Below are 109,804 nucleotides of genomic sequence, written 5' to 3' on the forward strand. Positions count from 1 at the left end.
CATTATGCAAAATACCATGTTATAGCTGCTACAGAACATGAGCAAAATGTGTTCTGGCAATATGAAAAAATTGTGGCCACTTCAACTGACAACCACAACATGATGCAAGACAAGTTTCAACCTGTTGAAGGTATTGTTTTAGGTTAGCTTAGGCTGGTTTGGGTAAGGATAGGTGTACACAAATTAGGTAAGGTTAGGTTAACAGTGGACTAAACTAACCTAATATAACTCTTCAAGCGGTTGAAACTAGTCTCGCAATCACCTTATGCTTGTTAAGGGAAGCAATTTCAAATATCACAGAATGCATTGTGGTTCTAAAGCAGCCACCAGAAGTCATGTCTGTTTCTCTAAAGTTACAATGCTTTCTGCTAATTTTCATCCACTAATTGATTATTTTCAAACTTTAAGTCTAACATATCCATATTTGTTTTATTCCATTAAATATTACTATGTTGCATGTATTGATGACAATATGGGTAAGATGCATTAAACATCTTCCTTTGTTGTCCATAATAGAAACTGTGCATTACAAATACTAGCACCTCCCCCCTCTTCCAAAACAAATAACACCCCTTTCAGTTACAGAAACTAGACAGTATGTAAGAGAGTTTAAAGAGCTATTAATACTATTCCACTTTACATCTGTATTAGTAAGATAAATGCATTTATTTTTACTTCTCTGAAGAACAAGCAAGAGTTCTCAATCATAAACATCTGTTCATAAAATTTATGACACTTAGCACTCCTAACATGGTTGTGATGAAAAATATAAATATTTCGTAAACAAGTAACCATTCGTTACTGATCCAGTAAGTTTCTGTATATTTATATATAACACATGAGCAATTATATGACAGATATCACAAAAATTTCAAGAATTGTTTCCGCTATTGTTGATGTAGATGGTATATTTACCATTCTTTTATCATGAAAACATATTTTTTTTTCAATTCAAATGGAACTTGATTATGTTACTCAGTAATATCATGCTTTACTGAATTTACTAAAGTTATACTACATACATAACAATTAACACTGATTGTTGTTAAAGTTACTGGACAGGATTGGTATAGAGTAAGAGTCTTGGAAAATAACGTCTCTGCATATGAGAACAATTTAAACGTATAATATATTTTTTGGCAAATGATCAGTTTACTTAATATCTAAAAATTTACAAGATTATCTCTCATGCAGATTACTTTGGAAAATTTCAATACTATTCATAATAAATATTACTGCTGCTATATTTGTAGCCAAGTGAATACTAAGATGCTGTGCAGTGTGTGCAAGTGGGAGGCTTTATGCATTCTTGACCTCAGCATAAAAAATAGAAAGACAACACAACCACATCAATTCTTGCAGCAATGAACATACAAGTCTTCAAGCAGTTAAAGTGAAATAGGCTTGTATTGATAACCAATGGATAAAAAGATCTGAAGATATTATAATGACTATTTGTGAGCACTATACACTACAAGAATTGATATGCTAGCGTGAACGAAGTTTCGCATTTGCAAATGCAGCAACCCTCTGTACTGCAAGGAATGAAATAATGCAGATAATAAATGTACACGTTTCACCTGCTTCATTTCTAAAACTGGAGAGTTGGTTCCTCATTGAGTGTAGTCCCAAAGTTCTTACCAACTTAGACTAACTTTTCAGTATGGTTGTGTCTTCTATGTCCACTTGACAGTGAATGGATTTCTGAGGTTCACATTCAGATTCTCCAATTTCAGAGACTGTGAAAAAGGAAATTAACTATCATTTTATGGTAAATATACAGTGTGTTTCAATACAACACCACCTAACAAGTAATTAATTTCAAGAATCTCCTGTGTGGAATAAACTGACAATTTTTTCTATTTTTTTAAAACCTCAATGAAGGATGCTTCACAATACCTAAAACGCAGTGTGAATCTCTCTCACAGTTTTCATGTTATAAACGATCAAAGGACTTGTAAAACAGACTGTAGATGTTTTACTAACCACTTTGTTGAAGCAATGGCCAAAAGATTTCTCTCTTGAATGCAATAAGCTACTTCCATGGCATTAGGAACTTATGCTCAAACCTGGGTTGCAACTAAAAAAGGTTGACCTCAAACAGTAAAAAGCCAAAATTTTCACAAAAGAAAATCCATCTGTTTTTCGAACTCTAGCCATATGTAACAGATTTCAGAAACCTCTTGCAAATTTTTAAAGTTAAATCATGAAATGGTGAAAATGACTTACCTTACGGATAACATCGTAATCAAATGGTGTGGGCAGATCATTGAGAAGTACCTGAGTGACGGCAGGCTCCACTCCCAGCACCGTCACTCTCGCAAGCTGCAAGTCCTCGTGGAAGCCCCACCATTCACAATGCCCACTCAGCTTGTTTTCCTTCAAGGTGAAATTCACCAAAGTGTAGTGCTTGTCTTCCCATGTATCTAAGAAAGAAGGACCATTAACATTTGCAATTACACAAGGAACTAGAAGCTGTCCACACTAGTGACAAGATAAAAATTCAGCAAAATAGCTGCACTTCCCATTAAATTACTTCTTTTATTTTAAAGCATATTCCATGACATTTACATGAAACAGATTAATTGGAATGGTATTGGTCAATATAGGCAAATCAGCAAATTGGTTTATCAGTAAAATTTCCAATAATAACCTTGGTGCAACACCCATGAGGGCCAGGGCCTACCTACTGACTGCCGGGCAAGACTGACGTGTGGTCAACATGATGAACCCCCAGTTGTTGTAGGTTTCTGTGACCAGTTTATGCTACTCTTTCATAGATCCCCAATATCTTCACAATGGTGGGTGGCCACTGGTCCCGTATATAGGCTGAAATCTCAGGAGAAAAGTTGTAACAACTCGAACCTGCATGCATCCTGTAGCCAGAGCCCTAAGTCTGAAGTCTTAGACTGCACAGTACAGGTGCGGGACAAAATTGCCAATAATTTTACCATTTTTAGTGCAAAATTCTGCCGTTCTTTTTATTATTTTCATGAATATAAATGTATAATTCATGTACCTTGTTCCTGTAACATAAATGCCTAAATATGCAGTTCCCTCTTCTAACAAAGATTTTAGACTGAAGCAACAAGCACATGTCACTTGGAAACTGACCATCAGAAATAAATGTAACCTTCCAAACTGAAGCAATATGACAAGCTGCAAGTGTTGCTTGTTATATGTCACTCCGATTGGGCTCTTTCCTCAATACCCTGCATTGTGCCACCTCGGTTTGAAAGCTCCCCCACGGGAAAATCCATTGCAGTTAATTACTTACAAAAGCAAATAAACTATTTATGTTCTTCAACGAACATATTTGTAGTTTTATATTGGTACTCATTGGTACATGCACAATATATGTCCATTTGCTATAATTTAAAATTTGACAATGTTGAGGTGTTGTAATTACCATCATGCAATGTTAACTGTCTAGTTAGAAATAGTAACATAAGTTGATCACAAATTAATACCCAATTTCAGGGAGGGGGGGGGGCACCGTGAAGTGGTTGGTTAGTGCACCAGATTTGTAGTGAAATCACTGGTCTGTCATAAGTCTGATCCCCACCAGCAGCAAAAAGAAATTTCTTCACCTCAAGATGATACAAAATATGCTCTCTCGAAATGTAGTGTTAGAATGAGTATAGTTAACACATTTCGGCCCAACTCTGGGAGGAGCATTTAAACGACCAGTCAAAGCATTTTCCGAATCCAAACTTACCTAAAAAAAAAAAAAGAAATGGCCGCCATCTTGAATTTTCGAGTTTTCCAAAATGGCACCCTGAAGGATGCAAATGATGCTTTTTCGTTGACTTTTTCAACCCAGTGGATAGGAACCTAACCTCTTCAAGGTTTTCTGCTGATGTTCCCTACCAATGATCCTCCATTGGTCCTCCAAAGATCCGAACATGTTGGGCCCCCTTGGAGCCCTTGGCAATTTGGCACCCTGGACATGTTCTTGGAAACAGCATCAGACCTCCCCCCAAAGTCACATGGTTCACCCCTTTTTGTTTGCCAATCAACATCACCCCTTTTTGTTTGCCAATCAACATGGGGGAAAAAATGAAAAAAATAAAAATGAAAAAAAAATGGGCACAGCAGCCAAATGACCTTAAGTCGTTTACGGGCGGAAATGTGTTAAAAGCGCTAGATAATGGATAAAGTCCAATTAACATTGCATACTAATGTAGAACATTGTCAATAACATTCAGAGAATTATTGCTAGTAGCCTGACCCTGTGGCTGAGTGGTTATCACATCGTGCTGCGATGCCAAGGGTCCCGGGTTCGAATCCCGGTTGGGCTTGGTTGTTTGTGAATGTCCATTCATCTATTTCATCATTTCATCACTCATCCCCATCTTCGCAAATTAGCCACGAGGCACAAAACGCGAAGTAAAATAAACTAAATCAATCAATCAATTATTGCTAGTATTATCATTGGAAATCAGTAAAAGCATCAGTTTGAAGCAGTTATCTGCCTGTTCCTATTTTTAATTATTGGCAAAGAAAGTAAACAATAAATACTTACTTAGAGTATCTCCATCGTCCCAGTACAGGCAGCCACTGGCCTCTCCATCTTCATCCTGTGCCACCAACAACTCAAATTTGTTCTTTCGGCTGCAAAGAGAAATCAAGGTTTTCAAGCATAACAAAATCTCAACATCATCCAAACAGAAGATAAACAACATTCAGGACACATTCACCACCGGACTTGAACCCAGGTACCCTTGATTACAAGGATACTGCATTAGTCACAACACTGAGCAAAGGCAAAATAAATTTGTTCCAACGGGAGAGAAATGCAGGTCTAAGGGGTTGAGGTACAGTTTTGATTGTGGGGAAACATTTGTTTCAATTCCATAGCGCTTGCAAGCACAGTGGAACCATGAGTTTACATTTCCTCACTTTATACATTCAGTCTTGATGCTCCGAACATACTACAATGATACAAAATTTGCCTCGATTTTACATCTTCCTGCATTTTAAGTCTTCTCAGCTTGGTTTCCTGAATTATTTTCCTGTAGTTTACGGTTATTACAAGCATAAGAAAACAGTTTTTCTTTGTGACGTTTCAGGAGAACACACGCTCCTTTCATCAGACATTTATTTTCATTTTGACTAAAGATACAGTTATAACAATGGTTAGTAATTTTATAACTTTAATATAGCAAAAGAAAATGGCTTTCACACTAACAGAATAAACAAAATCAAAAAACAAGTCGCAAGAAAACTAAAGGAAAAGAGAAATACAGACAAAGATGAAAAATCTGTTGAAAAGAAATTTGTGTGCATTCCATTCCACAAGGGATTCTCACTAAATTGCAAAAATTTTTAGAAGTTTTAATTTCAAAATTGTTTTTAAATCACCAAGAAGTTTGGAATGTACATTTAATGAATTCAAAATGAGAAACTCTCTACCAGATGTGGAAACCACAGGAATATATAATATAAGTTGTTCATGTTCAAAGGATTATGTGGGACAAACAGCAAGGAAAATGGCAATGGCACGAACACGATTTGGACATTATAAATCTAAACCCAAGAACAGGTTTGTCAAGTCATATCATCGAAGAGAAGCATTTGATTAAAAAGAGAAGGGTTTTAAAAAGATTGATGGGAAACAGAGTTGAATGTCTGGGAAGTTTCGTTCATTGCAGAATAACACTGGAATAAATTAAATAATGAAAATGGTAACATAGATCCAGTATGGAGTTTTCTTTTTCACAAATGGAGTAAGCCACCATCTTTAAAATTTAATGTAACAGAAAACATCAAGAGACTTTGTGAAAACAATGATGAATTTGAATTACCTGATGATATTTGGGATTCATAATTAAAAAAAAAAAATCAGAAATAAAAATAAAACAGACTGCTTTTTTCACAGTTAAGTTGCTATATTACAACAATGTAACATTGACAACATCCATTATATAACAGATTCTTTTTGTTTAAAAAAATTACTAACCATTGTTATAACTGTATCTTTAGTCAAAACGAAAATAAATGTCTGATGAAAGGAGCGTGTGTTCTCCTGAAACGTCACTAAGAAAAACTGTTTTCTTATGCTTGTAATAACCGTAAACTACAGGAAAATAATTCTATCATGCAAGCAATGCGTACATACAAGAAAAACTAATATTGGTTTCCTGAAAAACGTAAAACCGAGGTTCCATTGTATTTGAAAAAAAGAACAGGTTATGTCATGGAATTTTCTTATTAGTGAGTCCTTAAGTTTCTTATTAATCTAGATAATGCTTATTAGAAATATTGTTAATAAATGGTTTCAATTTAGGAAAATATTTGGACCTAAAAGGGATGAGGAGACAGGTGAGTGGAGAAGGTTACATAATTTAGAACTACATAATTTGTATTCATGTCCAGATATTATTAGAATAATTAAATCAAGAAGACTTAGGTGGGCAGGCCATGTGGCACGAATGGGAGATGAAATTGGAGTTTACAGGATTCTTGTTGGGAAACCTGATGGTAAGAGATCTGTAGGAAGGGACAACGTTGAGATGGACGTAAAGGAAATCAGTAGGGATGGAAAAGAGTATATAGATCTTGTTCAAGATAGGGACAGATGGAAGACCTGTGTTGATGCAGCCATGAACCTTCAGGTTAAAGAAGGCTAGAGAGTTAGTTAGTTAAATGGTTTCAACTCCCATGTACTTCTTACAAAGCATCAAAATGCTCTTCAACTTAAATTTCTTACTACAGCTAAGCTGATGTAACGGGTTTGGTATTGAAAAGTATTGTTGAGTGGATTTCATTTGCCGTTACTGCTAATACTTTCCCGACAGTTTAGTCTTTCGTACGAAAATGCTGATTGTCTCTTAACAGAAGTTTGAAAGTTCGAAAGCTCTTTCCCAACTCTACCGACACTATACTGAATGCAACTCCAACTGGAGGTTGACCTTGATGGCTATTTATGGCTTTTCTGTCTGTAATCATTTTCAGGGGTGTGTGGTCTGATGGATGTCAACAAGTTCAAATGTGAAGTAAAACCTGAAGGGATCACATCGCTCTCCCGAAGCAACGTAGCCAAGCATACTTCTGTTTTTGCCAGTTGTCTTTATGACTGTGTGTCCGCCTGCCTTCCAACCTGTGGGTGGTCCTTCCGGAAACTTAATCGTTCAGGACCGTGTGCGCAATTATACCATTAACCCCCACTGATTTCTGGTGCTGACAATACTGTTGACCGAGAAGACTCTTTCTCACCTTATTGGCAATATGTGGCGTACCCAACGCTTATTAGTTTCGTCCCACGAACAACTGATCGCTGATTCACTGTTTCCCAGCCGTCAGTTGGAGTTGCGTTCAGTATAGAGAAGCATACTTGAAGTAAAAGATGCAAAGCCCATGGTAGTTCTCTAGTAGAAAAATTTTATCCACACAAAAGATCAGTTCAAAAGCAGATTTATTTCACTTGTCACCTTCTTCACTAAATCTCTCTTTGATCCAGAAGAAAAGACTTACTAGATTTTCTGGAACCAAAGTCTTTAATCTGAAACTTTCGTACTGGCACGACACAAGTGGGTAGGGGAGTACTTTGAAGGGGATAATGTTCATATTGAACAAAATAACCAATAAAAGATTTTGTAGCAACAGTCCGGTTCTTTTCTAGCCACACCTCGTATATATAGAGGCAACAGCAAATTCGTGTCATCATAAATAATGCAAAAACTAACTACAAAAAGTATTGCCACAAAATTAAGTTAAGGAAAACAATCTATATATAGACTGCCGCAAATAAACATTCCATATCAGGTAAGGTCAAAGGTAAGGTTCCCCCTGCATGCAGCACCATGCCTTTAAGGAACATTTAGGGAATGTGGGGGGTAAGCCCCCCACACCCACACTACATATTCTCCATATTGGCCATTGTGGAGGTGATGTGATCAGCACCATGCTCTGGCCACCTTTACCCCCCAGTACACATTCATTTGAGGCTGTGTGAGCCCCAGAGCCACTTTATGCAGGGACTATGCCAGTAAAATTCAGACCTCGGAACACCCATCCCACGAATCGAACCCAGGTCTCCAGCATGGCAGTCAGACACCCTACCAACTAGACCACTGCGGCTCTAATTCAATATTGCAAAAAAATATTTTTCAGGAACTGAAAGAGCATCATCAACAATGGATTTTTTGATAGCCAGTAGCCCACACCCACTAATAATAGCACAAAAAAGTGGTCTATAAAAATGAATTGCCGCAATACAAGAACAGTTTAATTTTGAAATACCGTCTATATATAGACACTCTGCAAAAAAGGCTCAATTTTAGTGTCTATATATAGATCCGCAACCACTTGAACTTCAAGTTTCGGTTAATCAAATGAAAGTTTCAACTTTTCCTAACACAAGCATAATCTTCAACCTGTCCTATTCCCACTGATGTGTTTTTCTACATTATCGGAAGTTTGATATTCCGAAGAGAACAAGTAAAATAATACTCCCATAAGCATAATGATAAGTTTTCTCCACCTCTACAGCCATCCAGGACACAGCCCTCTCATTCCTCAGCTTGGCACAGGAAAAGGTTGTTGGGGGAGAAGCAGTTTTGGGTTCTCACGACTGGCTGGACATGAAATCTGTCCCTCATGCCCATAAGCTGTTTGAATTTTTTAAAATTGTTTAATACCACTTTTATGGGAACTTTTGTGCAAAAATAGTACTAGTCGTGTTTTGCTTTTTGTGTTACCTGCTATGTTGGTTTATATTTGTAATGTTGTCTTGCTGCAGGTGTGACATATTTTTCCTCAGTTGCGAAATTGAGAGAAACACACTGTATAAATTACAAACTTGTTGGCAACACACCAGAAATGTTAGGTAGTAGGATCGTTGTATAAAAACTTTTTTTTTGTGGAAGCAATCATGACGTACAACTTACAACTTGTTTGGCGAGATGTAGGAATAGTCAAGTGACAAAAATATTGTACATAAACTTTTTATTAGGCAAGTCAGTTGGTGGATGATGGCATATTCTCAAGTTGGTTTGATGCATGTGGTACACTTTTTCTTTCATGAGGCACTTAAGATGTCTCGCATGTTCTACAAACTAATAAGAGCATTGAATGTTTTTTTTTGAAAATATTAATGAAATTGTGTCGTGTAGTACAAGACTGAAAGGTAAAATCCTGAGTAAGGAAACCACTCTTCTTGATCTGAAAGCAGAATAACAAAGAAAAGTAGGCAGTTGTATGATGAAGCCGATACCTTGACACATCAAGCCATACTCGGAATCAACCAATTCGTTCCAACGAGGATGGTGGCAGTGTCTACCGAAATTAATAGAAAATAATGAAAAATAGCTGCGCGGAAAACGTGAGTACCTTAATTATCTATTACCGCGTCTCTCATTCCCATAATATGAAAAGCTGATGTTTAACCTTTAGTGGACGGATAGTAAAGGTGACGTACCAACATGTGTATTCTGCTCAGGACGGTTGGTATACCTGCCTTGCCAGAGCACGTGGCAGCAATTAGCATGCCATTTCTTCAAAACTGCACATGATATTTCATTTCAGACTTCTTTGTTCATTTATATACATATAAAGGTGTGGCATGCCATGCTCAAATCACAAAACAATACTATATCCTTTGTTACTATTATTAACAAGCGGGGTTTTAAAATGGTGACTTTTTCTTACCTCAACATACCGGGTGATACGTTTGGGTATGGATAACATAAAATGGATGTGAAATTTTTTTGGTCAAATGTAATTATCTGAAATATTGTATACAAAAGACTGAAAGGTGGGATTTTTTTATTTTTATACACTAACAGTTTGGTACAGTTTTCAGTTTTCTACATGGGCCCCTCCATTGCGAACTCTGCACAACTCATAACGGTGATTAAATTCATTCCACGTCTGGAGTAACATCTCTGGGATGATTCTGTTGAAAGCCTTTGTGATTTTGAGTTTCAAATCATCAATGTCTGTTCAAACTTCATTGTTGCCAACACACTACAACAAAACTCCCATGTTTCACGCACGAAAACACAAACATGAAAATTTTTCTACTATCACATTTACGTTTCTATTAATGTTTTATTTTATCCATACCCAAATGGATAATATTACATGATAGATTTTATAAATGGACCATTTACTCTTCAATCACAACTTTTTGCTTATATATTTTGCTTATATATTTTACTTTTACATGTAATAATCAAAACAAAATAACATGTTCACAATGTGCGATAATTAGGGGTCCAGCAGTAAAAAAAAAATTACGGTTTTCTAAACTTTGCACATTTTACTTTTTTTCTTGTCAATATTGTGAGTGGTGGGATTGGGGCTTTATATATACAGTCCGGCCAAGGGAGACGAAACCCTCTGGGATGGACTATTCCAAACGCGAGAGGGGAAGCAGGTAGAAGCACGCTGTAAACAATGCTGCGGTATTTCGTTTGAATGCGTTCGCTTGTTTAGTTTATTTTCGCTTGCTGTGTTGTGTTCGCGATTTGTGAATTGTGATGGCTCTTTCACCTGGTAACAAACCGTTTCGAAGTGGAACTAAAACAATTCTGCAGAACGTAATTGATTTTTGTGACAGAGAAGCAGAAAACGGTGAAGTTTTGGTTCCTGTTACTCACTCTTCGAAACGGGCAAGTCAGATTGCTGGTGTGTCATTGTCGGCAATAAAGAAGATTCGTCGTGAAGCAGGCAAACAAGAGGTTCCCGAATTTAGTTCTCCCAAAAAACGACGAAAGAAGGATATTCTGGAGACAACAGGAATAGATGAATTCAATTGCGACATAATTAGGCGTACGGTGCATGACTTCTATGTCCGAGAAAGAAAGGTTCCGTCCTTAAACAAATTGCTGCCAGTTTTAAAGGACAAAATCAACTTTACCTGGAAAAAAGAGACGCTAAGAAAAATTCTGCATAAAATCGGTTTTAAATGGAAACGATGCCAAAATAAGAGGAAAGTCTTGATTGAGCGGGATGATATCGTTTTAAAGAGGATCCAATTTCTGAGAAACATAAAACGATTCCGAGAAGAAAGAAGACCTCTTGTCTACATCGATGAAACTTGGGTCGACAGTAACCTGACGTTTGGTAAATGCTGGCAATCAGATGAAATGATGGAATTCTACAAACGGGAAACGCTTCACGCAGAGTCATTGTTTTGTGTGCGGGCGGGCTGATGGGATTTATACCTAACACCAATCTCGTGTACAAGGCAAACACGACCGCAGGAGATTATCATGGGCAGATGAACGCTAATATTTACGAGAAATGGGCAAAAGAAAAACTCATCCCAAATTTACCACAAAATGCCGTCGTTATAATAGACAATGCTCCATATCATTCCGTTCAGATTAATAAGACGCCAAATTCAAGCAGCACCAAAAAAACAATCACAGACTGGCTTGCTACGAATAACATCCCCCATTCACCTGATTCCCTTAAAGTTGAGCTGATGGAACTCGTGAAATTACACGCTCCGAAAGTGAAAACATTTCGATTTGATACCATGTTATCAGAGCATGGATTTACTACACTTCGGCTTCCACCATACCACTGTGATATAAATGCTATAGAATATGTGTGGGCAGAAATAAAAAGATACGTCCGCAATATTAACCCCACAGGTGACATAAATATGGAAAAACAGAAGATGCCATACGCAGCATATCAGTTGAAAAATGGCGCAAATGCTGCGAACATGTAATTAAACTTGAAACCAGCTACCGGGAGAAGGACGTAATTATAGAAGAAGTGTGTGAACCAATCCACATTTTATTGAATGACAGTGAAAGTGAAAGTGACTGCAGTTCGACAGCTGATTCTAACATTGATGAGGACACTTTTTAGAGGTATGCCAAATTCCTTACAGATATTTTCCTACATTTTCTTTAATTTGCGATATTTATAGTGCTTAGATATTATTAGTGAATACTATCCTGATTAATGACACATTAGGTTGTTCTATTATAGCCTACTATTTGTCAAGGAGACCAGTTTAATTGAATTATCTCAAATAAAGTTACTGGTTTACATACAATGTAAACTTCTAATGTGAAGCTATGAATACTTCCCAGATATATTCCGTTTGCTGGTGTAGTATACGGTTAGCTTTTATTTCATTCTGAAGCCTTCCACTATACGTGAACGTCTCTACTTATTTTGCCGACGATATTATTGCGCTTGAAACTTCATTGTTGTTTCCGCAGCAGACGATTTTCCCGCAGCCCGCTTCTTGCGCCGAACATACTTTCTGCCGTCACCCCTATTTTGCCACTGAACACGTCCAGTTGGCGCATGCGCACTTCCGTCCATGGTCTCAGCTAACGTAGCCAGACAGTATTTGATTAACTCACCTGTCTGTTGTGGTAGCATTTGGTTCTTGCAGGGGAAGAACATTCCCACCCCTCACAAGCAAGGGGATTGTGTGCAAGGGTGCTGACAAGGTGTGCTTCTCTCCTTTCTTGTAAAGGGGTCTCAGCGAATGGTAATCATACCACACAGCTTGAGGCAGGTATGTTTCCACTTCAGTCTTCCCCTGGATATGAGAGTAAAAAGCATGGAATGATTTGATGGCACCAGAGTAAAGTTGCATATGTTTTTTAACATTACAATATTACAAAGTAGGAATTGTAGCTTTCCTGATTTAGACAAGTGTTCTTGGGTTACTAGCCAAGTTAATTTGATGTTAACCTGGTTTGTAACCCGAGAACACTTGTTCAAATGTTACAAAGGTTAGGTCATCAATGGCCAAAATTATAATTTAACGGTTTTCTAGTAACTGTGTAGTGACAAAGTTAGAGCTGTTAACGGATGAAAGGTCACAATTTCATCAAACAATTATTTTGTTGATATGATGAGGAAATATAAGGAGGACCATCATATCAGAGCCTTTTTAATGACATGCTTAAGAACACCAAAGAACATAATGCAACATGCATGAATAAAACAGTACACGTTACCTCCTCAAGCACTGGAACTATGAGAAGACCTGATCCCCACAAAAACTGCTCATCCAAGCCATAGGTGTTGTTATCATTTGGGAATCTAGAAGACAAGAAACACAAGCACATAAATAAGTGACACAACATAACTTTCTCTGTCAATATGACAAACATATCCCCTGGGGGATAGAAAAATTGATTTTACTAAGAAGCTCAGTGTGGCACCAGTCTAACAAGTTGTATAGACTGAGAGTCTGAAACCCAAATCAAGCCCAACTTGTAATGGTACACACAGGAAGTCAAAAGATATAAATTCAACACTTGTTAATATTGACAGCAAGGAAAAAGCAACAAATAAGATTGAAAAGATATTATGAGTAAGATTAAAAAAGTCTAACTGACAGAAGAACTGCTTTGGTAGTATGAGTTCACTTAATATGTTTATAAATTTCACGTAAGGAACACCACATTATTAATACTAATTGTAATCTTTAACGCTACACACTTTTGAATAATTAAGATTCTTGGTGCAATTAATATCAATATGAATCTACTTTCTTATTAAAAACTAAAACAAAGTCCGCTTTATGCTCACATAGGGTAATTTGGACTGGCCCTACAATTTATTAGGTGAGATCTGAAGCACTGTGCAATGTCTCCACCAGGATTAAGGCTGGAACACCTTGATTACAAAATAACATTCTAAACACTTTGTCATCAGGGAGGCCCTGAAACTATAAGTACCTGTAAAAGATGTAATACTTACTCAAAGAATAATGGCCTTGCAACAGTGTCTCCCAGAACATGTGCTTTCCAGAAAAGTGTGTACAAATAGGGAAGCAGACGGTAGCGAATGTACAAAGCATTCTTTGCGGCTCTGACAACATCCTTTCCCAAAGCTACTGGATCCTGGTCCTAGAAGAAAGAAAAGGGCTCAGCCACTTTGAAATGATACCCATACATATGTTGATAGCCTTAACGATTTCAATGTTTGAACATTGTTAACAATTAAAGAGTTAATATTAATATGCAAGCATTCCTTTGGAATACCACAGTTTTTCTTTAAAATATTTACCATGCATATGTGCAACATCAGCGAAATGAGGTATAAAATTATAAAATGGGAGAACTTATGGCTGCCTTCTACGAGAATGATTTTATTCTCACTGGAACATGCAAGACTCTCAGTGATAAATCATAAGCAACAAAATCTAAAAGTTATAAAATTTGATACAGGAAAGTTTGCTGATGAAAGAATTAAGAAAGATTACCAAATTAAACTGTCAAATAGATTTGATGTTTTGCAGGATTTAAATGATGATGAAAATATAAATGAAACAGACGTAAATAAGAAATGGGAGCACACATGTAATGCAATAGAATCAGCAGCTAAAGAAAGTATAGGATACCATAAACCGAGAAAAAGTAAGCCATGGTTTGATAATGAATGTCATAATCTAATAGAAATAAGAAATCAAGCTAGACTTAGGTGGTTAAATAACTCTGATGATACAAATCTAAACAATTATAATAGAATAAAGCGAGAAGTTAACCGCACGTTTAGAAGTAAAAAAAGAGATAACTTGAAAAGCAAAATTAACGAAATTGAAACAAACAGCAAAAATAAAAATATCAGAGATTTATATAAAGGTGTAAATGAGTTTAGAAAGGGGTGGCAACCTAAAGTAAACTTGATAAAAGATAAAGACGGTGATTTTCTAGCTGACCCAAGCGATATTCTAAATAGATGGAAGAACTACTTTAATGACCTTTTAAATGTCCATGTAGGAGATAAATCAGAAGTAAATGAAGTACACACAGCAGAACCTTTAGTTCCAGAACCTAACTTGACTGAAGTTAAAGATGCTATTAAAAGGCTAAAGAATAACAAAGCACCTGGCATTGATTTAATACCAGCTAAGTTAATTAAATATGGTGGAAATTCATTAATATGTCAAATTCATAAATTAATTTGTTTAATATGGAATAAAGAAGAAATCCCTCAACAGTGAAAAGAATCCATAATTGTTCCTGTGTTTAAAAAAGGTGATAAAATGAACTGCAATAATTACCGTGGAATTTCTCTACTCTCAACAACATACAAAATATTGTCTAACATTCTTTTAACAAGACTAACCCCATATGCTAATGAAATTATAGGTGATTATCAATGTGGATTTAAACGTAACAGATCAACTACAGATCAAATTTTTCACATCAGACAGACACTTCAAAAAAAGTGGGAATATAATCAAAATGTCCATCAGCTATTCATTGATTTCAAAAAAGCATATGATTCGGTCAAAAGAGATAAATTATATAATATATTAGTCAAGTTTGGAATACCTAAGAAGCTTGTTAGTATGATAAAAATATGCACCAGTGAAACAGAAAGTAAAATTTGTGTGGGTATTAATATGTCTGACAAATTTACAATTCATGATGGGTTAAAACAAGGAGATGCATTATCTCCATTGCTCTTTAATTTTGCCTTAGAATATGCTGTTAGGAAGGTAAAAGAAACTAAAGAAGGACTAAAATTAAATGGTGTGACTCAGTTTTTAGAATATGCAGATGATGTAGACTTACTGGGGGATGATGTGAATACAATTAAGAATAATGCTAAAATATTTTTCAAAACTGCTAAAGAGATAGGTTTGGAAGTTAACAAAGAGAAAACTAAATATATGCTTACAGGCCGAAACCAAGTGTTAGGAAATAATCAAAATCTAATTATTGATAACAACTCGTTTGAACCAGTTTCCAAATTCAAATACTTAGGAGTAATATTAACAAATGAAAATTATATTAAAGAGGAAATAAAAAGTAGGCTTAATTCAAGAAATGCATGTTACTTCTCTCTTCATAAACTTTTGTCTTCTCGTTTAATATCTAAGAAACTAAAAGTTAAAATATACAAAACAGTAATTTTGCCTGTAGTATTATATGGGTGTGAAACTTGGTCCCTTACATTGAAAGAGGAACATAAATTGAGAGTATTTGAAAATAAGATCCTTAGGAAAATATTTGGACCTAAAAGGGATGAGAAGACAGGTGAGTGGAGAAGGTTACATAATTTAGAAATACATAATTTGTACTCATGTCCAGATATTATTAGAATAATTAAATCAAGACGACTTAGGTGGGCAGGCCATGTGGCACGAATGGGAGAGGAAAGAGGAGTTTACAGGATTCTTGTTGGGAAACCAGATGGTAAGAGACCTGTAGGAAGGCCAAGACGAAGATGGAGGGACAACGTTGAGGGAAATCGGTAGGGATGGAAAAGTATATAGATCTTGCTCAAGATAGGGACAGATGGAGGGCCTGTGTTGCTGCAGTCATGAACCTTCGGGTTTAAGAAGGCTAGAGAGTTAGTTAGTTAGTTCTGGAACATGCAATCGTATTATATAAGAAGTTTTATATATGGGCCACGTAATTGAAATTTTTGTTCGTTATTCTTTCTTGTACCCTATGAGCACTAACTTAAGTTTCAAATAAGACTTCTACAGAATTTTTTCTATACATAAAAACAAACATTGAATCTTGAAATACTTTTGGATCACAACATGTTTTTATAGATGCACTTCTTAAACTCAACAAACTTATCAGGTCTGTGATGTTACAATTTCTTCATTACAATTTATGGAAATCTTCCGTGTCCTTCTGATGTTAAGATTCTACACAAATCTTGTTTGAATGTGACACTTTCAACATCTTCGCCTCTTGCAATATCGATATTTTTCTAAAAGTGTCCAACATCTCCTGGAAAAGGCAGCAAAGAAATCTTTCAACCTGGTAGGATCAACTTTACAATTTGTATTGTGGCACATAGAAGTTCTCTCGCTACTGTCCGTGCAAATGTTAGTAATGGAATTTGTTTCTTGAAGTTGATTGTGTCTTCAACAATTGGCTGTTGATTGTTGTCAGTTGTCTGCTGAACCATTGTTACATTGAGTAAGTACTTCTATGCCTTCTTCTTTATCTGTAACTTCTGCTGCCTCTGGAGGAAGAACAACAATGCTTCCACATCTGATGAATCTGCAAGCATCTGTAATGCTTGAGTGATTGGTTTGGTTAATTTTACTTCACCTTTCAGCCACTTTTGGACAATGAGGATGAGTGATGTAATCAAGAAATTGATGAAGAGACACTCTCAAAGAACACACATGGCCAGGCCAGGATTCGAACCCGGTATCCTTTGCATCATAGCATGCTGTGCTAATCTCTCCACCACTGATGTCGGCTAATGCATCATCAAGTGCGATAAACTTTCCATGATGCATAGTCTTTATGTATCGTACTTCTATCAGAAATGAAGCACGAATGTGGAAAGGAAGATTAATAAAAAGTGATTTTTCAAGCTGACGTTGCATATATGGTACACTTCTGAATGTCATAATAACTCTGGCAACAAATCCAGCATAGTTTCTAGGAGAATATGTGACAAACACAATCACATGAAACAGATGTTTTCAAATATGGCAGTGTTGCAAGGTAAAATTATCATCGAAAATATGATGTCAACCCCCCACCAGCCCATACACCTATGGTGTTGCTTGAAGTAAAGTAATTAAGGATGGGACTTCTTTGATGTTAACAAAACAGAATTCAGAAAAATGTACAATACTAATGTGATTTTAAAAATATTTTTCTGGGAGTTGCATATCTTCAACATTAGCAAAGAATGGGTTAATTTAAAGGAAACATTCCTGCTACACATAGATACACTTACCACACTGTCGATGGAATTGTGGTTTCGTGAAAATGGGTAGAAAGCACCAAGCTGCATCCACCGCTGACACAAGCTGGCTGTTGTGTTCCCATTGAATCCACAGATGTCGGCCCCCATCAGAGGAATTCCAAACATATTGAAGCTCAGCAATTCTGCATTAGAGAAGAGATTAATATAAAGCTCATATAAATTACTTTCATAGAATTTACTCATGAGAAAAATGCCAGTAAATGAATACACTAGAATCAAGTACTTACTCTACTCATGAAACTATTTATTGATAGTTCTATTAATTGTCATAGCCACTAAAATTAGTACAACCACCAATAAATAGTCTCATGGGCACTTGATTTCACTATGTGCACTAATTAAAATATACAGTGGAACCGCGATTTTACGTTCCCAGATTTTACATTTTCCTGCATTATACGTGGGTGACACTAAAAGTTTTTAGATGCGGCAACACTGATTGCAGCAATACATTGTCTCTAGGATATGTTGAAGTTAGTAGTCTGTGAAGTGTGATAATGCTGCAGAATTTATAGTTGTTGATTGTTGTGTGCCAGAAATTAGTCAATTATTGTCGTGTGTGTACAGTAAAATGGATTTAACACGGGAGCACTTCAGAGCAATGATTTTTTACGATTTTCGAGCAGGTTTAACGCAGTAGCAATGTTATGAAAGGCTCCGAAATGCATTTCAGGAGGAAGCCCCATGCCGTACGACTGTGTTTAATTGGTTTTTAGAATTTCGACGTGGACGTCAGAAACTCAGTGATGAATTACGTGATGGTCGTCCTGTGACAGCAACTTCTGAAGAAAACATCGACAGAGTGCGTCGCATGATAGAGGAGGATAACCGGGTGACATATGCAGTTATTAGTGCAACACTGGGTATTGGTATGAGTCAGGTTCAAACGATCCTGCATGACCGCCTTGGTGTCAGGAAGCTTTGTGCCAGATGGATCCCACACCATCTTACTCAGGAGCAAAAGCAGGCACGGGTCACATGGTGCATGAAAATGCTGGACAAATTTAACCAAGGACAATCAAATGCAGTGTATGACATCGTAACAGGTGACGAAACTTGGGTGTACTGTTATGAACCCGAGAGCAAACGACAGTCGATGCAGTGGATCTTCCCGGATGAAGACCCACCAACAAAAGTCAGGAAGGGACGAAGTGTTGGCAAACAAATGGTTGCCACTTTCTTCAGTCGGACGGGCCATATTGCAACAGTGCCGCTACAGGGACGTCGGACCGTTAATGCTGAATGGTACACTACGGTTTGTTTACCGGAGATCGTACGGAAAGTTCGTGAAAAACGCCCACAAAGTCGCATTATTGTGCATCAAGACAATGCACGCAGCCATACAGCAGTACAAACAATTGAATTCTTCAAAGCCTCCGACATCGAAGAAATGACTCATCCTCCTTACAGTCCCGACCTAGCCCCTTGTGATTTCTTCCTGTTCCCTAAAATCAAGGATACATTACGAGGTTCTTCATTTCCTACTCCCGAGGAGGCAGTCACCGCCTTCGTTCAGTGCATTCAAGAGGTGCTTGCAGATGTGTGGTCCCAGTGCTTTCACACTTGGTTTGAGCGGATGAACAAGTGTATCAACTGTCATGGAGAATACTTTGAAAAATTATAGCATTCATACTTTTGGTCTCCAGTGTTTTACTTGCGCGTGTCTAAAAACTTTTAGTGTGGCCTATCGTAAATTCAAATTTGATGGTACCAACTTAATAAAATGTTAAGAAATTTTCCTCGATTTTACATTTTCCTGTATTTTAATTTTTTTCAGCTGGTCCCCTGAAAAATGTAAAATCGAAGTTTCACTGTACTATCACATTCTCTATTAGCTCTTGAAAAACATCCATGAAATTATGCTGAAACCTTGAGTAACAAAATACTTAAGTCACTATAGTTTTTTAATTAATATGAATGTGACAATTAGCAATGCCAATGTATCGGAAAGTATCGGTTGGAATTCATTTGCTGATATTTTTCTGGAATTTTCGTCTTTCACAGTCTCTTCAAAAATACCATGCTATACTTTCGAGCTCAGTGCTATCGGCTCAGTCCTAATTTAAACCCATTCCTATATTCAATTTCACTTGTTTTTATTACGGAGGACATTTTGATACAGTATTGACCAGTTTAAAGTAGTCTGGTCTTCCCTTCCTGGAAGGATACAAGCAAACAAACGTGGTTTTGAAAGCTCTATTTTCTTCTAATAATTTAAAATATCTCAACTTCATTCCTCTCAAATACGTATTTAGCTCAGTCGGAATTTACGGAGTCCGACCGTGTGAATGGAACATGTCTTGCATTAGGGTGGAAACTGACTATGATTCGCATAACTAATGACCTTGGCCTATTGCCAAATGGAAGTGCAAAGTTTTCCCTTGAGTTGGCGCCACTGGGCAGGTGGTATTTCTGTCATGTTGGGCATAACATACAAAATTAAGGTGCTCTTGTGTCATTATGAACGTGACTATGATGGAGAACCTGTTTTTTATGGAAATAGGTTGCAACATCAAAGATTGTGAATCGGTTATGGGTAGTGTGTGGAAATGGCACTTCAAGTTTCATATGTGGGAAACAGCTGGCATCTTTATTCTGGGATGCTGATGGTATCCTGCTTCTGAAGTGGCTCCCACACAGCAAAAAGATCAAGTGACAGATACTGTGACCAGTAACATCACCTTCGTCGGAGAATTTAGCAAAGATGGCCAGGGAAATGGACCACACTTTCTTTTTTATTTTTTTTTTTATTTTTGCATGATAATGCCAAACCCCATACATCTACACAAAATAGACCAAAACTACAGGAAATTTGGTACACCATCCTCAGACATCCTCCATACTCGCCATCTGATTACACCTTATTTGATAGCATGGAAGAGCCAATATGAGACCAAAAATTCCCTGATGCAGAATCTTTGCAGGAGGCTCTCTGCTCCTGGTGTTGTACTACCCTGAAAGACTGGTTCCATTCGGCACTTATGAAACTCCCGCATAGATGATGTCAAAGTATTGAGGCAGTTGGAGAATACATCCAGTGTGACTAAAAATGTCGCGTTTCTGTTATGGAATCTTCACGTTCAAATCAGGTGTCTCATTCATTTCTAATCAACCCAAGTACATGAAAAATGTTTCTATACCAGAGTAGAATATCTAAGGATAAGAAATTATTTGCAGCATTTTTCTGTTAAATAATTCTGTATATTAGAACTTGTAAACTAACTGCTTCATCTCAAAATACATCCAATACACCAAGCTTTGTTTACTTTGTACAATTGATCTTGGAGAATAATTACAGTAGATTTAACACATGTTTTGCAGCAGTCTGAAAATCAATTATGCACAAAACGTAACAAAATATTGAATATATTACTCAAATTTTGAATGACTGCAATGAATATACTTGGAAAGAATTATGTCAGAAATATTGAATTTTAATGACGAAAATTCAATTTTGAAGAGCTATCATACGGATAATCAATTTTACAGTCCTCAGAGATTCCCGAGACATTTCATGTAATCCATATGGCTCCAAGGCCTATCCAGTCTTTTATTAGATAAAGAGTGTGCACAGTATCAACTATTTTCTTCATTAACTATACTATTTCCTTAAGACCACACACAACATGGATTACACTCCTATTCATAAATTCAAATGCACATACCTGGTATTGTCATCTTCATGTCATACCATGATGAGAATATGTCTCCACTCCAATGACCTGCATAATGACCCTGGCCAGCAAAAGTTGATCTGGATATAACAAAGGGCCTCTTCTCTCTGATCTCAGCCATTGCGCTGGAAGAGAAACGAAACACTGCATTGACAGTTACATTTGAATGAACAATAATTTATTTACAAACATGGCAGACACGTGCATGAAGACAGAAAAATCAAAACAACAATGATCACTATAACAAGATCTTGACACCTTTGAAGCAGTTTGTTTTTGTGATGTTTAGGTATTTTACAAGAATATTAACTTTCCAATAAAATGCACAGATATGGAAAGACAGAATTCCAATCAGGACACGCAAACTCATCTGTGAAGAAAATTCTAGGTTCAAATATAGGACATTGCAACCAGACAAAAGTTTCTGGATGGGCAATTGCAATCAGATACACCAACCTTGGACAGAAATGCACACTGACATTAAGACTTGGGTTAGCAATTGATGTTGGGTGACCATTATTAGCAGAAAGGGTGTGTTTGTATGTAAGTCAATATTAGTGCAGTATTGTTTACTTGCAGAAAAGGATTTTTGTAATTTCATTGTTAGTGAAAATTTTGTGAAACACAAATGTTATTTATATGTATTTATAAACATACATTTTTTGAAAACAATAGTTGTTCAGGAATGTGCCTCACATACATATATAGCCTCTCTGGATGGAACATTTCCAAGCATGTGGTTTTAAAACTTGCTGCAATGTACAAAAAGTATCACAGCCCTAGAACTAATTGTCGTAGTGAGATTTTTATTTAATGACACAACATTTAACAGAGGTGAAATTTGTACATTGTAGCTTCCAATAATGAAAGTTAATGGCGGTCAGGGGCGTGATGCTGATCACATCACCCCCACTCACGACCGGATCAAGAAAGTGTGGGGCGTTACCCCCACACCCCCTATACGCCTTCATGGCGTGGTGCTATGCACAGGGGAACACTTTACTTTTACTTTTTTTAATGGAAGAAGAAAATGTGAACGTGAATGAAAAATGTAGTATGTAGCAGTGATACATTTATACAATCATGCAAAGTTTCGTTCAAAATATGCTGATACTTCTTGGTGGTAAAAATAATAACAGTGTATACGAGTGGCAGCATTGCAAGTTCGTGGGAAAAAAAATATCTGGGATTTCACTTCTAGCATTGGCTGTATGGATGCTGAATGGACCAAATTTAGATCAAAGCACAACAAGACCATTCTATGAGGACATGTAATGTCCTCCTCCCAATTTTGGAGAAAAACAAAATCGCTGTCAGACCCCTAATTGCTACACGTTGTTAAAGTGTTTGTGCTAAAAGATTCAGGCTGGTTGCGACACAACCTATCTCACATAGCTTAATTCCTATAGAGTATAAATATTCAGCTGTACAACAATTATTAAAATTTTGTGACATAAAAATGCAAAGCAAATGCATCATTATTGCCCTGTGCAAACCATTATTAAAAATTCTCGGCAGTATCTATTAGGAATTTAACAAACGACACTTACAAACTTGTTACAATGCTCTGGGTGTACCCGTGGAGGTTGTGGACATCATAGTGCTTGCCAGCGTACTGCTGAGCGGTCATACAGAGTGTTCGGTAGAATAACTTTCCCCCATCCACTGCAGGTAGGTATGGGGGATTCTCCAATGAGCTGTCTGGGCATCCATCAGCACTTCCGGAATAGAAATTGGATGGTTCGTTCATGTCCTGAATAAAAAGAGAACAATTTGCAAATTTAAAAAGAAACGTTTATATGTAAACAATTACATATTATACTGGGTGTCCCAAAAAAGGTAACCACAATACTGACTATTTAATACTTTGGGTTACCTTCTTATGGGCCACTCAATACTAAACTGTTGATCAGAAAACAGCACTCTCATGAGACATTGGACTACAGTACTTGTGCCAACTATTGATAACTCAGAAACTATATTTCTTTCAGTTCGAATGTGCAGTTCAAGGACATCCACCCAGCTCCATGCTTCCCTCTTCCTCACTCCTAGCCCTATGCATTCCCCCTGCAGCACCCAATGAACAGGCAGAAGGCTGTGTTGGTTGTATGAGGAGGGGAACAGGCGACTGTGTGGGGAGACGATGCTGTGACCTTGAAGCACAGTTTGAAAATGAAAGCAGTATAGTGAAAATAAGATGCTGAAACTTTGATTGTATAAAAAAAAAAATGTGGTGGACTGTTAAGTTTTGTTGCAGAGAAAGTTACCACAATATTATTTTTCCATACTTACTATCCATGCTCCATCAAATAGAATCTCCTTGTGAAGATCAGAAAGTAGATTTATCCAATAGTCAACTGTTTTAGGGTGTGTGAAATCTGGCCAAACTGTTGACACTCTGTTCCAGACCTAAATAAAAGAAATGTTTCCATCAACTAAGAAGATACACAAACAAATAATTTTAAAGCTGTGACACATACAATTAACTAACTTTTCAAGCTTGTTTTTTTACTTTCATAAAATCAACCACAACATTGTTCACTTATAATGTAAAGTCAAGGACACTTCTGGGATGTAATGGTCCCATTGACTTACAATGGAATTGTTACAATCTGTATATTTTCAAATCAATTGCCTTTTCAACATAATTATATGATAAAGTATTCACCAATGTTTATTTTGGAAATAATTCCAAAGTTGATATTTGAGATTCCAATAATAATGGCTATTTTAAATATAATTTACAGCACGACAAAAGTAGAAATGATGCAAAAAAAATATAATATGTTTATATTTTAAAGCTAAAAAACTTAAGACCTGAAATAATTTAAAAAAATTACATTTGCTATTTCACTCAAATATACACACTAACACCATGCCACATGCAAAAAACATTAACAGATTTGTTTTTTGATTTCAGTGACTTGCTGTCACCAATCGCAATCACAAAATGCAATGACTCAACGAATACTTTTTATTGTGGTTTATTTTGCATGTTACATGGTACCCATTAAAAATTAAATTTTAAGTATTTGTTCTATGGATTTACATACATTTGTTGTGTTCTTGTAATAGGAAAACAATGCACACTGTACTGCGTTAAAAATGCAAAAAATGCATAAACATGCCTACCTTCTCTGATAAAAAAATTGAAAAACTTGAGATACGTATAACACCTTAGGTAACCACAATACCGACTACTTAATACTTTTGGTCACCTTAGCTTACCCAAGAGGAGAGGGGCTACCAGGCCCACCATCTCTTGTTTTCGATTTATCAACTATGAATATTATTATAAAAAATTGAAAATAAATTACATTGTTCCCTAAAAGATGGGATGTACATAAAAAGAAAAACAGAATTAATTTCCATGTTACGCCCAAGGTTATCCTGGCAGCTCAGGAAACAAGGGATTTTGTGGCGGATGTGACGTAAGGTTTGGCAGGGAGGAGGAGGGGGGGTAAGCGGAAGGGAAATACCTCGGCAACTTCCTGCATTCTTGGAAGAACCAGATATCATGGGTGACTGACTGTGTGCAGGACGTTTTTAACAGTTTTTAGGTTTTGATCTTTTAACGTCTTTGGGTATTCTTAACGGGATGGTTTTGAGAAGCTTTTTACCAAGGCTTAGGCATGTTTTTTAAAATATTTATACTTTCCAAATGTACCTTTTAACCCAATCCTTGTTTTTAAATAAGTGACGCTGCATGTAGGATAAACTAGTGCCAAGTGAAGTCTGAAGACGGGGGCTGTAGGAACCCCGAAACGTTGCTCAAACAACAATATACAGTCAACTCTCGATTCAACGACCTTTCACAGTTCCCGGGAAAAGGGTCGTTATTTCGAAGGGGTCGTTATTGGAATTCGCCCCAATTTTCTGCTGCTTAAACGGAGCTCAAACGGACACAAAGATGCATAGGAGATGGTAACACCATTTATCCTGGTAGTTATACAACCTGCTATGCACAGGATGCGTGTTGTGAGAAGGAAAATAGAACATGAAAACGTTTTCACAAAAAATAATGTTACTTTCTTTCAATTGTGCACAGTCGTTGCTTTTCCAGGAAATTCTTACAATTATAGTTCATGAGAAAGCCGTTTGCACTGAGACCTATGGAAAGGAAAACAATCTCTCGCTTATTGCCAAGCGAAACTCGAAGAATCTTGACACCAGTTACACTGGCGCCAGCAAAAGTCGGGAGATAATCGGGCAGAATGAATGTTGGATTTTATACGTGTCTAGTGGAGCATTGTCTGTTACAAGATTAACTGGTAAGATTAGATCTCTCGGGAGAAACAACACAACCTTTATAGGCACCAGACCAAAAAAAAAACACGTTTTCTTTGCTTCAACCAACTTCATTCACCCTCCCCCCTTCCCCATTCAAGGGAGCAGTCCAAAATCCTTCCTTGACTTGCATTGTAATCTAGTGTGAAAAAGGAAACATGCAACTTGCGATCTGTCTTCACCCAATGTGTATTCTAGGACACATCATTAAACAGCGTCCCAGTCGAAAGTCATTTAGGTTTGGAATTGAATTTCACTTTAAACTCTATATTTAGTCCCGATTAGCCCATCAGCATAAAATGAACAAGCTTTATGAAACTGCGCACTTTTACATATCAAAATGGTAGATCGTTATTTACTCTCACGGTAATCGATGATTTAATGTTGGATTTAGGAGTATTCCCGATGTCAAACACCCACTCCTCCAAAAGTTTTCCCCTTGAATAATGTCTTCTTAATCGATCTCAGCGACCATTCCTACATTGAGCACTTTTTTTTCCCTTCACATGAATGGTTCTGAAGAAAAGCGGATGTGAATTAAATTTACAGTTTTGCTTATCAAAAGGCGCAGAACATGAAGTTGTTTTAACTCTTGTTTTCCTTTCTGGAGATCGAATTTCGTTATCGTCAAATGAAAACAGCTTTGCGAGATTCAAAACAATAACTTTTTCCTTCGTGCTGGATGAGTCATTGCTGTTATCGGCAAGCAAGAGCTTTGCAGACGCTAGACAAAACACTGGCGGCAGCTGCATCGTAAAAACAAAGGACAAGGAGACCGGCTGGAAGTTCGAGCAACAGGTGGCGGAAGAGAAAAATGCCAGCATTTTAAAGATAACGCAACTGTCGAAGATGGAACTTTTAACAGTAGTGTACAGAAGAAAGAAATGTCCCTTGCTTTACGTTTTACCATGCAACAGACAATACTACGGGTAATATTTCCTATGCAGACAACAGCATAAAAAAATACCTGAATTCTGCAATTATCAACATTGCTGTGCACACCAGTGGCGGAGAATAAGCTGGGAAAAGGGAGGGGAGGTGCCGTGCACACCAGTGGCGGAGAATAAGCTGGGAAAAGGGGGGAGGGTTAATTTTTTTATTCTGTTTTTGTTCGTTTTCAAGAATATATCCAGAACTGGTTGCCCCATTTTAGACGTTAAAGGAAGAGGGGTGGGTCCACTTCCATCCTCGCCTGTAATCAGCCCGTGTGCACACACGAGCAAGAAAATCGCCCCTCCCCCCTTTGCTGACAGGAAAAAGGGGAGAAGTCAGTCGGCCAATGGAACACTTTTTTGGCAGATATTACGACACAATTAGGAAAACGTATGAAGTGGGAAAGGGAGTTATGATGCACGTAAGATTGAAGTAAACTTTTGTGGAAACCTGGATGACGATCTTTAGTTCGCCTATGTGGCTTTCATTATCTCTAACCGTTTCGCTTTTTTATGAAGTGTTGCAGGGAACAAAGAACACGTTTTGAATGAAAGCGGTTACTGGAAGTTGTCGGTTGCTCACCCATGGGAACCTACTGAACTCTGGGTCAGAGCGGGACAGACTTCCAGGTGCCACGCATCTGTATTTTGGAACATTCCTGCGATCTTATCTCTCAAGGTGGTGTATTTATCGATGAAAGAGCTTGACCTGCCATACACATTGGCAAAGACTGCAAGTCCAGCAGTCATTTCGGGCTGCTTCCACCCTCCCCCATGAGTTTTCAGCAGCTCTTAGGACAAGGAAACAAGTCAAGGTCGATTTAAAATAACATCCACGCACATTCGATCTTCTCTTCTCGCGTATCCAAGAGAAAGCGTGGCAAAACAAGCCTGGCACGTTGGGTAGCGGCTGTCGGGTGCGGGGTAACATTGGTGCACTTGGGGGAGGGGGGGCAGAGGTCAAGTGCTATTGTATATCACTCAAGCATGGTGTGGTGGTGTCTATTTTTAGTTCAGACCCAATTGTGAGCGGTAGAGCACTCGTAAAGGGAATGATTGGGGAAAAAAATGAATTTTTCGGCCGATTTCCTTCAATTTTTCAACTTTTTTTGCGAAATTTTTCAACTTTTTTCTAAATTTTCACGGTTCCCGGGAAAAGGGTCGTTACTTCGAGGGGGTCGTGGTATAACCGGGGTCGTAGAATTGAGAGTTGACTGTACTCGCCAATACGTAAGTAAACAGTTCTTAGATGTTTTTTAAAAGAATTTTTCAAGAATTTTTTTAGAAAGCATTATTTAGTTTGCCACGAGTGAGTAATTCGCACATGTGCTATTATGATTACTTTTGCTGTAACTCCTTTTTCCAACATCGACGTTTCACCAAGCTGTGCTCATGTCATATTTGCCAGAAGGTTGTTTTGTTGGCTATGCAACTTCTCCTTCCTCTCATACCCTTTCCTAACTTTGCAGCAGTTTTCCATTTACCAAGTGAACTTGAAGATCCAGATAATCACTTCATGTCGAGAGGAGGGAGAAGAGGCATGACTGGACAGAAGGGGAGGGGGAAGTTACATTCTTCATACCTAAGTTGAGGGTCAAAACGGAAATAAAGGAATGTCTTAGATCCCCTTTAATTACAGAATGGTCAAGTCTTCTGCCTTACGATCGCAGAACAAGTGCAATGTTGCCAAATCGATTGTCACTAAATGCTGTTAACACAAGCTAAGAATGTGACAGGTGTTTCTGTTTACACTTTCCCTTCCTTCACATAATAATGCATAAAGAATTGACAACAGGGTTTGGAAAATTATTCTCCTTCCCCATGGTTTTACAGGAACTTTTCTGGTTCACTTGCCCACGGCTTGAGGTGGCTGAAACTTTGTGATTATTTTTTCTTTCTACTAGCTGGCAGAATTGTTGACTGTGGCGGTTATGGGAAGTTGTTTACATTGCTCAGGAGATAAAATAGGGTAAGATCTACATTGTATTTCAATTCACTTTTAATCCAAAGTTTTTTCAGTAAACATATATCATCATATACATTTCTGGTTAAAAAAAAACAAATTTTGGTAAAAAAAACGGTCAATTTCGGGTACAAAAGCGGTAAGATAAATGACATTTTGGTTTTAAAATTGTGAATATAATCCTAAATTGGATTTAAAAACTGCACTTCTTGTTACACAAAATAAACATATCCCTTCTAATAGCACATTTATGTAGTTACCAGAGTATTAAGTTTATTCCTGTATAAATGGGTTCATTGTAGCTTCTCAAATATTTTCAGCAGAATTATTCAATTTTCCATGAATTGCATAACTCACAGGATAATTCAAACTCCAGAAAGTGTTGTGTCGGTAAATAAACTCTAAATTTCATGTTTAAGAGTCTATTTCACATCATTTCGTGACAAAACGGTGTAGGAAAATGCACCTCACACTTTTCAGAAACATGAAAAATGAACATTACAGCATGTTATTTCACATTTCGTGTTTTCAGCTAAAATAAAATATGCATGCCTCTAATGATTTGGTAATCACAAAGCTCAAAGTGCACCAGCACATGTATTTTTTTCTCTATTGGCAGATGGGCAATATATAATTGACAGAATAAATGCAACATTCATACTGTCTGTCACAATTATCATTGGGGGGAGGGTGACCTTGATGATGAAACGTATGCAGGGTGGCTACAAACAAGCAGAAATGAAATTCCCTGACTTTTCCAGGTTTTCCAGGACAAAATTTACATTTTTCCCTGACAATTACAAACTAAATTAAATCGATGTTCTTGCAAATGGAAATAATAAACTCATAGAGACCACGTATGGTTTTGTTAAGTACCAATATTATCTTCTATGAAATTGACTTATTTTCTCTATTCTCTATGATCTGAATTCAAACTGAAAAATAGTGAATTTGGAAAATTATTAGAATTCACAAGCTAGGGAAGGATTACGGAATTTTGTCATACGCAGTAAGTTTAAAATAAAATACTTGATTATTTTTAAAGTTACGACTAAATGAGATAAGAGTGAAGAGTGATTGACTAAGAAATACATTTTGTAATTTATCAGTCTCCTTATACATTCTCGGTATTATATGTTGATATTTCCACTGAGGTTTGGAACCCTCTGCTTGCAAGAACCATGAGTGCGGACTCATTTTTCATGCATAAAGCTTCTCTGCAAAGCAAACAACTTAACTCTTGCATATAAGTGAAACAATTGAATTGAAGAAAATAAAGTGTCATATTTCATTACATTATCAATGGAATTTCTGCTTCAGTACAGTATATCCAAGTGAAGTACTGTGAAACTGACAAAATGCAGTTATACCATTATTGCTGACGAAAAGGGTATGTAGGTATTAGAAATTTAACGCAAGGAATTTATAGAATTGCATTGTATAGGTACCTCATTTAGCTAACCACACATTAAAACAGGAACACTCTAATAATAAAAGCTTCTGAAAGTTCATATACGAGGGGCATCCTGAAAAAAGCTCCAATGGTGCCTATACGGAGCACTAGTGATCGAAGAGCGACACACACACATGGAGGCAGGAAGAAGTAGCATGTAGCTGTAATCTCGTACAGTTGCAATGCAGCCGTTTTAGGACAGTTCTAGGTTAAAGATTGCAGCTCTCATACAGTCTCCCACCGACTGCGATGTAGCCTACATTACACGCTCAGAATTTGGCACAGAGCCACCAACAATCGTGTGAGGTGTGCAGACCAGACGTCGTGAGTGCTAGTATGGTCAGACGATGGTGCAGACAATTCACGGAAGGCCAATCGAATGTGCACAACCTCATACAGCGGAGTACACACGGGCCCTTTGCATCACTTCAGGTGAGAGATCTTGGAGCATTCCCTGGTAGCCCTGGCCTTGAAAGTACAGACTTTCATCTCTTTGTTTAACTGAAGAGGTTTCTGGCAGGGCAAGGATTTGACAGCTACACTGCGGTAGAGATAGTTCCAGTCTTTGCTGTCAGACACATATACCATGGGCATACAAAATTTAGTGCCATGCTACGACAAATGCCAGAACAACGGTGGTGATTATGCCGAAAATTAGGATAGGACTCACTGTTACTAATGCAATAAATTACAACTGGCTATTCTTGTTTTATTTATGCCTAATCGGTAGGGACCTTGATATTTTGTCATTTTTTTAAATTGGGGTATTTTCTTTCCCCAGAATTCACATTTTCATTTTAGCGCATTTTCTGGCAAATATCTGAAATTATACCTTCATGGTGTTTTTAAACTACTGTTCGTGAGAGTTTGATATCTTGAAGGTAATTTTGGGAAAGTTATTTTCCATACAAGTAGTGTAATTGATACTATTACTGGCTCGATAAATGATGACCCCCCCTCAGGCAGATTTGGCTACACTTAAAACTAGCTCAACATGCCCACATCAGCTTTTTGCTCAAGTGTGGAACTCTGTCTAATCCAAGATTTTTGTAAAAATGCCCTCGGGAAGTTCCTGTGAAATGATGAGCCCCCTCAGATTGATTTGTCCACACTTACAAAAGGCACTTCTGTCAGATTGTTGTCCATAATCCTGTCAAAAATATGCCCCTCTTGATATTTTTTGATATCTTAAGTATAGTGACTGCTATAGTGCCCTACCATGTATAGATTTCAAAATATTAACAATTCTGTAAATATTGTATTTTTCAGAAAATTCTATTTATAAAAATTAGGCATTTACAGCTTAAGTATTGCATATATCAGGAAAATTATAGAGACATAAAATGTAGAGAATCATGCCTAGAATATGCCTACAAAATTTCAAGTCTCCAGTACTGATAGTTTTTGAAAAATCTCAAATTCAAAAAATTATCGATTTTTTAACAAAACTTCTAAACAGCCTCTAGATTTCAAATATGCAACCCCCATGCACCTATCTTGAAAAATAGGCAAGTTATTCAAGATCTAGAGAACGGCAAGAGATTTTTGAAAAATTATAGAGATCAAAAAGTTGCATCTTGCCATGCCCAGGCCAAAGCAACAAACCCCATGTCTCTAGGATTCATGGTTCCAGAGATAATCAAAATTCAAAAAATTATCGATTTTTTAACAAAACTTCTAAACTTCAAATATGCAACCCCCATGCACCTATCTTGAAAAATAGGTATGTATACATATGCATACATCTTTTTTAATTTTAAGGTAAGGATTTTAGATAATGGAATTTTCACCGTATATACTGAAGGGTGCATAATGACCATTAAGTGGCGACGCACCCCAAAAATTTAAGTCAATCAATCTCACGTGACAGATACCGATATATTATGGTACCAAAAATTGGCATTATCTTTTTTGACTTGTTAGTGTTACGTTTCCCAAAATTCGCGATTTTGTTTTAGAACATTTATCTGCCAAATATACCAAAACGTAATACTTCATTCTGCTTTTAAACTATTATCTTAAATTGTAGGTCACATGGTCTACGTATTTTCGTGACAGTTTGATATGTTGGAACAAATTTTTGAGGAAGTAAAGTGTTCCCCTGCACTTTTCCATGAAGGTGTATAGTAGGGGTATGGAATTAGGCCCCCACACTTTCTTTCTTGATCACAGCTACAGGTAGGGGTGATGTGATCAGCACCACGCTCGTGGCTACTTTTATACCTCAAAGTTTCCTCAAGGTACCAGGTTCATATGATGCTGGGTGGGCGCCGGAGCAGTTTGAGTAGGTGGAAAACATCCCGGTTCTCCCCCACAGGGAATCGACCCCGGGTATCTCGCATAGTAGTCAGCGACTCAGCTCCATTATTACTCGCTTGACAAATGCCGAATGTGCGCACTTAGCTTGGAAAATTCAAAACATATCTCGTGCGACAAATACGAAGATGTGGCTCCCGTGTGACAGTACATACGCACTCGATCTCCTGTTAGAACCCTGCCACTTTGCTCTGTGATGCAAATGGTTTTGATAGAAGTTGAAAAAATCGTGGGAAATAGTCTACATGATTTAATGTGGCTGTCGGATTTATTCCATGTACGTAGAATTCTATAGTTTACTCTTGAGTAAAATGTTGGAAAACTTGCATGTTCTATGTACACAAACATGGCCTAGAAAAAAAAGAATGTTGGATTTCATGGAATATTTCGTTGTTTTAGGACATTTTTTTAAAAAAAATCACTAGAAACGCCAGCAATTCGCATTTTATGCTAAATTCGCATTATTTCGATATTTCGAACGGCCGAAAAATGTGCCCAGACATCACTGCACATTCCCAAACATAACTTCGCAGCAATTAGAATTTTTCACGGTTTTGGCGTTTGCGAAAAATCAATGTCCCTACTAATTGGAAATTACTTTCTGGCCACCCCTCGTATAAATCAGTAGATGGAAAGTGAAAATTTAGCAGAGCTGGCAGAGAAAAGTGAATTTTTGAGAAAGTGATTTGCTTTTATGATAGAATGATTCGAGTAAATATGATATTAAAATATTGACGTATTTATTATTAGTATTTTATTTCATAATATTGGACATTAGCATTACTCAGTGAGAGATTAATGACCATCTCTCATGAGTTTAGCAGACATGACAGAGAGTGGCGTTAATTTCATTGCAATACTAGTGTTGCAGTAAATTTGAGGCTGGGAGCTTGCAATTGCCAATTTTTATAATGTTCACCAATGCAGTTTTATGTTTCACTTTCTCGTGATAGCATTAAATATACTGTATATCCCATTTGGTTGGATTCTTCTTGATATCTAAGAATAGTGCAATGTTATTGTAAAGGTATGTTAACTTGTGCGAAACCAGTAATGCGTCAGGATGATGAAAGAAAACCTTCGTAAGCACTACTACATTAAGTAAGGTGAAGTGAGCCAGAAGAGTAATAAAATTCCAGCAGCATATTTGCAGTCTAAATCTCTTCTTGTTTATGCATGTGATTTTTGTTGGATGTTGCAGTCCATGCAATGTCTGTCCCATGTTGTAGTGAGATACTTTGTCGGGTGGCGATATTCGACAAAAATCGTATGTATCAATGGAACCTATTTGTTTCCATGTTCCTTCAGTTTGCCCAACAAAATGCCTTACTACGACGTCCGACAACTATCGGACGCCGCCACCCGCTCTTATCCCCTCCATCTGTTGACAAGTCCCCTTACTACTCCCATACGGACAAGAAAAAATGATAATTCAATGTATTTTCCACGTAATATTTAAAGGCTTAACCTTTACTCCCCCGATGATACCATATGTTATCATCAGAGTAAGGTCGTACTCGCCCGATGATACCATGGTACCATGGTGCTGATTACGAAATGAATGTGCTTTTTGGACCTTCATACTCTTATGTTTGGGTGGAAACTCTGACACAGGTCTGGAGCAAACCTGGGAATTCATACTGATGACCAACATCCCCCGCTCTCTGCAACATATCCATGCCACATTTCCGAACAGAGTTTCACATTTTGGCGCATTATTCAACTTGTATGGCACCCAGGAACATGAAACATGTTTCAATCTCTTTGGAAACGTCCATTCTTTGAAGAGAATACTAAGAATTGCGCTTTCTCCCCAAAATAGTGGGAGAAGAGGGGGCAAACTACAGATTTTTATGGTTTTTTTCCATTGAAATTCGGTGGTCGCGCCCCCCAAGCCCCCTTCCTCGGATTGGCGTTCTGAATTGTACACGGTTGCATGCTTTGATGTTTTAGCTGCAAAACAAAACTTATCCGAAGTAAATTGCTCCAATAGTGCCAGAGTTATAACAATTTTCCTCCAAAAATGCAAATTACCTATTTTTCGTTAAAAAAAAATCAGATTTTGGCTAATTATTCAACTTGTATAGCACCCAAGAACATGAAATATGTTTCATTCTCTTCAGAAATATCCATTCTTTGAAAAGAATACTAAAGTTCGCGGCTTCTCCCCAAAATAGTGGAATTTCCATTGAAATTCGTGCGTCGCGCCACCCAAACCCCCTTTCGTCGGTTCGGCGTTCTGAATTGTACACGGTTACATGCTCTGATGTTTTAGCTGAAAAACAAAACTTACCCGAAGTAGATTGCTCCCATAGTGCCAGAGTTATAATAATTTTCCTCCAAAAATGCAAATTCCCTATTTTTCGCAAAAAAATTAAAAAATCACATTTTGGCTTATTGTTCAACTTGTATGGCACCCAAGAACATGAAACATGTTTCATTCTCTTGAGAAATGTACATTCTTTGAAATGAATACTAAAGTTTGCGCCTTCTCCCCAAAATAGCGGGAGAAGAGGGGGCAAACTCAAGATTTTTATGTTTTTTCCATTGACATTTGGGGGTCGTGCCCAAGCCCCCTTCATTGGTCCGGCGTTCTAAATTGTACATGGTTGCATGCGCTGATGTTTCAGCTGCAAAACAAAATTTATCCGAAGTAGATTGCTCCCATAGTGCCCGAGTTATAACAATTTTCCTCCAAAGAGTGTTCGAATTTGAGGTGTCAAAATAAATAACAATAAAAAAGTCAATGAAGAGGAAATTCCCTGACATTTCCCTGACTTTTTTTGACACCTCAAATTCCCTGACTTTTCCCGGTTTTCCAGGTTTTCCAGGTCTGTCGCCACCCTGGTATGTATTGTTGTGTGCAGAAACATGGGAACATTTTTCTATGCAGGAGTCAAAAGGTTGCTGCAACATTTTCTGGAGGTGGGGGGGGCATCACATTTAGTAAACATCTAAATAAAATACAAGAAATGCATCAAGATCAAGTTGGATCTAGCCACATCATTAGGCTGTGTCATTATGGTCTGCATTAATTTTTATAATTGATCTTTGCTCTGTCTCAAAACAAAATCCAATTTCTTTGCAAATAAAACCATACAAATACATAAACATATTATTTTCCTGTAGTTTACGGTTATTACAAGCATAAGAAAACAGTTTTTCTTTGTGACGTTTCAGGAGAGCGCACGCTCCTTTCATCAGACATTTATTTTAATTTTGACTAGAGATACAGTTATAACAATGGTTAGTAATTTTTTAAACAAAAATAATCTAAATACAGAGAAACTAGTACTCACTTTTATCCGCGAAGCTGTTTTTTCTTCTTTTTCGATTAATTTTCTTTAAAATTTATTGTAACAGAAAACATCAAGAGACTTTGTGAAAACAATGATGAATTTCAATTACCTTATGATATTTGGGATTCATAATTTTAATAAAATCTGAAATAAAAATAAAACAGACTGCTTTTTTCACAGTTAAGTTGCTATATTACAACAATGTAACATTGACAACATCCATTATATAACAGATTCTTTTTGTTTAAAAAATTACTAACCATTGTTATAACTGTATCTTTAGTCAAAATTAAAATAAATGTCTGATGAAAGGAGCGTGTGTTCTCCTGAAACGTCACAAAGAAAAACTGTTTTCTTATGCTTGTAATAACCGTAAACTACAGGAAAATAATTCTATAATGCAAGCAATGCGTACATACAAGAAAAACTACATAAACATATATTACCTTTCCAACAAAAGGCTTCCCTGAAGAATTCTTCACAAAGATATCCATTTCCAGGCCTTTGTCATATGGAGGATAAGTACCTGCAGGTTCTGCTCCACTTATGCCTGCATCTATGAGAGGAATATAGTGCATACCAACCTGGAACATGAAAAACATATATTACTAATATTAACATATTGCGCACATTCTATTAGACAATCTAGTTTATTACTTAATAATTTTGTACATAGTTTTGAATGCAAATTTATTTTCTTTAAAAATCATGCAGTGTTATACATATATTATTATATCACTGCATTTACTGTTTCTTGAAGCTTGAATAAAAATTATAGTTCAAGCCAGGGTAAGGCCTTGTGCATTTGGAAAATACATAATCATCATTTCTTTTTAATTACATCCATTGTTTGTTAATAAATTGACAATCACTTCAATACAAATGAAACACACCAAGGGTCCCGGGTTCGAATCCTGGCCTGGGCATTCTTTGTAAGTGTCCCTTCATCCATTTTCATATCATCACTCATCCTCATCCTCGCGATTAGCCGAAAGTGGCAGAAACGTGAAGTAAAATATACCAAATCAACAACAGTACAAATAAAACAATGTAATTAATTAATGTAATGCAAGCACTGAGTGCTACTTAAAACGTTTTTACTTGATTTAAATTAATTGATAAGTACATACTAGGGCTGAGTCGATACCATGCCGATACTTAAATAATTAAATAATAATATCAATGAAACTGATTTATTATTTTTCTATTACTTTCACTGCAAGTTGTGTGTGGTAATCACAAAATTCTCAGTGTAGAAAAGTGTACCAACCTGATGAAGCTCATTCACAAACTCTGGAAGATCTTTGAATGCATGTCTGTCGTAAGTGAAGTCATTCCCTTTGTTCATGTAATCCAGGTCGTTCCACTGGGTGTCCTGAAAATGCAGGCAGGATTAGTTAAATGTAAAGTGATGCAACCAGAGATCATTCTCTGAGTGACAGAAAAAATCCATAACAGATCATTACAAGCTTTTTTCCTCCTTGAGCTGTTATGGAATCTAACTTCATCAATACATGTGTACTTGGAATGTTTAGCACCTGTGGATGCTCAGGCTACACATAGGCTGTTGATGGTCCATGTGAATACAGAAAATTATCCATAATTTTCATTGAGTTCTCATCCATTGCTGAAACAAAAATTGAAACTTGGATGCCCATTTTTGACAAATTGAAAAGTTGCCTTCATGCTTGATTAACATATTGTAATACTGCTGCTGTTCATCTGTTCCAGAATATTTGATTAACTCTCTGCACAGCAAAGTTGTCTATCTCTCTCTCCAATAGTTCAGCCGCACAGTACAAAAACTGGAGAATGTCTCTCATGGTCTAGTGGGATGCATACAGAGACTAGGAGCAACAATACCTACTGTCAGATTGAAAATTGTAGATATTAGAGTTTGGACTCAAATTAAAAATTAACCATTAGATAAAAACGAGTTACATCAAAATTTAGCTTATTAAAATTCTGCATTAATCTACGCTAAACAATTTGTTTTTCGAGTATGCCTTGCTTCTTTTATTGTCATGAGTATAGCAAAATATCGCTCTCTTTGATATTCTATAAATAAAGAACAGGTGGTCCGATCGTGATGAAATTTTAGTATGCTGCAGGGAGAAAGGTTTTAAACACAATTCTTAATTATCAGATTTTTAAAATTTGTTAAAAAAACATTCTTATCATTTTTGCGAAACACCTTTTTCTTAGTATTGGATAGTCATACAAATACAATATTGGTCTTGTTTTGAAGCTCTTTGCATATGCTTATTAAATCCATTATCATTGTCAACTTACATTGCGAAACCTGTTTTATACAGATCTTTATTCACCAGAGTAAAGATGTACATGGAACACAGCACACAGCGATGACTGTTGAAACTGCTGGACGTTACTGCGAGTAAGAGCTTATGGTTTAGCATAGATTAACGCAGAATTGAATACACTAAAATTTGATGTAACTCGTTTTTATGTACATCTACTGGTTAATTTTAATTCGAGTCCAAACTCGAGTATCTTTCATTTTTAATCCGACAGGAGATGAAATCATGACACCCATGATTGCCACAACTGTGTGTGTTTACAGGATATGGAGGTTCCTAATAGTGTCTCAGAATGAAATTATACAAGAGAGATAAAATAGGGGAGATAAGAAAGCAACGGTAATGAACTAAAATTTACATCAAAATCATTTTGCTACCAGAGCATGTATAGGGTGGCGCATTTTGTATCTACCAATATAAGTTGGCAACCTGTCGAACGCAGGTGCGCATGCACAGAAGTTTCCCATGCTTAGGCAGCTGCAAGTCTTGCAATTAGTCTGCCATGGAACGTTGGCAGGTTTAAACACGAATCGTGGCAGTAGAGGCGTTCATCCGAATGGGTCATATTCAGGAGACGCAGTAGGTACTGCACTGGGAAGCATCAGGGTGCCAGAGAATCTGCCTCCTTCGACCTGAAGACTTCTGTTTCTGCATGCTGCCATTGGCTCTCTATTGTGTCATCCATCGTATCATGCTGTGACGCCTTCGTCTCAGTCTCTCCTGCGTCTCCTGAATGGGATCCGTTCAGATGAACGCCTCTACTGCCATGATTCATGTCTGAACCAGCCAACGTTCCATGGCAGGCTAATTGCGAGACTTGAAGCTGCCTAAGCATGGGAAACTTCTGCGCATGTGCACCTGTGTTCCGACAGGGTTGCCAACTTATATTGGTAGATACAATATGCACCACCCTATAGATGCAAAGAAACAACCAACATGCTGAGAGGACACTATAACATCTTAAGAGTGAAACTAACATGAGGTACTGTATCCATGAACAAGTACTATCTGTGACTGTTACTAGTTTTTGGTTGTTCAATAAATGCATACATCAGAGTCAAAATTATATGTTTAGCATAAGAAGTGTCTATTTTACTTATTGTATATTGCATTACTACAGTTTCCACATGTATCCCAAAATGAAATTAACAGCAGAGAAAGGCAACACAAACAATGCACAATATACAGCAGTGTTCAAAGATAAGCATAATAACAAAACTAGTAAAATGAAAGGAGAAGAGTTGCACGATCACCTTAAATATTTATCAAGGAGTGTAACTCACCTTACATGAATAGGCAAGAGTACTGGTAGCATCCAATAGGCCCGTGATCAAAAGGTAAACAAAACGTAATGCATCAGACTGTGATTCCCAATGCACATTTCTCTGGAGAGGACCTTGAACATGATTTGGAACATCATGAAAAGGGATCAGTTTGGTGGTGGTTGAATATTGGTGTGGCAGGCATTATGTTCAATGACATAAGGAGTTGCACGTCTTTGCTGGAGGTAATGTTACTGTCCACAGGCACAGAGACGAGGTACTCCCACATGTGAGACTTTCAGTGGTGCAGTCAGCCCAGAATACTACTTTATGGACGATAATGAACGTGCACATCGAGCCTACCTGGTGGATGAATTCCTTGAAGGTGAAGAAATCCACTGCATGGACTGGTCAGCGAGGTTCTCTAGACATGAACCCTATGGAGCATGCCTGAGATTAACCATAGCGCCTAACAATTTTGCACATTATTTTGAACTTTGCTTCAAATGCAAACTTTATATTCTCTAAAAATCATGCAAACATTTCTTGTTTTGCACCTAATTTTGTGAAGCTATTGTGCACTTTAAGAAAGTTGCCAAATACACACTCAACTCTGGTTCCCAATAATTTCAATTAGAAAGTATTCAAATGACTCGACTGAAAAGTATGTTATACATCCTAAGTAATTAAACACATGAAATAAGAATCTTGTCACATTTCAATACCAGCGCACCATTGAAACCTACCAAAGGAATTCCAGCAGCTCGAGTTCTCTGCCAAACTTCCCTTGTCTTGTTCAAACTCTTGTACCCAAATCTGTAAAATATTTAAGACAATGGAATTGGTTAATTTTATATTATAACTACATGTGATAATTAACTACTAAATTTCAAACAAATACGTATAATTTTAAAACAGTATATCCTGTATATTAAATTTCCAAAGTGAAAAAACTTAAAAGACGGAAAATGTAAAATCAGAGAAAATATTGAACATTTATCTATGTTGGACTATCAAGATGGAATGTACGTATAATGCAGAAAAATGTAAAATCTAGAAACATAAAATCAGGGTTGCACTGTACAAAATTTCAGAAAACAAACAAAAAAATAAATAAATAAGCTTTAATTTTCAGGAAAAGAAATTATAATATCTACGGTATAAGTACATTTGTATTTACAAAATATAAATGTGAAATAAGAAAAAAATCCTGGAGCAATTGATTCAGAGGGATAGCAATATTAATGAAGTTCTAAGTCTGCACAAATAAGACTAGCCGAGACTGGACCTACAGTTTAAAGTGGGATCCAATCCACTATATGCCTCCACCAGGAATTCATCCTGGGACCTTTGATTACCGCGTTACCATTACGCCAAAGTGGGGGCCCGACCAAAGTTTAAGATTGGAATTGTGTCACTTTGGAACAACAAAATGACACAATTCTGAACAAAAAGGGTCCTACGTAGATTTTCAGCGAAAAATGCAGGCTCGGCCAGTATTTGAACCTGGGTCTCTCCATGGCATTGCTCTACCACTGAGCTACCGAGCCGGCCTGGCTTCGCCTGATTTTTTGCTGGCGCTGTTTTACCTGTAAAATCATCTCTGCAAGTGCTACTGCTACTGCATTTTTCGCTGAAAATCTATGTAGTACATCTCCTGTGTGTGCCTAATGTAATAAAAAGTGTCCTGTTTTTTTAATAACAGTGCAGGTAAGGTATTGAATCTATAAACAATGTAAATCAAGCCCAAAGAATAATCACAGCATTCAGATTTAGTATATATTCCAGCTGAACAGTCATGTCATGTAGCATCACCATTAACATGCATCACGGACATTTGCTTATGATGCAAATATTTTCATAACATGCAGGATGCCCACCAGTTACTCCAAAAGACCCTTTACATAATCAATACTTTCTTTCCATGATGCATTACTTAATGACTCAGCTACAAGGCAGAGTCATTTTTCACCCATTTTAATAAAGTTTGTTTCCACACTCCAAGTAAATCAGGGTAATGTGGTTTACAAGTTAATAACGTTGAGTTGATTCTAATGACTTATGCTTCAGAAATTTTGAAACGTAGCGTAATTTGAATACATGGATTGCCTTTGCCCTTCCACTTCCACTCAAGAACATGCGCTTGTTGCATTTGCTTCAAAATATTACTTAATCTTCTAGAACAACAATAAGAGGTTCTTCTGGGAACATTTGCAATTTGCATTGATATTAATTGTTACATGTAATTTATGTAAAAAGTAATGAAAGAAGTACAAATATGTTCAAAATAAGAATCTTCAATGTACACAATGAAGACTGAGCTGACTGCACAAAATACTAATAATGTTCACTACTTTATATATTAGACCTTCCGGTCGTCTTTCCCCTTTAAATGTTTCACCTACCTGCATAAATGAAAACCCAATCCCCAATATGGTGGCATATAAGGTTTCCCAATGATGTCCGTATACTGCTGAACAACTTTCTGTGGGGATGGACCAAGGAAGAAGTAAAAGTCCAGCACTCCTCCTATGGCACGGAATGTGATGGCAGGAGCAGGTTGGAGAATGACATCTGAAAAACAGATGAATCACTGTGAGCCTTTGATGTGGTACAAGGTGCCCTTTGACAAGCACATCTTCTTTCATTCTGATACTTTTAATATTAGGCAATCAAACACTGTCAAATACACACGTCCTATGTATGTTCCTGTATCAATTCATGTTCACTTCTTGCTATTGTAATATATTAATACTAATTATTATATTAATACTCTTCATGCAACTTTATAAGCACAATCATATGAATAATATTACTTCTACGAAATTTGTCCAGGGAATAAACAAAACTGAATTTCACATAGAGTCTCTTAAGACTGTATTAATCAATTAATTTAAAACCACGTACATTATTAAAAAAAATAATAATAAGATGACCGAATCATTTTCTCTTTGTGCAAAAAACATGAAATAAGCAGTTTCACTTTTTTGGTATTTAAATTATGTTAGTCAAATTCAAACAATTTTTATTGACTATTATTTATTTATTACTTGATCTCAAAGAAAATTATGTATCAATGTGGCTAATAAACAACAAACAAAAATGTAGTCTGTTAATATTTATGTACAAGACCAAAAGTGTTAAATAAAACATCACCTTTCCTGGAGAAGTTGTTCTATTAACTTAGCACAAAACTAATTTAATAGCCAGTCTGTGCACATGTAACGAAATACAAACAATAATATGTAATTTGAGGTGGAAATCACACCTCATCCAACATGTACAATAATCTGAACACAACGACGTCTGTATGCTGCACAAATGTAGCAATTCTATTCCCTCTCAAGGAAAACTCAACACAGGCCAGATTTACATTTAGAATACAGAAATTAAACCTACCGAATGCAGCAATGAATAATACACGTAACTGTTCTCATGTATTGACATATATTTTATTAAGCCCAGTATGCACATGATATGCATTGACAAATATTTTTTTATATCTCTAAAACTATTCATTATTAATTCATCCAGTTTACCACAGCATCATGGCAATCTTATAACTTTTCCTAAATGAACGCAGGTATACTACTGGCATAGAAATAATGTTTACATGGGCCAACAAGGGATACAAATGCAAAATAAATAAGTACAACTAAGATGTACAAATTGACGCAGGAACATGACGACTTCAAACTGAAGAAGTGTTTTTTGAGGAGGGAGCATGTTTGGGATGGGAGGGAGGATACCTTGCTTGCCTCTCCCCAAGAAAAAAAATTCTGTGGATGTCCATGAATGCTCAATGACCAATGCTACTTGACCTAGGAATGTTATATCTGAGTTGTCAGATTTAACCCACAAGGGTAAATATTTTAAAAAGTTAAGCACTTCAACCAATGCATAACAAATGTTGCAGTTAGACCGACCTGCTATACATTTGGACAGTAACTGAATACTGCCTTGATGTTTGCTACATTTGAGACCTGCACTTGAAAATTCACTTGACACGCAATGACACTTGGAGGCGATAAAGTTCACCTGCATGCTTTTGTTATTGTTTTGTTTGATTGATATATTGATTTCTTATATATTATATATTTATTATATTACTTTCCTGCCACTTTTGGCTAATCACAAAGATGAGGATGAATTACGATATGATGAAACAGATAAAGGGACAATCACAAAAACATATGGACCGCAGAGAACATAAGCCCCACAAAAGGATGGGACTCATTTTGTTAAAGAGTCCAGATGCGAGAGCATTGTGAGTCTTCAAAATGCAGTCCAGGGTGTACTATGTGGAGGTGAGGTCGACATTTGGGTGTGCTTACACCCATGTTTGCATAAGTCCAGTCTATGCTCAGAAAGGCTAACCTGAACTCTACAGTTCAATGTGGAACCTTAAGCACTCCGCAATGTGCCTCCACTGGGAATTACACTGATTACAAGGAGACAGTGTTAACCACTATGCTATCAGCGAGGCTTCAGTAGAATGTAACAAATCAATTTTAGGAATACATTATAAAGATGAACCTCAAATTTTCATTTTCAATAAGTTAGTAACATTCTATTCCAACCACTCACACATCTTGTAGAAGAAACTGAAATCAGGGTAACTTACCCATTGCATTGCTATTCAAAAGAAATACTCCATGGCTGTATCCAGATTTCTCCATCATTAAGTAGAATGGATGGCTTCCATACAAGTTCACCTGGATCAACAGAATAAATTTAATGTAACTGTATCCACGTGATGAAACAAACATTTACTAACACACCAGAAGAAAATATTAATGAGCATACTAGCACCATCTGTTAAGCAAAACTTGAAGCACAGACAAGAATGGCATTACTTTGGACAATGCCTTCAAGGTATAGTGATTTCAATCAAATACAAATAATAAAGAAAATTCCAAAACAGGTTATGTTTCTGAGAGTAATAATTTTGTTAAATGGTGGTTCTGATTTTGTATTCAGTTTTTTCCTTAATTCGGTGATTTAACATTGGTTTGTTACCTCTATATATTAATCATAACAGTAACAATAACCCAACTGTAATGAAGTACAGTACATGACTTGAGACCTTATTCGCATTTGTGTTCATGACGAAAAACATTGTTACCAGAAGGGGATTATACTGGTACATATAAAATGATAATGTGCTCAATGTATTTTTACATGTAGTAGGTTTCAAAATAATGTAAAGGTAAAGTAAAAAAAGGTAAAGTGCTCCCCTGTGCTTAGCACCATGCCATAAAGGCGTATAGGAGGTGTGGGGGTAACGCCTCACACTTTCTTGATCCCGTCGTGAGTGGGGGTGTTATGATCAGCACCACGCCCCTGATCGCCTTTACCCCCCAGGGTTTCCCCCCAGTACCCATGTTATTTGACGCTGGGTGGGCACCAGGGCCGCTTCTAACGTTAGAAAAGTTCCCGAATTTGAACCGGCCACGGATCGAACCCAGTACCTTTAGCATGGTAGTCAGATGCGTTACCAACTGAGCCACCATGGCCACTACTAGTGGAACTAGTATTTTTACATGATTTTTGGCTGTTCTCGTAAATTTCATAAACTTGTATGCATATATAGTGAAGAACATCATGAAAATCAGCCAATCTCAAATGTTTTTTGGCTTTCTAGACAACTACCTATTTCTTCTTTTCAAGTAGTTCCCCAGTTACCCTCACAATGCTAGGTGGACACTGTAATTTGGGAACTTATCAGGAAACAAACTGTTTAACTCACACAAAAATCAAGAACTATGGTTTCCATAAAAGTGGATGTAAATCTAACGTAAAAATTTTCAGTCTGTTGTCCTTTTTATGACCATTAATTTTGCCATGAAGAGACAAAATGCCTCATGTTTATAAATCAGGATTTAACTTGAATCAAGGTTTTTTGACAAGCATTTTTGTTAACAAGGCTATTTTTAAAAAGTCTCAAAGTTATTATCTTTTGATTAATCTGACAATTCTGTCACTCAGGTTCTGTAGAAACTACAAGAGTTTAAGATTTCTTTTATCTCTTTAATGCTGAATACAGCTTGTATTCTAGAAACTCAAATTTTGGGGAAAATTAACATAAAAAGTGAGAAAACTAACAGTTTTGCAAAAATTAAACACAAAAAATTCCAGGTCCCTACACATGACTATGTTGTTAAATGCATATTGCAGTATTTTTTTTAAAAAAAATTGTTAAATAAAACTCGCTTGTCTCAATTACATGCATAGATTATTGCAAGTGATAATATTGAAAATGAAACACACATATCCTTTACACTTGAGACAGAAACACTTTTTTTTCTTTTATTTATAATGTCACTTGTTGTATTTTAAGTGATTGATGTGGAAATGAAAGATTATATGCATTTTATGGGATTAGTTCTTACCAAAATTCTCAATAAGTTTCATTTGGTTTGGAAAGTGACAAAATTTGTTGTTCATGTGAAAATCAGGATATTTCTATAGTTATTACATTTTGGATCCTACAGTCAAAATAACTGTCCTTGCAGTATTGCTGTTCCTGTGTACAATTATGTAAAATCACAAAACCCAGCAATTTGAACTTTTGAAAATTTGTATTAAAAAAATCAATTGTGTCACTGTCAAATGAAAGGATAGCTTGTGCCCTCATTGGGTTATTAATCCAGAACTTTCATTAGTCAGGTATTAAAACATTGATGTGGAAAGTGTTATGTTCTTTAATGTATGCATAGCTTGAGAACCATACAACAATGGAGCAGATACATAAATCTCACGCATCATCCTATCAGAAAATTCCATACCATACCAAGATGTATACTCACTCTCTCTTTGGGCGGAGAATCATGATTGAACATAGTAAATCTTTCCCAGTTGGTGCTCAACATGAGAGAGGATCTGTGCTCTCCAAGGCCATATATGAAACTGGAGGGAAGCAGTGCCGACATCTGCAGGAACTGATCAGAACATATGAAACCACCTACATCCTGGGTATTGAACCTGAAAGTATATTTTTAATTTAGCTACAATTAATGCAATTTGTTGACAAAAATAACTCAATTCCTTATTCATATAAAATTACAAATCATTCACCTTCAAGTCCCTACTCATGACAGATTGAAGTAAATTTACTACGGAGGTATGTGGCCGGAGCATGATGCTGATCACATCACCTCAAAAATAGCTGAGATCGAGAATGTGTGGGGCCCTACGCCCACATCCCTTAACCTTTTGTTGCCCGATCATCTCGATCGAGATGCTCTCAGGTAACCCTTGGGTGCCCGATCGTCTCGATCGAGAAGATTTGTTAAGATTGTAGTTTTTACGTTATAACTTCACTATTTTTGGCTAGAATCCCGATTTTCTTTTTTCATATTGTTGTTAACACATGTATTTAACAGAAATGATTGTTGCACGTTTTTTCATGAAAATGGCGGGAAAAAGAAGACTTCATTTTTGCATCTTTTTTCAAGGGAAAAGTTTTGCCGACAAAGAAAGGCCAGCTTTGTTGTTCTAAAGCAATGTGTTTCCCTTACCCCTGGAAACTGCATTCGAAGGAAGTTTGTTTATCGGTACCCGAGGTCAAAAGGAATGTCTTCCGAAATCCGAGATGAGCTGGAGGAGATGGATACAGACTCCCATTGGGATGAAGATTGATTGATTGATTTAGTTTATTTTACTTCCAGTTTTGTGCCTCTTGGCTAATTTGCAAAGATGGGGATGAGTGATGAAATGATAAAATTGATGAATGGGCATTCACAAACAACCAAGCCTGACCCTCTGATATATCATCAGAATGTGATTCTGATGATGTCACAAAGATTTTCTCCTGCTCCATCTGACAGGCAACCCCCTCCCCAAATGGGTAGGACTGCTCCCAACCCCCGACCTTTCCTAGGACAGACTGGACTGAAGGCTCGACACAATGACAATGCATCCTCTCCTTTGGACTTTCTTGCACTGACTTTCTCCGAAGAAATCTTCCAGCACCTGGTGACTGAGACCTACAGGTACTACCAGCAATATATCACAAAGAACCTAACGAGAAAGCCCGAACGTGACGTAACCATTGACGAAATGAAGACTTTCGTTGGTTTGACAATAGTGATGGGACATGACCGCAGAACACATTGGCGAGACAACTAGTCCACAAAACCCCACCGTTACACACAGTTTTACGAACAACAGATGTCACGTAACTTGCTCAGATTCCTACACTTTGAGGACAATACGAAGAACACCTCCCCCAAGATCCCAATTATGATAGGCTGTGGAAGATGAGGTTTGTCTTTGACAAGATCAATGAGCTTAGCTCTAAATGCTACTATCCTACAGAGCATTTAGCAGTTGATGAAGCTATGGTCTTGTACAAAGAGAAAGTCATCTTCAAACAGTATATTCCAAAGAAACACAAGAGGTTTGCAATCAAGATCTACAAACTCTGTGATTCTTTGTGATATACATATGATGACCGTATATCTGGGCAAGGTCAAAGACAGAGTGACTGCCACGACATCTGCGACGCTCGGTTTAGTTGTAGCGTTGATGGAGAAGGTGAAGGGAGTTGGTCATAAATTATTTATGGACAACTACTTCTCTTCTCCAGAGCTATTTGATGATCTCGCAACAAGAAGTATATATTGCTGTGGGACCTTCAATCCCGACGAAAAGGCCTCCCACCCCACATTTCGAAGACTGACTTGAAGCTGAAGAAAGGAGACTTACGTATTCGGGTGAAGAATGACTTGACTGTCATATGTTGGAAAGACACGAGAGAGGTGTACGTGTTAACGAACATACATCAGTCACCAGCTGAGGGAAATTTCTGCTATGGCCATGGCAACGTACTCAACGTATGCGAATACAATAGCCACATTGGTTACGTTAACACGGCCGACCGCATGACTAATTCCTAAATTGTGCAACGAGAGACCATGAAGTGGACTGTCAAGCTCTTCTTCCACCTTCTCGACCAATGTATCCTGAACGCCTTCCTGTTCTTCAAGTCATTTCATCAGAACATGAGGCACTTTGGGTTCTGTGAGATGTTGACTAAGTCTTTTGGGGACCAGGGCGGGCCAGGCACTCAATCTCCAGCTCCCCAAGCTGCGGCACAACCCAGTCCATCAGTCAACAGGCGGTACGAGGTTCGTGGCTTTTGTCACTTCCCCACCATGGTACGAGAATAGCGGAGATGCGTACAGTGCGGGCCACAAAAAACCACGAGGAAATAGATGCCACTGTATTACCTGTAAGGTACCCCTGTGTCTGGAGCTATGTTTTATGGAGTACCACCAGTAAGGCATCATGGCTCCAGACCAAGCTTGAGAACTGGAGCAGCAAAGATAAGTACAAAAAAAAACCTTCTTATTTGTACTCCTCTTCCTATTTTTTTTACAAACTGACATGCATGCGATGATTTCCATGTGCATGTTGACCTTTTCATGTCCTTTTTTTTGGGGTGGGGGGCAATTTTTTTAAAAAAATGATATTTTGGCAGATTCCCCCTCCCCCTCCATATATACGCTGAATGTGCATTAATTTTATATCGTCTGAATCTGTGATTCATTCTGCGTACAACAGTATATCATTTATCTCTCTAGAGCAATTAGCCTCTGAGCTATAGTCATTTCAATGTAACCCTGCATTTTGCTGAAATTCGAAACTTGAGACAGTGGTATGCAGGCCTTTCGTTTTGAGGGTACAACTCGCACTACATTGGTCATATGATAATGATGCAAATATTTTTCTGTTTCTTACATGCCAGCGATAATTTCTATAAGCATGTTGACCTTTTCATGTCCTCTTTTTCGTGGTAAGGGGGGGGGGAGGGGGCAGGGAAGGAAACCCCAATTTTTTTTTAAAAAAAAATGATTTTTTGGCTGAATGTGCATAAATTTCATATATCGTCTGAATCTGTGATTCATTCCACGTAAAATGGTATATCATTCATCTCTCTAGGGCAATTAGCTGAAATCCGAAACTTGAGACAGTGGCATGCAGACCCTTCGTTTCGGGGGTACAACTCGTGTTACATTGGTCATATGATAATGATGCAAATATTTTTCTGTTTCTTACATGCCAGCGATAATTTATATGTGCATGTTGACCTTTTCATGTCCTTTTTTGGGGGGGAACCCAATTTCTTTTTTTAAAACATGATTTTTGGGGGATTCCCCCCCTCCATATATACGCCGAACATGCATACATTTTACATTGCCTGAATCTGCGATTCATTCCCCGTACAACGGTATATCATTCATCTCTCTAGGGCAATTAGCCTCTGAGCTACAGTCATTTCAAGGTAACGCTGCATTTTGAAGCTTGAATCAGTGGCATGCTGACCATTCCTTTTGGGGGTACAACTCTCGTTACATTGGTCATACGATAATAATGCAAATATTTTTGTGTTCCTTACATGCCAGCGATAATTTCCATGTGCATGTCGACACTGTCATGTACGTTTTTCTTTGGGGAGGGGGAAATACCCATTCCTTTCCGAAATTTAGGGGGTTCTGCCCTCCCCCCACCACATATATGCCAAATTTGCATAAATTGTATATAGTCTGAATCTCTGGTTCATTCCGCGTACAACGGTATATCATTCATCTCTCTAGGGCAATTAGCCTCCGATCTACACTCTCTGCATTTTGCTCAAAATCGGCTCGGGCACCAAGTGGGTTAACTATGAAAATGTCCTTGGGCTCCAAAAGGTTAAATATGCCTTTACGGCTTAGTGCAATATGCACAGGGAACTTAACTTTAATTTTTATTTGCTCATTATAAGCATATAAACATAACAGAAACAGAACTATCAATGACTATCAACAGTACAATCTTTACTAAAGTACTTTGCAGCTTAACCCTGAAAAATTACAAAAAGCACACTTACAATATCTCCTGGTTCTTCTTCCTTATCACTTTGAACCCCAGCTTCTTCTCATCCACAACCACCTGATAATCTCGGAGAGGAGGAGCATGCTGAATGGATGGAACTTCTGGGTACGGAGGTTCAAATCGCTTATGAAGCGGATCATATATCTGAAGAAAAAAAAAGCCACATGACCAAATTGATTTTCTACTTTCAAAGCATTATTTTTGTTTTCTGCTTGTCAAATTCTAACTTTCAATTTAAAATGCTTCAGACGGCAATGACTTATGTAGGGCAAAGATTTCTAGTTCCATATTTTTTTTATTTTTCTTTTTATGTATGCTAGTTAGAGATCTTTTGTCTTTCATGTTTCACCCCTCTACTGAAATTTTATCTCAGTTATTTGTGCTTTCCGCATGCTGGAACTAATTTTATATTACACAAAACATCAAAATGTGTCTATTAAAAATAAATTTCAACGTAATTCTTGGGAGAAGGGGGTACGGTGGGTAAACGGCCCCAAACAGAAAGCACTTTCCGAGGAGAAAACATCAATATTTGCAGGCAGTTTATTGTAGAACTGGGGCAACCTGTAGAATAGATTTGTTGTTTGAAGTCCACTTTATGCACAGAAAGGCTAATCGGGACTGGACCTACAGTTTAAAGTGGGATCCGAACCACTTGTACCTCCACTAGGTACCGAACCCGGGACCCCTTGATTACAAGGCAACGACGCTACCACTGCGCCATCGGGGAGGCCCGCCTGTAGAATAGAGAATGCTGTATAAGAGAAAGTCTAGTGGTAAGGTTGTGGAACAACTGAGTGTTTTGGGTCGATCGAGAGGGCAGTCTGAAGTTGAATTCTGATCTTTCTTTGAAGTTCAGTTTTTAATCTACGATAACACCTAGATCTTCTTGGGTCGCAACTGTAGTAATATAATTGTTTTCGAGAACATAATGTCAGGGTATTTTGTTCATTTTTAAAGAAACTGTTAGGGAGGAACATTTACATAGTACATCCAGAATGTTTTATATTTTCACTGGAAGAAAAGTTACTGAAACTATTATAGTTTCATTAACACACTCAACAAACATTTCCATAGTAGGTTCATGTAAACAGTATCATAAATAGAAAAATGTATATTTACATATAATTTTTAATTTACTTTAATCAAACTGTTCAAATATTTTACAAGACCATTTACCAAAAAAAGTCTTTCTATAAAAAAGATATGGCATGAGTTTACAATACCGGACCACTCTCAAATTTCTATAAAATTTCGCCTACTTACTAATTTCGGTGTCCTGATGACGTAACTGTAGTTCATATTTGGCGGTCGCTTGTTAAAATTGTACATTTACGTCTAGAAATTGTAAAATAACCTTGCGATTTACCACGCTGATACACAGCAATTCGGAACCATCTTTCTTTCGCAATTCGTTAATGGACTTCCTTTATGCACAACAATCTTGCTGACGTAAGACGAGGAATGCCTACGAGGTTAGGTTAGGCCTGTTAGGTTAGGTTCCATTAGCATAAATACAAAGAAAAATTAATATTTTAGCTACGAGAACTATGCCTTGTCTTGCCTGTTGATTTCTTCATGTTGGGAAAATGGCGTCTTCCGTGGAGCTTTTGTTCTTATCGTAGGGTTACGTTACGTTAAGAAAACATAGTTTATTTCGTTTTTTTCTCGATTTCCATACTTGACCGCCAATTATTACATGCAGATTCGTGTTTAGGAGTTCACAATTAGTGAGTAGACGACATTTTATAGAAATTGGAGAGTGGTCCGGTATTGTAAACTCGTTCCAAAGATATACCTATATGTGTGGTGCCAAAAACCATACAACCAACTTTAGGAATTTCTTTGTTAAAAAAAATACGACAAAAAAATCAGATTAAAATTAAAAATCATCAAAAAATATTTTTTTAAAATAAAAATCATAATTTTTATCCACCCTGCCTTCCTATACATGTATTTTCTCTTTAGCGCCACAGGCTCCTACCACGGTGTTTGTAAGAAATGATACCGCAAAATCTGAAACTTAGGCCTCATTGTTTCTCCTTACTATGAGGTCTACATTAGATATTCTGTTATGTATTCATACCTTGGTAATAGTAACAAATACACAAAGTTGCATTGAAATCTGAATCATTTGGTGTCATGGACCAAGTGATTTGGCAAGGAAACAGTCTGAAATAATTACAAATGAACTCACCTTCACATGCAAACGCTCCTGTGTTTCAAATACAATATCCATCTTCAAAAGTTGTATATCATCAGGGTAAACTGATTTGAAAGTTCTTTTTAAATATGCACTAAGACCAAATGTAGTCTTCGACACATTTAAGTACTTGTAGCCACCATATCCTGATGGATAGAAGCAATATGGCACATTAATCTGAGATCTCTCGTTTACTGCAGGGAAGTCCTGAAATATATTTTTCTTCCACATTTTTAACTTTGGAGCCCAACAACATCCCCTAGCTTCACATGATTCCTGGCTTGGATTATTTTCAGGGTGGCAATCGAATTTCGAAGAATCAGGTATAGCCTTACACTCTTGCAAGCTAGGTATGGCCGGATTACTTAGTATAGTCTGTTTCCTGACCTCTGCATCAGTGCGTAATTTAGCTAAGTGTAAAATGTTATTACCAGCATCAATTGTATTTTTGTGCAAATAACTTTTCACGGCAGTACTGGAATCTTCTTCTAATCGTGGATTTGAATGACTGTGATCTATCACAATTTTCTTCATTTCATCGGAGGGCCAGTGTGAATTGAGCAAATCAAAACAATGTAAAAGATATACGACAGGCAGGACTACGAAAACAACGAATAGCATCAATATAACCAGAACTGTCGCACAATTTGGACGAGGACATTTCGATTGTACTATTTCTTCCTCATATTCGCATTCACTGGACTGATTAGATTGTGTATTGGAACTATTCAATTCTGCTCCACACGTATCTGTCAAAATTGCACCCATATCCCGCTCTATTTGTGACTCATTGCAAAACGAATCAAATTTAGGCTCCCTGTTTCTGGCATCCCGAAAGTTTTTAACTTTCTGTAGGAGGTTTTTCACTCTTCCTTGCATTCTGAATATTAAGTACGCTATCCTCACCAGGCAAGCTACCTCTGCTAAAATCTCAACGAGCAAATACACGCTTCAGGAATAAAACTTGAACCCAGCATTAAATGACCGCTACTCAGTAAACAATGTTCAACATGGCAGAGTTATCTGTTTCTCTTGGGAGGTAGAAAAGCATCACTATTCACTTAACGCAATAATATCAATATCCATATTATTCCCAAAATTTACCCGTTGATGTACACACAAAAACCACAGATTACTACAAAAACTATTATTATCGGACTTTGGCACAGACTAACGCCCAATTCATTGCACTGATTGTAACTTAAATGTTAACCTTTGGAACGCCACAGCAAATGGCGTCATGTCAAAATCTCCACGGAAGGACTTTTGGACTGGGAGGGGGTCAAACAAATGGAAGTCCGATGGAACTAATTCAAGACTGTAAGCTGGATGGGGCATTACTGACCAACCCAATTTAGCAATGGGCGTAGTTAGGTAGAGATATTATCCCACCCCCAACCCATGCGACATTTACACAAAATAGTTGAGAAACTGCCCACAAAAATTAGGAAATTCACATCTGAGAAGTGAGAATTAACAATTTCATGTGTTACTCTCTTTGTATTACAGACATCACACACTTAATGAATACAACAGAAAGTTGGTCCAGGGTGCGATTTATAGGGAAGACTGCCCCCCTTTCAGTCTTGAATTATTTCACCTTCTGTTTAGAATGGTATCCATCGGACATGACCATGGAATACTTGACAAGACTGCGGAAGCTGAGACAGTCAATTTTGAACACTTGCGATTGCTTAGGCCTGAATATGTACAATCTTGTGGGTTTCGGTTGTTATAAGAGTTGCAAACATGGGAGGATAAGACACATTAGTGGTGTTCAGGCCCGAATCCGAGAGAAATATGCGAGAGCTGTCGGCGTCCACTTCGCAGGCCACAGTTTGAATCTCGTGTTGTCGAGTTGATTGCACATCCCGTTAATGTGTAACAGCTAAATTCTTAGCACACATCCTCAATACAAGCTTGGGAATAATAATAATAACAACTGAAATTCGGTATTACAATATTTATAAAATATTCATAACCATTTATAATGATTACACCAATTAAATACAGGAGAGCTTACTGTTTAATACTGATATACAAATGAAATGTAAATAAATATAATGTATGGAAAAACCTAGTTTCTAGTTTAAGCTTTTGATTTGGGAGGGGCGATCGGCCCCATCGTCCTCCCGTGTATCCGCACCTGATAACAAAATATGCATAAATAGCAATACAGAAAATCCCCCCAAACCACCATCAAACACCAGAACAAGGGCGAAGCAAGCTTTGCGCACGCGCGAATTGGCCACATTTGGGCAAAACTTCCAAATATTTGAAGGTGGTATGGAATGCCTGAATTTTGTGGAAAACTGTTCCAACCCGCAATCCCTCATCCACTTTCACATCTGGTTGGAATAGTAATAAACCGTTCTCATGCCTGGCGCGAGGGTCAGCGACCTTAAGGGAGATAAAAGCATACAAGCGCGCTCAATACAATTAAATTTTTTGTAGCGTACACGTACACATGATGAAACAGTTTTTGATTTCCTTGGAGTATTCACTGAAATTATTGCCTGTCATCATCACTTGTAACCAGGGTTGTTAAACGTCTAGGAATTTTAATTCAATTCCGGCCCAGGAGAAAATCAGCAAGCGTAAATGGGTTCTGGACTGTAAAGAACCTTTTGTGTGTAACGTATTTCAATTCGGTCCAGGAACCTTTTTTCCCGAATTAGTTTAAATAGGGTCCAAGTTCCGTATTGAAATGAAACAATATGAAACTTGGATCGCATACGGACCTGACGATAAACAATTATCCACTTGTGAGCATGAACGAATAATCCTGGTGATGACTGCCTCGAGAATCTAAGGTACAAGGTAGAAATGGGCGAAATGCAAATGCTGCAGTTATGTTACCCTTCTCCATTTAGCCCCCTTCTCTCGCGCGTGTTCCTTCACTTGGTTGTAGCAACACCTCTGTCAACACTACCTGCTCCTGTTGAGATATCTGCTAGCCGGCTCCTATTGGCTGCAGTTCCTTGATCGGATGCCGGAGCCACACACAATAGATTTGTTTGAGCTCAAGGTGACAACACACTTATGTAGTCCATTGCGATATGTACAGTAACTCTTCGACAAGGGAGTTTTTGAACCTGGCCCAGGAGAGAACAACAGCGTTATTCTTTATTGCCTGTGCTACGCTTTCTACAACAGCAGCATGACATTCCAATGTAAAACGTACTTGCGGACATTTTTACAAGGAAAATTTTAATCGGTCAACCCTGGCCCAGGAATTGTAAATAATTTCAATTCCGGACTGGGAGACAAAATCAGCAAACTTAAATGAGTTCCACAGTGGATAACCTTTTCATATTTAAAGCATTTGAATTAGGTCGAGGAACCTTTTTTCTGGAATTTCAATTCGGTCCAGGAACCTTTTTCAATGTTAACAATATGCAACTTGGACCGAATTTAAATTGTGCAAGAAAAAAGGTTCCCGTCCTGAAGCAGAACCCAATATAATTTATGGGTTCCTGGACCTTTAACAACCCTGCTTGTAACCCATTCTGATATAACAGTACAGATAAAAGTAAAACTCCTTAAAATATATGGGCTTAACAGAACATGAATAAAGTATTGCTTTTTGTTCCATTGTTTAAGAGAACATGAATAAAGTATTGCTTTTTCTGTTCCATTGTTTAACAGAACATGAATAAAGTATTGCTTTTTCTGTTCCATTGTTGACCAGAACATGAATAAAGTATTGTTTTTTTCTGTCCCATTGCAAAACTGAACCAATCATGAAAAGATACCTGTAAAAGCATACAGCCTTGCCCAGTAGCGTACTTTCTTGTTTACACAGTCTCACAAAATGACGGTAAACCCTGAGTATACAAATTTCTAAAACAATCTGTTAACGGAGTGTAGCAGTTTGTTATAACTAGTTACATGACAACGATGTAAATCAATTTCTCCCTATGTAAATTAGTGCAGGCACAGCATACGACTCTTGATCACCAGGAAAAAAACAGTTTGAGTATGTTTGTATGTAGATACATATACAGTCAGAAGGCTCAGCACTGAACGAGTTAAGGCGAAGAGGGGCAATGCTACTAAAAAGATCTCCGGCAGAAATGAAGAGTATGAATTTCTCCCCATGTGGCAAGTGGAAGCGGTTTCCTAAGTTGATTATTAAGCCTTATACGATTTTTGAAAAATATGATGAATTAGTATTTACCGAATCCCATGTATTCCTTATGGGACATCAACTTCAACTTCAAGTTACGGCTCATCAAATGGGAGTTTCGACTTTTCCTACTGCTATGACATAGTTCTACGTGTCCTTTTTCCGTCCATGTACTTTTCTACGTCATCGGATGTTTGATATTCCCGAGAGAACGAATAAAATAATGGTCCCATAAGCCTAGTGCATTTCTTCTTGCCTCCCACGGCCATCCTGGCAGTGTTGCCAAACCTGATGTGTATAATAGAGCTAAATTTCTCCATTCATATAGCTAAAGAGGACTTTCAAGTAGCTAGATTAACGAAGGCTGCATAAAGTGCCTACTAGGGTAATTTTAGTTGTCAGAGGGGTAGGGGTGCTGCTATTACCGTTAGCTTTAAAGTGATGGCAATTTATTCTTTCTTAGTTTTCACTGCCTAGATTTGGCGGCATCACCCATCTCAATAATCCAATGATGTTAATATAAAATCGAAAATAAAGGGTTCCCGGATAACAAAATTGTCATCTTCATCTTAGCCACAGCGCTATATATAAAAATACATGGGGGAGGAAACAAAAGGTGGGTGACGCAGCCTATAGCTATACGAATATCACGTCACGTGCAAAATGTACTCATGGCAAAAGTTGGTATTTTTGGGCCGGAGCCAGTGGTGGCATCATGGTGGGGCAGAGGGCGGGTGCCACAGTTCAGTCAAACGAGTGCACTAAAGAGCCAGATTTGGCTACAAAAGAGCGAAGTTGGCAACAGTGATCAGCAGCTGCCCCAGCGAGAAAGACCAAGGGGAAATTGTCCCTCCTCGCCTTAAGTGGTTTACTTTTGGAACTCGTTACCAAAGTTACTGGGTTTGAGACCCTACCTGGACAGAGAAAAATTAATCGTTTGGTACAGAACCATCGTACCTCGTGGGGGATAAGATTTAAATTTTTTATTTGATTCTAGTTAGCATCGTTTTTCTTCTAATTTTGGCTAATCCCGACAATGAGGTTAAGTGATCATTAGATGCAATTGATGAAGTAACATTCGCAAATAACACCCATACCGGGATTCGAACCAGCAGGGATCTTCGGTGGCGAGTCCGAAAGTAGGTTACCAGCCAGGATATACATTTTAATTGATATATATACACATTGACTTCCAACAGGTCACCGGTGAAACACTGCTTATGGTGCTTATTCCACGTCTGTAGACAAATGGAATGAACTTGCACCTTGTAGGCTGTGGATTATTTTATTTTCATAAGTTGGCAACACTGTTAAGGTACCCATGCTTCTCTTTACAGAAGGTGTAAGTTCTATGATTTCCACTTTAGAGTTGTCCACGTGAACTATTAAAGACGTTCAGAGTAAAACCTTCTCGCTGCAGGACACTAGAAAGGGTGGTCAAAACGTTTTGTACAATCCACTAAAACTTTTTTTTATTATTTACACTAGGGCAATGAAATTTCATGTGAAAGTACTTTGGTCCTTCAAGTAAATGTTGATAACACAAATTTCACATTGTACCTAAAGTTATCTGTTTGGCAGGTTACGCGGAGATAGGTAATTTACTCTGATAAGCTTACTTTTCATTTTTCCGTGCAAATCTTATTTGCGATCAGTTTTGCCACCAGACTGGTAGCAAAATCGATCGCAAAGGAAATTTGCTCGGAAAAATGAGAAGCTTATCCGAGTAAAATACAAATTTTGTTTCTGTACTTACAGGTGAGGAACAATGGACAATTAAGTAGACAGCAGAATCTGCCAACCACCAAGGGTTGATAGAATTGCTTTAGAAGCCCAAAGATGACTCCACCAACATTAAAAGAGAGCTTATTCCTGTGTACGGGGATCAGACTTTGGACCACAGCAGTATCCAATGATGGTTGAAAGGTTCGAGAGTGGTATACACAGGAAGCAGCTTTCTTCGAATGTTGTGGCCGAGTCATCCCTGGGCTTGTAAAGCAATTCTATCATCAACGTTTACATAAGAACAAATGTACTTTCACATGAAACTTCATTGCCCTAGCGTAACCTGAAAAATGTTCAAAATTGTTCCCGTACTTACCATTTCTTCACAACAAAAACAGTGCTCAATTGAAAATTTTCTACTCATAATAATGCACAAACTGTGCAGCAAGTTGACATCATAATGCCACAAGCTTAGCTGCAACTGGCTTTTACTCTGGTGGTGGTTAATCAAGCAGGAATACCTTCACATAGCAGTAGTCACCTCATTGTGATGCGACAATCAATTCAATTGAAACGTCACAGCAGGATAGCAACTTACTGTATGCTGTACATTGTACATAAAATACCCCTTCCTTTACCAATATTCCATAAAAAAAAGAAAGTGAAATACAACTGTGCTTTTATTCTTCATCTTTGGATAATACATTTAAAAATAAGTAGTTGGAACAATTATTTTATCACAGTATTCTACTGTTATTCAAAATACCCAAAAATACTTCATTTCGCACTAAGACTGCATTCAAAGAAATTAATTATGCTCTATGAGCAAATATATGTAAGTTAAATACACAAACTAAGTTTATAAAGTTTCTTTACAAAATCCAGAAGAAATTAATAAAGGAATGCAGACTCAAAATCAATCTTTATATTTCCACACTATTTTGAAAACAAATATTCCAATTAATAATTCTATTTTTTATGTTTAATATACAAAAAAGAAATATTGCAATGAATGCACAATAGGAGATAATTCATTTCAAAAACTTGTGCTATGACATGGACATTCTATAGATTTAAAAAGGGGAACAATAAATACAGTGACAAATTAGTTTCATTTATAAAAATAAATACAAACTCAAACAATAAAATACATGATCACAGAATAGGTGTTAGCACCCATTTCCAGGCTTCATCTCTTCTACTTTGATGGCAAGGTACAATACTCCATTCAAAATACCTGGATGGTAGGGCATAAATGCTCTTTACAGCACTTGGAAAATTACAGGCAATGGTAGCAACAAGTTGAAGGTTCGATTGGAATGTTACATGAATTTACTTTGTGTAATGAGCCAGATACAAATGAAACGTGGTTTGATGAAGATTCTTCATGATAAAAACTGTACAATGAAAAGTTTCTGTAAAAATATTGACACCTAACGTTTACCACTTGGTTGATTGAATCCACCATAGCCATTCAACAATTGCTGAGGAGGTGGGGGTGGTGGTGGTTGCTGTTGCTGGTATTGTCCGTAAGCATTGTTACCTACATTCTGATATGATCCTTTGTTTCCAAATCCTCCTGCCATGCCATTTGGTGGCTGGGAAAATTTGCTCTGGCCTGCATTTGGTGGAAGTTGTGAAAACTTGCTTTGGTTTGCATTGGGTGGCTGAGAGAACTTATTTGGGCTCGAATTTGGTGGCTGAGAGAATTTGTTCTGTGGTGGATTTGAGTAGTTTGGTGGCTCATAAAACTTGTTCCCCGGTGCTCCTAACAAGGATGGGGGAGGAATATTCTTGTTGCCCATAAATGATGGCATAGAACCACCTTTATCACCCATAAGAGATGGGATCGAGCCCTTGTTATCCTGATTACCACCAACAAACAAGGGTGGTGGGGATGTGAATGAGTTACGATTAGCATCGTTGTTCCCATTCTGGTTAAAATTTCTAGCAGGGGCACCATAAGAATTATTTGTGTTCTGATTGAAATTCCTGTTGCCCATGCCTCCCGAAGGAGTGGATCCCATCAGTGGGGGAGGTGCCTGTGGACCTTGTCCTAACAGAGATCCCTTAGCAGGTTGAGAGGACTGAAAGCCAGTGGAGCGGCCCGAGGGTGTTGTGCTTGGCTTGGCACCCCAACGTGAGCCTCCTGTCCTCCCACCAGTATCCCTACTTCTGTCTCTGCTTGGTTCCCAGCTTCTACCACTTCGACTACGATCTCTGTCGCCTCCTCTTGAGCCTCTGTCGTTGCCATATGATGGTCGGTTCCAACGATTACGACCTGTAAGAAGAGGGATTTAGTTACATAGTTATGATCTGTAATGTATTACTTTTGCATTTATAATTCTTCACTGATCCACTAGTTAAAAGCCGTGACAAGAATTACAATATTTGACCCGAGGACAAAAAGTGCCAAAACACTAATTCCTTTAATAATGAAACTGCAGTTATAAAATTTAGACAGCCAGTCCTCGTTGCACAACCACTGACAGAAAAACCTCAAAAGCAGCCTACAAATATGAGACAATTTTAAAATAGCATCTGAATTTGTACCAGTGCTAAGAACCAACATCCTTTCCTCATGCTACTCCAACTTGGACTGGAGACCCCATCTAACATCCCCAACCTAGACTTAAATGAAACAGATCTAACACAGATCAAATGTTAGGAACACTTTGGTAATGCAGATATAAATAAATGTATAAATAATAATAATAAAAACAACTCCTGCTCCATGATACATGCCATCAGAGGTGATGTGATCAACACCATGCTCTGGCTACCTGGATGGTGCAAACATTCTGAACACTAAGCATGCAACAAGAATCCAACACACTAGAAATTGAAAGCTGCAGCAATGGTAGGGAAGTCCTTGACAGGAAAGTAACAGCATGGAGGCACTGAAAGTGTACTGTCTGATTACACAGTGCAATGCAACCTTGATTCAGGGGATCAAGATAAAAACTTAAAATGTCGGAAAATGTAAAATTGGTGCACTTCATTAGCACTTCTCAACACCTGACAGGTTAAATGTTTGGATTGGATGCCAAGGTGAAGCACATCATCATGGCCTTCATGTTGCATCTGCGTGTATACTAAATTCCATGATGTAATACTGACATTAAAAGTATGCGAGAAATCAACAATGAAATTAACAGCATTTACCCCTTCCTCCAAATGCAGACTTGGACATATCAGCCATTTCATACAACTTAGGGTTGACAACTTGATTGGCCTCTTGCAGTACTGCTATCAACTCAGAGGCTTGCTTCATATTGTTTGGTGTAAAGAAAGCATATGCAGTTCCCCTTTGATCGCAGCGACCAGTTCTTCCAATACGATGTATGTAATCTTCTGAGCAAGATGGGTAGTCAAAGTTTATCACAAACTTCACATCTTCAACATCTATAAATAACAAGTTTACTTCCATATAGTACTCCTCCTTGAATTCAAGTCACTTCACAGAAACAATTTACTTACTGCTCTAGCTCTAATGAGAACTGTTTTGCTCCTCTACTTTCATGTATCAAGAGAATTTAACTGATAAAAATTGGATTAAAAGGAACATATCAGATTAATCGTGAAACATTTTAACCTGTGCATATTACTCATGTTTGTGTGTGGTTGCTGTCTGGACAATGCCAGTTTGTACATTTAAAGGATAAGTAAAAATTACAAAATAAAATTATGCCCAACATTTTGTGGACATTCTGAGAAATAAGCTCCTTCCAGTGAGGAAGTTGGTAGTAAATAATGCACATTTTCTAATTATTATCGATTTGGTGAGTTGTCACCCTATCACAGATCTTTGGAGCAAAAGTCATACATGTATATCATCACTCAAAGCAATTACACTTTACACAATTGGTGTATGGTTGCCTCTACAATGAGAACGAGTCTGAATTTATGGATACTGAAGAGGAAAACAGATCTCAAGAGCCTAACTACTCTCTGTACAAAACTGCTCTTTAGTTACCTAACTTTTAGAAGCATTTAAAAATTAACATATTTTACTGTTAAAAAGACATTCTCAGAAACATGTATTACACGCACAAAAAATGTGAAGTGACTTGCAAATAATACTTTCTACATCAAAGTACTCTAAAAGATCAAATTTATTATAATGCACAATTTCAAAATTAAGTAAAAGAACTAAAAGCTTTTTTTTTTAAAAAAAGAAGAAAATCCATAAAAATAGAGCCTATAGTATTTACCTGTTTAACTTGTTTTACAACTACTTCATGTGGGGTCACGTCCTCCTCTTATCCTTACACCCAGTGAGGAAATCATTGGAAGCAGCACTACAGCAAGGTGCATGCCTCCAGCCCAACTTCATACATGTACGATTGCTTAGGTCTCTTATTCTTCATTCTTCATGCACGTGAAGGATATTAATTCCAACCTTCTGATATGTGCCCAAGGTCTAAATGGTCAGTTGATATTTTTATGGCCTCACACTGACATTTTGTGAATTAGAAAAATCAAAGTGGTTCAAATTCTGTCAATGAATGATACAGAATTTGTTGAAAAACTGCTTTGGTAATTATAAGGGACCATTGGGGCATTAAAAAATACATTACAAATAGGAAGTTATACAAAAGATTAACGCATAAAATGAAACTGGAGAACAGTGACTTGTATCAGTTGCAAAAGTCCAGATACACAAAATGCACTATTTTGGGCACTTATAAAAGGCATTCTTTCTGATTGTATGTATGCCTTATGGTACTTCAAGCTTGTGCACTGCTCTTTACCTGATATGTCAAATGAAAAGCTAATTGATAAAAAAAAAAATACCTATCTAGAAATTTAAAAAAATACCTATCTAGAAATTATGTAATTTATGCCAGCCATGGATGAACTGAGATCTACAACTACTCTTTGCAATTTTTATTGTGAACCTCTTGTTTCAAACTTATTAAAATGGTTATTGCTAACTTGCAGCTTGTAAAAAAATGTATGTTTAATAGTTAATTACTTGTTGTTTGCTTGGCATTATATTTCATTTCATTTAGAGCTCTTGAAGACATTGGTGAAATGTTGGTTTAAGTTCCTACATTCAGCAAAGAAAGATTACTCTGAATAATTTAAAGACGATTAAAAACAGACTAAATTTTTTACTCTTGCTTGATTTTATTAAACCAGTTTTTGGGCACATTAATTTCTTAGATATGATGATAAAGTCAAATATTTAACATCTCCGATAACTTTAAACACTTGTGTGTCAAGAGTCAAGTTCCTTCCAAGACATGTAAGTTGCTCCTTTCAAGCATAGAGCAGTGCACTTGCAGTGGTGACATTTTTCTTAACAGAATATGAGTAGGAGGTTCGCAAGAGACCTACAGGTACATGTATTATTGCTTTTCAGAAATTACTGGCCAAGGTTTATGTTGAGCACACACACTGGGAGCAGGAAGAGTTGCACATGGAAACTAATGGCTTATTCTCCTGGGCTTCTAATGGTCTATGCCCTGAGGAGCAACGGATCAGAGGCACAGCCAGACGTACAATGATGCTTTTTTAATGCATTATCTCGCATGTGCCTCTGTAAAAGAAAAGAACCAGACTGATTAATAGACAAACATAGAAAAAAGATGCCCACCTTACATGCTACATAATCTACTTAAATACTACCATGAGAATTCGATAAGAGTAATGACTATCTCCCCGCATACTCTAATGGAGGGTTGGTTTACACTGCCCTTCAAATACCAGAAAATAATATTACCCCTTCCCACATAACCTAACATACATTTACACACATACCACTTCTCAGTGGACAGAAATTAAAAGCGGGGTAAAAAGTGTAGCCATGGTGAACAAGCCAGTACTTAGATGATAGATTTCATGCTGTAAAAGTGCAATTACTCTCTGGTTAGTTTCTGCAACACTGCACTATTTCTAGATGTCCTATATAATATCAGTAACTCACTTCTCACTCAAGGGAATACTTCAGTTTCAAACACCATGAATTACTTTACGCACACAGTGTAATATCAGAATTATGTTAGGGATTTGCACAGTTAACAGAGAGGTCGAGTTGTACATGACACTACTTGTCGAAGTATCACATCAATGCTGATGTAATTTTAAGAAAAAACTATGGTTCTAGAAAGGAATCTTCCCATGAAGTGGCATGTTGACTACCTGTACTTATATCAATGTTTAGGTTAATTTGCTTAAATTTAGTGTCTTGCCAAAAATCACAAGCATGAAGCATTTCCAAATTTATCCCATGCAATAATTGCAACAAAAGTTTCCAAGAAAACCACAGCACATATACGAAAAGTCTGTGATTGACAACTTCAATCTCATTAGGCACTTGTGCCTAAAGCTTAATATAACATTCTTGTTCAGTGTCAACTTGTACACACCCCTAAACACTATATATTTCTGTCCATGAGAAGTGTAAAAGCACACAGTAGGAACAACCAATAATCATAACATACATGAAGTTATCAACTAGTTCTTGAACTTATTTTCAGGTATTTGAAAAAATAAATTCTTGATCGAGGTAGTTGGAAGGACACTACTAACATGAACCAAATTTGCATATACACACAGATATACACAGTGGGAACACCCTCAGAAGCAGTCTAGCTCGGAGCAATAACAATCCTAACTCAGCTTGAACTTTTGTTTATGCCCCAAGATGTGAAACATGCACAGGATATTTTATAGTCTGTCAGCAGATTAATTTTCTTCACATGGACAATATCTTTCCATACATTACAAGTTCGGACAATTTTCTTCATGTTGTACCTTTCCAACAAAAAATACACGTTCTCGGCTACAAAATTCCACATAGGAACTTACATTGCAGTGTATGCAGTCATTTCAATAGCTTATTACACTAAAACACACACAAAAAATACATGTTCATCTACACTTTCTCACATTCTTAGGTTTTTGATGACAGTAAATAGTTTCTTCTTCTTATACAAAATTGCAAATGTTTGACATTGGTATCCTTTGAGGGGATATAGCATTTTAACCATGATCAATTCATCCTTAACATAACTTGCTTGCTTGTAGAGATGGGACAAATTAAACAGGTTTTTGCCAATAAGCACATGGATGTATCCAATATGATAATTTTACTGTTTCAACATTTCTATAAATAGCCTGTAATGTAGTGCATAATTCTGTCTTATTAACATGAAGGAAAATGCATGTAAGAGTTCTGTAAAGTAAAGTTGTTTTCTGGAGCAGTTCTGTAAAGTTGTTTTCTGGAGCAGTTTTCATCAACACATATTTTGAAATGATATGCTCCTCTAAAATTATGAATGATACAATTACTGTAGAGCAAACACAAGGAAAGGAACCTTCAGCCAAAAGTCACCATGCACCTTTATCGGTTCAACTCTGGCCATAAGGAAGTCTACTTCACTCTGCCCCTCCCCTCCACTGGGAGTAGGGTGTACAAGAGTTGCTCTTTACCGTGTTTTGTACAGTATGATGAGCTATACGACTCCTCTATACTTTAGTTATGACATACTAAATTCGGGTAAGAATGAAAACACGAATTTTCAGAGGATTGGAGCCAATACCTGGCAAGGTACACCCATATGTAGTTGTGGACACTTCTGGATTGTAACGACCCCATAGTGTCTCACTGTGTTGAAGGGTCATGTCTTTCAACTTTAATTTAGCTGCATGGTAAAATGCACATGCTTTTGGAGCTAAACTGTGTACACACAGATAAAGTATAGATGTGCATGCACATGAACATGTTAGTAAGATTTGAGATGTCCGAAAATGAGTCCAGATAACAACACTTGGGAACTGAGTGGAAATTCAAAGTAACATGGAACATTCTACTTTCCCCTAACTTTCATCTAAAATCTTTAGTTTTAATGTAGCTGTAGGTCTAGAAAAAAACATGTGTATCTACTGCTATTAGTATTATTTACTCAATTACTCAATCTAAATATATATTTCATTTAAAGAAAGAGGAACACACCAACAAATACAAATAACATTGATGGAAGAGTTTCTGCTATTTTATTTACTTTCATGGTGTAAACAGTACAAATTGCAATTGTAAAATAAAAGGTTTTGTTGGGGAGTTCCTGTTTCAATATCACTGATAACCTTAGCTTTCTTCCTGATAGAAAATACAGTAACCAAATAAAAGACTACTAAAACATTTTGTTCTAACGTAATCCATTTACGTCCCAAGTCAAGCTCAAGCAGTAATTAGCTCAATATTAAATGAAAATGGGTTTTAGAGTAAAAACTTAGATTGCACAACTGACACTTGAACTAGAGGAAATAGGGAGTTATACAGGATTTCATACTTTGGAAACAAACACCACACGAAAGCCTTCTTTGTCTTTTGCATCAATAGCACTGAGGTGAATACAGTGGAACCTCAATTTTAAGATTTTCAGGGGACAAAACTGAAAAATGTAACATTGAGGGAAATTTTATAACATAGCCTTCTTTGTCTTTTGCAAACACCACACGAAAGCCTTCTTTGTCTTTTGCATCAATAGCACTGAGGTGAATACAGTGGAACCTCAATTTTAAGATTTTCAGGGGACAAAACTGAAAAATGTAACATTGAGGGAAATTTTATAACATTTTGCTATGTTCGGACCACCAAGATTGAATGTTTAATGCAGGAAAATGTAAAATCGGGGTTCCATGTATGTATGATCAGAAATGTGTAAGACAAGAAAAATGGGTTGGTTCAATGAGTAATAAACATTAACAGTGCAATCCTGGCTCAAAAAATGATGCATGATTAATAAACCTGACATACAAATGGAGGAAAGAGATGGTAAGTGAGGCACTGTGTGATCATTAAAAATAGGAATAAACTGATACCTAATCAAATACTGTAACCATGCAAAATTACAGCACAAATGTGGAACCATACAAAATTACAGCACAAATGTAACACTAAAACTTTACTGAGAGTTTTACTCTTCATGTTTTTTGCTATCTATGTCATAATTGCAAACAGGATTTTTTATTTTACAATGTTTAGCTGCAATATTTGGCTAAGTGACAATGAGGATGAACCATTTCCAGGACAGGACTCGAACCTGGATCCTTTTGTGGCGGGGTCGTGAAGTCAACCACTCAACAAGCTTGGTCAACAATGAACTATTGCAATTAACGATATCTATTTTTGACACTGGATGAACTGAGAAGTTCTGGAATTTTGCACACTCCATGTTGGATCTGGAACCTAGAACATTACCAGTGATATGGGTTTCCATCCATTCTGTCAAAACAAATTCCAGACTTTCCCAGGCATTCTGTAATATTTTTTTTATAGTAGAAATATGAAAATAATACAGCATGTCTGGTTGCAAGAAACCTCATTTCAAAGTATTTCATTTTACTAAAATGCTTATTTATTGAATCACATTTTACAAATATGTGGAAACTTCAGTCATGATAAAGCACAACTGATTCAAATATCTCCAGTGTTGCAGGTTGTAAAAACCCTGTAATGCTACAGATAGGTATCAACTTCAGGGTACTCAAACAGTTTCTATCATGACCAGACATTATTAACGTGTGCTTTTCTACCAGCCCAACATGTTCAATTATAGTAATATTAATCAGACTACATAAGGAAATCCAGCACATATTACAAAAAATGGAGAAGTACCCAAAGCATTACAACACATTTTCAAAAGAATAAGAAGTGCAAAGAGAGTACTAACTTTCTTATGTGTCATTCTGAAACAGAATATAGTGGAATCTGAACTGTATAGTTTTAAGTGCTTATGATGCACTTGTGATGTGCAAAATGTAAAATGTGGGAACACTTTTACAACACTATTGCCGATGTTAAATATTTCCACATTACAAATGTCATATTTTTCCCCCCAGTCAATTTCAAGGTACCACTGCCTTCATTAACAAAAGTTACATTATCCTTTGTTGATGAGGGTAGTGGTCTTTTAAATTAATTTGAAAAACCAATTAAATTTGCAATGTGCAAATACAGAACATCACCTATACAATATTAAAACCATGTTTACTGCATCTACAATGTTACGTGTTTTATTGGCACCAGGAAATTAAATTATAAATGCGCAAACATATCAGGACTCCATCATAGAGGATCAATACTCAGTTCAACACTACCTAATTTAGGAACTATATCCTTTTCACAAAATGGAAACTGGATTAAAAGAGAAGAAACAGCTACATCTAGTTTAGTAAACGTTCAGAAATAAGAGGTAAAAACTATAAAAAGATAGTGCTTCTGCCAATATCCAAGCAGAAATGTAGCATCTTCCTTAAAATGCTAACTCCAATCATCTGCTGACAGCTCAGAATCTCAGGGAAGTGACTAGTGAGACCACCGTAAAAAATCCTGTGCATTTGACTTTACATTTTGAATTCTTCAGGCTTTCTTCTTTCTCTCACTTCTTCACACCACTGCATATATGTACATGTATAATTGTAGTCCTCAGAAATGATACCTCAAGCGTGCAGTGACAGCCACCTAAAGTGGTTACCCCTCCATTTCAATACCGCTGCATGTTTCTTGAGAAGTTTTGATCCAATACGAACCAAATGACTTTGTTAGAAAGATTTTAACACTAGCAGACAACAGGTATCTAACTATTCTTTATCCTGATCAAGGTTCTGATCTGCTCAACCAGGTAAAAAGTTTTAAAACAGAAAAGAACTTCCAAGGGTGGGTTATGAGATGCCACCCAAGTTTTCAGATTATTTTGTTTGATGCAGTTCTTGCAAGTAGAAAATCCATTTCTAGGAAATATTCTTGATTTAATTCATATAGACATTTCAACAATATATATTTTTTTAATCAATGCACAAACGTTCGAACACTACTTTTATGAATATTTTATTTCTCGATCGTGTACTACGAATATTTCTTGTTATCCTTTCTTCTTTTGGTGCCTAGGTTGGTACATGCTAATGTTGGTATATTTTCAATTTTACTTTTCAAAATTTCAATTCTGAAATTTTTTCCCGGAGAAGGGCATGTCTGGAAGGAATGAGGAAGTGTAAGCGTCAGCATGAGTTGGAATACGGAGCTGTGCTAATGTAAGATGTGGTAAGGGTGTTGACGTAGAGAGGGGAATGATCGGAGTTTTGGAGGAAAAGTAAAAAGGAGCTTGGGGGGGTTTAAATTAGAACCAGCAACAGAATAGCGTCCTCACTCATCCCAGGTAAATTATACCAACCTAGCACTTAAATGTGAATCTGTCTGTCTTACATGTTATTAGAAAAGTAAGAATAGATGGGTATTTTATAATTTGATTACATAAATTCGTAGATGTATGTTTGTTCCTTTGGCAAAGGATGAACATCCTCCTATTTCACCCCCCCCCCCCCCCCCCCGAGTCGACATGAATTACCTCTCCCAGCCCCTCCTTACTTCTAGGAAGGCTATACAGTAGACAATGTCATTTCAGCATTATCTTGTTCGCAACTTTGGATGTAATTATGTAAGAACGAACATTAAAGTCAAAACTGCAGTCTGCATTGATATTTAAGATTGCTCAAGCTGTATAGTCTGACTTCCTTAACTTTACTCCATTAGGACTCAATAAGATTCTGAAATGTTACTAGATTTAAGTAACCCTTGACATAGCATTGCATGATTTTTTTTTGAAGCATTACATATCGTGATGTCTATCGGTGATTTACATAATCAAAACATTAATGGGTATGCTATAAAAAAAAAGTTCTGTCTAATGACACCAGAATGGTATACATAAGTGCATTAGAAATAGCTAATTTCCAGTAAATATATTTATACTGATACAAATAGTAGCCCATCATACATGGAATTACTAGATGATTGAACATCTGTTTGTGTGTCACTTTGGGAAAAACAACAAGGGGAAAAAAAATTTATGGGGCAATTGTAAGTAGATTCTGTAGTTTCACGAAATAAACACAGCTATCATTAATTTTTTACTACACCAGCCCTTATTTCCAAACAATGAAAATCAGGTGTTTCAATTAAAATTGGATTTCTACTTTTAGAAGCTCCATCAAAAGAACATCTGATCAAAAGGCTGGAATGGCAACTCACAAACGAGCCTTGCGAGAGAGTTCCATCAGAAAATTGAAAGACAAAAATACCTGAGCCTACTAGTGTTAACGACAATACTACATGCAGCTGCTGTTGTACTTCGGGGGAGATCATGAATTCTCGTAACAATCCTGGGCATCTGATTCATCAACCAGTCTGGAACCTGACAATCTTAACTCCACCACCTTAACACTACACGAAACCCCAAGTGCAGCACGTTGTCCTTTATGGCTAAGTCACTAGTTCAAGACACCATATAGGATGGATTTCTCCACCAGAATGTAATACACGTTCAAACTTCTTACATCCGGTTCTCATTGTGCTACAACTTCCAATTGTGATTAAACCTACAATAATTGAGTTCTGTACTTACCCAAGCCTCGAGCAGCTACATCTGTAGCTACAAGAATAGAAACTTTTCCATTTCGGAATTCTGAAACAAAAAAGTGCTTGTAATTGAACAGAATAATTTCTCATATCGTACCATAACAATTTATAGTAGTTTTCATACTTATTAATGCAGTTGTAAAGTAATTTTAAAAGCTAAAATTCAAACTACTGATGGAAGTAATATATTCCATATGTCAAGTTATTTATTCTGTTTTTGTTCATATAACCTGAGTGGATGATGCGATATACAATGCAGTGGAACCCCAAATAATTTTTCATTTTCCTGCATTATAAAGTTTTTAGACACATACCCCTGAAAACATATAATGGATGTTCCACTGTAATTAACTCGATTGTTACAACTACTTTATTCAGAAAGATGGCATTTACAAAAGACCTGTTTACAATGTTAACAACCAGATCCATTTTTGTGCAAAATGTTTTGGGTGTGTGTTTTCTGTTCCACCCTTTAATGCCTATTTTCCCCTTTACCTGATGCAGAGTTCACATTCACCATATATTACCTCAAAGACTAACAGAAGCAAATTAGAGGAGTTACCAATGTTAATCTGTGTAGCAAGTTATAAGCACAAGTTTCACAATATGAAGCTATGCAAACACTTACCATTTAACACCCAATCTCTCTCTGGTTGAGATTTATCTCCATGAATACTCATTGCAGACCACCTGAAAGCATACAAAAAAAGGAAAATAAAATACTAAATATGGGATCGAGATGAACTTACAACTACAAGTCCCACAGAAATCATACTGTAGACAAAACTGTAATAGATATTTTCGTGATTCAATAATTTAACCTTACAAATTGTTCCCTAAAGAGGACATGTCAGTAGTTAACATTCTACTTTCAACTGTAGGTCCAGCCAAATTAGCACATCAGTGAGTTACCTACCAACTATCAACTTTTACATGTACAAAAATGACATTTTCGCTGTACTGTGCACCTACCTCCTGGTCTCAATAAACCAACTCATTAATTTTACAATTCACATTACTATTATTTCTGCATAGGCAGCAGTACAACGTAAAATAAAGGGATCGTGCTGCATGTTACGTAAAACAACAGTCGAAAGCTTGTAGAAGAAACTGGCAGTTTATCACTAAAGTTACGATGTCAATATATGTTCACAGCAATGTAACACTGGCTTCCAACACTAAAAACTTATATGACACCATGCTTCTGATTTCTGAAGGCAAACCACTTTCACACAAAAAGCTTACCCATCACGGCGAATACTCCTTGTAATGTCATCCACCTTCCTCTTAGTTTCCACAAAAATTATTGTCTTATTCTCCTTCTCTGCTGCTATTTCTCCCAAAAGCTTTAGCAACCTGCAACAAATAGTGCTACCATTATTTTCCATTCAACAACATATTCAAGGAAGACACTTCAATTGAGCCCCCCCCCCTTTTATTTTTGGAGGACTTGAATACATCTTACTTTTACACTTTTCAGACTATGCAACCACACAATTTCAATCTTTCTTTTGAAGAATGCCATGATACTGCAGCACAATTTCTCTAATTTGTGTAAATTACAAAACCTGAATAATATCAACTATTACTACAAAAATTTATACATTTTAAATGTAACTTAACCAATTCTATCTGTATACACAAGTATCACCATTTATACATATTGAAAACACATAAAATTTTACACTCCTCACAAAAAATTTGAAATATTGTTATACAGGGTTTGTCCGGAAAGTAATAGGACTGAGTCTATTTAAAAAAAATTATTGAGCCAATCGTTACAATTCTTTAAAAGCTTTCAAAGTAGTCTCCTTCTGCGTCGATACAGCGCTGCCAGCTTGATTTCCAATCATTGAAGGCGTCACGGAAGGCATTCTCCGGAATAGCCTTTAGAGCCGCGGTGCAAGATGCTTGGATCCCCTCTGTCGTCTCAAAATGCTTGCCTTTCATTGGCCTTTTCAGGCGAGGAACCAAAAAGAAGTCCGGGGGGGGGGGGGGGGGCACATCTGGGCTGTAGGCCGGCTGCGGAAGCGTTGGGATGCCTGCCTTGGTCAGGTAGCTGGTCACAAGAAAGGCGGTGAGAGCCGAGGCGTTGTCGTGGTGCAACTTCCAGTCGGCTGCGATGTCTTGTCGGACCCAATTGACCCTTCGTTTGAGTCTCTTGAGCACTTCCACATAAAACTTGGCGTTGACGGTTTGTCCAGGAGGAACAAATTCATGGTGGACGATGCCTTTGATGTCAAAAAAGACAATGAGCATCGTTTTCACTTTGGATTTGCTCATTCTTGCCTTTTTTGGGCGAGGAGACGCAGTCTCTTCCCGGCCCTCCGAAAAGGCCTTGTGCCACCGAAACACACCACTTCTTGCTAAAGTATCATCTGGGTAAGCCTGCTTGATCATATCAAACGTCTCTGTCGCAGATTTACCGAGTTTCACACAGAATTTAATCGCGTACCTCTGCTCTAACGAACGCTGCATTTTCGGCTTGCACCACTCACAGAAACACGTCGCGCGAAAAAGCCTGTCCTGACTCTCCGGGTGCTCGGAGACAACTGACTAGCCGCTTGTAGGTTAGGTAGGAACCCCCTCTACCGAATACAGTCAGTGCGCGCGCGCTCCGAAGTACAGTCGCGGCAAAAAAAAATCAGTCCTATTACTTTCCGGACAAACACTGTATTAGGCATTAGGTGAAACGCACAGCCTTGGAATGCTTGTGTTTTTGTCAACATATGCACCGTGCCTATCACCTATTGCCTAATATAACAATATTCCAAACTATTTGTGAAAAGTGTACAATACCTATCATTCTATAAAACTCACTTCTTCATGACTAAGTACCTCTATGCATAAAGAAGGTTCTGTAACAGTACCGGAACCTACTTTCTTGCACAAATTAAATTTGACCCAAGTTCACAATATTGGTATTCCCATTCTGTTTTACATGATTTTACTGTGCAACTCATGTCATTTCGTTTATCCCTCAGGTTATAATGAAATGCAATTGTGAAATGGAAGGCAATATTTCAATTTCCTAAGTGGCACCTCCAAATGTTTTACAATAAAATTACAGCATCCCTTGTTTTATTTCACACCAAAACCACTATCTAAAATTATGAAAGATTCTGTATGGATTTCAGAGGATGGGGATTCAAGCACTGCTAGCCTGAACACCGAAGGCAAAATTCCACTTTACTTTCCCTCCAGCAAGCACTCATGCTCCACCATGGAAAAATGTGGAGGCATGCCAAGAACAGGAGGGATGACACACACTCAAGAATATAAACACTTGAAAGTGGAAAGCTTATCTGAGCTATGTTTCCAGTCTCGGAAACCTTGTGCTGTAAGTTGAAATTCCAGGACACACTGTCAAGCAGTATACTCCCTTAGTTGACAATTGTCCTATGTCTGATACAGTTTAACCTTTACCTCACCTTGCTAATAACTCTTCCATCTATGAAGGATTGCAGTTGATCCAAAAAAATTTGGGCAACCAAACCTGTTTAGACCCTTGCTTGGTTAATTTTAAGATTACTGCATGTAGCATGAAATATCAGCTTTTTTTAGAACTAATGATGCAAAGCCACTTTGATCCTCTCTCAGCATTTACTCGGTACTATACTAAGAGTGCTGCAGGAAGATAAGTTTGCTCAAGCATTAAATAGTTAGCACGGAAAAGGCTCGAACAGGCAAAACAAGCGGCATACACTCGAAGTTCAGTAGTACATACATAAATACAGTAGTAGACACACAAATAATGTGTGTATGGTAGTGGGCTCTCAAACATGGTTCGTGAAGTGACAGATGCAGTGAAAATGAATCTTAAGTGAACATAATCATCTTCATGTTTAAATGTAGCTTACCGATACACGTTTTTCAGGGGAACAAGATTAAAAACACAATCGTGGAAAATTTTATAATACACTGTGTACACAAAGTGTCTGGACACATTTAAATTATTAATAAATTAGAAACTAATGACGATACAAATAAACTGGTGGCATGCCCTGTATCAGTACACTTCTATATACACCCTGTATTTTGCTATGTTGGGGCCATCAAGACTGAACTTATAACGCGGCAAAATGTACAATCTGGGTTCCACTCTATATGATTGTGGCTAAAACCACACACGTGTCTCTACGATTACTGTCACATTAAAATGATATTCCATTGTATATGCTCGGAGGTGACAGACTTACCAAGTACGATCAAGCAAAAGTGGTCCCATGAGTACTCTAATGGTGATCCAAACATGGAAATTTCAGAATAGAGGCATCTCAAAACATATTCAGCTTGCAAAATACAAGAAGAAATTTCCATTTCCTAAGCAGACCTCAAAATGTTTACAATAGCATTACTATGAATCTTGTTTCACTTGACATCTAGACCATATCTAAAATTATGAAATTCTGTATGGATTTCAGAGGATGGGGATTCAAGCACTGCTAGCCTGAACACCGAAGGCAAAATTCCACTTTACTTTCCCTCCAGCAAGCACTCATGCTCCACCATGGAAAAAATGTGGAGGCATGCCAAGAACAGGAGGGATGACACACACTACAAGAATATAAACACTTGAAAGTGGAAAGCTTATCTGAGCTATGTTTCCAATCTCAAAAATCTTGTGTTGAAAGTTTAAATTCCACTACACACACTGAGGCAGTAGACTTATTAAGATACTTCCATGGGAATTGTGCTATGCCCGATTATGATAGTTTTAACCTCTACCATATCTCGCTAGTAACTTTTCTAGTCACAAAGAAGGATTGAAGTTGATCCAAACATTTGGACAAACAAGCATGTTGTGAGCCTTGGTTGAGTAATTTTAAGATAACTGCTTGTGACGTGAAATATCTGCTCTTTAATCTTTAAGTGAAACTACACCATTTTGCTTATCTCTCTGTATATACTGGGTACTGTAGCGATTCAAACAGAAATTTCAGAATGACAACTCAAAAACAATCAATTTAGCTTGCAAAATACACGAAGAAATTTCCATTTCCTAAGCAGAACCTCAAAATGATTACAATAGCATTACTCTGCATCTTGTTTCACTTGACATCTAGACCATATCTAAAATTATGAAATTCTGTATGGATTTCAGAGGATGGGGATTCAAGCACTGCTAGCCTGAACACCGAAGGCAAAATTCCACTTTACTTTCCCTCCAGCAAGCACTCATGCTCCACCATGGAAAAATGTGGAGGCATGCCAAGAACAGGAGAGATGACACACACTATACAAGAATAAACACTTGAAAGTGGAAAGCTTATCTGAGCTATGTTTCCAGTCTCGGAAACCTTGTGCTGAAAGTTGAAATTCCAGGATACACTGTCAGCAGTAGCCTCCTTTAGTTGAGAATTGTCCTATGTCCGATACAGTTTAACCTTTACCTCATCTTGCTAATAACTTTTCCAGCCACAAAGGATTGCAGTTGTTCCAAAATTTGACAACTAAAACTGTTCAGACCCTTGCTTGGTTATTTTTTAGATTACTGCATGCAGCATGAAATATCAGCTTTTTTAGAACTAGTGATACGAAGTCACTTTGATCTTCTCTCAGTACTTACTGGGTACTACAGTAGCGCTGCAGGAAGATTATTTTGCTCGAGCATCAAATAATCCACATGGACAATGCTGGATACACAAGTCCAGTAGTACACATATACATAATGTGTGTGTGGTAGTGGGCTCTCAAATATGGATCATGAAAATGAAACTTAAGTGAACAAATAATCTCCAAGTTTTTAAATGTAGCTTACCAATACACAGTGATATATGAAAATGAAATACAGTGGAACCTCGACTATATATTTTTCAGGGGAACAAGATTTAAAAACTTAAAATGTGGGAAAATTTAAAATCCGGGAACATAAAATCGGGGTTCTACTGTATGATTGTGGCATAAACTACATACATGTGTTTACAATGATATTCCATTGTATATGCTAGATCATAGCTTGGTCAAGGGTAACAGACTTATCAAGTACAAGCAAGTGAAAGTGGTTCCATGCAGTACTCTAATGGTGATCCGAAAGGGAAATTTCAGATTTGATGCAACACAAAACATTATAATCAACTCAGCTTGAAAAATACAGGAAGAAATTTCCATTTCCTAAGCAGACCTCAAAATGTTTACAATAGCATTACTATGAATCTTGTTTCACTTGACATCTAGACCATATCTAAAATTATGAAATTCTGTATGGATTTCAGAGGATGGGGATTCAAGCACTGCTAGCCTGAACACCGAAGGCAAAATTCCACTTTACTTTCCCTCCAGCAAGCACTCATGCTCCACCATGGAAAAAATGTGGAGGCATGCCAAGAACAGGAGGGATGACACACACTATACAAGAATATAAACACTTGAAAGTGGAAAGCTTATCTGAGCTATGTTTCCAATCTCAAAAATCTTGTGTTGAAAGTTTAAATTCCACTACACACACTGAGGCAGTAGACTTATTAAGATACTTCCATGGGAATTGTGCTATGCCCGATTATGATAGTTTTAACCTCTACCATATCTCGCTAGTAACTTTTCTAGTCACAAAGAAGGATTGAAGTTGATCCAAACATTTGGACAAACAAGCATGTTGTGAGCCTTGGTTGAGTAATTTTAAGATAACTGCTTGTGACGTGAAATATCTGCTCTTTAATCTTTAAGTGAAACTACACCATTTTGCTTATCTCTCTGTATATACTGGGTACTGTAGCGATTCCAAACAGAAATTTCAGAATGACAACTCAAAAACAATCAATATAGCTTGCAAAATACATGAAGAAATTTCCATTTCCTAAGCAGTACCTCAAAATGTTTACAATAGGATTACTATGTATCTTGTTTCATTTCACATATAGACCATATCTAAAATTATTAAAGCTTCTGTATGGATTTCAGAGGATGGGAATTCAAGCACTGCTAGCCTGAACACCGAAGGCAAAATTCCACTTTACTTTCCCTCCAGCAAGCACTCATGCTCCACCATGGAAAAATGTGGAGGCATGCCAAGAACAGGAGGGATGACACACACTATATAAGAATAAAAAAAAAAAGTTACACAAGAAAAACTTGGCTTTTAGCGAAGGTAAAATTTACACATTGTGCCTCACAATAATTTGGGTTAACCAAATTTCGAGGGAAGCACGGCCGCGCATGAGGATATGTAATGCCAGTGTCGCTACTTTGAAAAAGAAAAAAGAAAACTGAAATCACAGAATTCCGAAATTTTGCATAATTACTGAATTGCGATTCAGCGACAATAACATACCACTCTATGAGGATATGTAATATCAACTAAAGGTTAAAAGATTAAAAATCAGTAACTTACGTGTGTGAGCATGAAATTGGTAAAACAACATTTCAAAGGTTATACTACCTCCTTCTTCAGGTTAATGCGATGTTTTCAGACACCTGACATGGTGCCTCATCGAGAAAGTGTTGTTTTCAGACACCTGACGTGGTGCCTTATCGAGAAAGTGTTGATTGAGGATTTAGGTCAAAAGGTATAGGAAAGAACACTTACATGATGTACATATCTTTTTAGTAAGTGCAGGACTTACATGATGTACATATCTTTTTAGTAAGTGCAGGACTTACATGATGTACATATCTTTTTAGTAAGTGCAGGAAGGAAATGCAAAGAACAACAGCAGGATTATTTAGCACAGGCCAATTTTGTTCAAGGGTGCATATCCCCTCCCCTTCTCTCAGACGCAAGCGACAAAAATAGAATTCCAAGTCAAGAGTCTGGTCCCATGTTTGCAGCTGATAAGAAAATCTGTATGGGAACGGGTGGCAGATGTTATCATCACGGAAATCTTGAACTCCAAAAGCAGCAGTCTTTCCAGCAAACAGTTAAAAACTTTTAACTGAAGTCTCTTTCTTGTTGGGACTAAACTCGTTGAACGTATAACTGGAAAAATCATATAACTGAAATATAATAGCATGCAGCCTTATGGGAATTGGCAGGAACTGCCAGAAAAAACGTACTATCGCGAAACGTATACTGTATCACTATATCTGTAATAGCCTATGTAGAAAGCCATAACACAGGATATGACAGGACCAGCTGACCTGATATTTCATGTAGATGCAGGTTTGTGTTGAGCACAACGTAAGGCAGGCTCACACCTCAGTTTGACCTTAAAATGGTCACATTTAAACTCACCTGTATTTATTAATGAGATTTTATGTACAAAAAGGAAATTTAGGGAAAATGCCCATAGATCAATCACAATCACTATTTTCCTTAACCAGAGCCATGAAAACCACACACATTGAATATAAGTGCACTTCCAAAATATTTCAAAATAAAATGTACCCAAACTACAATTACAATTAGAATTTTTGGAGAAACAAAGTAGTTTCACACTTAACTTTTCCACAAAATAAGTATTGAAATTAACGTGGATTTGTTGCTTTTTTGGTTTTGAAACCAGACCTTTTAAGCAGTAGTTCGTGCAGAAACAGACAAACGATGAAGCTAATGGTGAAAAATTTTACAATAAATTAAGTTATAAATACAATTTACATACTTTGTTTCTTTTTCATGTTCCTGGCATACGTCAATAATCTGTAGAATGTTGTGATTGGCAGCCAACGATAGAGATCCAATGTTGATCTGAATATAATCCTGCAAGAAATCTTCAGCCAGTGCTCTCACTTCCTTTGGCCAAGTAGCAGACCACATGAGTGTCTGGCGATCAGGCTGCAATCAACAAAACAACCACCTTCTTAATAAATGTATGTTACAGAAACTGCATAATTAGACATTTACTTCCAAAATTATCAGCAATTTTACCAATACAACAATTATAGATACACATTTCAATACCAACAGATAAGAGTACAAATTAATTAGTCCCATCCGGAGCAAAACTTCTCTAGATTTAGTTCAGGCACGTATTATTTGATTGATTGATTTGGTGTTTTAAGTCCACTTTATGCACAGTAAGGCTAATCGGGACTGGACCTACAGTTTAAAGTGGGATCCGAACCACTATGTGCCTGCACCGGGAATCTAACCCGGGACCCCTTGATTACAAGGCAACGATGCACCCACTGCGCCATTGGGGAGGCTTCTGGCACATATTAATTCCATAGTTAGTACTAAAAAACTGCTTGAAAATTGATGTTGAGCAATTCTACCAACAACTAGTACTGAAAGAAGGCTCACCCTAATTTGTTCCAAAATCTTCCTGATTTGTGGTTCAAAACCCATATCCAGCATACGATCAGCTTCGTCCAAAACTAAGTAAGTACAGCGTCTTAAGTTAGTTGTTCCTCTTTCCAGGAAGTCAATCAAACGGCCAGGAGTGGCAATGCAAATTTCAACACCACGTTCCAAGTCTCTTGCCTGAAAGAAAAACACGGGTCATTGAAACTGGTGTAAAGGGAACACTTCAATACTGCCATAGTCTGCGGGTTGCATAATTTTACAAGGGAAACATGACGATGCACATTTTGCAGATCCCATTACAGTGGAACCTCGATTTTACGTTTTTCAGGGGACCAAGATGAAAAAAGTTAAATTGCAGGAAAATGTAAAATCTAGGAAAATGTAAAACCGAGGAACGTAAAATCAGTTTCCACTGTATTATATTTGAGTACAATTCAACTATCTGCCATATTTTTTTTAAAAAAAGAAAGTTTGGTGCTATGCTTAGATTAGAATATTGCCACTTTTCTGTGTTCATTGCATTCCGAAATTTGTCAATCTTAAAATTTACAGTGTTGCATAAAATTATCAATAAATTAATAAAATACATTACCAATGTGTCCAGAATAAGTTTCATATTTTAAACTTTCAAGAAAAAGTCACTAGATATATCCAGTGACCCTAGTTTCAATGGAATACAATTCTAGAAAGGCAGCCAACTTTTTCATTTTTACGCAGAATTACTTTTCTATTCCAGTCCCACATGCTCACAGGAAACAAAAAAACTCGAACATACCTGAGGCACCTTTGGTGCTCCACCAAAGACACATGTGTTGCGGATGCGAGATGAAGCTCCAAATTCATTGGCTACTTGCTGAATCTGTTGTGCCAGCTCACGGGTTGGTGCCAAAACCAATGCAATCGGTCCATCTCCTCTTCCTAACCTGGGCTGATTGTTTATGTGTACAATTGCAGGCAAGATGTACTATAAAAAAAGATACTAGTTGTTAACTAAAAGCGCGCATACACGAAATTTCATATATAGTGGAACTTCAAATTTTACAATCTACCTTTAGGCTCTACACAATTTAGTGTAAAATTTTCCATTTCTTCAGTGTACAAGTCCTCTCTCTGAAATGCACAATTTAAACAGTGCTCAGAGAACTGTGACTAAAAAATTTGTGGGAAATTAATTAAGAGGATAATTTTACAACTTCTTTTGTTGGGAAAATGAAAGTCAAATATAAAAACAAGGTTCCACTGTATAAAAAACATTACCACATAAGTGTGTGTAATCAAGGACCTCTTTCTAAACACAAATGTAAAAGGCAAACTATTTTATTTAGTGTAGAAGAGTAGATTCTGTATACACTTTTTCAACGGACCAGGGTGAAAACTTCGTGAGTAAAAATGCAAAATAGGGAAGAGGAGGTTTTTTTATAATAGAGGCAATATATTTTCAGAACAGTTTTGAGTTTTCCCACCTATCAAGTCAGTGAGGCTAATATGGCTTTGCTGTTTATGATAGCATAGTAGTTGTGCAGAACATGCTCGGAAATAATTTTAACAAAGCAACAGAAAAAGTGTGAGTATCTGCTGCTTAAATGACTTACTATCTGATGGTGAGCAACTCTATAGCGCACATACAATGTGTCTCATCCATCCTAAAGTTTATTTATTTATTTAAAAGTGTTTTTAAACTGCCGAGAACAGCTTTCCACCCTTAATACAGCAGTATTGCATGTTACATGGTTACAAGTTACCCGGTGGATGCACATAGTGGTTTGGATCCCACTTTAAACTGTACGTCCAGTCCTGATTAGCTTTTAAAATACCAATTCAATCCAATCAATCATCCTAAAGTTAACCATTGCCTCTCAAACAAGTGATGTGTCTAAAGTACTGTAATATCCATTAAGGAAATTTCACAGATCCATGCTGCATCATCATACAGTATGAACTGTACAAATAAAAACTTATCCACGGGCATGTAAAAACCTTGATCATTGATCACCTTCACATGGGCATTGTTATGAGAATAAATGAATTTTACATTGCAACAGGCAAGTCCCAAGAGTAAAATCTGTTGTAGCTAAATTAAGAAAACTGGTCGAGATATACAGGGTGCTCGGAAATTCCCCTTACAAACTCCTAGGACTAGTAGAGGGGAATGAGTAGACAATTTTTGGAATAGGAACCCATGTCCGGAAATGTACCGTTACCCTGACAATGTGTCGGATGTGCCTGTGTTGGTATGCAACCAGGTAGGCAGTACATGACGTCAGAATATCATCTGATGACCTAAAGTGTAATCACTTATTGCAACTATGTCAAATGAGGTGTTACTTAAGGTACAGAATTGAACGACGTGTGACTCAGTACATAATAAACAAATTTATTTGGTAACAATGCCAAGGGAACTAAAAAGAAACATACTATTAATTGATCACAATAACACTTGTCAACAGTGAAAAGCATCAATTTGTTTCTGTCTTCTGCACTGGATGTGTTCCATACGGCACTGCTCAACTACAACAGTGGCTCGATGTAACGACCACCAATGTCGTTGCACAAATTGTACCGACGAATCATGTTCTGGTACACTCGCTCCATCACACCTGGTGTCACGTCCATCATTTGTGCAGCGACCATAACTCGTGCCAGCAGTTCTTCCTCTGTCTCTAAAGGAGTCTCGTACACCATACTCTTCATACGACCCCACAAGAAATAGTCCTATGGCCTTAAATCCGGCGATCGTGGGGGCCACATTTGGACCACCTCGGCCTATCCACCTTTGCCCGAATCTTCGGTTAAGATGTCTCCGAACGTCACGTGTAAAGTGAGGCGGTGCGCCATCGTGCTGAAACCACAGTTTCTAACGGACGTTCAATGGCACAGCATCCAAGAACAGAGTCAATATTTCCTGTAGAAAGATCAAGTATGCGGCACCCGTTAGCCTGGCTGCAAGAATGTACAGCCCGATCACATGACCGTCCAGAATACCTGCTTACACATTGATAGCAAATCTCTGCTGGAATCCCCAGACATGCGTTGCATGAGGGTTTTCGTCTGCCCTGACATAGCTGTTTCGAGAATTAAGAACACACTCCCTAGTGAATTTACATTCATCTGTGAACATAACTCGACGTGGAAACTGGGGCTCGTCGATGCAGCGGTGCAGAAACCACGTGCAGAAGTTAACACGTGCACCCTTTGGTGGTAGTAAGGATGTACAGGGAGGTTATTTCAGTCGTTCACCGCCAGCGTGACGGCCGGTCGGCGGACTCTTCATGCAACAGGTCCCGGCAAATTGCGTTCAGGAAGTCCGTAACAGAAACCGCTTGTTTTGTAATGTTTCCACTTTTCACAATTACAGTTACAATTACAATTGAAATAAGCACGTACCTTGTCGCAAGGATGCTGTGTGTGTGTGTGTGGAAAAGGTGTCCTCCCAAATACAAATATTTCTGGCACCTTATTTCTGACAGAAAATCTTAGATTAGTCATCGCTACTTTATCCTCAGTTGTCGCGACAGCGCCGGCAGCTTATCGGGGGTTGGGTGAGTTGTCAGCTGCGAGAGGGCGCTTCATACTGCACGTGTCGGCAGTGATGCCAACCGTAGGGACATGTCCCTAAGCATAGGGACTTTTCACTAAATTTCGCCCACGTAGGAACGCAGGGACAGATTTTGCCAAATGAGGGAAAACGTAGGTACTTTTTTCAATCTTGGTAAATGACATTTTATGAATTAGTTTATCTGGATACTTTAGCGAAGAGGAGAAAAAAGAACTAACTAACAAATCTCCATGAGAATTTTGGAACATGTTATCGGTTACCAAAAACTTTCAAGGCAAGTTCCTTTTTGAAAACATTTCCACTCTCGCGAAAATAGTGCTAACATTGCCACATTCTAAAGCGGAAACGGAAAGAATATTTTCAATGTTAAGTGATACAAAAACAAAAAAGGGAAATAAAATGGGACCAGAATTGTTAAAGACTGCAGGAAATACAGCATCACCAACCAACATCTATCTCAGCACAGCAGCAGCATGTATGACTTCAAATAACATAATCAACAGTAAACGACTCAACGTTATTCATTAGGGGTGTGCGGGATCCTTTACTTTAAAAAGTCGTTAATTCTCGACGTTTTCTGCCTTGTAAGTTTCTGGAACTTATCGAAAATTGTAAGTTTTTATTCTAGAAATGCAAAAACAATCACTTAAAGTGAAAATGACTTGTAAAATTCGAGATTTCCAGTGCTTCGGGAAATTTCGAACATTTCCCGTCCCGAAAATTTTCCGACTTGGTCGGGAAATTGCAAATTTTTCAGTCCCGAATGTCGGGATTTAAAAAAATTACCGTCCCGATCCCGTCCCCACCCAAAACATTCTGTCCCGCACACCCCTATTATTCATTAAGGCAAGAATTTACAATACTGGACCCTTCTGTAATTTCTATGCTACGTCTTATACTCACGAAATAATTAGTCGTGATAATTTATCTCAAGTTAACATGTTGGGGTGAGGGGGAAAAAAATGTTAATTAACGTGTAAAAGTTGTAAAATAAGCATTTCAATTCTCGCAATGATTCTCCGTATACAAGTATGGTAGCCATATTTGTTGATATGAACAAATTACAATTAGTTACGCTGTCTACAGCGTTGCCACACTGTTGATTTCATACTTGGAGAGCATGGATTGTGTAAGAATAGCGGAAGAGAACAGTAAAAAAGTTGTTAATGTTATACAGATTGTTAGGTGGAGTGTGCAGGAGGGCTAATTAATAAACTTATTCATTTCAGTATATTGCCCAAAGAACATGCCTTTACCCCCCAGGGTTTCCCCCAGGTACCCATGTTATTCGACGCTGGGTAGGCGCCGGGTCCGCTTCCAGGTACGGTTAGGTTAAGTTAGGATAGGCAAATGTAAATTCGCTCCTTCATTAATTGTGGAAGCACCGAGCAGAAAGATTTGGTAAGTAAATGTGTATATTTTATCTTCTGTTTTGCATGCTCATGAGGTGATAATTTTTTTAGTCGCTTTACTTGGCGTAGGGACATTTGGTCAGTTGTAGGGACATTGCCGAATAATGGTTAGCAACACTGTCGTCTACCAGACGTAGTGAGTGTACCGTACCCTCATGTTCACTTCTGTTTGCGTTTATCAGTTACGCGTGTTTTTTTATACTGTGTTATTGCTAGTGCTAGTGCTTTATTGTGTGTTAATTGTTATTCATTCATTAGTTATGTCATTAAACAAATATAGTCTTGAACAGAGAGTTTTTATGTACGATAATTACGTGAAAACGAATTCTTGCAGAAAAGTGGTCAGGGAATTACGATAGACAGGATCTCTTGAACCTAAGAAACGTGATGTATTGCTGTTAAAGGAGGTCATTTTCAACATCTCTTATAACACAGGAGGTTAGTGATCATCATTATTATTACTTTTAAATATCATTTTACGCTTTCGGTTTGCTTTATGCGCCGGGATGCTGTCTTCCCTTTCTGACAACTGACGATAAAGTAGCGATGTCTAATCTAAGATTTTCTGTCAGAAATAAGGTGCCAGAAATATTTGTATTTGGGAGGACACCTTTTCCACACACACACAGCATCCTTGCGACAAGGTACGTGCTTATTTCAATTGTAATTGTAACTGTAATTGTGAAAAGTGGAAACATTACAAAACAAGCGGTTTCTGTTACGGACTTCCTGAACGCAATTTGCCGGGACCTGTTGCATGAAGAGTCCGCCGACCGGCCGTCACGCTGGCGGTGAACGACTGAAATAACCTCCCTGTAGTTGTTGCTCATGTAGAACCTCCCACACGATGCTGCGAGAAACACCCATTGCACGTGCAATGGTTCGCGTACTTGTTGGTGGGTCCTGTTCAACGTGGTGTAGTACAGCCTCTTCCAATTTGAGCATGCGGCGTCTCTTTGGAGCACCACAGTCCTTCCTGTCGGCGGTGAAGGTACCTCGTTCTCGGAGCGAAATACTGGCAAAGAGAGTATGTGATGGAGTCGCACATTGTGCATAACGCTCTTGATACATCTGACGAGCTGCTCTTCCATTCCCTTCCACTGCGCCATACACAAGGATCATGTCTGTGTATTCTGCAAACGTGCACTCAACCATGTTCATCAGACACACACAGGCACGTGAATGGGGCTCCAGGCAGGATACCGTGATAGGGTTGACGTCACGTGCATCAGGTGATCTTCTGACGTCATGTACTGCCTACCTGGTTGCATACCAACACAGGCACATCCGACACATTGCCATGGTTGTAGCACGGAAACGTCCGGACATGGGTTTCTATTCCAAATATTGCCTACTCATTCCCCTCTACTAGCCCTAGGAGTTTGTAAGGGGAATTTCGAAGCACCCTGTATGAGCAGGCAACCAGTCTAAAGATTTTCAAATTGTGTGGGCCAAGGTGAACTTAAATGAAAATAGACCATAACTTATTGAGTGGAATGACATCCACAATGTTAGAATTGCTTATTTACAATCGGTAGATAATGTTGGATATTATATATTGTGGCAAAACACACATTCACGGTTCCCACAAAACCAATAAAACATGCAAAAAATGTTAGAATTGCAAGGTGAGGTGGGGATGTTCTGTTTAGAAAATGTTCATAGATCATATTTATTTTTGTCATGCTGAAAATAACATTAAATTTCTGTTGCATAATCTTATGGATTGGAATCTGTTGTATTGGTTCCAAAAATTATCGGTGAGTACAGCTGGCAGCCGACGAGAAGAGCGCTGGCAGAAGAGGTGTGACGTACTGCCAGGCGACTCCTCTTTCGCGTGGGGGAGGTGCTCTTCCGCCAGAACTCTTCTCCTCAGATTGACAATGACCCGCCAAGAAGAAAACAAGACTTCCTTCCCCCCGACCACCCCCAAATTCTGCAATGAACCTGACCCTCCCTTTCCCTCTGTGCCCAGTCTCCCTTCATTCAGCGATCTTCTCGTCGGCTGTACATCGGCATTGGTAAATTTTCAGCTTCATCACTACCTGATGGTACCAAAGTATCAAAGAACTGAAATAAAACTTCACTCTTATGATTGAGGAATAGAATATGTGTTTGTATAATAAATATACATAAACAAGTTTTTAACTTCCGCAAACTTGTTGCCAATGAATGTCCCAAGTGTATGGTGGCAGGGGCCACGGAAATTAATAGAACCTTTCAAGGTAAATCTCACGGACTTGTACTGTACAAGCAAAGATGCAAGTTTTACTAAAGCAGTTATAAACTTTATGTTCAAAACACCTGATGGATCTAACACTATTAAAAATCTTCAAAACTTTCAGTATGGACAGTTTTCTTTTTCTTCAAATTTTTCTTAGTAAGGTTTACACATTTTTCAGGGGACCAAGTTGGAAAAATTTAAAACGTGAGAAAATTTTATAGCACCTTGTTACATTGGGATCATCAAGATTGAATGCATACTGCATCAAAATGTAAAATTGGGATTCCACTGTATTTATTTTCAATTTTAATTCACTAGATAACATAAAAAGTCAGACAAGATTTTAAACTGTGTATCAAAGCGACTAGCAAAATGATTACCAAAATTTTCATGGACACCAAAATAGTTGAAAAGGTGTTATTTGGGTACACTTTGCATGATCTGAAACTTCTGGAATTGAAGACATAATATGTAGGGGCATGCATATTTCGTTTTTGACGAAAAAACGACATTTGAAAAAACACATTGTAGTGTTAATTTTTCATGTTTTTGAAAGGTGTGAGATGCATTTTGTGACCATGTTTTGTCACGAAATAATGGGAAATGAACTTCAAAAAGCGAAATTTACTCTTAAACACGAAATTTACCATTTATATACGCGACACTTTCTGAAGTCTGAAGTATCCTGTGAGTTATGCAATTCCCGGAAAATTGATTAATTCTGCTGTTAATATTGGAGAAGCAAAAATGGACTCCTTTACACAGAAATAAACTTAATACTCTTATAATTACATAAATGTGCTGTTAGAAGTGAAATGTTAATTCTGTGGAATAGGTGTAGTCAAATCAAATTTAGGATTATATTCACAATTTTAAAAACAAAATGTCTTTTTATATACCACTTTTCATCCAATTTTTCACCGCTATAACACCGATATTTCATTTTATTTACCGCTTTTGAACCCGAAATTGACTCGGTTTTTGTACCGAAATTTTGCTTTTTTATTTACCAAAAATATGTGCCTCTAATAATATGCTGTATACATTCATAAGGATTTGAAGATTAATTATACAATTCATTATTTACACTTGCTGCCAAACTCATTGTATAGACAACTAAAAGAAATGACTCACTGCTAGGGTTTTTCCAGAGCCAGTTTGAGCTATTCCAACCATGTCTCTCCCACTCAGAGCAATTGGCCATCCTTGCGCCTGAATAGCGGTGGGTTCAAAAAATCCCTGCTTTCTGAAATTCAAAGATCTCAATTGTACAATATTGTACTACAATGACCCCTCCTACTTAAATATTATTTCAACACAAATACATAGGAAGGAAAAATGCAAAATTCTGATAGCTTTAATATACATGTACATTTATTGCACTAGTGACGTTTCATGTTTCCCAGAACTCATAACCTGTTCATAAAGGTTTTCCAAATTAATCTGAAAGAAAAAAAAATCTAACGCAGAAACACAAAACCTAAATTGTGCAATATTAAAACTACACTTTCTGAAGTCTGATTTCTGTTATAAATGGGCTCCTTTGCACACTAATAAACTTAGTAATCTGGTAACTAAATAAATCTGCTAAAAGAAAGGAAATGTTGATTTTGTGCAATACGTAGTGTTTCTAAATAAAATTTACTATTACATTCACCCATTTCAAACCAAAATTCCTTTGTTATATACCATAAATGTGTAACCCTATGTGTTTCACAATCTTAAGAAATCATGTACATGAATTGTGTCCCGCACTGTGGCTGTGAAGTCTACAGCGTCATGCTTTGGGTTCCACGATGCACGCAGGCGAGAGTCTGAAGGGTGGAGTATAACTCTTTCTCAGATTTCGGCCTGTGTATGAGACTGGTGGCAACCCACCATCCTGAGAAGATTGGGGAGCCATGAACGAGTAGTATAACCCAGTTATCTACAACAATGGCTGGGAGGTTCGCCATGCTGACCACCCACCTCAGCAGGTGCAAGTGAGGCCCTGGCCCTCACAGCTTATTGCATCATGGGTTATTTATATTCATGTATGTACATGAATTGTACTCTCATACTTACAACAAGGCAGCACCAGGGAAGATGTAAGGAATGATATGAAGAATATGCAAAAGGAAATTGCCAAGGAAATGAAAATTACATGACATGTGGAAGATGAAATGTGAAGATTTATTCATGCAGATACGAATATACTGTATTTCAAGTCTCAGATTATTTATGAGAATATCTAATGTCAGGTACCAAATGTAAATTCTACCACATTTATCAAACACCACATTCAAGGAAACATTTACACGACCGTAATTTCACTTTTAGAACACTTACCTAATTTCCCTCATCACATAATCTGGAAAATTCCCTTCTTCAAAAAATTGATTAGGGTTTGGAACATCATTTCCTTTTACAGTAATTTCCTTGCCCTTTCTGTACTGCATTACATCACCGCTTGACCTGAAGGAAAGAACCACAATTTAGCAGAGGTAGTACATCACCAATCAATTTGCTATGTGTGTAGCTCTGAATTGTACAATACTAAAGGGAACATTGCAGGTGTACTAGAGACATACATATCTTGGTTTTGATGGAAACATGACATGTGAGAGGTGCATTTTCCTACCATGTTTTGCCACGAAATGTGTAATAAACTCAAACACGAAGTTTAGAATATTTCAAATAACATTTTCTGAAGTGTGAATTATCCTATGGGTTATGTAAATCAAAAAAATAATTCTGCTGTAATTAAGAAAAAAATGACTCCTTTACACAGGGATAAAAGTAATACTCTAGTAACTACATAAATGTGCAATTAAAAAGAAAATGTTTATTTTGTGTAATAAGTATAGTTCTTAAATCAAATTTAGAATTACATTCAGCATTTTAATACTGAAATTACATTTTATATTCCACATTTCAGGATGAAATGTGATCAGTTTTTGTTCCAACACCTTGATCTTTTTTTTATAAATATGTTGCCCAAAGAATTACAAAGAAGATAGAAGAACCCCTGGAATACACATCATCAAGCAAGTATCTTTCCACAGCAAAAAGTTAAAAAATTATAATGAAAAAATAATGTACATTTGAGTTCCTTGTGGTTCCTACATCTTTGCTTGAACTTTAAATATAATTTATATACAGAAGTAGGTTAATCTTCACTAACATGTTCTAATTAATACACATACCTCATTGCAACATTTGGGTGTGGGACATAGAAATTTTTGCTAAACTGAGGAAGTGAGCTCATGTCCCATCGTGGCTTCCTTAAGCGTTCTCCAGGTTGTTTCCCTTTCAATCCACGACCAAAGTCACCACCACCACCGCTTCCCCCACCTCTCCCACGACCACTGCTGCCTCCACCTCGCCTTCTGTCGCCACCACGGAACCTTCCTTTGTCACGGCTCTGATCTCGTTCACGGTACCTGAAGTTGCAATAACAATAGCATAATTAAAATACATGGCATAAAAAAGAAAATGATTTTGTACAGCAAAGACATTACATGCAAGCATATTGAATAAAAAAATTCAGGACAATTATTTCCCAAAATCACAGCAATATTTAGACATTTTGATTTGAATAAATAAAATTCTGAGCAACACACTAATTAATATTACACATGTTATTAATCACTTAATAAGGATAACTAAAAGAATTAACTATTCTGTCCAACATTATCATCCTTGCTAACAACTGAGTCAGGGAAAGTACTAAATCTCACTTTCATGCTCAATAAACCCAATTTGACAATTTCAGTGTTAGGAATAATAGAGGCATTGCCATATAAGTAAAAAGTGTGCCATGCAGGGAACATTGTCTGGACCAATTTGGTACTAGGTTACTATCCTTCGGACAGATTTCTTGATTTCTACAGAAGAAACTACTTACCGTAATAAGTTCCTGTAGTATTGTCTAACATCGGGAAGGTGTTTTGTGTGAAATTCAGGTAAGTTTTCTGTATCCTGGAAATGGATTTCTTCAAATTTAAAAGTTTGGGGCTCATTTGCGGGCAGGTAACTCCGACCAATTTCTAACATGCCTTTAACAGGGCATCTATAGAAACAGCCGGGAAGCCGGAGCGGAGGTGGGGCTACGACAGCAGTTGGGGGCGGTAGGTCAATAACACCAGGGGGCGGAGCCCGGAATTTGTGGGAAATTTAGACTCGAAAATTTCAAACGAATATAGTGAAAAATTGCGCAATTACTTTGATAAAAAAAACGTCAATACACCTTAACACTTTACCTGCCAATGTTCCCAATTGGGAACATCAACTAACTTTCAATTTCAACTATACTGAAACAAAATTTTTCATAATTTTCTTGTTTGATTTATTAATTTAGGGTGCATATTTACTATTAACAACATTTAATTAATATTTTCATTATTATCGTCTGAATAGTATACTATGAAATTATACCAAAATGGTTAAAATTGCATTCATAATATTATATATCTTTTATTTACAACCAAATAAATTACTTTTTTCTTCTTTGTACAATATCGGGCAAAACATAATGCTAGTATTACATGAAATGCATTAGAATGGGTTTTTCATTGATTTCTATTAGTCTGGACCTAAGTTATTATCATGTTCCCAAATGGGAACATTGGCGTTTTGCATGAACAATGGTTACAGACAACAAATAACTGAAGATAAATTTTCCTCTCACACAGTTGTGAGGCAAGATGTTTTGTAACTTGGTCAACAATTGAAATAAAGTCATGCTTATTGCTGGCTACAAGTACATTTGAAATAATTGGTTTTACATTGTTTGTATAACAAAGATCCCCGCGTGTTTTATGCCACGTTCTGTTAGCTGCTTCTGTTTATTCATGCTGTCTCGTTGTTATAAAATTCAGTTTTTCAACAACATTTGTACGAACAACATGACATCGAATCGTTTCCTAACATTGGAAGCAGCTTTTCAGTATTTGAATGAAATTTTAGATGACGATACTGAAGACATTAGAGATGTAGTCGATATTTGTCAGTTGCCTCCAGAAGAAACTGCAGATCTTACCGACGAGGAAAAAATTGATGACAACGTTTTGGAAGAAGTGGTTCCTTCAGATGTGTGTGGTGAATTGGTTGTCACAACTAACATGAAACAAACTACTCCGGAGTCTCTTCAGCCAACCACATCAAGAAAGGCTAAAGGGGCATCAAGTAAACAGATAGGATATCCTTCGTGGAAGAAGTCTACGGTTATAGAAAACAATTAGCTCCATTGCGATGATTCATTTCAGTGCTTATCCGACAAACACCAAGAATTGCTGCCACTGGCACCTATTGAGTTGTTTCATAAAATTTTACCAGAGACATACCTCGAGCATCTCTCTTCAATGACGTGCCTATATGCAGCTCAAAAGGGCAAAATTGTTTTGTTCACCAAACATGACATAGTTCAGTTCTTTGGTTTGCTTGTAATCAGCGGTTATCACAATGTCCAAGAGGAGATATGTACTGGTCAACAGCAGAAGACGTGACTGTACAAATTGTCCCAACTGCGATGCCCAGGCAGAAGTTTCGGGATAGAAAGCAATATTTCCACGTCATGGACAATACTCAATTGAAACAAGGTGATAAACTTGGAAAAAATCACCATTATATGATGAGCTAAACAACAATCTTCAGCAATATGGAATTTTTCACAAACAACTCAACATCGACGAATCAATGGTTCCCTATTATGGGCATCATTCTTGCAAGATGTTCATAAAGGGAAAACCGATTCGTTTCGAAATCTGGACTCTGTACGAGAAGGAAGGACTGGTAGATGTCCCTTGGTTCCAACAAATGAAATAAAGAAAAAGAAAAGAGGAGAGTTTGACTTTTGATGTGATGGTGATATTTACATGTGTAGATGGAATGATAATTCCATAGTCACCTTGGCATCTAACTACCAGACACACTTGCCATTAGGAACAGCAAAGCGGTACTCTCGGCAATCAAAGAGGAGGATTGATGTCCCTGAACCTCACTTACTACGAAAGTACAATAAAGGAATGGGGGGGGTGTCGATGTCTTTGACTGTATGCTGTCCAGTTACACACCTAAGCTGCGAGGGAAAAAATGGCAGTGGAATTTATTTTCCAATGCTTTGAATGTGGCAGTTGCTGCAGCCTGGAAAATTCACCAAGAACTTCATGGGAAGAATTCATTTGGCAAAAAAAATTCTCGCCTACAATGTCGCGAGTGTGCAAGAAATATGCATTTACACTGCTTCCCATGGCTTATCACCAGTTTAGGACATTCTGTGTGTGTGTATTTTTTTTTCATTTTCAAATGTGTAAACTACATATATTTAAAATTTGGTATTGCTACATTTTCAATAAAACAAATCCTTTTCCCCTTGAGTAAAATTGCACAATGATGTTTTCTCATTTTTATATAATTATGTTATCCTATTATGTATTTGTATTAGTATTTTGTATTTTGAAGGTTGTCTCACTCTCTGTAAGCTTATATGTAATATTTCTGTACATTTACTATGCTAATATATAAACGGAAAAGATGCTGGTCCAGTTGAATTATAATTAGAAAACTCTGTAATACTACTTCACATGAAACGACAATGTTCCCCATTGGGAACACTCCAGTCTACATATAGAGAAAATAAAAAAATAACATTTTTTTAAATAATTCTCTTTAATGTACACCAGAGACAAAAAATACTGATAAACTCATTAATTTCAAATCCAAAGACAATTCAGCATGTAAAAGGTTAAGGAATGTTCCGCAAAGCTGATACGTAAGTACGAATGTCAAAAATTGATGAAACGAAGAATTTATAGGTGTCCGAAGGATAGTAAATTTTTACCATCAAGGGAAAACTGTAGCATGTTGGGGTGTCCAATTTCTGGACGCAGTGTGAATCAATTTAGCATGCTATCACATGTTGTTGACATCTTTTTTGATCTAGTCGGTAGGGTGTCGGACACATGGAAGACCTGAGTTCAATTCCCAGGGTGGGTGATCCAAGGTCCAAATTTTTCCAGCCTTGTCCCCCAACATAAAAGTGGCTCACCTAAACTCAAATCAATGGGTACCTGGGTGTAACCCCTGGGATATAAAAGCAGACAGGAGTATGGTGCTAAACACATCACCTCCAAAATGGCCAAAATAGAGAATGTGTGGGACCATAACCCCCACCCCCTCTTAAATGTGTCTTCATGGCAGTAACTTTACCTTACCTGTACGTCGAACAGTTATTAATGGTAGACCATAGCATACCTTCCCACTTCACATGAAGATGAAAGGTTGTGTGTGAAGAAGGCTAATGAGGCCAGGTTAATACAGATCTCTGTACCCCCTGGAAAAAGTGAAATATTTTGCATGGTTTATGTAGATTTTGTTGTCTATGAACGTTTACTGTTGATTTTAGCTCTCTGAAATGTGTTATTGTGAAGTAAAGTGAGTCTGTTACCTTAGAGTGTTACTTTACATTGTAGAAGAACAGACCGAAGGCTTCGCACAAGTGAATATAGCACCCAACAATGACTTTCCACAACAGCAGCTATAATTTTACGTAGTTAGGTTTGGTTCTGAAGTTATTTTCAACATTTCTTTTGCTATTGTAGTGTGATTACAAACATTTTTACTAACAAAAAGCAGCAAAAATACTCTGAAATTGCAAGTTTTAACTTACATGGGCCATTTTTTGGGATTGAATATCTCCATTGTTCGTGCTTTCCTAAAGCTGGAACCATGTTTACATTACGTAAAACATTGAAATATGTCTATTTTAAAAAAAATCCACGTGATTGTCGAGGGGTCCAGTGGGTAAACGGCCCCCATATCTCTTGCAACCTAATTTTTTGCGATCCCACATAATCACGAAAACTAGAACAATCACATATTTTACATGTCTGCGAACCCTACACATACCTATCTATTACACTTTTACGTAGAAATCACATGCAACTTGTACATGCACATCGAAAATACCTTTCACTTTTTCAATAGTTTGCATTTATGTTTCAAGTATACATAAATAGTAGTAATATTTAATCAATTTCTCAAGGGATACAAGAAAACTTCAAATTTAACCATTACTGAATTATTCCACGTTAGTTGTAATGCTTCATCTAATTGCAAACAAATGATGATGATACATATTTGATATTACATGCCCTAAGATTAACATATTTAGAAGTAATGCCTCCACAAGAACATATGCTAGATTTCATACTAGAAAAAATACAACCCAGCCTCTTTCGGTTGAATTCTTTACACAACCCATTCAAGTGCAATTGGCAAGAGGATGATATAAAACAATTATTCCATATTTATTTTTCTTTTGTTGTATGCTTCGATGCAAACAATTGCAGCAGACACCTTTATGTGGAAGTAAAGATGGATTCCTACCACAAGGTACAATGCATAACCGAAAATTAGGAAAACCAAATACGGTCAATCAGGTTCGAAATTCTTTGAGTACATGTTCATATAATAAGATAAAATTTCCTATGTAATGTTTTGAGGGCTTATTAACAATATGATGTGGATGGGTGTGTATGCATCTTGCTTGACATATTGACAACACACAGCCTAAACGCTTTCAGGTAGTTCCACTACGGAATTATTGTTTTATATGAAATATCATTACTTCTATTCATTTAGTTACTAGAACCATAATAACCACATAATGTGAACATTTTCAACTTACATCTTATTTTATTTCCACGTGCTTTGCCACAAGAATCTTCGCAGTCTCAAAATGTTGTCCACTGTCCTACGAAAAAATAAAACGTAATTAGTATAGTTATATGTTTCATTTACATTTTTTTTATACACGCACATACATATACATAACACTGTACGTTATGTCGTTTAGCAACACATAATTCAACATGAACACACATACTTAACCATATATTTATTTTCATTCAATGAACAACTTTAGCTAACCTTGCCGCAAAATGGCTGGCGAAAGAGAACGACACATCATTCCCTTCCTGCAAGTATACAAGATGTATTATTCCGCGTTGTTAAACTCAATAACACAGCGTTCGCTATTCTCTGGAAAATAGGATCAGCAACGTAATATCTTACATGAATACTTACAGTTTGATATTTAAGCTCAAAATTAGTATATTTGGATCAATCTCAAAGAGAAACTGAAACTAACTTTTAGAGCGGAAGGATTTGCAAGGCATTGCTAAAATATTCCTTCCAGCCTATACTGGATCAATCCTGTTTTGCTAATGACGTCATTTGCTTCGCCAAAGAAAAATATATACCTCCAAGAAATTGTTTTAATCCATTTAAATTATTCCTCTTTGATTTGTTTAATTGCATGTCCCACAGTAGCGTACGCAGGATTTCATCAAGGTGTGTGTTATTTCTAAAACTTTTTTTCAAATTCACATAATCATTGTTTTATTATACTTTAATTAAATAATAATAATCACAATTAATTAATAATACTTATAATTAATTAATTAGCTACATTAATACTAATAATACTACTAATACCACTACTACTACTATCAAGTAGTAGAGATCTACATAAATATAGTATTTATGAAAACATTAGAACGAAATTACTTTCTAGTCATTCGATTTTTATCAAATCCTGGGAGCATTTTTTTTGTTTCTTTGTTACGAAATAATTGTCTGGTCAACGAGGTGAGACATTTCAAGGGTGAAGAAGATCCATAAATACAAGAAAATATATTAAAATAAATTGAAATAATCAAAGTATGGAACTCATCCAAGGAGCTGCGGTGATCTGGTCGGTAGAGCATCTGACAAGTGACAATCACGCGGGAGATCAGATTCGATTCCCGAAATTGGTTGGAATTTTTCCGGCTTCTTCCCCGCATAAATGTCCCCGATAATTCACATCTGGATTGTCTCCCTGTTCTTACCAATGAAACATTTTACAATATTTAAGCTTATTGTCATTTGACACATTTTGAAGACATACATTCAAACGTGCTGCGGTAAACAATACAATGGGAAGGCGAATTGGTGACTATTCTTGTCCGCCTAGCCAGGCACGTATCCAGGAATTCCTTTCGGGGGGGGGGGGGCTGAACACAATTTTTTAAAGGGGTATAGATAGAACCTCACAATTATATGTTTAAGGTCAGTGGTGGAAATTTGGTTCCAAAACCGGGGGGGGGGGGGGTGCAAAAAAAATGGGGAGCAACTATCCCCTAAATCGTCACCACTATTTAAGGCTGTGATTTTTAATCAGAACATGAAATCGGAACATTTTTTACCACTCGACTCCTCAGTTTCCATTAACCTTGTGTGCCGGAACCATCTTATTATGTATGTTCGTCCATTTCTTCTCATCAGGCATCAAAACATCTGTGTACCAGGTAACCAAAAGTGTTTTTACGAAGCTGTTACACATGCACGGGATGGACAATCAATCCACTCGACAACACGAGATTCAAACTGTGTGCTGCGAATTGGACGCAGACAGTTCTCGAATATTTCTCTCATTCGAGCCTGAACACCACTAATGTGCAGCTCTTTTAAAAGCCGAAACCCACCAAATTGTTCAAATTCAGGCCTAAGCACTCGCAAGTGTTCAAAATTGTCTGTCACAGCTTCCGCAGTCTTGTCATATATCGGCACCAAACAAAGGAAGTCTTCTATAGAATACAGTTGGATCGCGGAACAATTATTGCACAGTGAAAACCCTTCCGTTCCCAACACATCTAATGTTTCTTCTCCCAATATGATCAAATGCTTACTCATTTAGGTATCTCCAGTGACGTGCCCAAGGGAGAGTTGGTGGGGTCATAACCCCATTTGACACAGTCCTTAAAAAAAGAACGTAAAAAACAGGAATATATGGCAAAATGAGGACTGACCACCAAAAATAGTATGCGTAACCGCTCTCCCTGCCGAAAATCGTTGGCACGCCACTCTTTATTTCGGACACATTTTTAAAAATCAACTCACCAGAAGTTTTTTATCATTTCGTATTAGAGACTGAAGTAAAGCACCTTTAACACGATCAAATAAATCAAGTCCTTGAACTGAACGCTTAAAATGAAATGATGTCATTTTGCTCATTGGATCCAAGGTTCAGTCAAAGAATTTCTATTTAAGAATGGTTCTAATTACGCGTATTTACGTATATCCTCAGTATATTCTAGAACGTTGCGCAGATAAACGATTTATATATATTGCCAGTACTTCGACTCCACTTATTCAAGAACATTCCCTCTCGCATCTTTCAGAGATTAAAAATAACAACGAATCGCCCTACGTGTGGCGCTACCTTTGTTGTGCAGCTTCCAAATGCTGACACGTCTCTACATAGTGCTCAAGTTTGCTGCGACAATACTGAAAGCTCAAGAAAAGTTTACGTCCATATTATCAACAACAGGGTTATAGAACATTCTCCGTCTTGCCTTGATAAGTATTTCTCCCCTTAAATTATCGTCACATTATTCAAAAAGCAAAAATCCAAATTTTATCTAATGTAAACAGAAATATTTCCTGAAGGTGTGTGTGTGTGGGGGGGGCTCGAGCCCCCTGATTCCCACCTTGGATACGCGCTATTAACAATAACAGGGTTATAGAACATTCTTCGTCTTGCCTCGATAATTGTATCTCCTTAAATTATCGTCACATTATTCAAGAAGACAAGAACCTAATTTTATCTAGCGTAAATTGAAAACTTTCCTTTCCTGGGGAGGGGGGCTCGAGCCACCTGATTCCCACCTTGGATACGCGCTAGTAACAATAACAGGGTTATAGAACATTCTCCGTCTTTTCTTGATAATTATTTCTCTCAAATTATCATCACACTATTCAAGAAGCCAAATCCTAATTTTATTTAATGTAAACAGAAAAAATTCCTGAACATGGGGGGAGCTCGAGCCCCCCTGATTCCCACCTTGGATACGCGCTATTAATAATAAGAGGGTTATAGAACATTCTTCGTCTTGCCTCGACAATAATTTCTCCTTAAATTATTGTCATATTATTCAAAAAGACAAATACCTAATTTTATCTAGTGTAAACTGAAACATTTCCTGGGGGGAGGATCGAGCCACCTGATCCCCACCTTGGATACGCGCTAGTAACAATAACATAGTTATAGAACATTCTCCGTCTTTTCTCGATAATTATTTCTCTCAAATTATCATCACATTATTCAAGAAGCCTATATCCTAATTTTATGTAGTGTAAACAGAAAAAAAATTCTAAGGGGGGGGGGGCTCGAGTCCCCTGATTTCCACCTTGAATACGCACTATCAACAATAACAAGGATACAGAACATTCTCCGTATTGCCTCGATAATTATTTTTCTCCTTAAATTATCGTCACATTATCTTATTTCACACCACAAGAAACAAAAAAACTCATTTTATCTAGTGTAAACCGAAACCTTTCGGGGGGGGCTCGAGCACCCTAATCCCCCTCCTTGGATACGTGCCTGCGCCTAGCCTTTGTCTATACATTAACCTCTTACAACGTACCAACAACTTTATTTAGTTAATTCTCATTGTTCACACAAAAAAATACATGTTCGTTGAACACTGGAGTACGTAGAGGGGTGGCCGATGGTGTTCTAGCCCCTACCGAAATTATGAGAAAATCAGAATTTTCAAATAAAAACCCATTAAGAACTTTAAAAAAATCAAAATGTGTAAATGCGAAACCTCTTTTAAAGTGAATCCCGATTACCATTTTCGTCTTTGAATACAATTTTAATAGACTGAAAAGCTCCAAAAATACGAAATATTTTATTATGCATCCTGCCCTCCAAAACGAAGCCATGTGCTAACCACATTTATTATTCCAGCCCCTCCCGAAAAAAAAAATCCTGCGTACGGCAGTGTATTGAACATTGTTGCAACTGAGATACAAAACAACTTTTTTATCTTTTAAATCATAGTTACCCTAACCTAACCTCATAAACTCGTGTATATTTTCAAGGCATCACTCTGAAAGACGCGTGTGTTTGGAATGCTGTGCTTTTCTCCATGCTGCATGGAAATCATTATTCAAAATATTATTAGTAGTAGTATAGTAGTAGTAGAAGTAGTAATAGTAATATTATTGTCCCAGATCTTTGACTGTGAAAAATTGACCATTTAATTTTTGTTTCTTACAGCATTTTTCATAATATTTCACAAGCTCAAGGGTGGGGGGTTTAAACCCCGTAACCCACCCCTTGCGTACGCCACTGATGTCCCATGATGCGAATTTATACTGCCTCAACAAAGGGCATGAATGAAATAGAAGTATACGAGTGACCCGACGGAAACAATTTATAAAACTCCGCTTTAAAACAGGATAAAACAGAGGAATAAATTAGTTAGCCAGGATAAAAAGTGCAAATGCCTAATGTCGTCTCTAGAGTGGTTATAAAGCACACTGACATGCCCCCTAAAAAAAAAAAAAACACTTTACTACACAATCGACGACTTCAAGCTGTAGCATGCCCGTAGTTAGAGGAGGCAGGTGGCAGTGGCGTCTCGTGGCCTCAAATTTGGCCGGGGCTTATTTTTTAAAGAATTTAAAATATAATGACAATTCAAATGAATTACAAAAAATAGGTACTTTTTTTCTAGACTACAAAACTGGACTTACTTTTTTGAAAGAATTTAAAATGTAATGACAAATTACTTATCTTCTTCTAAACTACAAAACTGGACTTATTTTTTTAAAGAATTTAAAATATAATGACAATTCACATGATTAAAAAGAAACAGGTATTGTTGTGGTTGGTTGATTTGGTGTTTTAAGTCCACTTTGTGCACAGTAAGGCTAATCGGGACTGGACCTACAGTTTAAAGTGGGATCCGAACCACTATGTTCCTCCACCGGGTATCGAACCCGGGACCCCTTGAATACAAGGCAACGACGCTACCACTGCGCTATCGGTGAGGCTAGGTATTGTTGTAAAACATACCTTTCTAGGAACGTTGACTCCTGTTCTTCTGCTCAGCAAATTTTGTTATTACTTTTTCGTTGAAGCCCTCTGTTTGAAATGTATTCTCTCTCTATTGTAAGCAAGTGCCAAGGCATTTGGTCTGTCTTGTCCCATTGCATTTCTTAAGCAGGTTTTAATACGCTTCAATGTGCTGAAACATCGTTCAGATTGTTGTCACTGGAGTTATTAAAACTATGTTTGTTATTTTTACTGTTTCTGAAAAGGTACCCTCTAAATAATTTTAAATAAAAAATTAATGCAATCTACTGATAGAGTTTATGTTTTTCAACTCTTCACTACAATAAAGAACACGAAGTTCCCTCTTTAGTTTTCCCTCTTCTGAAGGGATAATAAATCTGGGAGATGCCTCTGTTTAAAGATTGTTCTCTTTCATTATGTCCTCGTAGAGCAAGTTCATGTCGACCACAGAATTTTAAGCAATCGATAATTCTATTTAATATATGCCTATTTTTCCGGACAAATTCATTGTGTCTTGTAATTGACAGCCTTTGTCCTTCATCAATTTGTGTTCGAACATCAACCCTGCCAAACTCACTCAAACATAGCGAATGAAAGCCACCACAACACTACAGTACAACACGCGAGATCGAACGCGACGCCACGGAACTAGCCCCGAATCAGCACTCAAAATCCATTGCCCTCTCCCCTTCTCTTTCTGCTAGCATGTGACCTTCATAGTAGCGTAGATGGGTGTAGGCCACGCCTTCCTTTGCGACGTGCCCCGGACACCGATAATTGACATCAATGACGCTAGGAGTGCTGTCGTATCCATTGCAGGAGACGATGAATTTACGTGGGTAAAAATCGCCTTTTAAAAGACTGTGTGATAGTTATGCGTTATGGTGATTGATAATTACGTCAATACGTCCGTTTTTCTTTAAGGGCTAAGCCCCGGAAGCCCCAAGGGACGAGACGCCACTGGCAGGTGGAGCATCTGCCCTCCCCCTATGAAAAACATAGAACTCATTCCTATCACTTACGGATTTGGTGATTTATTAAGGAAGGCGTGTTGTCCTACCAGAATTGGGAAAGAAATTTTCTTTCCATAGATCCAGATTTCGGAAAATGATTTCCCGTTTTTCAATACCTAGAACAGTTGAGACATTTCTGAGTGGTCTTGTATTATTAAAGGTGCGTAATGTGTTTCTTGGATGTATTTCTGTGCAGCTTGAACTGCTCAATCTTTTGTTTCCCACGTCCACTTTTTGGTAATTGTGATACATGTGGTAGAGAAAGGGAGTGAATATTTGGTTTTTGTTACTTTCGCTTTTCTGCCACTTCAAGTTAATCGCGACAATGAGAATGAATTATGATATGAAATTGATGAAGGGACACTCACAAACAAATCCCTGGTGTTCGAACAGGGACCTCTGTCCTTATAGTGCTTTGTGTAACCACCCCATCACATAGGTCGGCTAGTGAAAGATGTAGGACAGCTTACTGGGTAAATTATCAAACATGACGACAATGTGATAGTGTTTCACATTTATTATTTATGTAAGAAAGCAATACACATTGTGGTGTGATACAGGTTAAACTAGGCATCTTTAGGAGTGTAAATAGAAAAGGTACTAGAAAAGTTTTGCAATACACCTTTCATTTTCACAATCTTTCCAAATACTTTACATCACACACTACACACTTCTTCATCCTTCGAAACCAGTTGTTGAACCAACACTTCCATATTTCCTCAGGGAGCTTGGCACACCCTTAGAAGGTCCACTTCGTTGGAAAACTATTCCTCAGTGCAAAGTCGCATTGGCAGGATAGGATACTCAAGCACTTTCCGCCCAGTACACGCCAAATTTTCGGTGCAAACTTTGGAGCGGTGGGCAGGAGCATTGTCATGGTGAAAACACTAAGTGTCTGCCTTTGAGCGTGGACGAATGTTTTTGAGAGCTTGAACTAACTCTGGGCAGGCACTCCTCGGTGTACCACTTCGCAATGACTGTCTTCTATATTTCAAGCATCACGCGCTTCACAAATCGCCTTGTAGGCGGCCACCATTCTCTTTTTCACGGATCGAGATTTTCGCACAGACACGGGCGTGTTTTCATCTTCGAAAACGACTTTTTTCTGGGCTTTAGTGGGCATGTCATAATAGTAAAGCCAGGTTTCGTCACCTGTTAAGATGCTGTTGACATAGCGAGATGTTTCATTTTCCTCAACAACTTTTCACAACGTGCGACCTTCGGTCGCACCATATTGCAAAACTTCCCTAGGATCTTTTGTATAAATTTCAAATCTTGTAAATTGTTTTCTCTTATGCAAACGCACCAAATATGATAAGCAACTTAGGTGTGTTCATGAACGTCCGGAACGGGGGGAGGGGCACGCCTCCTACTGGATAATAAATGTCCACCTGAAAAATACATACTTCACACATAATTTCATTTCAGTCACATTAATTTATGTTAATTATCATAAAGGCATTGAAGGAAAAATGATAATTTCAGACTGAAGCAGTGGCGTAAATAACAACCCCGCAAGCCGCAACCCCCGCGGTGCGGGGCGCATTAAGCAGTAGCGTAACTAACACGCTCTGCCTCCCCTCTTCCCCACCCAACCTTCAGTTGTGCGGTCCTACTCATTAAAAAAAATGCTTTCTTTTCTAAAATATTAATTCACGCCTACATTTATATTAGGTATATACAAATATGAAAATACATACATGTAATTTGAATCAATGTAAAAACTGGTACGAACAGACAAGCTAAAAAAATTATGTATTAGAATTATATTGTACAGTATATGAAAAAACACTGTTACTTAAAAAAAATACGATATTGTTAAATGCCCATTACCAATCCTCTGAAACTTTTAATGGAAGCAATTTCTTTTGCTAGTTTGGTCAAGTCCAGTTTTCGAGCCGGATAGCTATCGATGCTAAATAACAGCGCCAGTCCACTCAATCTCACTCTTGTCATTGTGCTTCTGATGTAAACTTTTTATCAATTTTAACTAGAAAACGACATCTCAGTTGGTGATGATGCCACAGGTAGGGCCAAATACAGGATATAAGCGGTGCATACCACAAGAATGCTACTAGCCAGAAATTTGTTTTATATCAAGAGGATTTCTCTAACTTCGCTGATATTCGAGATGAGTAGTGTAATTGGAGCGTTTCAACGCAGTACTTAGTAGGTATCCTCTTTTTTTATCAATTGAAAATCAGTTTTTGACATATTTTGACAATTTTTTGTTGATGTTTTAGCGTTTAGCGATGTTTTTAGTACAAATTTTCACTGCAAAATTTTTTTCCCACTCGTACTTGGTAGGTATATCACGATCTTACGTGATACAACTTAACCTATCTTTTTTTCTTACGATTTTTCATTTTTTTACGATCCTAAGTGATATAACTTAACCTATCATTTTTTTTATTTACGCACTGAACTAACCTACAAGGGACTCTGTTTGTTTTAATATTTCAGTATTTTAAGGTTTTCACAAATTTTATATAACCTAAAATGTGTTGGATGTTGATTTTTTTTTTTAGTATGTGGCAATTTTTTTTTACGAATTTTTTAAAAACTGCTCCGTCACCCTCTCGTTCTTCACGTCGTACGCGAAGGACTTCTCTGCGACCAGGATGACGCTGCACACGGTATCCTCGGGCAATGGACTGTTGAACTCGCAAACGATGTTGATGTTGGTTCGATCGTTGATAGGAGTAAAAAGACAGTTCTACGCCAGAAAATGATGCGTTTTTTGCAACCTTAACGTAAAAATATCGTAAGGGCAAACGCGAAAGTGATAAGATAACTCTGTTTCCGGTCGCCATTTTGGATTTCCGAACATAGGTTTTATTCATATTTTACTCACGTATAGGTGTACGTGATGAATCCGCAAACAGATTTTTCCTAAGTCTTACCGTTTCCAAGATAACCCCACTTCCGGTCGCCATTTTGGATTTCCGAACATAGGTTCTATTCATATTTTACTTACATATAGGCGTACGTGATGAATCCGCAAACAGATTTTTCCTAAGTCTTACCGTTTCCAAGATAACCCCACTTCCGGTCGCCATTTTGGATTTCCGAGCATATGTTCTATTCATATTTTACTTACATATAGGTGTACATGATGAATCACCAAACACATTTTTCCTAAGTCTTACCGTTTCCAAGATAACCCCACTTCCGGTCGCCATTTTGGATTTCCGAGCATATGTTCTATTCACACTTTTTCTCACATATAGGTGTACGTGATGAATCACCAAACAGATTTTTAACAAGTCTTACCGTTTCCAAGATAACCTCACTTCCGGTCGCCATTTTGGATTTCCGAGCATAGGTTCTATTCATACTTTTTCTCACATATAGGCGTACGTGACGAATCCGCAAACAGATTTCTCCTAAGTCTTACCGTTTCCAAGATAATCCCACTTCCGGTCGCCATTTTGGATTTCCGATCATAGGTTCTATTCATACTTTTTCTCACGTATAGGTGTACATGACGAATCCACAAACAGATTTTTTCTAAGTCTTACCGTTTCCAAGATAACCTCACTTCCGGTCGCTATAGTAGTGTCACAAATATGCCTTTGACTGCAATTCTGATTTCTTGACCAAACGACCACAAAAACCTGAAAATCTCACTTTCTCTCCACGTTCCGCGCCTCATTTATTGCGCTGACGATGTTTCACGGCGCAGAAAAGCCGGTACGAGTGAATTTCACTCTCTCATCCTTGAAGTACGAGAAGTACGAATGCACCTTATCGTAATTTTCCAAGTCCGGGACCAAATGTTTATATATCGTGACCTTTGTAAACCTTTCTCTCGGGGAAACGATGTGCCACACACACACACGCGCGTGTATGCCTCTCATTATTTCTGTATTGTGACGCAAAACAAACAAAATAATAATTGTTATATAACCTCGCCAGTTAGAGTTTCCCCAATCTAGTAAAGTGGATTGGTTGAAATCTCCAAGGCGTAATTTTGCATTTTTTTTTTCCAAATATGAACACGTTAAAACTGAACTGTCTCGGATTTTTGAGTTTTGTATTCGCCCTGAGAAAATTCTATATAAAATAACATACCTGAAAATTATATTCACAGTAGATTGATTTTTTTGAGTTTTGTAATCACCTCAAGAAATTATATATAAAATAACATACCTGAAAATTGTATTCACAGTAGATTGAATTCTTGAGTTTTTGTATTCGCACACAAGAAATTCTATATAAATAACATACCTGAAATTCTATTTACAGTATAGATTGAATTTTTGAGTTTTGTAATCACTCCAAGAAATTCTATATAAAATAACATACCTGAAAATTGTATCGCTATATACTAGACTTTTTGATTTCTGTGATTTTCGAAAAAGCAATGGCATCCGCCACCAGTTTCAATCGTAAAAATGATAAAACTGAATGTGTTACTTGTGGGAAGCTAATCTCAAGGAACAATTTATCGGTACACAGGGCAAGATGTAGCGAAACAGCTTCGAGTTTAAATCGTTCGTTACCTTCTAAGCCTTGTGCTCGATGCGGAAAAATGATTAGCATTACAAATTTAAGTAAACACCTCAAAATTTGCAAACCATCGACCGGACAAGCATCGAAAAGGAAAATCGATAATGCAGATACGGAAGCTTCCACTTCCAAGCAAATTAAATTATCCAATGAACGCAAACCAATTAGATCTGCATTCAACGACCAACTCCAGGATTTTTCAATTAAGTCAGAACCAGGCCGTGACATCCTTAGTTTCTTGGACGAAACGAAAACATCTGTACTAAATATTTTGAAAGATAAACTTGAAAACAACTCTATAAAAGTATACGTTGTTCTGTTTTCCGAATACGAGAAAGTTGATGGCACAACGAGTATTTTTTATCATCGTACAAAAAACCAGACTCTTTATTTTGCTGACGTCGAAAATTTGGACAACTTCTATTACAAAGTTTCCAACGAGCTGGTTAAGAAACACGACGAGTTCGAGGCTAAAGGGTCGGGATGGTCTCTGTGTGGAAGTCCTCACACGTTAACTGTTTACGTGAACCGATTCTCGCCTCTTCGCGCTTCCAGCTACGTTCCTCTTCCACCGAACATTCAACACAAGAGGGCTGAGTTAAATATACAGAACAGCGATAACAAGTGTTTTCTCTGGTGTATATTGGCTGCACTGCATCCTGTTCATTGGTCAAATCATCCAGAACAGGTTTCTAATTACAAACAATACGAGTCCGACTTTCAAAGTGTAATGTCTGACATTGAATACCCGGTGACATTGTCGGATATAACAAAGTTCGAAAATCGTGCAGGAAAACGCATCGCTATTAATGTATATTCCTTCACGTCAGGTAAATATCTCGTGCATCCCGTCAGGATAAGCGATATCGACGATGACGATGCTCGTGTGATTAATCTTCTTCTAATTTCAAACGAGGATGTTCATCACTACACGCTAATTCGTTCACTATCACGTTTGGTCAAAAGTCAAACAACCAAGTATGAACATTGCATCGAAGTTTGCCCGAGATGCCTAACCACGTTCGACGATCGTGACCGACGTGATCATCAAAATCTTCATAGTCGTCAAATTGCTATCGAGAAACTTGCCGAACATAAAATTTATTGCGGTGACAACAGACCGGCTAGAATGTTGATGCCCGAAACAAACGAAGTCGAAGAATTCAAAATGCACAAGGCATTGTTGGAACATCCCGCAATCATCGTCGCAGATTTCGAGTCTTTCCTGAAACCACTCTCCTACTGCGAACCGGATCCTGAAATTTCCTCCACAACGCCGTACCAGCTTCATCAACCTAATAGTTTCGGCTATGTTGTTGTGCGACGTGATAAAATAAATGAAGCATATATATACCGCGGGCCAAATGTAATCGAACACTTCCTGGAAAAAATGGTGGAGGAGGTTGAGGTAATTGGTAGCGTACTGCTTACATCAAAACCGATGGCACCTTTAACTGAAAATGAACTTCAAAATTACAATTCCACTGAGGTGTGTCCGGTATGTGATCAAAGTTTCACTGATGAGAACAAAAAAATATTCCACCACGATCATTTCAGCGGAAACTACATAGGTGGAATTTGCAACACGTGCAATCTTAAAATCCAGAAACCTAAATTCATCCCCATATTCTTTCACAACGGAAGCGGATATAATTTTCACCACCTGGTCAGACATCTTGGCTACGATCCGAAACGTATAGGTGTCTTGGCCGAGAATGAAGAACGCTACATTAGTCTCAGCAAGCAAGTGTCGATTCCGGGAACGAAAAATACAATCGAGATGCGCTTCCTGGATTCGTATAGATTTCTCTCTGCAAGTCTGGATGCTTTAGCGAACAAACTCACCGACGATCAATTTTAAATAACTAGAGCTAGTTTTCCCGACGTAGACGTAGAACTCGTTAGACGTAAAGGGGTTTATCCTTACGAATATGTTAGTGATAATTCTAAATTTAACGACGACGCTCTCCCACTTCCAAGAGAATTTTACAGCAGACTCAGAGAGAAAGGAATCACGGACGAAGAACACGCGCAACTCATGTGGGAGAAATTAGAATGTAGGACACTCGGAGACTACCACGACGCATACTTAAAATTAGACGTGACGATACTCGCGGATGTTTTTCAAGCGTTCAGGAAAACGGCAACGAATATTTATAAATTAGATCCAGCGTATTTCTACAGCCTACCGGGATTAGCGTGGTCGGCAATGTTATTCCAGACAAAGGTCAAGCTGGAACTGATATCGGACGTTGACATGTTGCTATTTATCGAAAGAGAGATACGAGGTGGAATGGTGCAATGCGTACAGAGACATGCAAAAGCTAATAACGTACACATGAAAGAAGATTACGATTCAAATCGAGCATCGAATTACATCTTCTACGCCGACGTTAATAATCTCTACGGACATGCCATGGTTCAGAAACTTCCTTACGGGGGATTCGAATGGTTAGATCCCACTTCGATAGACATTATTCATTTCGACGATAGCGAGTGTGGTTTCTTCGCAGAGGTAGATCTCCAATTCTCCGACCACCTGCACGACACGTTTTCGGATTTGCCTCCGACTCCCGAAATCAAATGTCCACCCGACTCGGTTCAAAACAAGCTTTTGCTAACATTGGACCCTAAACAGAGATACGTCGTCCACTACAAGAATCTCCGGTTTTTGATTGGGAAGGGTGTTCAGATAGTAAATGTTAGAAGAATACTAAAGTTTAAACATTCCACGTGGTTAAGACCTTACATAGAAACGAACACACAACATAGAACAGCTGCCACTTCCGATTTAGACAAGGACTTCTTTAAATTAATGAACAATGCGGTGTACGGAAAGACCATGGAGAATGTTAGAAAGCACGTAGACGTGAAATTAATTCCGATAAGAATAAATGTCGGAAGTGGATAGCCGATCCTAGATTCAAGTCGAGAAAAATTTACAACGAGAATTTGGCACTTTTCAATCTAGATATAAAATTGATGAAATTCAGAAAACCAATTTACGTTGGCGCAACGGTTCTCGACTTGTCGAAACTTTACATGTTCGAATTTCATTATGACGTGATGAAACCCTTCTACAATGATAAAATATCACTTTTGTACACGGACACCGACAGCTTCATTTACAGCATACAAACACCTAACCTATACGAAGACATAAAAAATCCTTCCATGCTCGAGTATTTCGATACTTCTGCGTATCCTCAACCCAACAGATTTGGAATTCCATCTCGTAACAAAAAAGTCCTAGGTAAACTGAAAGATGAATGTAACGGTGATATTATTGTCGAGTTCGCGGGTTTGCGTTCGAAGATGTACGCATGAGAACAGAGAGTAGCGTCACGAAGAAAGCAAAAGGTGTGGGCAAGAATACAAAATCAACGACTTTCTAAACGTTGCAACGTTGTAATCGATGTAATACGTGGAAGGTGAGTTTGTTCTCCACCGTATTCTTGCCC

General features: G+C 37.5%; 2 protein-coding genes across 3 annotated transcripts; both read right to left on the reverse strand.

Annotated features, from left to right (window-relative positions):
- Positions 1-287: 287 nt before the first annotated feature.
- Positions 288-53,413, reverse strand: LOC145998995 (lysosomal alpha-glucosidase-like). The gene is made up of 18 exons (XM_083135848.1): positions 52,268-53,413; positions 50,066-50,214; positions 45,999-46,173; positions 43,814-43,904; positions 41,595-41,763; positions 39,936-40,005; positions 36,880-36,984; positions 36,056-36,193; positions 23,652-23,768; positions 22,910-23,112; positions 21,351-21,484; positions 17,656-17,807; positions 13,690-13,838; positions 12,942-13,026; positions 12,336-12,517; positions 4,526-4,614; positions 2,230-2,426; positions 288-1,739 (listed from the first exon to the last, which is right to left on the reverse strand). The coding sequence occupies exons 1-18, from the start codon at positions 53,150-53,152 to the stop codon at positions 1,677-1,679; spliced, it is 3,153 nt and encodes a 1,050-aa protein (XP_082991974.1). The 5' UTR covers positions 53,153-53,413; the 3' UTR covers positions 288-1,676.
- A 5,376-nt stretch (positions 53,414-58,789) lies between these two features.
- LOC145998996 (uncharacterized) lies at positions 58,790-95,894 on the reverse strand. Of its 2 annotated transcripts, none has more exons than XM_083135849.1 (13): positions 95,838-95,894; positions 95,596-95,661; positions 90,113-90,349; positions 89,256-89,381; positions 88,062-88,173; positions 80,511-80,699; positions 79,733-79,912; positions 79,092-79,264; positions 71,800-71,910; positions 71,183-71,244; positions 70,541-70,600; positions 61,293-61,532; positions 58,790-60,408 (listed from the first exon to the last, which is right to left on the reverse strand). In XM_083135849.1, coding segments are annotated over exons 2-13 (2,340 nt in total). In that variant the 5' UTR covers positions 95,598-95,661; positions 95,838-95,894; the 3' UTR covers positions 58,790-59,560. The 2 variants fall into 2 exon arrangements, 1 of the variants encoding a protein (XP_082991975.1); XR_014443356.1 differs by lacking the exon at positions 58,790-60,408 and adding an exon at positions 62,342-63,672 and having other exon boundaries at positions 61,395-61,532.
- Between the last annotated feature and the right edge of the window lie 13,910 nt (positions 95,895-109,804).

This window comes from Lepisma saccharinum, chromosome 14, assembly GCF_977018435.1.
Source record: "Lepisma saccharinum chromosome 14, izLepSacc3.1, whole genome shotgun sequence".
Lineage (NCBI taxonomy): Eukaryota > Metazoa > Arthropoda > Insecta > Zygentoma > Lepismatidae > Lepisma > Lepisma saccharinum.

Coding starts and splice junctions, on each gene's coding strand:
- LOC145998995 (XM_083135848.1), bottom strand. CDS start 53,152: ATGCAAGGAAGAGTGAAAAACCTCCTACAGAAAGTTAAAAACTTTCGG. Junction 21,485..22,909: donor CAGAGCATTGTAACAAGTTT/GTAAGTGTCGTT, acceptor TTTCTCTTCCAG/CGCAATGGCTGAGATCAGAG. Junction 2,427..4,525: donor GGACGATGGAGATACTCTAA/GTAAGTATTTAT, acceptor CTTCTTTCTTAG/ATACATGGGAAGACAAGCAC.
- LOC145998996 (XM_083135849.1), bottom strand. Junction 88,174..89,255: donor TATGTGATGAGGGAAATTAG/GTAAGTGTTCTA, acceptor TTTGAATTTCAG/AAAGCAGGGATTTTTTGAAC. Junction 79,913..80,510: donor GAGCACCAAAGGTGCCTCAG/GTATGTTCGAGT, acceptor TTTTTCTTTCAG/GCAAGAGACTTGGAACGTGG.